A 119,435-nucleotide genomic window follows, 5' to 3' on the forward strand; every position below is an offset into this window, starting at 1 on the left:
GTAATACACATCTTTTCTTTTTTTTTTTAATCTGTGTAGAGGTCTAAATAAAATGGCCTCCATTGTTGTATGGTTATGAAGTTATTTGTTCATTTACTCTGGTATCTGAATAAGATTACTGAAGAGGCCAGATAATTATGGTGGCCTGCTTCTGAAATGAAATTGTCGTCCCTGTATGTATCTATATTTTTCTAGCAATTGAAATGAGCGCATGCATGTCTTTGCCATGATGGCTGGCATTTCAGTTCTGTTGTTATCATCCAAGGGAGTTATTAATTATCGTTACTGGGTATGCTCTCAAAATCTTGTCCTGCCTTTGTTAATTGTCTAAACCACAACAAAGTGCCGGCCTGGGTATCTCATCAAGTTGAATGCTTGCTTATCTGCTGTCCATTTCTTGAGGCCGAAAGAAAGAATAGATAAAAGCGCAACCTTTAAGATAGTTCATAACTTGTATTTATCGCAAGAATGATGTTTATTCGATGTTGAGAACTGATATTAGAGTTTTAAGAGACTTTGATTTTTTGTAGATGGAAAAAACGTGCACCAGCCAACAGGGTCCAAAATAAAAATCGCTCGTCAAGCTTTCAGGCTATACTTTGTATGTGTAAAGTAGATGCAAAGATATGGTTCTCATTTATTACTGCAAACTATGCAGCCTAATCCACCTATGGAAAGCAGTATTTTCAAATGAAGAAGGGTCCGAAAAGCTCTAAGTTTTGCTATTTATCCGTAAATTTGATAATAGTTATAGTGGGATTCGTGGCATTCATTATAATAATAATAATAACAATAATAATAATAATAATAATAAAAACTAGTTTAATAATGTAAAAAAAAAAAGAAAAAAGATATTTATAATTGTGAATTGTGTAACCGTTGCGTAATCACTTTGAAAAAAAATAAATAAAACATGAAAACTACATGAAAAGAATAAATTTTTTAATAGTGAACTTATCTTTTTCAAAGTAATTACGTAACGTTTACGCACTTCATAATTATATATAGAATTACTCTAAAAAAAATCAGCTGATGATCATGCAGGGGCTCTCTTAATGGAAAGAAATAACGGACTCTAATTTTTACGCTTCCAACCAAAAACTATACTTTGTTTTAGATGGTAAATAAATTATATTTATCGATACATATTAAATCTTAGTAGCGTCTTCTAGATTGTAAAATAAAAAAATTATTAATGGAGCTCTTCAAATTTATCCCTTAATTTTATAGCTCATGCATTATAATTTTTTTATTTTTTATTTTTTATTTTTTATTTAAAGAAGTGATTATTAGTAAAATGATTATTATTATTATTATTTAATAATTAAGAATGTTTAAAAATTACTTAAAAATAAAAATTCAAAAAAAACGCTCAGCCGTCCCGCTGGCACCTGTCCTAGTAAATTTCACCTGACACCGTTGACATTTACATCCATTATTAAAATAAATAAATAAATAAATAATAAGTGAGTTATCTGTCGCTGCACAGTGTTATACGGATATCAGTATAATTTTTCTTCTCAAAAACAAAAAGACAACTCCCGAAGAAGAGGACAAAAAACTTGTCCTGTTGCTGGTCCGACACACACGTAGCGACAAGAAACAAGTGGAATAAAGTCCTAGGTTTCCGTCAAACAAAGCCTTTACGGCCCTCTCCGTTTCCCTTCATCGCAAAAAATGGTAAGAATTCTGTAAAATTCATCTACTTTTACATTTCCCGTTTCTCCTTATTTTTTTGTGGCCTTTGAATCTTTAATTAATTGTGCTTTTATAATCCATTTAATCTGTAATTTACGTTCTGATTTTCGCTTTTCTGGGCATATTGATGTTGTGTTTTCCTTGTTTCTGAATTTGCTGCTGCAAATGTTTTTTGCAAGTATCCAACTTTGCATGTTAATTCTGATAATTCTGTCGAATTTTCTTGTGTTATTGCTCAGTAGATTTCCTATCACCTATGCTTGAAGAAATGTTTTCCTTTGAATTGTGGAGAAATGTACTTAATCAGTATCTTCAGAATTGTTTTCCTTTAAAGCTCCAATTCTCAGATCTTATCGATAAATAATTATTTTTTGGACGAAATGAAACTGGGGCTGAGAATATCTTACATTTTTGGCGCATTACTTTTTAAGTAGAAATCCCTGTCAAAAGCTCCCAAATTCAATTAAACTGCGTTTAAGTCACCTTTTCAGTGTAAATGCCCATGAAAGTTGAATTGATGCTTGAATCTTGATATTATCTATTGATATATTTTGTTATGTGGTCTCTGGTGCTGAAACTTATCAATCCAACTGCATAATTCTTGACACAGTTGGCAGTCTCAATGGTTTTTGTACGTGGGTTTGATTCTTGAATGCCCACAGACTAGTTTCTTTGGTTATGTTTTATTTCTAGGGTACTCTGCGTTTGATTTGGGAAGTTTACAAAGATGTAGCAGTCTATCACTTTCTGTGCGGTTCATAAGTTGCTACTAAAACATGTATGTCATCGTTTTATGGATTTGACAGACTACTTCAAAGCGCCTAGCAGAGAGGAAAGTGGCAAAGTTTCAGAAGAACGTCACAAAGAGGGGATCAGTTCCAGAAACGTCAACTAAGAAAGGATATGACTACCCAGTCGGTCCCATTGTTCTTGGTTTCTTTGTCTTCGTTGTCATTGGATCATGTATGACTCTAAATTGTTGACACTCTTTTATTACTTTTCACATATTTTAGTTACTATACCTTGACAGAGGTTTCCCACTTTAATATGGCGACAAAGATTTCTTGAATTGCTTTAAACATGAAAATTTGTATCACAAAAGCAGTCTGTGTAATATGGTGAGGTTCATCTTCTCTTCCATTGTCATTCTGACAGGATGTGAGCTATAAAACTAATTCACATGTCCTACTGTTTATCATTTATGGTGATAATATTTGCACTACGCGGTAGTCTACACAGGTGCAGGAATTCGTTCAATAATTTCTGTAGCTACTGCTAAAAATGCAACATTTTTTTTCATTCACTTCATTCTAAATTCTGACATAAATTGAGGGTACCAGCATATCTCAAGTGATTAGTGCATGCTGGTGCCAAAACTTGCATCAATGAGTGGGGAACGGTTAATTTTCGACCAGGATATACCAAAACTGTAGTATCAATGTTTAGTACACATGGACCTGATAAATCTTCAGTAGAGGTGATTTAAGTTGCAACTTTCTTTTAAAAAAAAAAAATTGAACATGCAATTGATACTTGGTTTTACCCTATCCTTTTGTTGGCAGCTCTCTTTCAGATAATTAGGACAGCTACAAGCAGTGGAATGGCCTGAGAAACTGCAGAAGGTTTGTATAACATGGAACATCTTGGGATGAATGTAGAAACTGCAGAAGGTTTGTATAACATGGACATCTTGGGATGAATGTCTTGGATGTACCAAGTAGAATACTATGCTACCAAATGAAGTTAGAACATCTTTACGTCCTTTTCTAGTAATAAATCAGTAGCATTCTGCAGTTCATTTATTGTTATCATTCTGTTCTCTAATAATAAATCAGTAGCATTCTGCAACACTTTTCTAATAACAAATGCTTGCTCTAGATAATACCTCATTCTTTCAGTTTTCTTGACGTTCAAAATATTAGTTACAGAAACCTCTAAACACACACACACACACACACAGAAGAGTGCTTCTTTCCTATGGAGGGAGAGAGAGAAGAGATAGGGTTTGGATGAAAAATTAAAGATGATGAGAGAACAGAGGGCCAGCAGAGAAGAATGATCCGAAATTGACGGCAATTCCAAATGAATGATCTGACAGATCTGTCAATGCTTCAGGTTTTGACATGAAAAATACAGTTCCTTTTAGGTTTGAGAACATGCGTTCTCTTATGCTGCTTGATTGGGAAGTCATGTAATGGGGAGTGGGGAACAATGTACTGCTTAAATAGATCAACATCATTTATGCCAGTTATATCCCGACATGTTATGGTATATTGAATAGTGAACAAAAACTGTATGTTCCATACACTGATACAGCAGGAGCTAGAGATAAGATCAATGCTTGAGACAAAACAAATGACTGACATTATCTAGAAAAGTTTATGGTGCATTTGCTTTCCATATGTGCATTTGCTTTCATCTGATCTACGAGCTGCACGGGCCATGGCACTCCCTGTGTTGACATTCTGGCAACAATCAGAACTTTTGGACATCTTCCTCATACGAGAGTCAAAACCAAACTCCATGCTGGTTTCGGATAGAAAATCATCATCTGGAGAATCGTAGCCCATTGCCTCACATTCCTGCAAAATTTGAAATCCTCAATTTATCATGTTTTGCAATTGCCCTAGGGGCCAAGAAATTACAAGTCTCATAAGAACTGCTCTTAGATAACAATGACAAGATATATCAAATATGGCATACAGAATTGTGAGATTGAACATTGGCGAAATTTTGGTTCACACCGACACCATAATTTAAGATTGGGAAAAGGAATACAGGATTGCCACATGCATACCTTTGATTTTGACAAGGCATAATAGGGTGTTAAGCAAGGATTTAAATCCTTGAGAAACATGTCATCGGGACTTCGAGGGGTTGGTGGATCACCAGAGCTGAACTCCTGCAAAATTTTCCAACAGATTATCATTGAAATTATTGCTACAGGGAAAAACCATTCTAGGGTCAAAATGCCTATTTCTCTTTGCTACAAGTAGGCTTATTGCTATTTTAAAACTAGAACTTATCCTGAACAACTAGCCAGTTGTAGCAATATAATATCAACCAAAGCTATCGCTAGTAGTTTCAGTGATACATTCTATTAAAGCAAGCATACCAAAGAATTTGAGGCATGTTCATTATTATATCTTGGTGTCCTTGGCGAACTTCCCTGACAATGGAAACGTGCCCGCTCTGAATGTTTATCTGCCTTCACCTGCTCAAAAAGAAAATACTATCTATTAATATTGAAAAGTTTCTGAAACTTTAAATGAAAGTAAATATTCAGAGTAACACCAGTAAGCATAATTTCTTATTACTTGAGTTCATACTCACCTTCCCCAACAGATATGGCTAGCCCTTCATGTTAGATGGAAATAGCCCGAATGCTAATTATCAGTCAATCAATTGAAGTACCAGTGTTATCATCTTACACTTGAGAATTATTTAACATCATTTTCTATATACCAAACTAGGTAAGCTAAAAGGTTTCCACAACAATCCGGAATTCATTATATTATTACTTTCACAATTGTCTTAGAAGTTCACGTTAATGAGAATAGCACACGATTTAGAATAGCACTAGGAGAAAAAACAAAAGAATTAGATCATTAGAACTTCAACTTCAACTGTGAACCCGCCTTTTCTTGACCCAATCTATTACATCTTATAATTTTAGATGGAATTTTGTTCCTATTTAACTATCATTTAGTCTTCTATTCTGTTACTATATGAAAATTAAACAACATATTCAATTAAGTTAAAAGTATTAAATGAAGAAATAACATATCTTAATGTTAGTAATTTTCGTTTGAATTTAGTAACCATCTTTTTTAGTTTTCTTAATGCATATATATAACATATGTTAGCGCATTGCGCGGATTTGTCACTAGTCTAAATAACTCAAATGTGCATCTATATGGAATAGAAAACAACTGCTGAACCTTTTGGTTAAAGAAGTTTTAAGATCGGAGACATCTTAATAGGCAGAGTGTGGGGGATAAGCTGCCTTATTGTTATAGCAAGAATTAACGGTTGAATCATGTCAAGTATTTTCACTAATTACTCTTTAGCTTATGCAACACAATTGTTTGAAATATCTCATCATGCATGGAACCAAACAAGTTCAAAGACCAATCACATTAGTTTGACATTGAATGATTAGAAGATAAAATGATGTCAATTTCATACCTCAGCGAGGTCCTCTGCGAGGCATTGTAGCTGGCCTGTGAGAGAAGTGACCTGCTTTTGAAGAGTCGGGATGAGTTGCTTCGCTTGTTTCAACTCTGATCCTTGTTTCTCCAACAGCTCTTGAAGCTGAGAATTCATAACATCTGGGAATAGTATTGCACTCTTCAATGACTTAATTTCTTCCCTTTGATTCAAGCATAAATCTTTCAATTTCTCAACCTGCAAAATCCCATATAAACAGACTTCAAATGCATGAGTCGTTTGCTTTCGAAGTAACTAATGAGTTCGTAAATCATTATTTTTTAAAGGAATGTACACTACCAAATAACCACCGCATTGTAAGAATATTGGATTTAATGAAGGAATTGTTTCATGGGTAGGAAAATTATGGGGAAAAAATGTGGTTTTGGAAATAATACCATTAATTTGCGGGACTAACAAATGCTTGTCCTAGTCAAATGTCATATCTCAGGCTCTAGAAACAAAATTTTGAATTTAAGACTGAAAAAAATCTATGGTTCGTTCCCTTGAAAATTAGGCAGGGTAACGGTTGTAAATTTATATATCCTTTATACTTTTAATGATCATTTAGTTAGCAAAAACACAAACTTTAACTTTCATTTTACCATTTGACGAGTAATAAAAATGAATTATACAAAATATCAATGTTCAAAATTGCAATCAGACAAAATTCGAAAGCAAAGTCACCATTAAAGTGAAAAAGGGAAAAAGACTCACTGACCTCTCTGTTCTTGTTCTGAAGCATGAGTTTGAGCTCAGCGATCTCAATCTCCTGCTCCTTATTCAGACACAGAAGCTCTCTCTCACTCCTCAACACCATCGCCAAGGTCCTCGTGTTTCCCTTTACCTCCGTCAATGCCTTCACCTCCTTCTTCTTCTCAAATGACGTTGCTCCCTTCCCACTTCCATTCTCATTCCCGAACAGTTTTTTATGTAGCCCCGGGAAGCTGGCCCCCTTCCTAGCGGTTTTCTTCAGGTCCTCGGCGATTGCGTCCGATGGAATCACCAACGCCGTTCTGTTCACCGCCTTAGATTTCGACGAAGAGGAAGACTTCTTTTCCATAAATTTCTTCACCATGGTGGCCAAACCCGGGTTGGAAGGCTTGGATTTGGTGCGAGAAAGATCGGAGGGTTTGGACTTGACGAGTGCACGGGTGGAAGAGGAGTGAGGAGGCAAAGGAGATTTGAGCTTGTTGAGCTCAATGGAGGAGGAGGGGTCCGAGAAGCGAGAGGAAGAAGTGGAGGATCGAGAGTCATAAGTGCTGTAGCGAGAGTGGGGTCTGAGGGAGGCCATTTTTGGCGTTTGAGAGATCTGAAAATAATGATGAAGCAGAGGGGCGGAGTGAGAGAGAGAGAGAGTGTGGTTAAGGGGTTTCCAAGGAAGATGAACAGAGAACAGAAAGTCATGGGCCGACTCGTGGCAAGGTTTTTAGGTTGTCTGGGATTTTTGAAAGGATTTAGTACACGTGGCAGGCACCGAGCTCGTACCATTTTGGCGCTCGTCCTAATTCAAATTTTCGCCTGATGCGCATTGCGCGCTGCTTGTCTTCACGGATGTTGGTTTGGATAATGACATTAGATGATTTAAATGAGTTAAATAAAATATTATTATTATTTTAAAATAAAAATTATTTATTATATTTTATATAATAATTTATAATAATAAGATGAGTTTAAAATATTTATATATCTAAATAAGACTTTATAATTGATCCCTCATAATTTTTAAAGTACATCATTCTATTTTTTTTTTCTTTTTCAAATAAAATGAAGTGTTGCAGCGTCAATATTTGCAATCATACATTTATTAGGGGTAAAAAATGGCATCCTGTTTTACAATATCTTTGAGAATATGGTAGGGATGAACAGGAACCAGCCGGACCGACCTATGCCGACGAAGACCGGCCGCTAGAGTCAAGAACCGGTAGAAATTAGTGGAGAACCGATCGGCCGGTGGCATAAAATAGATAAAATTGACGTCAGCCAGTTCGATTCTAATTTGAACCTGATTCAAACCATTGAACTGGTTGATTAAATAAATATATATATATTTTCTATATATACACCATAGTTAAAACGACATCGTTCAATTTAAATTTAAGTGAAACATAGTCGTTTTAGGCCTCGTTTATTTTTAAAAACATCTCATCTCATCTAATATCATCTCACCTAATTATTACAATTTTCTCAACTTCCAATACAAAATAAATAAACAATTCAATTTTTTCAAATTTAAAAAAAAAATAATATTAAAACATATATTCTAACAATATTTTATTCAACTTTTTAATTTTAATCTCAATTTATCTCATCCCATCTCCGAAAACAAACGAGCCCTTATACTTTAAGTGTACAAAAATAAAAACACAAGCCACGACATCGTTTGGTTTAAGCTTACTTTAGGATAGCTGTGTTAAGATATAAAATAAATAATAAAATTTATCTCTTTCCATAAGCTTAAACTTTTGTGATAAGTTCTAATTTTACATGATATTAAAGCAGAGGTCCTGAGTTCGAACCCTAACTCTATACTCTACCCCATTTAATTAAATATTTCATGTGTTAGACCACCTATTGAGGGAGAGTCTGGCCCACGTGTGAGAAAGAGTGTTAAGATATAAAATTAATAATAAAGTCTACATCTTTCTATAAATTTAAGCTTTTAGAACAACTAATGATTTCACAGATTCGTTAATCATAAGAATGCATGAGTTGAGGTGATTAGGGGCAAGCCTTTGATTTGGACTTTTTTCCTTCCCTCTTTACATGAAGTATATTGTGTCGATCATGCATAATAATATAATATATTAGTTTATTCAAGAAGAATCTAATATAATTTTTTTTGGAAAATGGTAAGGGATCGATATCTCCCACTTTGCAAGTCAGCCGATATCCAATTGGATCAGCATAATCATTAATCCTTATCCCATTCTAAAAATACCTGAAGAAGAGCAACATGATTTCCAGATTTTTGTTATTGTGGCAATGGATCATCTGTGGTTCATAAGGAATAAATTTGAACATGATTTTACAACTCCAACAATTTCCATATATGTAGAATTTGTTTTTAAGTCTGTTAAACAGCACACAAGAGCATGGGCAGGAAAATAAAACCAGATTGAGGAGCACGAAGATAGACAACCGGATGGATACCATCTCATTACATTTGATGTAGCCATGAGAAAGGAAGGAACTATACTTGCATCGATTTGTTGGGCGGATAATGGGGAATTATTATTTGCAAAAATTGATCTCATCAGCAAGGTAAGCTCAAATGTCGAAGAAGCATCTGCAGTCTTAATGGCCATCAAAGAAGCGGAAAAATTGAAGCTCGAAAAAATCATTCTAGAAGGCGATTCAAAGGTCACCATCCAAGGAATCTTGAACACCTCGCTATTTCAAGAATGGATCATGAGTCCAATACTCAACAACATCAGACATCACCTACAGTTATTCAAAGATTGGAAGGTGAGGAAAATTCATCGATTACAAAATCGATGCGAGCATCATCTTGCGCAGTGGGCAGCGGAAACGTAAGCCTTTGGTAATATTCCTCTAATCCAAATTTCACCATCACTGCTATAGTTCCATAGTGGGAAAGATCCACCCATCACTGATGTATTTTGTAAATTTTAGTTTCCAAGGCTACTTTGTAAGTGTTATTTTATCCTAATGTAATCTTGCTTAAAAAATAAAATAAAATAAAATAACACATTCTACTTTGTTATGAATTAAAAAATACTATAGGTTGATTTTGTTACACAAAATTAAACTATCGCATCTCATATTATCATTATAATTTTTTCAAAGTTCCACATAAAATATAATAAACAATTCAACTTTTTCAAATCTCAAAATAAAAATAATATTATAAAATAATATTATAAAAATATTTTATTCAATTTTTAACAAAATATCTCATCTCATTTAAATTGGATAACCAAGCCTATTTCTATACTCGTGGGACTCTCTATGGAAGGACCTAGCTAGACTACAGGGAGCTGCATTCTTCCCTATGCTATTATAGACAATAAAATATATATAGTACTGCGAAGAATGTAATGTATCAGGCACTATTTACTCTCATACCCAATAGCTTTTTCATAGAGTATGGATATGTTTTTCATAGGGTGTAAGAGTATTTTTCATAAGATGTAGGTATGAGGTGGTGAATAATGGCTGATGAGAAATATTTTTCTAGTACTACATAAATGTCTTTTTTTTAGTAAGCCAACGTGGATATTTGGTAGGGGTGGCAACGTGCACATTTGTCTAGTTGGATGAATTTTTTTTTAACAAAAATTATATGATTTTGTTAAAAAAGAAAAGAAGAAAGATGATCAATGAATAATTTAATACATAAAAAAAACATTCTAAACTAAGACAAAAGCTCTTCAAAGACAGATTCTAAAAAGTACCTAATTAAACACATTCTTTACATAAATTGAATAACATACAAAATCACCATTCAATTAACAAGCTCTAATTGAGAGATTTTTTTTTAATCATGGAGGACAGCACCTCCAATTTATTAAAAGAACACTCACTTGTGGCGGAGGAAGTCCTTTATAACAAGTATCGAAAAATTCAATACTATCAACAAGCCTCCTAAATTAAAAACAAATGCAATTATGAAATTCACACATAAGGTAAACCGAGTTTGTCCAAACGAATCCATCCTCTAAGCTTCTGCAGCAATTTCCTCTCATTATTCCAAATCTTACTTTCACCATGCGCTCCCAATTTTGCCATAAAATCAGCTAGAGAATTTCATTTCCTAAAAATATGAGAGAGAAAAGTTCAATTCTTGAAGGCCTTGCAAAATCATATCTCAATAGTTCTCCAAGTACCATACTCCACATCTATCTCGTTTGAACCAATTAATCAAGACCATAGAGTCTATTTTGATATCCACATTCGTAAGACCCATCCTCTTGCAATGTTTGACACCTTCCAACACACCCAAAAGCTCTACATAGTTATTGGACCCTGGAGGCAATGAAACAAAGTATGCAAGAAGTAAATTCCCAGAATAATCTCGTATCACCCCACCTGCACCAGCGGCACCAGGGTTCCCAGACTGCATCCATCCGTGTTCATCTTCATTCTTCCCTCTCTTGGTTTCGTCCATTTCACCCCCTTGCACACTTGTCTCTCAGTAGCACCGCAGGAATATTTAAATCCTGAAGGATCAACTAATCCATTCTAGTGAGTTTAGCCAGTTTCACTAAGCTTTGGCCAATGAAAGAGAGCCAATGCTTTATATCTGCCCACACTTTCTCCACCAAGACAGTACAATCTTCCATAAGAGCCAGGCAACATCTCGCCCAAAGTCTCCAGCTCACGATAATTAGCAGAGAACCAATTAGTATACCTATTTGTGTGCTGCATTTGACCCTCCAAAACCAATACTGGATATGTTCTTTCCAATTTCTATGCCTTACATTGACAAGTCCGAAGTGCCTTCCACATGTTCTCCTTATTTCCTGTGCAAAATCCCATGCAAACAACACGTGATTAAGGTCATCGTACCCTCCTTCCCTGCAGTAGTCACACTTAGACACTATATTAATTCCTACTCTTCTGATACGATCATCTACACTTAAGCAATCATTAAGTGCCTTCCACATTATTATTGAAGCCTTCTTAGGGATGTATTGGTTCCACACCCATTCAGACCATTGCATTTCCAGTGCTCTAATTCTCACACAGTCCCAGGCACTATTGGTTGTAAAATTACCATCCATATTCTTCATCCATACTAGCACATCTTTACCTTCTCTTTTGCTTGCAAAAAAAGACAGGATCTCGTCAATTTTACTAACTCCCACTAGGCTTTAGAACAACTCAATATCCCAACCATTTTCGATTCGGAAATCAATAACTTTGAGTTTGGGATTAGATATCACTAGGTGTTGATTGCAAATAGGAGCATCATTCACCCACTCGTCAAACTAGAAAGATACTTTGCCATCTTTGATCAACCATTTCGATTGGTCGAGGACCATGGGAATATATTTTTTAATAGCTTTCCAAAACCGAGAGCCCTTATTAGGGGTCGTCAACGATAAATGTCCCTCTCCCACATATTTACCTCTAAAGAAAGCAAATTTCGAGTGAAATGCCATCTGTATATCTTCAAAATTTCCTCAAACCAATACCACCTTCATCAGTCGGTTGGCACATTTTACTCCATGCCATCCACTTCTTCTTAGCTTTACCCTTTAGCCTCCCCTCAAAAGAAGGAGCTTAGCATTCTATTAAGCATCTGAATGGTTACCTTTGGGTCCTGCAATACTGCAAGTAGATGAGAAGGCATACTTAATAACGCATGTCTCAGTAAAATGAGTCTTCCCCTAGTCGAGATCAGTCACATTTTCCAATCCCCAATTTTCTTCCTTACTTTGTTCACCATTTCATCCAAATCTTTGGCCTTTAAGCGACTAGTAACAATAGGGACTCCCAGGTATTTAAATGGAAACGTACCTTTTGAAAAACTAGTCAACTACATAGCAGCTTTCTTCCTTTCAGCTGTAAATTGTTTTGAAAAGTAGATTGCCCTTTTTTCTTTACTAATCCATTAACCCGACCACTCTTCATGTGTTTTTGACTTTCATGATGCCCCAAAGAGATTTCTTCGCCCCATTAGCAAAAATGACCACATCATCCACATACATGAGGTAAGAAATCAACGACATATTTCTAGGCAAAACAAACTGACTAATCTTTTTCTCCAAACTGCTTTTATTAATGAGTCGCGAAAGCACCTCTTATAATATAATAAAAAGGTATGAGGATAATGGGTCTCCTTGGCAAAGCCCTTTTTCCCCTCGAAAGAAACCTCTTATTGTTCCGTACATTATAATGGAGTACCATGGAGTAGAAATACAACCTTCAATCATACAGAAAACTTGTGGAGACGCACCAAAAACTAGGGGTGGCAATATGTGACATGACCTGTTAACTCAATACAAACATGACACGATAAAAACGGGTTAGAGTTTAGCATTAATGGGTTCGGGTCAAAACAGGTTGACCCGTTTAGACACGATTGCTTAACGGGTCACTAACGGGTCAACTCGTTATGACACGTTATGACCCGTTAAGAAAATTGAATTTACCTTTATACCCTTAGACCTAAAATCCAAAAAACCCTCAAACAAGTTCATAGCCCACGCCGCCCCTCAGTTTTCATTTTCTCAACTTCTCAGTTCTAACTTCTTGTGCCGCCTCCCCCTCTTCGACTTTAACCCATAGCTCCTCAGTTCTCATGCCACCCCCCACGCCGCCCCTCAAGATCTAGGGAAGCTGTGTAATGATGACCTAAGAGCAAGGACTGCTGTCTTGGCTGACATGGATGCTGTTGGGAGGGAAGCTCAGGCAAGTTATCTCAGATTATCAACACCATGCCACTCTGGCTATCCGATTGCTCCTTTAGATTTCTATCTTAAAATTTTCTTCTTGACTTTACAAATTTCATTTGCAGCTGAGAGGTTTTGTTAAAAAAAAAAAAAAAAAAGGAAAGACCATACGCTCGGACCAAATGTAAGAGGAAAAGAAGACAAATTAGAAGAGAAGCTTCTGCCCAGCCCCACTACATTTCACTCAGATTCTTGTTGTTTTTCCCTTTTTTTTCACAAGAGCGCCTACTAAATCAAGACGAACACCACCTCCCCTCCAAATCATCATCTCCTGGAGTCAAACCCCACCACTACCCAATCCCCATCTCGGCCTTTCCTCTAATCGCAAGGTGTCCATTTCTTTCTCTCACAGAAAGGTTTTACCTCTCAGGAAATCCATCCACAAGCTCTGGTTTGTCCTTAATTACCTACTTTCGTCTCGTACTCCTTTTTTTTTTCTTTTTCTTTTTTTGTGTTTATGTGAGTTTTACATTTTGGGGATGCTTTTCCACCTTTTTTTTTTTTTTAATATCAAAAAAGGAACTTTGAAGTAGGACTGCTTCAGATTTTCTATTTACTACTATTACTTCTTCTTCTGTCTTTTTTTTTTCAAGAAAGGAACTTTGAAGTTCAGCTGCTTCAGTTTTTCTATTTATCGTTGCATTTAATTTTTATTCCAGCAATTATGTACGCAGGAATGATGAATTTGAGCTGATTGGAGATAATCAAGTTAGACTAATAACTATGAGAATAGAAGCTATGGTTATTGGTTAAAAGTATTTATTGGGGATTTTGGGTAATACAAAGAGGTGCGGTGGAGATATATATAATAAAGCGTCATTTTGTTAGTTGTCACCAATTTTTTCAGCCACTATGCATGATTGTAACGTTTTTTCCCTTTTATCCATATTTTGCTGTGACCTTGGTGCTTGAACTGTTTACGCTAGTGGCTTGCTTACTCCAACATTTAAGGCAAGTATTCGGTTTCAAATTCTTGAGAGGAATTACATGGCTCGATTAAAAATGACTTTCTTGACTCTGTTTCTTGTGTTCCACCAGATCAAGAGACCTCAAGCAAAGGAATACTTTGGAAAAGCAATATCCGAAATGTATGCCGAGCTCTCAACCTCTGTAAAAAGTAGGACTCTAAGCTTTTGTTTTCCCTGTTTTAGAAGTAAAATTATGGTGCTTTGATTGAGTTGAAAAAGGAAAAAGATATGAAAATATGCATATCTTAAATGTGGTTCTCTGGATGTATAATGCAATATCAAGATCTAGAATTTTAAAAATATAAAACTCATGCCAATGAGCACGTTTCTGGCAATTAGGAACCTTACTAACTTCTTTATAAATTAATGACTAAACATTTTTATTTATTTTTTGTGTACAAGAATTTGATTCATTTAGACATGATAGAAATAGAAAAAGATGTTAAATTGGACGAGTTAACCGAAGATGTAATAGAGTTGAGATCAACAAGGGCAAGGAGAACGCTCCACTTCCTTCTTCAAGTTCTAAATTTGTTTAGATCTGTATTTTTATCATATTTGGGATTGTAACATTAATATGTTTATAATGTGTGTTTTGTTTATTATATTTGGGATGTAATTTTAATATTATTACAATGTGTGTGGATCATATTTGCGTGTTTATCATATTTGGTACTGTTGGGATTTTAATGTTGGTATTTTTATTGTTTGGATTATAATTTTAGACTTGTAGTTAATTTTTTATTTTTTATAGATATTATTTATATTTATATATTTATATAAAATCAATTAGGTCAAACGGGTCGGGTTGTGTCGTATCGTGTCTGTTCAACCCATTAACGTAAACGGGTTGAAACGGGTCGTGTCGTGTTGTGTCAATTTAATTCTTATTTATTAACGGGTCATAACGGGTCATGTCGTGTCAACCCGTTATCTTACCGTGTCGTGTTCGTGTTGACCCATTAAGTGTAATGTACATACCTTAACACGACACGAACACGATTTGACACCCCTACCAAAAACAACCAATACATGTAATAAAATATCCCAGTCAACACGATCGTAAGCTTTAATCATGTCAATCTTCACTCAAACATTACCATCAACATCTTTCCTATTAATTGAATGACACATTTCTTGTGTTAAAGTAATGTTTTTAAATATACTTCTACCAGGAATAAAGACATCTTATTCAAGGGAGATCATCTTTGGAAGCAAATGACTCAGACGAGAGACTATAATCTTTGAACAGATTTTATAAAACACAGAGCAAAGAGTAATCAGACGAAACTTATCAAAACCTGACGGTTTGTCCACCTTCGGAATCAATACCACATGTGACGACATAAAGGCTCTAAGTAGCTCCACTCCTCGGAAAAAAGTCCTTCACAGCTTCCAACATATCTTCTTTGATGATCGACCAACAGGCTATGTAAAAGCCAGATCCAAATCCATCTGGCCCCGGGCAGCTGGAACTTGGAATACTAATAGTTGCCTCTCTCATTTCCTCCATATTAGGCTCTGCAATAATTCTTTGATTGACTTCGCCCGAACCACCTGAGCAATTAAATGTTCCAAGTTAGGCAACGTACCTTGTCTCTCATTCTTCAACAAATCTTGAAAATAATTCATTGCCCCTTGATGAATAACCTCAGGTCCTTGAATCATCTCTCTATTTGGCAATCTCATTTCCAAAATGACGAAGTGCTTCTTCTTGTTGATGACTGCATGAAAAAATTTAGAGTTACGGTCTCCATCCTTCAACCAGTCCAGTTTTGCCATATGTGACACCCAAAGGTTTTTCTCTGGCCATCCAAGTATCCAACTCCAGTTTAGACACAATAAGATCCTGCTCAATATCTGCATTAAAATCTACTAGGAGCGATTCCTCCAATCTCTCTATCCTGTTTTCTAGCTCTTGAATGTGACTTTGAGTTCTTTCAAATGCCTTATTATTCCACTCACGAAGCACCACTCTAATTCTCTTAAGTTTCCCTGCAAACTTCCATAATCCAGCATTAAGGCTATGCACTTGTCAATTATCCTCTATCAATTTTAAAAAGTCTGCGTGTTCAATCCACATTTGTTGAAATCTGAAAGGGGCAGGACCCAATTTAATGTGGTATCCATCCAAGAGAATCACCAACAGCACATGGTCTGATGTGGTCCTAGGAAGATATTGAGTAGTCGCATGTGGAATTCAAATAAGGCAGTTCACATCCATAAGGCTTCTGTCCAACTTCACCCAAATTCTCGCCAAACCCTGCTGACCATTACACGATGACAAACTATTCCCTTTAGTAGGCATGTCTACCAGGCAACAATTTTGAATCCAAACATTAAAATCTTCCATGGCCACTCGAGTACACAGCCTTCCCCCTCGACGTTCACTATCCGACCGAATAATATTAAAGTCCCCACTCACTATCCAAGGGATATTCGTAGGCACAACACCTTCTAAGTCTGCCCATAAAGCTCTTCTATCCATTTGATTACATTTGGCATAAAACAAAAGTAAAAATGAACTCTTGGTCCTTCTCCTTTACCTTTAATGTAATAAATTGGTTACTCATACTTACGATCTGGACAACTACTTCATTACACCACAAAATCCAAATCTTTCCTTCATAAGATTCATTAGTGATGAATTGATCACACATAAACCTTTGAGGAAAATTTTTGATCCTACTTACTACTGTAAATGGTTAAAAAAGGGCCACCACTTTTGGTTTGAATTGCCGTAACAACTTCTTGAGCCTTCTTTTCGAGGTCCCAAATCCTCGAATGTTCCATGCAAAATACGGTCCTATCATAAATTTAGTTTGATTGGGCGTGAAACCACCCTCTTGGAACTCCTAGCTTTCCCCAATTTTCCACGGTTTCTGTCCGTAGAACCTTCATTCACTTTCGAATCTGATCTAACTTCCTTGAAATCATCCATCATGATGTGCTCATCCTCTTCCCCGTGTTCCGAATGAATTTCATCCACTGGCTCTATTTCATTGCCATATTCATCAAGAGGCACCGTGTCAATCTATACTTCCTCACTCTCCTTCAAACTTTCCTTCCCAATCCAAACCTCAGTAGATGTGTTCGGCTCCAAGGCAATAGAAGAATCCTTCTTCTTGTCACTAGCATAGTTTTTCGAAATATTTCTCAAGTCATCTCCTTCTTTCACCAGTTCATCATTTTCCACCGTGTAAAATGTTTCTCACACATCTTCCCATATTGGTAGCCATCCTTTCTCAACCTCATCATTATTCTCCCTCTCCGCACTTTCTCCTTGTTCATGAACACCTTCAGAAGTCACAATATGCTTGTCCTCCCTGACATTTGTATCCATATTTTCTTGATCAATGATGACTAAGGAATTTGTTGTTTGACCTTTTGAACTTTCAGCCGGCACCATACTTATGATCTCTCCCAATTTTTCCTTGCCTTAAATATCTTTTTTGACACCTTTTCCCCTTCTTGTGCCTAGTTGGTTCCTTCTTTGGGCATCCATTTTTTCTCCACCTTATATACTTTCTTTTCTTGTCCCCCTTAAATCTGCATGTTTTATCATTATGTCCCTGCTTCTTACACTGGGTGCAGTATGCAGACAAAGTTTCATATATGATCTCTTGATTCCAACTCGTTGGTTGTCCCGATGCTCCAATCCAAAAGGATTTCAATGGGATTTGAGTCGCATCCATTTTTTTAAACATAATCTGGCTCCACTGTTCTCATAGCATAACTGGTTGCGTTATCTCTTCTCATAAATTCTCCTATCGGTGCAGTGAGCATCTTTAACATTGATAAATGATAGAAGTTGGGTGGTAAACTAGGGAGAACCACCCAGACAGGAACCCGTGAAGGTTCTTCATCTTTATTAAAAAATGGTGTCCATCTAAACACACGGTATTGCACCCTTTCAATCTCGCAAGCTTCCCTTGAGAGTGCTTTGTTGAAATCTTCTTCTGATGCCATGCGAATAAAAATATTACGGGCGCCTCATCGTGGAAACTATTGGCTGCCTGGCAAGCCCCCAATGGCTTCGAATAAATGATCTAATGGAATCAATGGACGATCTCATCCGAAGGAACTTCAAACCCAATGAGAAATGAAATGGTTCGGTAGAACGATCTATTTCTTCTTTGGAGAAGAGGAAACAAACCTCTCCATCAATCATCTTAGGAGGACATAACGGAACCTCAACCTTTGGCAAAGGTGGAGGAGCCGCCATAACCAGATTCGCGAATGTCCAAGGACAACCTGCCGGGAGAGGCAAGGCCTCAGCGGCCGCCATGCAGTCACGAAAGAACATTAGCCCTAATAGAGCGTGAAAACTTTTTCTCGATGTCTACTTGCGTGTCTAATTGAGAGAATTGCACATCCAAATCACCAAGTTACATAAATGTTATTAGGTTTGACATCTAGGTGAGCAATTCCTCTTTCATGTATAATCTACAACGATTTTTGAGTGCAATCACGTGCAATCTTCGTGACCTATATATGTGAAGAGAATCATAAAAAACTCCTAAAGAGCAGAAAAAATCTATCCTAATATCAAAATGAAAAAATGTCATATGAAATATAAAAAACTTATCAAAAAATTGAAAAAAACAAATTACAATCTCAGGTCTACAACCTACCCACCAAAAGTTGCATTAGTTAGTTGAGCCCAGGAGACTCAATTTGCTAAACAACAAAAAAATTTCACTTCTATCTCATTTATTCATTTATTCCTATAAGCACTTATAGATCATTTATTATTTATATAGACAGAAAATCATATCTAATCATGTACAATATTAGCATATTACTTACTTCCACATCTCTTCCAGAACTTCTCTTGACCTTCTCAGTGGTTGGCAATGACTCCTTAATCAACAAATTATTATGTAGATGAACTTTTTAAACATCCTGCCTGCTATTAGCAGTCTCTGTCTTCTTTCCACTTGATAGTTTTCTTTGCCCAACCTTTGAGCTTTCGTAATCCAACTTTTCCCCAAGGGATTTCCATCTTGCAAAAATATTGGTTAATTCCTGTGCCATTTTTATTTTTCAATTAGAAAATAATTGGAGTGGAGGTTTAAAGAAAAAAAAAATATTATGATGATCAAATAAGACAAACATGAATAATAATACAAAATTTTCTCTTGAAGGAGCATGGGAGCGACGGTCTATGTAGGACCTACCTTCGTGATAGCAATCACGAGGCTCAACGTGCAATGCACGTTTGCCCAGTTTAAAGAAAAGATAAACACAAAATTTTACTGTAAAATCAAAATATATATTAAAAAAAAAATATTGGGACTCCAAAATGAATAATAGACAAAAAAAAAAGATGGAAAACTGATTGATAGAATACATAAGGTATATAACCAAAAATCTTGGATACCAATAGGAATTAATTTAAATTCAATAAGGTGCTTAGAAATATGTGGATGTAGAAACTGGATAAATTAGATATGATAGCAAAGTAAAGACTCAAAGTAATTAGAATTTGTCGCTAAACTACCATATGATTGGTGTATGTTAAGTATAATATATTGATAATTTTTTTAATAGTAGTTAGTATTGAATTATATTAAAATATAATTATCAATATTAGTAAAATTTCATTGATAATTTTATTGTTAGGATAGCGATATAATTACATATAAAATATAATTTTATACTTTACACTTAGAAATATTTTAATAAAATTATCAATATAATTCCTTATATTTTACTAAATACAACAACTACATCCAATCCACAAATACAACTGTTGACAAACCTTATTCTAGGCAGCTATACTTAAAGAAAGAGGTTTAAATCCATACAGAAGAATTTATTAATTCACTCACAAATTATTCAAAGATTATTATCATTAAAATATAAATACCAACCTCAAAACCAGCAAAAGTCATATAGAATATACAAAAAAAAAAAAAAAAAAAGAAAGCCCATGAACATAGTTTGAATTATCTCATTCGAATCTAACATAATAAGTATAAAGGAGTAGCAGTCTCTGCTATCAAAGTACAGATTTCTCAACCACACTACTTAGTAAATCCTTACTGTCCACCAAAAAAAAAATTCCTCGACGTTAACAGGATTTGGCCTAGGATCTAGAACAGTCATCAGAGCTTTCTTTCCAAGAGTTGGGCATTTGAAAACTCTTCATTTCTTATAAATCTTGATATTTTGAAGGAGCAAAACCATGCATGAAAAACAAAAAAGATTGAGCATGTAGTAATAATGAAAAATGAGCGATTACCATTACAAACTCAACAAAAGCGATATGAGTGGAATGGTTGTAGTCCCCTAGGCCCTAGTAGCCTCAGGCCATAAACCTGCATTAAAAAAAAAGGGTTATCCCCATTAGTGCATTTCTTGCATATGGCAATCCAACTATCCAAGCATTAACAAGAAATAAAATTTCAGAATTATATTCGAGGGATGATCACTGACCTCTTCATAAACTGATTCAAAAAAGAGTTTGACATCAACTTAAGAAACCTGTGCAAAATGAACCAAAACAATTTTGATAAAGATGATCTTGTAGGCACGCCACAGCCCATATTCAATGATAGAACTAAAAATGATAACCTTCTTGTCAATATTTGTACAATAGATAGTTCTCGCACATATCTCACGTTCATCTTCTGTTTGAAAATGAAATAACCAATCAAATCGATACATAATAAAGTAACTATAGATAACAAAAAATGCAATCTTTATATGAGGTAGGCTCCCTCACCCTAGGCAAAACATTTGGGTTAACCTGTGCAATAGCTGTTTTATAAGGCAAGACCCTCACAGGGTAGAATCCAAATGTTTTGATTGAGTAATCATCACAATTCATCACCACTTAAAGAAATTTTAACTATGCACCATATAAATACACATTAACTTCATTGGTAAACTAAATAAAGGCAAAACAAAGTATAGAATTAGGGTCACCACATATTCAGTAGTCAACAACCTTCAATCATAAAAGCACTTGTTCAAGACCAAAATCTCAACCACCCTATGCCAAAACCACATATGTAGAAAAAGTCCCATTACCATTCCACAATTGATAAATAGAGCTGCAAGCTGTTCTTCTGTGACCTATCTCCCAAAAACTTGTAACTTTTTTTAGACGCCTTAATAGTTCAAGATGTTATAGCCCGTAAAACTTGTAACTTTTTTTTTTTTGCAATAGGCTATCCAAAAAAAAATTGAAATCTATATATATATTTTTTCAAAAAACAAACATGCAAAAAAAAAAAAAAAAACCCTTTTCTTCAAAAGCAACGAGAGACTTACAGGAAAAACCAAAATTTTTGCTTAAAGGGTGGTTGAGCCGAAATCAGTGGCTAATAGTGGTGGTTCTCAGCATTGGGGTTACTCTGTGGTGAGGCTCATAGTGGCATTGCCGTGAGAAGTGCGATGGGGCTGGGCGTGAGTTTTGATGGAAGAATCAAAGTGACAAAACGGTAGCCAATTGGCTTGGTGGTGTAGGTCACTGTGTGACAGCCATGCTTAGGCATGACGACTGAGAGGGGTTGGCGTGGCCAAGGTGGTGATGGTTGTCCATGGCGCGGTGGAGCAAAACAAAACTAAAGGGCAAACTACGATGGAGAGAGAGAGAGAGAGAGAGAGAGAGAGAGAGATAGAGAGAGATCTACCCCTATTGGAGTTGGACGATGGCGTGGAGAGGCAACGAAGATGCGAGTTGGAGGGGAGATGTGGGAGGGCATTTTGGGTCTAGAGAGAGAGAGAGGGAAGAGGAAAAAAAATGTGGGAGGTGACACAAATAGAATAAATGAAAAAAAATATTAACACAGTAAAACCATTCCCTTGAGATGACTAAAAGACAATTATAAGACAATTATATTCTTAAACTACACGGAAACACATGCACTAACTTAATTAACAGAAGGCTAAAATTGGTAGGACATAAAAAAATGAATGAACAAATTATACTATTCATTACTGTTTATAAGCAATAGGCACTTATTATCATAATAATACGTGTTGTATCGAACATATATGCATTACCATTTTATATTGCATGGATTAATCCGGATTCATTGAGCAATTCAATTTCAGTTTTATTTAATTTCTTAAGAGAAAGGTACGTACGTACTGGGGGATCAGAGACTAGCTATTAAGTTAATATCCTTATGATGAAGGACACGAGCTAAGTTGAGTTAACGTGGCAATTAGTCAATAAACGTGGCGACATATTTGAATTTCTCCTGAAGATCGTTGAAGATGAAAGATGCTAGGATAAGCATTGGCAAAGTTATACATTGAATCTCACAAATTGCCATTTACGTGCTGATTTTTTTGCAGATTTTCGTTAGACAGAAAATTGATTTATTTCCTTCTTATTTTGTCGTTACTTTCCAATTTAAAAGGAATCTCTTCACTGTCTTGAAGCCCTGACCTCCATTGTAGGAGTGAAGGATTATAATATCATTGTGTTGCTTTAGCAAGTTGTCTCTATCTCTGGAAGACACAGCTCTTCCTCTGTTTTTTTCTTTTATATAGCTTCCGCTACGTCACCTTAATTTTGAGTAGTAGACGTAACCTACATATATAGTAAGTACCAATCTATTATCTATTGAGAGTCGCCCAAAAGGGCTTAGACTGGCGGGAACCACAAACAATATTAACATTTCCTCAAGATGAACATAACTGACCTAAATTTTAGTCCCATCCCTACTAAATGACCTAACCCTTTTGTTTAATTGTGTAATTAGGTCATTTCAAATTTGCAGGTCATGCTAAATATTGTCAACCTAAGATCAGATCATGAGATCTTTACATGATTATAGATAAAGCTCACAAGATTAACGTACGTGACATACTAAGTATATATAGCATCATTGCAACTAAGCTAGCAAGATCATGTACTAAATCATTTTATATTCCTAGCTTAATTAGGTCATGTAATCATCGATTCATCCATATTTTATTATATGGAAACTGAGGAGATCCCTACTGATTCTGTTCCTAATACCAACTTGGTAAGTCCTCAATCCTCTGGTATTCCCCTTAACGTGGATGATAATTTTGTGGAAACTGATAATATCCCACTAAATGAGCTCTTAAATTCAAATAAGACTGCATCTGCTCACACTTATATCAGTAGGGATTCAGCTCTTGACAAGATTAATTGTAAGGTTGGAGTGGGTGCTGTAATTCGAGATTGGGAAGGGAAGGTGAAGGCTACTATGAGAATGCAGCATGATTTATTTCCTGGTCCTTTGTTAGCCGAAGCTTTTGCAGCTAGCTCTAAAAGCTTCTGTTTTCTGCAAGTCACTAGATGACAGGATGTTATACTGGAAGGAGACTCACTGCAAGTTGTTAACTGTCTTCAATCAAGCTTAGAGACATACTGCTATGTTGGAACACTGATCAATGACACAAGGACTACTTTAGGTTCCTTCACTTCATGGTCTGTTAGGCATACTGTGAGAGCTAATAATTCTGTAGCTCATGCCTTGAGCATAAGTGCACTTAGCATTAGTGACTTATCATTTCTTTGGATGCTATTACTCAATGTATCCAAACTTTAGTTTAAGCTTTTTTCAATAAAGGATACTCTTTTCATAAAAAAAGAAAAAAGAAAAAAAGAATCATAATTATGATTGAAGATCATGTAATTAATTAAGTAGGAGACACTAACACTGGAAAATTGCAGCTAACCTGGAAATATATATTCTCAATCAGAATATATATTTAGTAGGGCGAGATTTGTCCGGTGTTGGGAACTAACGTAGTACTTAAGGCATGCAACCAATTACCAGGAATCTCAAAAGATCATGTAAGATTCAAACCTTGCAGCCAAAGCATGCAGATACACGATTCACTCTTACAATAATCCTTGTATGAAAGATGAATTCTCCAGCAATCAACACTACGATTTTCCAAGAAAATACTATGTAGAATACACTTTTAACTTCTAGCTAGTACGGTGATTAATTAACACAGTGATGATCGAGGGTGAAATCCTAGAAGATGATCGATCTATATAAAGGGATTATCTGATATGATATCTTCTTCATTTTCAGATCGTGTATTTAACATGGAATTGTCAGTCGCGGGATTCGTCATGAAGTGGAGTAAAAGCAGTTGCAATCAAATACAAGGGCTTTTTCCTTGCGGCAACAGCACCAACGGTTTCGCTCATGTCCAGATCCTCTGGTTTCGTCCTGCCTGGGAGTTCCCAATCGAAATGATACAGCAGTTGAGCAAGAGGAAGTTCAACATTGGCAAGACCTAATGATATTCCCGGGCAAATCCTCCTCCCTGCACCGAAAGGGATATATTCAAAGCTAGTCCCTTTGAAATCAGCTGAACTACCAGCAAACCTCTCTGGCATGAAGCTCTCAGCATGATTCCAATATGCAGGATCTCTTGCAATTGCCCATGCATTTATGATGACTTTAGTGTTGACGGGTATCTCATATCCATCAATTTCGCATGGCTCTGTGCATTCTCTTGGGATTCACATGGGAGCAGGAGGGTGTAACCTCAGAGTTTCTTGAATCACTAACTTTAAGTAACTTAGATTCCCAACGTCTTTCTCATGGACCTTTTTCTTTCCTCTGAAGGCTTGTCTTATCTCAGCTTGTGCCTTTTCCAGAACTGTAGGGTTTTTCATCATTTCTAACATACCCCAAACAATTGTGGTTGATGAAGTATCAGTTCCAGCAGAAAATATGTCCTGCAATGTAGTTGGAAATATTCATAGATTGTTCTTAAGAAAAAGAGAAACATGTTAATGACAACAAGTGTGAATGAACCCAAGAACTTGGGATTCAACTGTATTTTTATGAGCATGATGGCAGATATATATATATATACTAACCCAGATGACAGCTTTGATGTTCTTGGTTGTAATGGGGACCTCAAGGCCGCTACTTTGCTGAAGGCGCAAAAGAACGTCAACAAGATCTTCCTGCCCCTGTTCAACCATGCTAATTGCTACACTCATCTGGCTCTCCTTGTGCTCATGGATGATGCTCTCCACGATCTTGTCAATCTTCCGATGCATCTCCTCTAGTTTAGTTTTCATTCCAGTAATCACACGAAGATATTTCTGTGAAGGAAATAAATCGGCCAAGTCAAAGCCTCCTGCTGCAGATATTGCTTCCCTTGCCAACGATATAAATACATCAGGATCTTTGCATTTGCTGCCAAAAGCTGCCTTGCATACGATGGTACTCGTTAAAGCATAAATCTTTTCTGTAAAATTGATCGGTGACCCTGAAGATGAGCGGATGGACTCGATGAGATTACAAACCTCATCTTCTCGAAGAGAAGAAAAGGATTGGACCCTCTTGGCACTCAAGAGTTCCAAGACGCAAACTTTTCGCATTTGCCTCCAGTATTTACCAACTGGAGAAAAAGCAATGTCTGAGCAATCGTAGGTCAAAATCTTAGCTGCCAAAACTTCTTGCCTCTTCCCAAAGGCTAGGTCATGGGTCTTCATGAACTCTCTGGCTATCCTGGGGGATGTTGCCACAACTGCAGATACTTCACCCAGTTGCAGGTGCATGAGCGGTCCATGTTTTCTAGCCAGTTCTCGGAGAGCATGGTGCGGTAGGGATCCAACCAAGTTGTGCAAGTTCCCAATAAGTGGTAATTTCCAGGGTCCCGGGGGCAATTTCTGAACTTTGGCTGATCTTCTGCATCTCTTTAAGAGCCAAATCAAAGGAAGGAAGAGGAAAGTGGTGATGAGAGCCAAGGAATATTGGAGTGCCATGGAAGAAAAAGGTGAGAGAAGATCGATGCAGTAGATAGTCATCCGAAAAAGCTAACACAATTATTGCATTCCAATTATTGATTAGTTGGACCAAGAACTAAATATCTTTTTGTTACCCATATATTTGTTTTGGAGGTTGAAAGGTTTTGTCACAAGAAAATAATAGTCCTTTCAGGCTGTGTCAAAATTAGTTTACCTGCTATATAATACGAAGACAATTTAATGTTGTGTCTCATTCATGATGGTGATGACTGACTAACGATGTAACACCCGGGCCCAAGGTCCAGGTACAGATGAAGCCCAGCTCGGAGGACTCTAGTAAACGGCATCGTTAGTGAGTGTTATTTTTTTTCCCTCTTTGTTTTCTTCTTCCCGTCGGTTTCTTTTCTTTTCTTCTTTTGTTTTCTTTCCTTTCCCAGCTGTCCTGTTCTTCCCGAAAACCTCTCCATTCCATGTGCCTCTTCCCACATTCCTACGGTTATTCTCAGTCTCTCACTTGAAAACTTCCCTCACTGCATTTTCAACTACTCAGACTCTCTCTCTTATGCAGATCTTTGGGTTCATTCTTAGCTGGCGCTGCGTTTTCGTGGGCACTCGAAATCTCTTCGCCGTTGGCTGATTTTTTTTTTCTCCACAACGGTGAGCCATCGCTCTCTCTTTTTCTGTTTCTCTTTACTCTTAGACGATTTCATGATTTTTCTTTGGGTAATGGCAGTGTTCAGATCTTCATGGGTCTCGAAATCTTGTGCCATTGTCGAGTTTCCTCTTCGAATTCTTTCTTTCAGTAATCATCCATCCCATTCACTGATCTCACTTCTAAATTTGTAATTCTATCCCCTATTTTGTTTGCACACACACAGACCCCTTGTACGTCATTTTTTTTTCTACGACTTATTTATTTTTGTTTGTTTGTTTGTTTAATTATTTTAATTATTACGTTGGTGTGGTTTTTTGGGGTTAATGTGTGTGGCGTATAGAAGTGATTGAGGGCTGCCCGGGATGGTTTATGGACGGTGTGTACAATGGATGTTTGAGCCGGTTGTGTTGGGTGTTTTTGTGAGTGGCGCAGGTACTCAAGTTCTGAATTGTTGAACGACTAAAATATATGATGCTTGCGCTGAAGTTTATTTTGAAGGTTGGAGTTGATGTATTGTTTGTGTTATGTTTTAATCATTGGAGTTGCTGTTGTTGGTTTTGGAAATATCTATGGTTGGTTTGGTGTTGATAAAGGGTGGCTGTTTTGGGGTTTAAATGCAAATGGTTTGAGGAGAATACTGTTTGGGTTTAATTTTATGTTAGTTATTGAGTTAAGAGGGGGCTGTTTTGGTTTATTACTCAATAAATAGCAGCCTACTGGTTTGGTTTATTAAATGTTGGGTTTATGTTTTGTTTAGGTGGTGTCACTATTAGAGTTCCGACTCAAGGTGTCGATAATACACGGAAGTCAGGTAAGCGGGGTTCATATACTAGTTTTGTATAAAAGAAATGAAATGAGGTTGACTTTGAAAATAAGTATGTTTGTTTTGAAAAAAAAATCTGAAAACGACCTCAGATGTTTATTCTGCATATGCACAAATTCTATATAAGAGAAAATATTTTCTGTCATGACTGGTGTAGACATGAGCTAATTTTGTACATTTTATTTCTGAATTATGCAAAAGAGTGAATATGAAAATCTAAAAGTTTTTGTTATGAATAAATGAAAATATTTTAATTCTGTTTATTTCGAACATGTGAAATGATCTGAAACTATTCAGTACTTTGTTTTGATATGATGTGTCATCTGAAAACCTTGGCATGAAGTTTTGATTTTGTATATGAATGTGATCTGATTCCGATGATGTTCAGTTCTGTTTCTGTTAAGGCCCAGCCACGGGTATAATGGTGGTTTATAACCCTACCACGGGGGTGAAATATGATATATGACCCAGCCACGAGTATAATGGTGGTTTATAACCCTACCACGGGGGTGAAACTTGGTATATGGCCTAGTCATGGGTATAATGGTGGTTTATAACCCTACTACGAGGGTTAAACATGGTATTAGTCCCGATGTGATGCTATGAGATGATACAAATATAATGTTTCAGTTTGGATATGCCAATGGATTTTCTTTTTTGGGGAATAAGTTTGTCTTTCTAGAAATTTCGCTCTGATGTTTTGCACCAAGTTTTGGTTTATGCATTTTGAAAGTAAAATCGGTTGTTTCTACATTCTGAAAGAAAATGTTTTGGTTTAGTTTATTAATGTTATAAATGCTCATGTTTACATGCTAGTATATGCTCTCTGCTTGCTGAGTTGTTGATAACTCATCCCTTACTCTTCATAATATTTTCAGATGACATTGATGGTTCAACTGGGGATCAGTATTATAGTCTGTGGGCAAGATTAGCTGTGAATAGTTTAGGGTATCTCGCAATATTAGTACAGCTGCTGGATATTATTTGTTTATTGTTGATTTCAATGGATTTGGACAGTTTATGGGACTTATGTCAAATTTTTTTATTTTTTATTCTAGTTGATTATTTGAGACATGAAGAAAAATTGATATTTTATTTGAATTGTGATATTGAGGATTTGATTGTGACTATGAATGGTTTATTAAATTGAAGTGTTTACGATATTTTGAAGATTTGGAAGGATATATTCTTGGTTTAGGAAATATATTGGTATTGTTGGCGTTGATATTCAGGTTATGTGAGTTAACTCTCCGGACTTTTAGGGTCGGGGCGTTAAAAACGAGGCATAAAGTCATAGCTAATTTGGAGTAAAATATAAATGATTCAAGAACCATCTGGTGAAGAATAATTCAGTGGTCCCGGAGATGCAGAGCCAATTGAAAAAACAGCTTCATATTCTCTAGCCAATTGGAATTAAAGATGACTGGTCAAATCTACATAAAAATGGCATATCCCTAATCAAATTGAGTTGTTTAAGCTCATGAAGCGCAATTTTCTCAAACCCCTTTTGTTTTCATCAGTCTTGAATTCAAATTCTGCTTCTTGAACTTTCTGAAAAGAAGCAGAAGTTGCTGTGATGGACATGCTTTTCAGATATTTGTTTTGCTTTTAAATTTCTGGACAGAAAATGGTAGATTCAAGTTCTTGCAGCATACCACAAATTGTCAGCAGTGTGGCATTGGAACTCACCATTCATCGTGGGGACTTCGATCAGACTAACGAGCCTCCTCTGCTCAACTGTCAGAGAACTTCATCTAAACCAAATAGCTCGCATTCAGCCCTGGTCTTCAATAATGCAGCAGTGCTCATGAATGTTTGGGTGTTAACTAGAATGTTGAGAATGCATAGTTATTTATGACACTGTTGCAGGATATTCATGCAACTGAGAGAAACATCATCTATAGGGATGTAATCGGTCCTGTCCAGTTTTAGACAAAATCTAGGACCGAACCGGTATGTACCGGTTTTGTATTTTTCAAAACCGATTACGCACCGGTTACCCTCCTAAACCGGTACTTCCGGTTTCCGGTCCGGTCCGGTCCGATTTTTCGATTTTTTTAAAATGTAAGTTTTACAGTTTGTCATTAAAAAATTGTTTATAAAAAAAATTTGTCTATGGCAATTAGTTAATCACTAACTCTATGCAAATTATAATTGCATGTATGCTTGGATAAGAGAAGTATTACCAAAACATCAGCTAAGAGGCCGTAACCTAATCGAAAAAAATAAGATAAGTTATTTCTATGGTAAAAACTAGATGAAGAACCAATTATATATATATATATATATATATATACACACACACACACACACACACACATTCACCTCTCGTATAGCCTAGCTGTTTGCATCTCTCATGCATCAAGCATTACGGATTCACAAAAAGAGGTAGAGTTGGATGATAGATGTAAAGGCAAATTTAGAAATGGAAACAATGATTTTAGCAGCAGCCATATTGACAATTACGGATTCACAAAACCCAATCACAAAGCCCAATCAATCCAATCGGCAATCACATATTCACAAAAATCTCAATATCACAAAACCCAATCACAAAAATCATAATAAATCATAGTAGGATAGTATGTAATTTTTTTAAAAAAATACTTATCGTGGGGGGCCAAGGGCCAATTGACAAAGAGACTGAGATAGGGGCTGAGAGAGTTGAGAGAACAGAGAAGAGAGATTGAGAGCGACGACGAAAGAGTTGAGAGACGAGAGAGTGAGAGGCGGGAGAGTTGAGGGTGAGAGACAGAACGAGAGACGGAGAGGGCGAGCTGCGAGAGGCGAGGGGCGAGGCTGCGAGAGCAGAGGGCTGAGAAGTGAGAGACGAGCGGCTGAGAGGCGAGAGAGTTGAGAGTGAGAGACAGAGAGAGCTGCGGGAGAAAGTGAAATCAGTGAAGTGAGAGACGAGCGGGGCTGCGGGGGAAAGTGAAATCAGTGAATCACAGATTCACGAAGGTGGAAGGAGATGAAGTTTTCAGATAGACACATTTAGGATTTTCAAATAGATGAAAACGGCGCCGTTTCCTTTGGCCCTTTCCTATTTAATTCAAATTTAATTCTTTTCAATGTGTTTTTATTTTAAATGATAATTAAAATTTATATATATTTCATATTTGTAATACATTTAATAGATTATACTGATTTAATATAACTATATATATATATATTTGTAATACATTTAATATACTATAGTCAAATATTTTATATATTAGACTATATAATATATATATATATATTTGTAATACATTTAATATACCATAGTCTAATAGTATTAAAATTAGCATATTACTATAGTTATATATTAGTATTAGTTATAGTGATTTAGTATAACTATATTAGTATAACTATAACTATAGTCTATAGTCTATATTAAACTATTAGTATTAATTAAATAGTTATAGACTTATATATTAGTATAATTATAACTATATAATATATTAAACTATTAATATTAGTTAAATAGTTATAGACTTGTATATTAGTATAGTTATATATTAATATTAGTTATAAAATATATATTTAATATTGGTATTAGTTATAAACTTTTAGTAAAAACTTTTAGTATTAATAATAAGTATAACTATAATCTATAGTCTAAATTAGACTATTAGTATTAGTTAAATAGTTAAATAGTCTATAACTACTAGTTATATACTTATATATTAGCATAGCTAAATAATATATTAGACTATATAATAGTATTAATATTAGATTATTGGTATAGTTATAAGTTATATATTAGTATAATAGTATTAGTTATAACGATTTAGTATAACTATATTAGTATAACTATAACTATAGTCTACATTAAACTATTAGTATTAGTTAAATAGCTATAGACTTATATATTAGTATAGCTATATAATATATTAGACTAGTCTAATAGTATTAATATTAGTCTATTAGTATAGTTATATATTAGTATTAGTTATGGTGATTTAGTATAACTATATTAGTATAACTATAACTATAGTCTACATTAAACTATTAGTATTAGTTAAATAGCTATAGACTTATATATTAGTATAGCTATATAATATATTAGACTAGTCTAATAGTATTAATATTAGTCTATTAGTATAGTTATATATTAGTACTAGTTATAGTGATTTAGTATAACTATATTAGTATAAGTATAACTATAGTCTTAGTCTATAGTCTATATTAAACTATTAGTATTAGACTATTAGTTAAATAGTTATAGACTTGTATATTAGTATAGCTATATAATATATTAGACTATATAATAGTATTAATATTAGCCTATTAGTATAGTTATATATTAGTATTAGTTATAAACTTTTAGTATTAATTATAAGTATAACTATAATTTATAGTTTATATTAGACGATTAGTATTACTGTATTAGTTAAATAGTCTATAACTATTAGTTATAGACTTATATATTAGTATAGCTAAATAATATATTAGACTATATAATAGTATTAATATTAGACTATTGGTATAGTTATAAGTTATAAGTTATATATAAGTATTAGTATAACTATATATTTAATATTAGTATTAGTTATAAACTTTTAGTGATTTAGTATTAACATTTTATGTAATAATTTATAAATTATAATAACAAATTATTTCATATATGATATTATTTCATATATATAATTTTATATACTATCTATAAAAATTTCACATAAAAATTTATAATTATACATAATATATAAAACATATATATATTAATTATTAATATATATATATAATATTTTGTATAAAACTAATATATACAATAATATAAATATTATTTTTTTATATATATTTTTAATAAACCGGTCCGGTCCGGTCCGGAAAATTCCAAAACCGGAACCGGACCGGAACCAGCCGGTTTTTACATTATAAGAACCGGTCCCGGACCGGACCGGTTCAAAACCGATAAAACCGGTCTGATCCGGTCCGGACCGGTTTTCCTGTTCTAAATTACACCCCTAATCATCTATTACATCCCTCATCTTATCTCGCACTTGAGATGTTTTATTGAGTTATGCATAAGAAATTCAGATATAACAAAAAAGTATATGATTAGTCACCATCACATAATTAATCAAACAAATGGAGTGTATAGAGTTGTGACTACTTGCTAATGTTGCCACATCTTTACCGAAGCTGCGAATACACAATTTGATAAAATTTGTGAAAATGTTAATGGAAAATGTTAGTAGAATTTCTCAAAGTTACGTATAAAAGTTATTGCTCGAGTATTTTAACTTTTTTTTTTACTTAATGGTTAATGAAGCGACTATAAATGAAATTGTGTGTTTTTTTTTTTTAAAAAGATTGGCGACTATACATGTGCTAAATTAAATCATACTATATTCTTAGCTTAACTGTAATCATGATCGAATGTTCTTCCATATTATATTATATATCTAACTAATCGTGTGATATTATTCAATTAGAATCATGATTATGCGCGAAGATCAATTAATTAACTAAGGAGATACAATAACGTCACTGGAAAATTGCAGCTAATTAAACTGGGAATTATAATAGGAGGGCAGGCGACATTTGGTGTTGGGAACTATAACGTGAAGGCAACCAATTACGTACCAAGAATCTTAAAAGATGTAAGATTAAAACCCTGCCCAGGCAGGCATGCAGATCATACATGATTCATCACTTTTACAATCCTTGTTTACATGAAAGATCATGAATTGTCCAGCAATCAACGCTAAGATTCTTCATGAAGAAAATACTATATATCGGGAATAAATGATCATGACATTAACTAATTCAAGTACAGTGATTAATTAACAGTGCAGTGAAGGGTGAAATCCAGGGAGATCGATATAAACGAATTAATATCTGATATAATATCTCCTTCATTTTCAGATCGTCGTCGTGTATATATTAAATCTGGAAGTCAGCCGCGGCGAGGGATTCGTCATGAAGTGATCAAGGCGTAAATGTAGTTGCAATCAAATACAAGGGCTTTTTCCTTGCGGCAACAGCGCCAACGGTTTCACTCATGTCTAGATCCTCTGGTTTCTTCTGGCCTGGGAGTTCCCAATCGAAATGATACAGCAGTTGAGCGAGAGGAAGTTCAACATTGGCAAGACCTAATAATATTCCCGGGCACATCCTCCTCCCTGCACCGAAAGGGATATATTCAAAGCTAGTCCCTTTGAAATCAGTTGAACTACCTGCAAACATCTCCGGCATGAAACTCTCAGCATGATTCCAATATGCAGGATCTCTTGCAATTGCCCATGCATTTATGATGACTTTAGTTTTGACGGGTATCTCATATCCATCAATTTCGCATGGCTCTGTGCATTCTCTTGGGACCAACATGGGAGCAGGAGGGTGTAGCCTCAGAGTTTCTTGGATCACTAACTTTAAGTAACTTAGATTCCCAACATCTTTCTCATCCACCTTTTTCTTTCCTCTGAAGGCTTGTCTTCAAAGTTTTAAAAATAGTTTCGTATCGGCCGGTACGGCCGATATTTGCCGTACCGGCCACTGAGCCGGTACAGATATTACCTGTATTTCGTACCGGCTTAAATACCGGCCGGTACCGGCCGTTTCGGCTTAAATTTCGGCCTTCATTTTTTTTTTCATTTTTTCAAACTACAAGTTCATTTTTTGACCCCCAATTTAGACTAGACTATTTATAATTTATATATATGTATGTATTTATATATAATTTATTCATATATAAACTATTATTTTAGAATATAATTGTTATATATATTTTATATATATAATTTATTCATATATCGACTATCCCGAAACGGTACACGAAACGGTACTGGTACCGAAATATTTCGTTCCAGTGCCTTGACCGGTACGTCATCCGGTACGGTATTCAAAACATTGCTTGTCTTATCTCAGCTTGTGCCTTCTCCAGAACTGTAGGATTCCTCATCATTTCTACCATAGCCCAAACAACCGTGGCTGATGAAGTATCAGTTCCGGCAGCAAACATGTAACATTCTGTATTTTTAGTGTATTTTTAATTGAAGAATTATTTATTATTAATTTAAAAATTGATTCTCTTGTTTTAAAATTTTCAGATTTTAGTGGGATTATTTTTATGATTTTTAAATTGTGAAAATTAAATTTGACATGTTTCCTTAATATTAATTATTGTTATGCATTTAAATTTCTTTTCATATTAAATTAACTTCTTGTTGGATTTAATTATTTATTTTCATTTTAATCACTACATTTGAATTATTTTATTGTACTTGTTGTTTTGAAATCGTTTCCGTTGGATCATTTTGTGACCCAATATATGAGGATTGGATCTCATTTCTTTTCCTCAATTTTCTCTTTCCTCTCTTTTTCTCTTATTCTTTCTTTTTTTTTTCTTCTTTTTTTTTCTTCTCCTTCCAGTTCTCTACTGCGCGGCACCTCCTCCCTCTCTCTCCCCGTGCTCTTCTCCTTCTCCACCCCACCAATTTCAGCCCCTAACTCGCCGCCGATAGCCCCAACGTACCACACCAAGCCGCGGTGCTCTCTTCACTCCAGCGCCGCCGTCGTGCCACCATTTCTTTACCACTTCATCCTCGACCTCCTAGCAACCCAATGCACCCAACCTCAGCTCCGATCCGTCACCGGTGAAGCACAACCAACCCCATTTCCGATTTGAGTATTTTTGGTCTTCAACCACCCTTTGCGCCGCCACCCACGGCCAACCACCACCATCACTAGCTTCACTGATATCCCTAAACCCTACCCTATCAATTTTGGGTCTTGGTTTGTCTCTGTTCAAAAGTGAGTTTTTGAGACCTATGGCCACAGTGTATTTTGCACTGTTATGTTACTGTGCCGCCATTTCTAGCACCTCCGTGATCTTTCAAAAATTATATTATAGCATTGTAAGTATTTTCTCAAAGAACTTTTGAGATTTAAATGTATTTTTGCGCTAACTCATATTTGCTGTGAATTGGTTGGTTGTGCCGGACTGAGTCCGAGGTGTAAGGGGGTCGGTTGGATTGGATTATGGAGTTGTTTGTGTGATTGATTTATGATGTGAGATTTATTAGCAGTTTCGGGTTTAAATATTGGTGTTTTGAGTTTGACGTTGGTTATGGTGGATATTAATGATTTTAGAAAGTGGTGATATATTTTGGAATTATGAAGGTTTTAAGTTTTGAGGAATTAAAATAGGTTATTTTAGAAGTTTAAGCTTAAATATTGAAATATGTAATTGATTGGAAACTTACGGAAATTACGTGATTATTTTCTAGGTGACGATTTATAGTCGACTCGACTTTTTTGAGGAAAATTCTGAAAAAGCTAAGAATTCCAAGTAAGCGGGGTTCCTATGCTAGGTTTTATACGAATTATTGAGACTGATGTTGACCTTCTGCAAACTTTGCATATTTTGTGATGAAATGAAAACTTGAAAAAAATCAATTTCGGTCGTTTATTTGCATCACTCATGAAATCTGTACGGAAAAGAGAAAATATTTTTCTGACATGCCTTGTGTAGACATGAGCAATATTTGATATGTTTCTGAAATATGCAAAAAAACAAATATGATATCATTGAGATTTTTTTTATACATGTGATATAAAATGATTTGGATATGTTTTTTATCAAATGGAAAGGATATGAATATGTTTCGCACGTGTTTTGATATGATATGGATATGATAAACCTTTGGCATACTTATCTATTCTGGATCTGATTCTGAATATGGTTCTGATATGATGATACTAGTTCACGTGATATGGTTGGTACCACCATGATATGATATGATATGAGTGCAGCCACTTTGAAAACAAAGTGGTCTTTTTACGTATTCTTTCCTGTGTGCACACTCGGGGCTCTGAGATTGAAAAATGGGAAGTTCACCATATGATACTGCCTGGTTTGGTCACCGGGGATAGCACAACCCTACCACGGGGGTTAAACTTGGTATATGACATGATACGATATGACATGATACGATAAGATGAAGATGTTCAGTTATGTTATGCCAAAACGATTTTGAATATGAAAATGATATTTAATATGTACAGTTGGTTTTCGAACATGAAAATAGTTTTTGAATGCCAAAAATGTCTTTGATTATGAAATGGATATTTGAATATAAACAATTGGATGTTGAATATGAAAATGGTCTTTGAATATGGAAAGTATCTTTAAATATGAACAGTTAATTTTTGAGTCTAAAAAGTCTGAAAAGTCGCTCTGATTTTTTGATAACATATTTCTGAGATCTGCATATAAAAATATAATGTTTTGTTTCTGCATACTGAACTTTCTGAAAATGGCTCATGCTTGCACGCAAGTATATGTTCTCTGCTTACTGAGTTGTTGATAACTCACCCCCTCTTATCTCCAATATTTTCAGATGATTTGAATATTCCAGTTGATGATCAAGAATATGGAGCATAGGTAAGAGGAGTTAAGAACAGTAGTTTAAGTATAAGAGGTTTGCATGAGGATTGAGGATTTTGTTATTCAGTAAGTTTGTTGCGTTCTGATGATATGAATTGTTGGGAGGTTGATGTTTTTATTAAGACTTTGTATTGTCTTGGATTAATTATACTGAAGTACTTGATGTGAATTAATGAGTAGTTTGTGAGATTGAGAAAAATTTGATTATGTACTATGTGGATGGAGAATGATTTTTAACGACATGAGTTAACTCTCTGGACCCTCGGAGACGGGGCATTACAAAACATGTCCCGGAATGGAGTTGGAAATATTCACATATTGTTCTTAAGATAAGAGAAATATGTAAATGACAAGTGTGAATCAACCGAGGAATTACTTGGGATTCAACTGATCTTTTATAACGAGCATGATATATATATATATATTGAAAATTCTATACACCTTACTAGCAGATTACATTACTCTATATGTGTGTGTATACTAACCCAGATGACAGCCTTGATGTTCTTGGTTGTAATGGGGACCTCAAGACTGCTAGTTTGCTGAAGGAGCAAAAGAATGTCAACAAGATCTTCCTTCCCCCTTTCTACCTCGCTAATTGCTGCACTCATCTGGTTCTCCTTGTGCTCATGGATGATGTTCTCGACGATCTTGTCAATCTTCCGATGCATTTCCTTTACTTTAGTTTTTATTCCAGTAATCACACGAAGAAATTTCTTGGAAGGAAACAAATCGGCCAAGTCAAAGCCTCTTGTTGCAGATATTGCTTCCTTGGCCAACGATATAAATACATCAGGATCTTTGCATTTGCTGCCAAAAGCTGCCTTGCACACGATGGTACTCGTTAAGGAATAGATCTTTTCTGTAAAATTGATCGGTGATCCTGAAGATAAGCGGATGGACTCGACAAGATTACAAACCTCATCTTCTCGAAGAGAAGAGAAGGATTGGACCCTCTTGGCACTCAGGAGTTCCATTACGCAAACTTTTCGCATTTGTCTCCAATAATCACCAAATGGAGAAAAGCAAATGTCTAAGCCATCGTAGGTCAAAATCTGAGCTGCAAAAATTTCTTGCCTCTTGCTAAAGGCGAGTTCATGGGTCTTCATGAACTCTCTGGCTAACTTGGGGATGTCGCCACAACTGCAGATACTTCACCCAGTTGCAAGTGCATTAAATCCAAAAATAAAAATAAAAAATTAGAAAATAACTTAGTGTTGGACCCGAGTATTACTGGAGAAGAATATAAATAAACTGGATTACTACAATTATTGCCTTCCAGTTATTGATTAGTTTATATATTATCGATCTTAACAGCAGTTGATACGAGATACCCAATATCTATTTATTTCCTAAATAATTCTCAAAAACAATTATGTTATTTTGTTGGGGCACGTCATCTTATTGGGTATTAATCTTATCTTAAATTTTTATAATAACATGATTTGAATTCATGTGATATCAAATGATATGTGAATAATAGTAAAAACAAATAATAAAATATTAAATAATAATAAAAAGTAATGATAAAATAATAAGTAGTATACCAGAAGAAAAATAATCTTTTGCAGCGATTTTCATTTTGTTACAAATAAAATCGTTGCAATAAGTAACTATTTGCAGCGAAAATCAAATGGCCGCAGCTTATTCACATCGACTTTGAATTTAAACTCGGTCGTCCAATCACTTTGTTAGTTGCAGCACTGAAGAAGAATCTTCTGCAGCCTGCACAGCTGCTGGTTATAATGGCCATCAGGTCTCTCTCTCTCATGCATGTGTTGGCATACATTTCCTGACAGACTTTTGTTTTTTTCTGAACATACTGCTTCAAGTCTCGTCATCTTGAGGCATATCCAGAACAATTGTTTGTTGTAAAATTTTGGGTTGTTGGCAAAGGAAACACGTTTTGCCCGTGTTGATAGCCATCCAGTTGATCCTGGAATGGGTAATAACTTGTATTAGATTATAGGTGAACACTTACAGTATGTGCTTGTATCCGGACCTCATTAAGTCTGGGCCAAGAATGGTTGCAGATACTCTGCTTCATCCTTAATTTTGGTCTGCATCAGATGGCCATGTGGGATTGAATAAAAAAAAAAAATGCAATCATTTTGTTGTGTTCTTTTTTCCAACTCTAGTCAAACAAATAAATAAGAGTCCATTGCTCATGTGGTTTTGCTACCAATGGATGTCTCTAATTAGAGTGGCAAGAGAAAGAAGTTGAGTAGTAGCCAGTTTTGTGGGGCTATGTTGTGCAAATAAATAAGAGTCCAGTTTTTTTTTTTTTTTGCATTCTTTTGTACTCTGTTTTTTATCAAAATTTCCATGAGTTGAAGGGTCATTTACTTTTCATTCTATTTTTGCTTTGCTATTATTGTACTTGACATATTTTTCTTAGAATGCAAACTTTTCTTTTTGATGCATGACATATCTGATAGGGATAGTTAATGATGAATTTCACAACCCTAGAGTGGTTTTGGGTGAGAGCTCATGCAACTTATGGAATTCCCAATACATTTACTATATTTTCCATCGCTTCTTACAAAATTTGTCTTTGATATTGTATATTACAGTTACAGTTAGCATGTAATGGTCTTAGCTATAGAGGTTTATATCAATAGGTCTTGTAGAGCATACCAATTATAAAGGTAGGATCACACAAGGGGATTAGGGTAAATAATAAATAGTGCGAATTGGAGAGAACAACTATCAAGCAGAATGCTTTCTCTAGTTGGTTTGAAACTGTATATTATAAAACACAGTCGATGCCTATTTTCATGAGATAGTGCTATATTCAGATTTGTGTCCTATTTACCTCCCAATTTCATATTCTTTTGAAATTCTATCATGGAGTATATCTTATGTTCCAAGACTTCATGTCTGTGTTAGGGTACAACTGCATCGCCACAAAATGAATCAATCCTATATATATATTCGTTGGAGCTAATGGGTTGTCATTTGTGTTAAGGAGATCATGTGTTTTGGTCATATTAGTAGCTCATAATTTTGGATCTGTTTTGAGTATGTAAAAAGAATATTAGTACAATCCATAGTGTAAGGTAAAATTGTGAAGCCTGCAAAACTTGAATGTGTATTATATTTTTTTATGATTGGTGTTTTTGTACATTTTTTTTAAAAATATAAAAATAGGCCCAACATGGAAACATCCTAATGACAAGGGCGTTTTGGGAATTAATCATAAACATGAATGGCTCATTAGGAAGGCTGAAAAAATAAGGAATTCTGTGAGGGAAAAGTCTTTTTGCAAATGATTTTGTGCACCAAATTGCGCATTAATGTTAAATGTAAGGTATTCATTTAATGAAACAATGCGAATCGAAGAAGAAAATGATTTTTGTGAGACAAATGACCTTATTCTTCTCTAAAAAAAAATTTCACCGGAAAATAATGCTAAATATAGTAATGGAATGAATAAGTGTCTTGTAATCTTTTTGAGAAAGTGTAGAGTCCATTAATAAAAAATTAATTCTTTTTTATGTGAATCTCATATTTATTTATTTTTTTAAAGAGATTGGATAGCACTTGCGGATATCACGATTGCAAATATCATTTCTTAATATGAAATTACAAACATCTAGACCAAAACCATGCGACAAGAAGAGAGTCCATACTCATCGACAGAGAAGGGGACATGCGATGGAGCAAGGAGCTGGGCTGGTCGAGGACTAAGGCAGCGAATTTATATATATTTTTTAATCTTTTCGTTAAGAATATTTAAAAACTACTTCAAAAAAAAAAAAAAAAAAAAAAAACTCATTTGCAGTGTGCATATTTGGGTGGACAATTATTGAGTCCTGCACTACGTCTACTTATTGAGTCGAGTTCTAAAAACTGCTCCAGGATCATCTTGAGCCTTGTGATCATTATATTCTATACGGAGTCGTATAGAAAACCAAATTCAAGGTCTAGAGTAATTTCCTGTTTGTTTTGTGACTACTTGCTCATGCTGTCAGATCTTTACAGAGGTGCGCTGTAACGCCCCGTCCCCGAGGGTCTGGAGAGTTAACTCATGTCACTTAAAAATCATTTTTCTTCCACATAGTACATACTCTAATTTTTCTCTATCGCACAAAATACTCATATATTTACATCACTTACTCCAGAATAACTATTCTAAGACAATACAAAGTCTTAATATAAACATCAATCTCACAACAAATCACAACATCAGAACCCAACAAGCTTACTGAATGAAAACATTCAATACCCATATAAATCTTCTATGCTTAAACCATCATTCTAACTCTTCTCACCCATGCTCCATATCCTTGATCCTCAACTGAAACATTCAAATCATCTAAAAAAGATGATGGAGATAAAGGGTGAGTTATCAATAACTCAGTAAGCAGAGAACATATACTAGTATGTAAACATGAGCCTTTTCAGAAAGTTCAGTATGCAGAAACAAAAACATTTTATTTTTATATGCAGATCTTATAAAAACATGTTATCAGAAAATCAGAGCGACTTTTCAAACTTTTCATACTCAAAATCAACAATTCATATTTAAGAATCCATTTCATATTCAAAAACACTTTGGCATAACATAACTGAATATTTTCATCTTATCATATCATATCATATACCATGTTTAACCCCCGTGGTAGGGTTGTGCTATCCCCGGTGGCCAAACCAGGCAGTATCATATGGTGAACTTCCCATTTTTCAATCTTGGAGCCCCGAATGTGCACACAGGAAAGAACATGTAAAAAGACCACTTTGGAAACAAAGTGGGTGCACTCATATCATATCATGGTGGTACCAACCATATCACGTGAACAGTATCATCATATCAGAACCATATTCAAAACAAATAAGTATGCCAAAGTTTTATCATATCCATATCATACCAAAACACGTGCGAAAGATATTCATATAATTTCTATTTAATCAAAAACAGATCCAAATCATTTCATATCACATGCATAAAAATTTCAATGATATCATATTCGCTCTTTTGCATATTTTGGAAACATGTCAAATATTGCTCATGTCTACACATTTCATGTCAAAAACATTTCTTTTCTCTTTCATACGTATCTCATGAGGGAATGCAAAACATATACTGAGGTTGTTTTTCACTTTTTCTTTTTTAAAACAACATGCACATTTTTACAAACCAACCTCAGTTCATTTCTTTTTATGCAAATCTAGCATAGGAACCCCGCTTACCTGGACGACTTAACTTTTCCAAAATTTTCCTAAAAAATGTCGAGCCGACTATAGATCGTCACCTATAAAAATAATGACGTAATTTCCGTAAGTTTCCAATCAATCACGTATTTCGATATTTAAGCCTAAACTTCAGAAATAACCTATTTTAATTCCTCAAAACTTAAAACCCTCGTAATTCCAAAAATATGTCATCACTTTTTAAAATCATCAATATCCGCCACAACCCACGTCATACACGAAACACCAATATTTAAACCCGAATAGCCAACAAATCTCATAGTCTAAACCAATCATACTAACAACTCCATTACCCAATCCAATCAACCCCGTTACTCCTCGGACTCAGTCCGGCAAAACCAATCAGTAATTAAATACAGTGTAATGTGCTAGTGCAAAAATACATTAAATTCACGAGAATTCTTAGGAAAATACTTACAGTACTATATAATAATTTCTGGAGGATCACGGAGGCGCAAGAAGTGGAAAAACAGCTACAGAACAGTGCAAAATACACTGTGGCCGTGGGTCACAGATACCCACTTTTTAACGGGTTCAAACGAAGACCAAAGATTGATAGGGTAGGGCCTAGAAATGTCGGTGAAGCTAGTGGTGGTGATGGTTGGCCGTGGGTGGCGGCGCAAATGGTGGTTTAAGGCCAAAAATACCCAAAACGGAAATGGAGTTGGATGTGCTTCACCGGTGACAGGTCGGAGGTGGGGTTGGGTCCAATGGGTTGCTTGGAGGTCGATGATGAAGTGGTGAAGAAGTGGTGGCCAATGGTGGCGCGACGGCGGCGCTGGAGCGAAGGTGATTCCGCGGCTTTGAAGGGCTGCTGGTGGTTAACGGTGGCGCAAGGGAGGTTGAGATTGGAGGGAAGTGTTCGTCGGCAGCTGGGGAGGCTGGGGGACCGGGCGGTGTCGACCACCGCCGACGCATGGCGGCGTTGGGTGGTGAAGAAGGAACGGACGAAAGAGAGAGGGAGGGGGCTGGGCTTCGCGCGCGGGAGAGAGGAAATCGAAGGAGAAATAAGGAGGAAAAGAAAAGAAAGAAAAGAAAAGGAGGAAAAGAAAAAATAGAGGGAAAAGAAATGAGGTCCAATCCTCATAACTTGGGTAACAAAAATGATCCAACGGAAACGATTTCAAAACCATAAGTTAAATAAAATAATTTAAACGTAATGGTAAAGTCAAATTGAAATAATTAAATCCCACAGTAATTAATCTAAAGAAAGCACTTCAAAAAAATAATTTTCGTAAACTAAAAATCATAAAAATAGCCTAATTAAAAATCCAATAATTTTAAAACAAGAGAATAAATTCTGAATCAATAAAAATAATTCCTTCATTAAAATATACTAAAATACGGGGTGTTACACGCGCTGCTAATACATAGTCAGGGTGCATTTGGTTACCAAACTCACCTCAACTCATCTCAACTCATCTCAACTCATCATTACAACTTTTTCAAATTCCAATACAAAATATAATAAACAATTCAACTTTTTCAAATTTCAAAATAATAATAATATTAAAAAATAATATTCTAATAATATTTTATCATCACAACTCAATTCAACTCAACTCACTGTAACATCCACGCACACCCTAGAATAGGAGGCCAGGCGAGATTTGGAGTTGGGAACTAACGTGGAGGCAACCAATTACCATGAATCTCAAAAGATCACGTAAGATTAAAACCTTGCCTGGGCATGCAGATACATTATTCACTTTTACAATCCTTCATGAAAGCTGAATTTTCCAGCAATCAACACTAAAGATTCTTCAAGAAAATACTATCTGGAACACACTTTTAACTTCTAGTACAGCGATTAATTAACGTGCTGAAGGGTAAAATCCGATATAAACGGATTATGTGATATAATACCTCCTTCATTTTCCAGATCGTGTAGTGGGCCTGGAAGTCAGCCGTGGGGTTCGTCAAGTGAAGGAGTAAATGCAGTTGCAATCAAATACAAGGGCTTTTTCCTCGCGGCAACAGCACCAACGGTTTCACTCATGTCCAGATCCTCTGGTTTCGTCCTGCCAGGGAGTTCCCAATCGAAATGATACAGCAGTTGAGCAAGAGGAAGTTCAACATTGGCAAGACCAAATGATATTCCCGGGCAAATCCTCCTCCCAGCACCAAAAGGGATATATTCAAAGCTATTCCCTCTGAAATCAGTTGAACTACCAGCAAACCTCTCTGGCATGAAACTCTCAGCACGATTCCAATATACAGGATCTCTTGCAATTGCCCATGCATTTATGATGACTTTAGTTTTGACGGGTATCTCATATCCATCAATTTCGCATGGCTCTGTGCATTCTCTTGGGATTAACACGGGAAGAGGTGGGTGTAACCTCAGAGTTTCTTGAATAACTAACTTTAAGTAACTGAGATTCCCAACGTCTTTCTCATGGATCTTTTTCTTTCCTCTGAAGGCTTGTCTTATCTCAGCTTGTGCCTTCTCCAGAACAGTAGGGTTCCTCATCATTTCTGACATACCCCAAACAACTGTGGTTGATGAAGTATCAGTTCCGGCAGCAAACATGTCCTGTAATGAAGTTGGAAATATTCACAGATTGTTCTTAAGAAAAGAGAAATATGTTAATGACAACAAGTGTGAATGAACCCAAGAATTACTTAGGATTCAACTCTAGCATGATAGCAGATATACATACTAACCCAGAGGATAGCCTTTATGTTCTTAGTTGTAATGGGGACCTCAAGGTCGCTACTTTGCTGAAGGCGCAAAAGAAAGTCTACAAGATCTTCCTGCCCCGGTTCAACCTCGCTAATTGCTGCACTCTTCTGGTTCTCCTTGTGCTCATGGATGATGTTCTCCAAGATCTTGTCAAGCTTCCGATGCATCTCCTCTACTTTAGTTCTCGTTCCAGTAATCACACGAAGAAATTTCTTGGAAGGAAACAAATCGGCCAAGTCAAAGCCTCCTGCTGCGGATATTACTTCCCTAGCCAACGATATAAATACATCAGGATCTTTGCATTTGCTACCAAAAGCTGCCTTGCATACGATGGTACTTGTTAAAGAATAAATCTTTTCTGTAAAATTGATCGGTGATCCTGAAGATAAGCGGATGGACTCGATGAGATTACAAACCTCATCTTCTCGAAGAGAAGAAAAGGATTGGACCCTCTTGGCACTTAGGAGTTCCATGACGCAAACTTTTCGCATTTGCCTCCAATAATCACCGAATGGAGAAAAGACAATGTCTGAGCAGTCATAGGTCAAAGTCTTGGCAGCAAAAACTTCTTGCCTCTTCCCCAAGGCGAGGTCATGAGTCTTTAAGAACTCTCTGGCTATCCTGGGGGATGTCGCCACAACTGCAGATACTTCACCCAGTTGCAGGTGCATGAGCGGTCCATATTTTCTAGCCAGTTCTCGTAGAGCATGGTGTGGTAGGGATCCAGCCAAGTTGTGCAAGTTCCCAATAAGTGGTAATTTCCTGGGTCCCGAGGGCAATTTCTGAACTTTGGATGATCTTCTGCATCTCCTTAGGAGCCAAATCAAAGGAACTGGAAGGAGGAGGAAAGTGGTGACGAGAGCCAATGAATATTGGAGCATAATGGAAGAAAGGTGGGAAAGACGCAGATAATTTTTCTTCTAATTTCTTGCACTATAGTCCCAAAATTGGGTGGTTTGGATATAAAATCAATCACCGTACCGTATTCAACTTTTTTATATTTTTATATAAAATATAATAAATAATTTAATTTTTTATAAATTTTAAAATAATAATAATATTAAAAATTAATATTTTTATAATATTTTATTCAAATCATATAAAATTATCTCATCTTATCTTATCTTATCTTATCTTATCTTACCTTATCTTTCTTTCATACCAGCCAATAATTTCTTCACAAGCAGACCGGTGAAATGTGGACTTTTTTTAATTTTGTTTAATGCAAAGATCAATGCAGTCATCACGACCCAGACGATCGGAGAAGAATATATTATCTTAACACAATTATTGCGTTCCAGTGATCGATTAGTTTACATATTATCTTAACAGCCCTTGATACGAGATTTAATACCTTTATAATTTTCATAGCGAATTATGTTGTTTTTGTTGGGCCACGTCGTCTTACTGTGTATTAATCTTATCGAAGATTTCATAATACATGATTTGGATTCTAAAGGAATTTAATCATCTCAGCGTTTGTTGGAAAGTTTTCTTGTATTGTTTATTTTCATAATTTATGATTAACAAAATCGGTGCATAGAATATACTTAATAAAATATTTACATGACTTAATTTTAATTAAAAGATAAATTTTAAAATTTAAATCTTATAAATTAAATTTTATCATTTACGTAATGTAAATAGTATACTTTACATCCCGAGTTAAAGAATATAATACCTCAATTAGAAAAGTTTTCCAGCCTGCATCGTTTGTTCTCCCATCTCCAACATGTCTAGACTGTCTGATCATCATTGACCTTCAAATCCAAAGATCTGCTTAAGTTGACTAATTAAAGAGATGAAAAACTTGAAATTATATTTATAATTATAGAGTACGTAAATATAGTGTATTTAAAAATAAAAAAATAAAAAAATATGAGATTCATATAAAAAAATTAAGATAAATCCAACTCTTTTTTTTTTTTTGAAAAAGTGAATGACACTTGCACAACCAATGACTATATTTAACCATACTAATGTTTATATATTACGTTTGGTTATCGTAAATATAGTGTATTTAAAAATAAAAAAATAAAAAAATATGAGATTCATATAAAAAAATTAAGATAAATCCAACTCTTTTTTTTTTTGAAAAAGTGAATGACACTTGCACAACCAATGACTATATTTAACCATACTAATGTTTATATATTACGTTTGGTTATCGTAAATATAGTGTATTTAAAAATAAAAAAATAAAAAAATATGAAATTCATATAAAAAAATTAAGATAAATCCAACTCTTTTTTTTTTGAAAAAGTGAATGACACTTGCACAACCAATGACTATATTTAACCATACTAATGTTTATATATTACGTTTAGTTATCAACTCATTATTATAATTTTTTTAAATTTTAACACAAAATAAAATAAATAATTTAATTTTTTTAAATATCAAAATAATAATATTAAAAAATAATATTTAATAATATTTTATTATTTCAACTCAACACAATCCATTTTAACATTTAAACACAACCTAATACGATCAGGAGATAAATTAGAAAAACAAAATATTTTCATTTCATCACTTCCCGTCACGTCTTCCTCATTAATCTTAGGGGTTTTTTTTTTTTTTTTTTTTTAAATCTCATTAATCTTAAGTTGGTAGAATGTCTGTGTCAAAATTAGTATACCTGCTATTTAATATGAAGGTACTTTAAAGTTGTCTCATTTGTGACGGTGATATAAATTTGGAGAACCAGGATGAGGAGGATCAAACGCTCAATAAAGGAGAAACAGAAAGGGCTGCGATAGACGCAGGATTGAGAAAGAGGGATGATTCGCTGGTGGGAGGAGTTTTTTGGAGAGAGAAAATAAAATAAAGGATGGTTATCATAATATCATGTTACTGTGGATCGCTATGTTTATTGAATCACTGTACTAAATCATCAAAATAAAATAACTATCTAATTCAAGGTATGAAGATTTTTATTTTTCGTTTAGATAGTGAGATGAGATGAGATGAGATGATTTTAGATGAATTGAATAAAATATTATTAAAATATTTTTTTTAATGTTATTATTATTTTGAGATTTAAAAAAATTAAATTATTTATTATATTTTGTATGAAAATTTAAAAAAATTGTAATGATGAGATGAGACGAGACGAGAAGAGATGAGACAAGATAGTTTCTGTATCCAATTGAGCCCTTAATTGACTAAATTTTAGCTAATATCATTTGGCTAAGCCAATCCTCTTAGGAGACATAAACTCATAGCTAATTTGGAGAAAAATATAAATTATTCCAAAACCATCTGATGCAGAGCCAACAGGAAAAACTAAAACAAAGTAGCTCGCATTCAGCCCTGGTTTTCAATAATGCAGCAGTGCTCATGAATGTTTGTAAAATGATTCTTTTAGGGTGTTAATTAGAACGTTGAGAATGCTAGGGTATTTATGACACTTTTGCGGGATATTAATGCAACTGAGAGCAACATCATCTATTATATCTCTCATCTTATGTCACACTCGTGATGTTTTATTGAGTTATGCATACGTACATGATTTAGTCACCATCACATACTTAATCAAACCATTGGAGTGTATAGAAAACCAAATTAAAGGTCCATAGAGCAATTTCCTGTTTGTGTTGTGACTACTTGCAATTTGATAAAATATGTCAAAATTAAACTTGCAGTCTAATATGAAATACAGTTCTGGTGTTGCCAAGTAAAGATCAAGCCAATAGTAATATCTTCTGAACTGAAAGAAATAATAACACTTTGTTCTTCTCAAATAGCTTTAGTATATATGTAACCTGCATGTGAAGGAAGATATTGTACTGCCAGAATAGGCTTTTTGGAAAATATATATTCACAGAGAGAGGTGAGAATCTAGGGGGGTCTAAGTTGATTCTCTGCTATGATATTTCCTTTCACCTATGCAATCTTTATATATCTGTGTGTCACCAAGGTTACCACTCTGCCAAAAGCCTAAAAATACTTTGACGAGATCTTCATCCTTTGGTTCACCCTTGCCAGTCTTTGCACTTGTCTGCTTCTTTCGATGATCATTGATGATGTCTTCTAAAGATCTTGTCAGTTTCGATAAAAACCTCCTCTAATCAATCTCTCATCCAATTAATTGTGTGGAGAAATATGTTGTAGTATGTGGCTCATATTGAGTGGAATACGTATATAGAGAAAACTGTTGATGTCGAGAGTGAAGCAGAGCGGAGTGGAGTGAAAATTCAGCCCCCGCTCTTGTGGATGTAGGCACATTGCCAAACCACGTTAAATCTGTCTGTTTTTCTTACTTTTCTTTTCCATACTATTCATCATAATTGCCGCACGTAGCACAACAAAATACGAGTGAAGGGAATAATCAAAAACTCCTGTCATAGAATTTTACTTCATTGGTCAACAATATTAATGTCTCTTGATCTTTGCATTTGTTGTCGTTCGATATCCAATAAATAATGGCACTCAGAAAAGAGGAAAATTATTCAGCAGGGTGGACTAGTGATACCGAAGATTTGCAAGATTACAGACCTCTTTTTCTTAAAGAGAAGAGTACTGGACCATCTTTGGAATCAGAAGCTCCAATGTACATATTTTTTGCATTTGCCTCAAGTAATCACCACATGGAGAAAAGGCAATGTTTGTTCCATCATAGGTCACAACTTTAGGGGCAAAACGTTCTGGTCTCTGCACAATGGTAGGATCATGGGTCTTCATGACCTCTGTGGCCATCGTAGGGGATGATATGACAGCTGCAGAAAGTTCAACCTGTTGTATCTTGTATGTGCATGAGGGGTCCATATTTCCTTGCTAGTTATACTTAAAGAGCACAGAGCAGTGGTGAGCCTGTGAAATTGTGCAAGTTTCCTATTGGCGGCAACCTCAATAGCCTCAGGGGCAATTTATGAACTTTAGATCTTCTGCACACCCTTTAACTACTAAACCAAAGAGAGGACAAGAAGCAAAGTGATGAAAGCATAGAAATAGTGGAGCCCTATCAAATACAGAAGAGAAACCAGTGACTGTTCTAAATGGTTCTTTGATAAATTTTGAACTTCAACTGCTGTTATTAGTAGTTTATCAAAAGCTAGAAGGCAACAGCTTTGGACTCTTTTGATCCAAAGATGTTGAAAGTCACCGGAACCTTGAGAAAAAACATACTCATAAATGTTAGAATACAAGTTAAATAATCAGATTCACATATTCCCATTAACTGAAATTTTGAAATAAGTGGTGATATTTTTTTTTTAAGAGCTGGAAGCCCCAATGAGTGGCCCCGTCCCAAGTATATTAATAGTCCTCACTTGTGGAGGAGGAAAATCACAATTTACAAGCCAAGCATCTGGGGGTGTACAAAAAATGACCACCCAAATACAAACCAACCAAGCACAAAACCCCCATCCAATAAAGGAACAAAACAAGCCTAAGAGCCAAAAAACCCAGATAAAAAAATTTCAAGACAAACGAATGTTAGCCAAACCCACCCAGTCCAACCTATACAACCCTCTGGCTTCACAGCCTAATTGAGGTGCCTCCCTAACCATATAAGCCCCCTCACGAGCAAGACAGTCTGCAACTTGATTACTTTCTCTAAAACAATGACTAATATTGTAATCAAAATTTCCAAGTAAAATCATCAACTTGTCCCAAAAATCCCAAAGGTACCAAACTATACAAGCTTTAGCCAGTATCCAATTAACCACCACCAAAGAATCACATTCAATATCAATAGAAAATAAACCCAACTCCTTGCACCTAATAATGCCCTCCAATACCGAATGAAGCTCCGCTTCATTGTTAGAACAAACACCAAACGACTTAGAATAAGCAAAAATCAGTTCACTACTGCAGTCACGAAGAATGTCCCCTCCACCACCGAGTCCCGGGTTCCCTAAGCTACTACCATCAAGGTTAAGCTTTAATCTTCCCCTTGGAGGTCTAACCCACTTCACAACTCGAGCACTACAATTTTTTGGTTCCATGACTTTTACACCCAACCTGGAAATCAGAGCTCTATCCACACATAAAAACCACTTGACTTTATTCACGTTGCTGGCAATATGATTCAGCCAGTACATGATATTTCCAACAACCAAAGAAAAGGATTCAGAAGTACCTTCCATTCTAATTTCTAACCTTGCAGCCCAGCCTCCACAATTGCCAAATGACCACAACAGGGATCACCAAATATAGTATCCCCATCTGGGAGTGCCGAGAAGCTCTATTAAACAGTCCTTGAGCTCTTTCCTCTCACCCTTGTAGAGCAGTGAAATGAATGCCCAATTCCGCATATACTCTCTTCCACACCTCCATCGCAAACTCTCCCTTGTTAATCATATGTTCCAGATCTTCCTCATGCCCCCCATGACAACAATTACAACATGATACCAAGGGGATACCACATTTTCTAATTTGGGCATCCACTAAAAGACAATTAAAAGCTGTTTTCCAGATACAAATAGAAACTTTTTTTGGGATCCACTTGCTCCAAGTCCAACAAGACCAGTCCAATTTCTGGAATTTCACTCGAATGATGTCCCATGCCGACTTGGAGGAAAACAACCCATTTTTATCCAACAGCCAAATCATAGTATCCTGAGCCTATTGCAAACTGCCTACAGAATTAACAACCTCTCTAGTCAAGTTCTCACCAATTAAATGATTCATCTTGTGGACATCCCAAGTATTATTAATCACCAAATCCTTCGCACGCAAATTCGGTTCATTAATACTTTCCACCATTTCATATAAAGTTCCACATTCCATGAATTTATCATACCAAAAAGATATATTGCCCTCTCTAACCTTCCACCTTGAGTTATGGACCAGCAACGAGAATTTTTCTGCCACTTTCTTCCAAAAGATAGACCTAGAACAAGCCCTTCCAGCTTCAGCCACAATCCCATGTTTAGCATATTTAGCCCTAAAATACCTTGCCCACAGAGAATTCTGGGAAAGGAACTGCCAAGCAAACTTCACAAAGAGAGCACTTTGAATAAGTGGTGATTTAATATGCGTAGATAAATTCACCTATTTCCATCAACTTAACTCTCAAACAAGTGATAATTTAACCCAAAACGGAAAAGCAAAGATAATAGTACATATGACATTGGGATCCTCATTGTTTTAATACATACACAAAACTTGAGAAACACTTTCGAGGCAAAGTGATAAGTTATCACTTCTTTGTAAGTTTCTTGTCTATTATTTTGGAAAGTAGACATCACCACATGATTTAAGACAAAAAAAAAATATCCATTACAATACATTATTAATTCAATCCCTCTAATATTAATAGCCATATTCAAATAAAGTGTCATGGAGGTAGTCTACACCAAGAAAGTGAAAGAGTAATACTAGATATAGTCGTGGAGTGTACAAGCACCGAGTAATCTTTTTGAAAAAGAGTGGGGTCTACTATTATAAAATTAGTTATTTTTCATGGAGATTCCATATTTATTCATTTTTTTCAAAGAGATTACATAACACTTGAGCATTCCACGATTGCAAATATAATTTATTAATATGAAATTACAAACCTCCAGACCAAAACCATGAGAGAAGAGGAGAGTCCATACTCACCAAGAGAGAAGGGGACAAGCGACGGAGTAAGGAGCTGGGCTGGCCGAGGACTAAGGAAGTGGTGGGAGTTTCTATGAGAAAGTGGTGGCTTTAAGGGTGGTGAAAAGGGGGTAGTGGGTGCTCCCGACGTGCAATTTTGGCTTGGGGAAATAGTGGCCTCCTGGACATGCGGTGGTGGCTTGGGGTTCATGGTGCAGGGTGGCAGCATGCGTGGAGAAGCTTTAGAAATATAGGTGCTTGCTCTGTTTTCGTGTGGTGAAACATAGACTCTCGATGGTTTACAGAGGACGAATAGTGGTGGTGCAAGGTAGTGGCTTACGGTTCCTACTGCCAACGAAGGGTGGTGGTGGTGGTAGACATGCTTTTCAAATATTTTGTTTTGTTTTGAAATTACTTGATAGAAAATGGTAGATCCAAGTTCATGCAACATACCAAAAATTGTCAACAGTGTGGCATTGGAAGTTTGGAACTCACCATTCACCGTGGGGACTTCAATTGGACTTAATGGACCCTAGTTGTGCTACGTACAGTCCCCATTCTAGGACTCCTTTGCAGTCCTACACAAGTGCGCACGTGTATTTCAGTTAAATGACCAAATAGCCACTGCCTCTCATCCTCAACCACAAGAAATCAAAAAACTTTCCACTGCCTCTGGTCTTCAAAGACGAGAAATCAGAAATACTCACTTGGTTGTGCCCATCGACACCCTCCCCATTGGCACCCATTGGGGACCTCCTCCTCCACTGCCCATTGACAACCTCCTCATCCACTGCCCATCGACGTTCTCTCATCCAAGGTTTGGCTCTATGTTTTTCCATTGTTGGTTGTGCTTGACTTGGTTTGGCTCTCTATTTTTCCATTTCTCCTTTTATTTCTCATCGCAGTCGTTTGTCGATTGTGGGGCTTGACAAGCTCCTCTAGTGTTTAGGCTTATTGGATAAATCAATGAGGGTCACTTCTTGTACGTAAGGTAGATTTTTTGCAAAAGTATTTTTATGGGCAAGATAACTTCATTGCATACAAGAGAAAAAAACTATTAGTTCAGTTAGAAATGGAAGGTTTCTTAGTTGTGCTGGCGTGGGTGTTGTATAAATGAGGTACATGGCTAGCACAAGTGTGGGGCTGTGTAAAAGTATCAGGAAAGGATATGTAATTTTTTCTGGTAATACTTGACTTGAGGAGGGTGATGGCTTTGAGACTATATTTTAAAACAATTTATAGTGTGCTGATAGGGTTCTTAACATGACAACACTAAATTTGTAAGAAAAAAACTATTAATTTAGTCCATTGATTTTTCAAATGCAACACCAAACAGTAAGATCCAGTTAGTTTAGGTATGTTGTTACTCTTCATGCTCTCTGTGCAAATATGATTTTTGAACTTGTTTTATCTCATCTTAAACTTTGTTGTGCCTAGTACATGCTTTGTGATGTTAGAATAAGCAAGTGTGGCTTTTTGTTTGGAACAAAAAAGTTGTGTTTTCCTTGCCTAACTTGAGTACTTGGCAATGGCGAGCTTGAGGAACAGGGGGTCCTCTCTTGAGGAAGGGGATGGCGATATTGGTGGTGATGGGGAGCTACGCACGCAATGGTGACGGTGATGGCTACAATGAAGTTGATTTGAGAAGGGAACAAGTATTTGTAGTGTTCTGAGGAAGGGGATGTTCTGAATCTTTGATGAAGGGGGCGTCAAGTTTTGTTTTCTATTTTTCACTTTAATGAAATGATCTGTTTCATTTAAATTAAAAGCCACGTAAGGTGCGCAAAGCAGAATTTCTCTTTCAATAATGCATCAGTGCTCATGTATGTTTGTAAAATGATTCTTTTAAGGTGTTAATTAGAGTGTTGAGAATGCATAGGTATTTATGACACTATTCCAGGACATTAATGCAACTTAGAGAAACATTATATATTATATCTCTCATCTTATCTCACACTTGTGATGTCTAGGAAGCCTTATCGTATGTGTGTGTGTGGAAAACTGATTTTCTGTCTTTCACGGAGCATTCTATTTTTGGCGTATTTAGCCATTTTCTTCTAGGATTTTGCATATGGCAGCTCCCTCAGGCCTTCTGGTGTTGCAAGCACCATTGGGGCCTAGATTGGATGGTCTTTCGGATACTGTTGGTATTTCTGGGGATTTGCATGGTGGGGTGCATGGGTCTTAAAGGACTTACGTTCAAGCGTTGTCTGAAACGAAGTTAAGTTCAGGTTTTAAGATGACTATGAGGCAACCAGTTGAAGTCCATGGAGAACTGGGATTCATTTTTATGGAAGTGGAAATTAATAAGGTGGCAGAAGACTTTTGTTTTGTCATTTTGCTTTGGTTTTAAAGTTTCTTCGAATCAGGCCTTCGATTGATGTTATTAGGCCCTCGATTGTGAAGACTTGGGGTTTGTTGGAGATTTCGACGATTTGTTTCATGGACGATCATCATGTGCTAGTACATATGAATAGCGAACAAGATTTTGTGCATGGATGGGCTAGGGAAGGTCGGATGATAGATGGGTGTAGTTTTTGATTATTTTGTTGGACTAAAGAATTTGATATTAATAAGGAACCCTCACTCGCGGCGCAGTGGATTTTTTTGCCATCTTTACTGATGCATCTTTATTGCCAGGATTGTCTTCAAATTCTTGCTAGTAGGTTTGGTCGGTACCTTGGGACTGATAATGCTACGATGAATCGAACCAGGGCAACAAGTGCGAGGATTTGTGTAGAGGTTGATCTGTTGGATGAATTGATCTAGGGTTTTCCAATTGTGGTGGCTAATAAGAAAATTTGGCAAATTGGTAAATATGAGAAATTACAGTTCTATTGCAATAAATGCAAGAGGTGAGGTCATACGGATGTGGTATGTTATGTTGGTTTACCGAAAGTGAGTCAATTGAAGGAAGATGGACGGGGTGTAATCAAACAGGGCCCTACTAAGAAAGGAAGTGGATCGTAGGGTGGGAATGTGCAGTTAGTACATATTCTTCCTACTGATAAAAAAGAGGTGAGGGAGGAGAACACGACAGAGGATTCGGGAGAGGACAGGGTGGAGGGTGAACAGGCTATATTAGATACAATGAAAGTGGTTGAAAATGTGCCGATGGAGGGTAATAGCCAATTTGTGATGTTGCAGGAAGAGTGTGGTTTTGGTGTTTTTTTGGGTGATGGGATAGGGGTTGAGTTGCCACAAGGAGGAGATTGTTTGTTGTATGGTGAGTGTAGTATTCAAGTTGCCATACAGGAGGTTTATGAATCTCTAAGTGTGGATGTTTTGGTGCTAGAAAATTGCAGTGTAGGGGTGCAGTGAGATAGTCACAAAAGGGTCTTATCTCGGCCCTCTAAACTGAATTTATGATAGGCAATCTCTTGGTTTGGAACGTGGTTTTGGCACGTCCAGTAAACAGCTGAGAAGTTTGATCAGAAAGTTTAATGTGTCTATTGTTGCTATTTTGAAACCTTTTGAGGGTGAGAACAAAATGGAAAAATTTGCTAGCTCTTCTGGTTTTCCATAGTTTTGTTCTAATGAGGCCATGGGTGGGAAATTGTGGATTTTTTGGCGGGATATTTTTGAGATGGAAGAAGTGGATATGTCTGACCAAATGATCACTGGGTGGTTTTCGAAGGGTAACAAGCGTGTTTTGTTGACATTTGTATATGCTAAATGTTCTTATATTGAAAGAAGGGAGCTTTGGCAAGACTTAGAGAGAGTTCAGACTGAGGAACAACCTTGGTTGGTAGTTGGTGATTTTAATGCAATTAGAACTGATGGGGAGAAAGTTTGAGGGCATCCTAGATCCATGGTATATATGGGTGAGTTTAGTGGTTGTCTAAACAGTCGTGGCTTAATTGAGATCTTGTCTAGTGGTAGTCTTTTGTCGTGGTGTTATTAACTTCTCTTTTCTTAGGAGTTTTCCGTCGGTTTCCTTGGAGTTTTTGTCTAGGAAGTCTTCAGATCATTGTGCAATGATCTTGTCTATTGAGAATCTATCAATTAAGTATGGCCTCTCTCCTTTTCGTTTTCAAAACATGTGGTGCAAACATGACTCTTTTCATGAGTATTTGGCTGGAGTTTGGAGCGAGCCCGCATTAGGGTCAAGGCTTTATAAATTAGCTTCTAAGCTATAGAAAACCAAGGTGGCTTTGATATTCTGGAATAGGAGTGTTTTTCGGCATGTGCAGAGGACTATTACGGGCTTACAAGAAAGGTTGGAGCAAGTGGAGGACATGATGCAAGAAGGGTCTAGTCTTGACTTGGAAGCTAAGTTCCTTGCCACTCAAGCGGAATTACGCTTTTGGGAGGATAATGTGGAGATTTGGCTAGCACAGATTGCAAAGAAGAACTGGCTTTCAGAGGGAGACTAGAACTTGAAATTTTTTCATGCTTATGCTATTATGAGATGGAAGTCAAGTGGTGGTTTCATTGATGGCATTAAACAATGGAATAAGGCTTAGTTCACTGGAGGAAGTGCATACATCGATAGTTGATTATTTTCGAAACTTTCTTAATGGGGACAGGCCCTGCAATCATGTTGATCTTTCACAATTTTTCAATAAGGTTATTTTGGAAGAAGAGAACGTTTTTTGTGTAGGGATCCATTGGAAATGGAGGTTAAAAATGCAGTGGAATCGATTCTGAAATGGGGTAGTCCGGGGCCTAATGGAGGCGGCAAGAGATTTTTTTGTAGGTAGTTCTTTGCCACATTTTTATTCTTCGTCGTTCATTGTTTTGATTCCTAAAGTTCAGGATCCAAGAAGTTTTGATAAGTTTAGGCCTATTAGCCTATGCTTAGTGGCCTATAAGATTTTTTAGAAGATTTTGGTGAATTGCATGACTAGTTTTCTTTCTCAGATTGTGTCTCCTGAGCAAGGTGCTTTTATACTTGGGAGAAGTATTTTTGAGAATATTACCATTGCTCAGGAGATGGTGTAGTCGATTAATAAAAAGTTCCGCGGCGGCGACCGGGGGGGGGGGGGAATGTGATGGTGAAGATTGATATAACTAAAGTGTATGATTCAGTGGATTGGAATTTTCTTCTAAAAGTCATGTATGCTATTGGATTTTCTAGTAAATTCTGTGGTTTAGTGGAAAATTGGGTCAAGTCTCCCTGGTTTTCCATTATGATGAATGGTACTTATAAGGATTTATTTTCAACCCTCAAGAGGTTTACGTCAAGGGGGATCTGTTATCGTTGGACTTATTTATTATTATGGAGGAAGTCTTATCTCATTTATTAAAAAACAGTTTCGAGGATGGGAAGATTGATAGATTCTATCATCCAAAGGGGGCTCTATTGATTTCACACCTTCTCTGTGCGGATGATTTATTGATTTTTACTAATGGTAATAGAAGATCAATGAGACGGCTTCTCAAGACGCTAGTGCTGTATAAACGATTTTCTAGGTAGAAAATTAGTTTTGAAAAATCTATTATGTTCATGTCTAAGAAGCTGCGTTTGATAAGGGGATCAGACTTATTACATATCACTGGTTTTGTGGAGGGAACATTTCCGATTTGGTATTTGGGGGCTTCGTTTGTGGTGGGGAGGCTAACGGCTAGGATCTTGTGATTCATGGTATTTATTACATGGTTTCACATCAGTTTAGCGAGGGTAATAAGGTAGCGGATTCTCTGGCAAGACAGGGGGAAGAGGGAAAAAATTGTACATACATTGGCTCTGATGATTTTGCCTCACCGTGTTCAGGGTTTGCTCCGGTTGGATTTTCTTGGTTTGCCTAGTATTAGGCTATAGATTGCTTTTGTGTTTTGTTTTGATGTTTTTTACATTGTTCTTTGTTTCATTTGTTTGGGGTTTTTCCTCCGCCATAAATGAAGGTTTTTAATAAAGTTATAGAGGTGTCGTCCTCCTTTAAAAAAAAAAAAAGTTCATAGTGTTTGCTTAAGTGTGGAAGGCACTTAATGACTGCTTAAGTGTAGATGATCGTATCAGAAGAGCAGTGATTAATATAGTGCATAAGTGTGACTGTTACAAGGAAGGAGGGTACGAGGACTTTAATCACGTGTTGTTTGCAGGGTATTTTGCACAGAAAATATGGAGAACATGTGGAAGACATTTCGGACTTGTCAATGTAAGACATAGAAATTGGAAAGATCATATCCAGTATTGGTTTCGGAAGGCCAAACGCAACACACAAATCGGCACACTGATTGGTTCTCTACCAATTATTGTGAGTTGGAGACTTTGGGCGAGATGTTGCCTGGCTCGTATGGAAGACTTTAGTGTCTCGGTGGAGAAAGTCTGGGTAGATAAGTATTGGCTTTCTTTCATTGGTCAAAGCTTAGTGAAAGTGGCTAAACTCCTAGAACGGATTGGTTGATTCTTCGGGATTTAAATATTCCTACGGTGCTGCCTGCTGCTGAGAGACAAATGTGCAAAGGGGGGGGGGGTGAAATGGATGAAACCAAGAGAGGGAAGAGTGAAGATGAACATGGATGGATGCAGACTAGGAAACCCTAGTGTCGCTGGTGCAGATGGGGTTATAAGGGTTTATGCTGGGAATTTACTTCTTGCATACTCTATTTCGTTGCCTCCAGGGCCTAATAAATATGCCGAGCTCTTGGGTGTGTTGGAAGGTGTCAAACATTGCAAGAGGATGGGTCTTATGGAGGTGGATATCGAAATAGACTCTATGGTCCTGATTAACTGGTTTAAACAAGGTAGATGTGGAATATGGTACTTGGAGGACTACTGGGATATGATTTTGCAAGGCCTTCAAGATTTGAACTTTTCTCTCTCATATTTTTAGGGAAGGAAATTCTCCAGCTGATTTTATGTAAAACTGGGAGCGCATGGTGAAAGTAAGAGTTGGAATAATGAGAGGGAATTTCTGCAGAAGCTTGGAGGATGGATTCGTTTGGAAAAACTCAATTTACCTTATGTGTGTATTTCATAATTGCATTTGTATTTATTTTATGAGGCGTGTTGATAATATTGAATTTTTTGGTGATTGTTATAAAGATATTCTTCCGCCACAAGTGAGGGTTCTTTTAATAAATTAGAGATGCCGTCCTCTTTTTTTTTTTTTTTTTTTTAAAAAAAAGGAGCAAAGTAGATGATTAGTCACCATCACATAATTAATCAAACAGAAAATATGACTTTTAAATATGCCTATCAAATGTCTCTATTCATATATTTTTATTTTTTTTATTTTTTTCTTAATGGTTAAGAAAGTGACAATTAGTGAATTTATATATATTTTTTAATTTTTTCTTAGTAGTTAAGAATATTTAAAGATTACTTAAAGAAAAAAAAAAGAAAAAAGAAAAAAGAAAAACTCATTTGGAGTGTGCATATGTGGGTGGACATTTGTGCACCCTACATTGTCCCTTGTCTATTATATATATATAACGGAGAACACAGAGTTTAAGTTTACATGATAAGTCTAATTATTGAGATATTGAGCCTTATCCAATAATTGGTGATCATTATCTTCTGTACGGAGTTGTATAGAAAACCAAATTCAAGGTCTATAGAGCAATTTCCTGTTTGTTTTGTGACTACTTGGTCATGCTGTCAGATCTTTACAGAGGCGCGCTGCTAATATTACACAACCAGATCATAGGAGGCCAGGCGAGATTTGGAGTTGGGAACTAACGTGGAGGCAACCAATTACCATGAATCTCAAAAGATCACGTAAGATTAAAACCTTGCCTGGGCATGCAGATACATTATTCACTTTTACAATCCTTCATGAAAGATGAATTTTCCGGCAATCAACACTAAAGATTCTTCAAGAAAATACTATCTGGAATACACTTTTAACTTCTAGTACAGCGATTAATTAACGTGCTGAAGGGTAAAATCCGATATAAACGGATTATATGATATAATACCTCCTTCATTTTCCAGATCGTGTAGGGAGCCTGGAAGTCAGCCGCGGGATTCGTCAAGTGAAGGAGTAAATGCAGTTGCAATCAAATACAAGGGCTTTTTCCTCGCGGCAACAATACCAACGGTTTCGCTCATATCCAGATCCTCTGGTTTCGTCCTGCCTGGGAGTTCCCAATTGAAATGATACAGCAGTTGAGCAAGAGGAAGTTCAACATTGGCAAGACCAAATGATATTCCCGGGCAAATCCTCCTCCCTGCACCAAAAGGGATATATTCAAAGCTATTCCCTCTGAAATCAGTTGAACTACCAGCAAACCTCTCTGGCATGAAACTCTCAGCACGATTCCAATATACAGGATCTCTTGCAATTGCCCATGCATTTATGATGACTTTAGTTTTGACGGGTATCTCATATCCATCAATTTCGCATGGCTCTGTGCATTCTCTTGGGATTAACACGGGAAGAGGTGGGTGTAACCTCAGAGTTTCTTGAATAACTAACTTTAAGTAACTTAGATTCCCAACGTCTTTCTCATGGATCTTTTTTTTTTCCTCTGAAGGCTTGTCTTGTCTCAGCTTGTGCCTTCTCCAGAACAGTAGGGTTCCTCATCATTTCTGACATACCCCAAACAACTGTGGTTGATGAAGTATCAATTCCGGCAGCAAACATGTCCTGGAATGAAGTTGGAAATATTCACAGATTGTTCTTAAGAAAAGAGAAATATGTTAATGACAACAAGTGTGAATGAACCCAAGAATTACTTAGGTTTCAACTCTAGCATGATAGCAGATATACATACTAACCCAGAGGATAGCCTTTATGTTCTTAGTTGTAATGGGGACCTCAAGGCCGCTACTTTGCTGAAGGCGCAAAAGAAAGTCTACAAGATCTTCCTGCCCCGGTTCAACCTCGCTAATTTCTGCACTCTTCTGGTTCTCCTTGTGCTCATGGATGATGCTCTCCAAGATCTTGTCAAGCTTCCGATGCATCTCCTCTACTTTAGTTCTCGTTCCAGTAATCACACGAAGAAATTTCTTGGAAGGAAACAAATCGGCCAAGTCAAAGCCTCCTGCTGCGGATATTGCTTCCCTAGTCAACGATATAAATACATCAGAATCTTTGCATTTGCTACCAAAAGTTGCCTTGCATACGATGATACTTGTTAAAGAATAAATCTTTTCTGTAAAATTGATCGTTGATCCTGAAGATAAGCGGATGGACTCGATGAGATTGCAAACCTCATCTCCTCGAAGAGAAGAAAAGGATTGGACCCACTTGGCACTCAGGAGTTCCATGACGCAAACTTTTCGCATTTGCCTCCAATAATCACCGAATGTAGAGAAGGCAATGCCTGAGCCATCATAGGTCAAAGTCTTGGCAGCAAAAACTTCTTGCCTCTTCCCCAAGGCGAGGTCATGAGTCTTTAAGAACTCTCTCGCTATCCTGAGGGATGTCGCCACAACTGCAGATACTTCACCCAGTTGCAGGTGCATGAGCGGTCCATATTTTCTAGCCAGTTCTCGTAGAGCATGGTGTTGTAGGGATCCAGCCAAGTTGTGCAAGTTCCCAATAAGTGGTAATTTCCTGGGTCCCGAGGGCAATTTCTGAACTTTAGATGATCTTCTGCATCTCTTTAGGAGCCAAATCAAAGGAAGAGGAGGAGGAAGGTGGTGATGAGAGCCAATGAATATTGGAGCATAATGGAAGAAAGGTGGGAAAGATGCGATTTTTCTTCTAATTTCTTTCACTATTGTCCCAAAGTTATAGTTTCTCCACGAGCGGACTGGTTAAAAGTTTTTTTTTTTTTTTTCGATGGTAAATAAATAATATATAATTAAAATTCGAAGATCTACCATTCACACCCAACTGAGGCGTGATCTTAAGATAATAACAATACAAACCGAAGACATAGTTATATTGTTTTTCCAATCAAAATGGTAGCCCTGAACTTGTATCCTTGAGATCCCCTTCTTCCACACGATTTGTTTAAGATCCACAGCAAGCTGATTTTTGTGCAGTTTGAGCAGCCCCTGATGCCGCATCCGGTTGGTTAATTTTTATCGTCTGCGGCTCAGCCCTTGAGTCAGTATCTGCCAGTCTTTGCTTAATATCCCTAGCTATTGAAAAGAAAACCTCTTCCACGTTTAAATTTGTCTTTGCACTTGTCTCAAAGAACTTGATTCCATATTCATCAGCAAGAGCTTGGCCCTTTGAGGTAGGAACAGCCCTTTTGCTTTCATCCATATCAGCCTTGTTACCAACCAGTATCTTGTTGACATTGTCAGAAGCATGTTGTTCAAAGTTACGAATCCAATTCCTAAAGTTGTTAAAAGATGACTCGTCAGTGACATCATAAACAAGCAATATACCCATGGCTCCACGATAGTATGCAGTTGTAATTGTTCGAAACCGCTCTTGACCAGCAGTATCCCAAATTTGAAGTTTAATTCGTTTGCCATCAAGTTCTTAAAATCAATTCCAATGGTTGTAACAAAACTAGTGGTAAACGATCCATCCGAGAAACGCAAAAGAAGACAACTCTTACCCACGCCGCTATCACCGATCAGGAGGAGCTTTATGAGGTAATCGTAATCTGCTCGAGCTCTAGCAGGTGGAGCGGCCATTGAAAATTAGCACGCGGATCGGGAAAGCGAACCCAGATCTGGTGAAAAGTTGACTTTTTTAATTTTGTTTTATGCAAAGATCAAAGCAGTTGTCATCTATGACAGCAAACCAATAATTTCCAGCTCATTCATGCCTCACGGCTCCACTTCAGCTGCACACGATGACCAGCCTCAACTGCAAGAACCTTCCAGAAACTTAAACTCCGGGTAAACTCAATAAAAGTCACATAATATTTAAATTTTTTATATGAACTAATCGGGGATGGTTCCCAAACATCACCATGGATAAGATCAAAGCAGCGAGAAGCTTTAGTAGCATGCAAAGGAAATTGAAGAGTTTTACTTTTACCAAAGTTATAAGAATCACACTCAAGAGATAAAGAAGAACGTTCTTGATTATCAAGAAAGTCAGAGTGCAATATATGAGATAAGATCTGAGTATTGAGATGGCCTAAATGACGATGCCACACTATACTCAGACCAGGAACATTATTACAGGCAAAAGACTTAATAGAAGAAACTGGAGAAAATGTTGGAACAGGTAAAAATAGTGGAAACAAGCGCCCCACTTTAGGTCCCTTCGCGATCGACTCCCCCGTTTCCTGGTCCTGCATAACACAACCATCACCAGAAAAATTAACAGCACAATTGTTATCAACTAATTTACCAACAAAAATAAGATTCGTGGAAAGATGAGGAGCAATAAACACATTAGTAAATGTAGACGAGGCATCTTCGACAGCAGCTATTGGTAGAGAACTGCCATTGGCAGTCTGAATGGCAGATTGACCAGCATAGGGCCGAACATGACACAGAGTTGTGGGAGTATTCGTCATGTGATTAGAAGCCTCCGAGTCTACGTACTAAAGTGTAGTAGAATTGTTACCTTGAAATCTCATCGCAAATAATGCTGAAATTAGCATTTGTTGCACCATTTCAGGGGTGCAGTAAGTTGCGGTAGGAGGTGCAAGATTAGAGGAAGCACCTGAGGAAGAGTCATTTGCTACAGAAGTCATTGTGGGAGGAACAGTAACAGAAGTCTGAAATGCTTGGGCCTGACGATTCTGGGGACAGATACGAAATTCTTTGATAATATGACCATTTTTCTTGCAATAAGAACAATATTTTTTAGGACAATTGGTAGCAATATGCTTATATTCCTTGCAGCAAAAACACTGCAAATTTTTAGAAGTCATAGGTGATCCTTGTCCTTGGGCAGCATAAGCCACAGTTGTCATCCTGGAACTGTCATGAGATTGCTCCATAATAGCTTGAGTACTAAGATGTTGTTCTTCGCGTAGTAACCCACCAAAACAAATAACAAGAGAGGGAACAAGAGATCTGTTCAGTAGAGAGGAGCGAACAGATTCATATTTTGGGCGTAGTTTCATAAGAAACTGATCACGCCTGCTAATCTCATGAAGCTTCTAAATAGTTGAAAGAGTGGCAATAGGAACATTCGCTATAACCAAATGAGTATATTCATGCCAAAGAGTCAAAAATGCCGAGTAGTAGTCTTGAATGGAAAGACTACCATGTTGAAACATGGCAATTGCATGTTCCAACTGAAAGCAACGAGCATCATTATCTTGATGATAAACCTTCTTCAAATAATTCTACATGGATTGAGAGGAGCGATGAGCCCGCAAGTTGGTGACAATGTGTGGCTCCACCGAACCAAGAAGCCAAGACATGATCCGAGCATCAAGCACGGCCCAAGAAGGAGAAGACACAACATCCTTGGATTTGTCAGTGTTGGATGTTTGTGCAACATTTGTGCCATCAATATGGCCCCAAAGGTCTTTTCCCTTGAGGAAAAGTTCAAACTGAAAAGTCCAAGTAGATTAATTTTTGCCTGTAAACTTGACACACACAGGTGCAGAGTCCATTGCAAATAAATGGAACCTGAGACAAAGCAAAAATATCCAAAAAATTAAAGGAACTAAGAGAAGGACTTGCTACCGACAAATGAGAGAAGCCAAAAAAAAAAACCCAAACCAAAAAATAAATATTCCAAAACCATTCAATCTAGGAAAAAGACTCCCAAAAAAAAATCTGAGAACAAAAAAAATACCAAGACCTTAAACAGAGGCTGCCGAAAGACGCCACTCTAGGAGAAGAACATGTCGACAGACTGAGAGGGTGCCAAAAATGCCCAAAACTGAGACAAAAGCTACTGACAGAGACTACCCCAGAAACAGAATCCTGAAAACACGAAGCTTTGACGTCGAGTGTGATACACCAGAAATAGAAGGTGCCGAGATGTGCTGCAAAGACTCAGAAGATGCCGACACACGAAACCAAGAAAAAAATTATTCACGTGGGTGACAACGAAATCGAGAGAAAAAAAAATTCAACCTGCTCTTGATACCATGTCAAGATAAGTAAAAAATGCTGTATGAATGGCCGAATAGTTGGCCTTGTGATTGCTCTCTATTATATAAATTGTACAAAGGGATTCTATACATGGAAAGAACTACGTATATGCTAATGTTATCCCTATACAATCTGTCAAATATTAAGCTAATTATTCAGAAGAGTAAATCAAGGAAACAAATATGGACAGCTTGTACAAAAGGGAATATTTTCTGTTATAGATATTTTGTACAGCTAGCAATAAGAATCACGCAAACCTCAAGTTTGTTAAAATGCCAGACTACTCTCGACATCATTAGCTCTATAAATAGAGCACTGTGTAAACTTTTATAATCAAGGAAGATGAATATCTGAAATACAAAAGTCTTACATGGTACCAAAGCTATTCGAAGACTAGCGTCTCATATGGTTGAAGTTCCTCCTCCCCCTCCTCCTCCTCGTCCTTCTCCTTAATCCTCACTTTCCAACCCACCCATTCCTTTCTTTCTTCCTCATCTTTCCCACCTTGTCTTTGTAAAACTTACTAATGATAATTTTCTATTATGGCACACTCAAATGATACCTTATCTCAAAGGATAGAGATTTTTTCACTACGTGGATGGCTCTGTCCAGCCCCCTCCTCGCCTTCTTGCGGATAACATCACCACCAACCCAGAATATCTCACCTGGCTTCAAACAGATCAGCTCATCCTAAGTGCCTTAATCTCCTCCCTCTCCGACAACCTCATTGCCCAAGTTGTTGGTCACCAAATTGCCCGAGATGCTTGGGCTGCTCTTGAAAGACTTTTCGCCTCTCACTCCCATGCCCGCATCATTCAATTACGTTATCAGCTAGCCACAATTTCCAAAGGTTCCTCCTTCATTTCAGATTACTTTGGCAAAGTAAAACATATCTCATACACAATGAGTGCTATTGGTTCTCCCTTTTCCTCCCCTGAATTCATCTCCTACCTTCTCGCTGGCTTAAACAGTGATTACGATGCCTTTGTGACCTCTGTCACAGCTCGTGTTGAACCACTCTCCTCTGAAGAATTATACAGCCTACTACTCTTACTCATGAAAATCGACTTTCTCACTCCAATCATCTTCCTACCCCAACAAATTTCTTGGCAAATTTTACCTCAAATTCTTCCACTCATGGCCAAGGCTTCAATCGTGGTTCCTCCTTTCGAGGTGGCTACCGTGGTCTTGGCTGACGTCACACACCTTCTGATTCTCCTCAATCACCCCACTCTCCATCTCCTTTACCTCACAACAAACCAACATGTCAAATCTGTGGCAAAGTTGGCCATCTTGCCATACGTTGCTACTCTAGGTTTGACTATTCTTTTCAAAGTGATCCCCCTAAAAACTTATCTGCACACTACACTACCTCAAGCTCATCTCCTGACCTATCTTGGTACCCTGACACCGCTGCCACAAATCATCTCACTTTAGATCTCAACATTCAATCCTCCCTTTATGGTGGCAATGATCAAATCCGAGTTGGTGATGGAAATGCTCTACCGATTGCACATATTGGTGACTCTGTTTTTCCTACATCTTCTACTTCTTCTTTTTTGAAAAATCTGTTACACGTACCACATATCACCAAGAACTTAATTTCGGTTCGACAATTTTGCATTGACAACTTTGTTTTCTTTGAGTTTCATGGTTCTCATTTTCTTGTGAAGGATTCAAAGACGGGGAACCTTTTCCTTTGTGGCCTCACCCATGATGGTCTCTACTCCTTTCCAGCTCCGGTTTCGTCTCCTCAGGCCCTTGTTTGCGAGCGCACCACCACCTCTCAGTGGCACTCATGACTGGGTCATCTTTTTCTTCAGTTATTCCACCGTATCCTCTCCATTCACTCTCTGCCAGTTTCTACTCGTGATGTTTCTTCAAAATGTTCAGCATGTTGCCAAGCCAAAAGCTCCCAACAACCCTTTCGGGATTCTTATCAACATTCCACCAAACCTTTCGGGATTCTTATCAACATTCCACCAAACCATTGCAACTCATCTATTCTGATGTATGGGGCCTTGCCCCCATTATTTCTAGAGATGGGTTTCATTATTATGTAGTTTGTCTAGATGATTTTACTCGTTATACTTGGTAGTTTCCCTTAATATAAAAATCTGATGTTGTCAAAGTCTTTATTCAATTTCAAGCTCATGTTGAGTTACTCTTTAATTCCAAAATCATATCCTTGCAAAGTGATTGGGGTGGGGAATATCAATCTCTTTAGTCACTGCTTCAAACAAAGGGAATTGTTCCGTAGAGAGAAAACATTGGCACATAGTCGAGACCGGACTAGCACTCATGGCTCATGCATCTCTCCCTAAAAAAGTTTGGGCTAATGTCTTCCATACATCTGTCTATCTAATAAATCGGCTCCCTACACCCATTCTTCATCATAAATCATCTTTTGAAAAATTATTCTCCAAGCCAGCTGATTACACCTTTCTCAAGGTCTTCAGCACTACCTGTTGGCCTCATCTTCGACCATACAACCAGCATAAATTGGACCTTAGATCCACCATATGCTTGTTTATTAGTTATAGCGATTCTCGTAAAGGATATCGATGCTTTGACCTTTCTATTGGAAGAATCTATATTTCAAGAAATGTGGTATTTGATGAATCTCAGTTTCCTCTTGCCCACTACCCCACGTCCACACACACTAACCTTCAGACCATCTCTACTCAACTTCCCTCAATTCTTGGCCCACCTCCCAACTTAACCTCTTCTCCTACTCATTCGACACTCCCCTTACAAAGGCCTCCTTCAGCCCACAACCCAACTCCCACTCAAAACACTCCTAATCCACCTCCTTAAAATTCCATTCTCTCATCTAGGCCCAATATCCACCCAAGCCCCGCCACTTCATCCTCTAATCCCACATCTCGACCCGATAAGAACCCAAACCCAAACACATCTGCTCCCGATCTCTCTAGATCGTCTTCCATCTCTTCTGAAGTTTTCGAAAACCCCTCACACACATCTCCTACGTTCTTACCCATCATAACCAGATCTCATACAAACTCCACTTGTCCTCGCAAGTTCACTGACGACACAGTCTTATGGCCACCCCTCGCAGCTACTTAACCACAACCAGCACTATTCCTGAATCTCCAACCTCTTACACAGAAGCCGTGAAACATCAGCCATGGAGGACCGCTATGTCTGACGAATTTCAAGCTCTTTTGCAGACTAACACATGGACTCTAGTTCCCTCCACTGGCATCACCAATCTCGTCAGCTGCAAATGGGTCTTCCTAACAAAAAGGCTCTCTAATGGCTCTATCGAACGGCGCAAGGCCCGATTAGTAGCAAAGGGCTTCCATCAACAGGCAGGTATAGATTTATCTGAAACTTTCAGTCCAGTAGTTAAACCCACTACAATCCGCACCATCTTATCTGTTGTTGTTACTGAAAATTGATCCCTTAGACAATTAGACATTAATAATGAATTTCTCCATGAAGACCTTCAAGAACAAGTGTACATGTCTTAGCCAATTGGGTTCATCAACCCAGACTACCCCAATCATGTGTGTCGCTTGAATAAGGCCATCTATGGTCTTAAACAAGCACCTCGAGCTTGGTTTTCCAAGTTGAGTGCCCGACTTCTTGAGCTTGGTTTCATTGCTTCCATTGTCGACCCTTCATTGTTTGTTTACAATCATCACTCTGTCACTATGTTTATCTTGGTTTACGTAGATGACATTATTCTCACTGGTTCTTGTTCAACTGTTATCTCCTATATTCTTCAATCACTTAGCATATCCTTTCCATTAAAAGATTTGGGTTCACTTAGATATTTTTTAGGTCTTGAGATTAATAAACTGCCCACTGGATTTGATTTATCTCAAACCAAATACATTTTTGATCTCTTGAAAAGAACCAACATGGATTTGGCCAAACCCGTGAACTCTCCAATGGCCTATTCCGCTCATCTTTCTCAAAATGACAGTCTCGAGTTTTTTGACCCCACTCTATATAGAAGTACTGTTGGCAGTTTGCAATATCTGTCACTTACACATTTTGATGTTGCCTTTGCTGTGAGCAAGGTTTGTCAATTCATGCATGCTCCTAAATTACCTTACTGGCAAGCTGTGAAGAGAATACTATGGTATCTCAAACACACTGCCCATTATGGCTTACATATTCGGCCTTTCAATTCTTATCATCTCTATGCATTTTCTGATGCTGATTAGGTAAAGTGTCCCGATGACCGTCGCTCAACTGGTGGCTATTGTGTTTTTCTAAATCTCATTTCTGGAACTCTAGAAAGCAACAAACAGTAGCGCAATCAGGTATCGAAGTTGAATACAAGGCGCTTGTCAATATCATTGCTGAACTACTTTGGATACAATCACTGCTCAATGATCTTGGTGTATTTCTTTCTCATCCCCCCGCTTTATGGTATGATAATTTGGGGGCAACTTATCTCTCAATAAATCCAGTTCTTCACTCCCGCACTAAACACATGGAAATAGATTTTCATTTTGTTAGAGATCGAGTTAAATCAAAAGCACTGCATGTGTCATTTATCTCTTCTCGGGACCAGCTTGTTGATGGGCTCACAAAGCCACTGCCTTCCTCTCGGTTTCTTACCTTAAGAACGAGTCTCACCATGGTTCCCTTACTGGACTTGCGAAAGGGTGACAGCAAACCAATAATTTCCAGCTCATCCATGACTCACAGCTCCACCTCAGTTGCGCACAATGACCAGCCTCAACTGCAAGAACCTTCCAGAAATATTACTTCATGAAATTCTGTTGCACATTCTCTCTAGAATATTCTTGTAATCCTGCATGTACAAAAGGGAATATTTTCTGTTATAGATATTTTGTATAGCTAGCAATAGGAATCACACACACCTCATGTTTGTTAAAATGCCAGACTACTCTCGGCATCATCAACTCTATAAATAGAGCACTGTGTAAACTTTTATAATCAATGAAGATGAATATTTAAAATACAAAAGTCTTACGGTTAGTGACCTAGACGGTACGGACGATGGGAGAAGAATATAACACACTGGATTAACACAATTATTGCATTCCTATGATGATTAATTTACATATTATCGTAACTGCGGTTGGTACAACATTGGAGCAAGAACATGGTTAATCTATTTAACACCTATATAATTTTCATAGCGAATTATGTTGTTTTTGTTGGGCCATGTCATCTTACTGTGTATTAATTTTATCGTAGATTTCATAAAACATGATTTGGATTCTAAAGGATTTTAATCATCTCAGCATTTGTCGAAAGGTTTTCTTGTATTGTTTATTTTCATATTTATGATTAGCAAAGTCGTGCTTAGAATCCGCTTAATAAAATATTTACATGACTTAATTTCTGAACTTTGGCTGATCTTATGTATCTCTTTAAGAGCCAAATCAAAGGAAGGAGAAAGAGGGAAGCGATGAGAGCCAAGGAATAATATTGGAGCATCATGAAAGAAAGGTGAGAAATAAGTGATTTTTCTTCTAATTTCTTTCGCTATGGTCCCAAAGTTACAATTTCTCCACGAGCCGGTTGGTGAGATGTTGACTTTTTTAGTTTTGTTTTATGCAAAGATCGATACAGTTGATAGCCACCCACAAGGTGGGAGAAGAATAAAATACACTGGATTACTACAATTATTGCATTACAGTTGTTGATTAGTTTATATATTATCGATCTTAACAGCAGTTGATACGATATTAATTACCTATATAATTTTCAAAACCAATTATGTTGTTTTTGTTGGGGCACGTCATCTTATTGGGTATTAATCTTATCTTATATTTTTATAATAACATGATGATTTGAATTTAGGTGATCTATGAATAATAGTGAAAAAAGAATAATAAAGTATTAAATAATACTAAATAATAGTAAAAAGTAGTAAAAATTACGAGAAAAGTGGTGATAAAATAATAAATAATTGTAGAGTGACTTCAGATCATTTTACTACCCAAACACAACCTACATTTGTTGAAAGGTTTTGTCGGGACAAATTTGGATAACCAGCTATATTTGGATTTGCATCTAGATTTATAATGCGGTCCGAGCTACTACCAGTCTAGATTAGCTTGGTTATAATCTGAGCAGATACCCGAGTATAAAAATTTGAATATACAGTTATTTGGATTGTAACTGAATATTCGAATTTATCAAAAAATATTTTAAAGAGGAGAGGTTTAAACACAAAACATTGTCATTTTATTTATAAAATAATTTTTTGTTTTAAATGTGAAACCCTGTTAGGGATACCAAGTATAATCTGGAAGCGACATTATTGTGAATTATTAGGATTTTTAATCATTTAAAACTCTTGCCACTTTCAATTCCAAATATTTTGTTATTATAAAATAAGACCGTACAATTTCGTTGAGCTTCAATTAAATTGCGCATAACGAAGCAAATTAATGGCACTGCAGTTTACATGTTTATAACATATCATTATATTTGTAAATTTTATATTTTAAAATATGTTAGAATTACTCGAAATATTTTATAACATACAATTAATGATGCGATAATTCTAATATTTGTTTTGATCAAGCTCATCCACGTTAATTAGAAAGTCTGATTATTTGAAATAATATTATCTCATGCACAGTCGTTGGGAATTAATGAGATTGGACCATGAACATACATGTAAGAAAATATGTGAAGAGACCAAAATCAACAAGCAAGATGAGTACCTTCAAATCCAAAGATATGACACCAATCATGAATGCCTAAGTTGACCAATGTAACATCCCGTAATCCATTGGCCGGATACTTACATCTTATCACCTAAAATCATAATTTATAATACAAATATAAATTTCAAATTCTCAATTACACATAAAACTTATTGTTTCAAATCAACTACTTTAATAAAACTAATCTAAGACACCACAAAGTCTCATTATAATCGTCAGCCTTCTAAAATACTAAGTCAACAAAACAAAACAAATCTACTAAATAAACTCTCTAATAATTAAAGTACCTTCTTTATACTTAATCATCTATACTTACATAGCCATGCCTTTGCTTTCTATTTTTTATCATTAGTCGAGACATTCAAAACACTTGAAAATATTGTGGATATAAGATATGAGTTATCAACAACTCACTAAACAGAGAATATATACTAATTTGTAAACATGAGTCATTTACATAGTACAGAATGCAGAACAAAATATTTTTAATTTTCAAAATACAGAACAAAACATTTTTAGTTTTCAAATGCAGAACAAAACATGTTATCATATCAAAGCGACAATTTCAGAAGTATTCATATACAAAAGTCATTTGGCATTTCATAATTGAACATTATCATAACAGAACAAAGACATCATATCAGAACATATACCATGTTTAACCCCCGTAGTAGGGTTGTGCTATTCTTGATGGCAAAATCGAGCATAAACAGAAGTGAATCTTCACCTTATCATTCTCAAAGGCACGAGTGTATACACAAGAAAGATCACATAGAAAAACTGTTTTGTTTCCAAAGTGGGTGAACTCATAAACAAAAAATTAGAAACATAATCAAAATATCATGCCAAAGGTTTTCAGATGTTAGACTCATGCCACATCACATCATAATAGAGTGATGAACAAATTCAAATCATTTTCACATATTCAAAATGAATTTCGAGCATTTTAACATATCAGTGTGATGTTTTATTAAGTTATGCCAAAAAAAAAAAGTTCAGATAAAATGATAGTATAACTCTAAATATACCTACCAAATGTCTCCATTTATATATTTTTATTTTTCATTTTTGTCTTAATAATTAAAGAAGTGACTTTTAGTAATTTATATATATTTTTTACTTTTTTCTTAATGGTTATGAATATTTAAAAAATACTTTAAAGAAGAAGAAAAAAAAAAACTCATTTGCAGTGTGCATATTTGGGTGGACATTTATTGAGTCCTGTAGTACTACGCCTACTTATTTGAGTCGTGTTCCAAAAACTGCTCCAGGATCATCTTGAGCCTTATCAATAATTGGTGATCATTATCTTCTATACGGAATTGTATGGAAAAACAAATTCAAGGTCCATAGAGCAATTTCCTGTTTGTTTTGTGACTACTTGCTCATGCTGTCAGATCTTTACAGAGGCGCGCTGCTAATACAGAGTCAGAATAGGAGGCCAGGCGAGATTTGGAGTTGGGAACTAACGTGAAGGCAACCAATTACCATGAATCTCAAAAGATCACGTAAGATTAAAACCTTGCCTGGGCATGCAGATACATTATTCACTTTTACAATCCTTTATGAAAGATGAATTTTCCAGCAATCAACACTAAAGATTCTTCAAGAAAATACTATCTGGAACACACTTTTAACTTCTAGTACAGCGATTAATTAACGTGCTAAAGGGTAAAATCCGATATAAATGGATTATGTGATATAATACCTCCTTCATCTTCCAGATCGTGTAGTGAGCCTGGAAGTCAGCCGTGGGATTCGTCAAGTGAAGGAGTAAATTCAGTTGCAATCAAATACAAGGGCTTTTTCCTCGCGGCAACAGCACCAACGGTTTCACTCATGTCCAGATCCTCTGGTTTCGTCCTGCCTGGGAGTTCCCAATCGAAATGATACAGCAGTTGAGCAAGAGGAAGTTCAACATTGGCAAGACCAAATAATATTCCCGGGCAAATCCTCCTCCCTGCACCAAAAGGGATATATTCAAAGCTATTCCCTCTGAAATCAGTTGAACTACCAGCAAACCTCTCTGGCATGAAACTCTCAGCATGATTCCAATATACAGGATCTCTTGCAATTGCCCATGCATTTATGATGACTTTAGTTTTGACGGGTATCTCATATCCATCAATTTCGCATGGCTCTGTGCATTCTCTTGGGATTAACAAGGGAAGAGGTGGGTGTAACCTCAGAGTTTCTTGAATCACTAACTTTAAGTAACTTAGATTCCCAACGTCTTTCTCATGGATCTTTTTCTTTCCTCTGAAGGCTTGTCTTATCTCAGCTTGTGCCTTCTCCAGAACTGTAGGGTTCCTCATCATTTCTAACATACCCCAAACAACTGTGGTTGATGAAGTATCAGTTCCGGCAGCAAACATGTCCTGGAATGAAGTTGGAAATATTCACAGATTGTTCTTAAGAAAAGAGAAATATTAATGACAACAAGTGTGAATGAACCCAAGAATTACTTTGGATTCAACTCTAGCATGATAGCGGATGTACTCAAGAATTAAGGGGAGGAGCATAGTTGAGAATATTAGTCTTACCCAGAAGATGGTTCATTGCATCAATAAACTAGTGCGTGGTGGAAACGTTATTCTTAAAATTGATATGTCGAAAACTTATGATAGTGTGGGTTGAGAGTTTTTGTTTCATGTGCTGGCAGGTTTCTGTATCTCTGAGGTGGTGTGTAATTTGTTTCGATAATGTATCACAACGCCTTGGTATTCTGTGGTAACTGAAAAAGCAGTGGTTCTATCACATACAACATCTAGAGGGGGGAATAGGTGCAGTTCAAATTTTATAATCTAATAAAATTTGATGATAAGAAGCAATTAAAAGATGACACAAATCATACAAATAATCAACACAGAGATTTGGTCACGAAGTGGAAACTCATTTGAAGAACGTCTTCAAATTCTAAAACCACTCCGGGTGTAAGCCACCACCTAAAATCCACTATAGAAAAAGTTTGTTACAACCAATATAGAGACACTCACAAAACCTTTGTAGTTCCTAAACTTGGCTTGCAACATCACGAGTGATCCACTTGATCTCTACACGCATGTAGTGTCGGAACTCTGACCTTTCTATAGCATTTCTCGAGAACTTTTCGATCTTAGCAGCTCTGGAAACCTTCCGGCCAAACAAAACGTCCACTTCAATGGACTTTGAATAAGATTTGATCTTGAGTGTGGTGTGGTGGAGATGTGTTTGTCCAAGAGAGATTCAACAATGTGGAAAAGCTTCTCTCTATGGCTCTTGAGGCAACTAGGGTTTTTGCTCTGTTTCTCCACACCAAAGAACAGAAATAACCTGTTCTATTTATAGTCCCAACAAGACACGGCGCTCAAAATCATGAATTTTAGGTTGTCTTGAACATTGGCTCGAGCGAGGTGTCGAGCGAAAGTCGAACGCACGTTGTCTTCTGAAACCGCTCGAGCGAGACGTCGAGCGCACATCGAGCGAACCTCTCTAGATAAGTTCTGCTCGAGCGCCACGTCGAGTGCAAATCGAGCGAACCTCTCTGGATAGGTTCTGCTCGAGTGCCATGTCGAGCGCACCTTGAGCGAACCACTCTGGATGGGTTCTGCTCGAGCCACGTCGAGTGCATCTTGAGCGAACCACTCTGGATGGGTTCTGATCCAGCGCTGAGTCGAGCGCACGTCGAGGGAACCTCTCTGGAAGGTCCCACTCGAGCGCCAGTCGAGTGCCAGTTGAGCCATGTTGAGCACACTTCAATCTTTTTCATATTACACTGCTTTAACGCTTGTTATAACTCAATTTTACACAAGTTTTCACAAGAATATGCCAATCAACTAATTTTTCCCTCAACAGTAACGAATAGTGTATCCAAAGGCTTTTTTAAAAGGGGTCGTGGAAGGCAGGAGCTGGAAGGATATGGTGGAAGCAGGGGCTAACTACCTTAAAACCCCCTCCTAAATTTTTAAAATTTGATGAAAATTAGATTTTAGAAAGTGTTTTTATAAAGAAGACTATCTAAAAATTAATATTTAGTCTCTCAAAATTATTTTTTCTTAACTTGACCCCCAAACTAGATTTTCGAGTTCCGCCCCTAGGTGGAAGAATGGTTTCGTAGAGCATCTCGAAGTCTCAAAGCGAGCCAGCTGCTTGGACTGTTGCCGGAAATAATCATTTGGTGTTTATGGATGAGGAGATGTAGAGCTCGTACGGAAGGCATTGCAGATTCCGTTGATAAGGTATGGAGATATATTTTGTTCTGGCCTGCTCGAAATGGGGAGAAGTTAAGTGCTGGACGGTGTCTTTCCCGTGGAGATGAAGAAATTTTTGTAGCTTTGAATACCCCTTTTAAACAGACGAAGCGGAAGCCTCCAAAACTGGTGTACTGGAAGAAGCCGGAGGAAGGTTGGATTAAGCTCAATATGGATGGCTGCAGTCATGGGAACCCTGGTTGTGCAGTTGCAGGTGGTGTGCTGAGGAACAAGGAAGCAAAACTGTTATGTGCTTTTGCAGTTTCAGTGGGGACAGGTTCGAATAATTATGCAGAAATGATGGGTCTATTGCATGGGCTTCGACAGGTTAAAAGACTGGGAGCATCTCGTGTGATATTGGAGCTTGATTCTTTGGTTGTGGTTAACTGGATCAAAGGAGCACGTTGTAATCTCTGGTGTGTAGAAGATTATTGGGACGAAATCATGGATATGTTAAATCTGATCGTTTATCGTGTGCAACATGTTTATGGCTAAGGGAATAGCCCGGCGGATTATTCGGCACGTATGGGTGCCGAGATCTTGGGATAACATAATGGAGTTGCCGCTGGAGGTGAGAGGTTTGTTGAGAATGGATTATATAGGTTTGCCGTATTTTAGATTGTCATGTTTAAAAAAAAAATAGTTATTCTATATTTTATTTTGATGAATGGGTTTGAATTTTATGATTACATGTAATTCAGATGTCCAGTTGATATTGACTATTAATAAAATTGGGTCCTCTTCCTTAAAAACCGAAAAAAAAAAAAAAAAAATGATAGCAGATATACACATTAACCCAGATGACAGACTTGATGTTCTTAGCTGTAATGGGGACCTCAAAGATCTTGCCCCGGTTCAACCTCGCTAATTGCTGCACTCTTCTGGTTCTCCTTGTGCTCATGGATGATGTTCTCAAAGATCTTGTCAAGCTTCCGATGCATCTCCTCTACTTTAGTTCTCGTTCCAGTAATCACACGAAGAAATTTCTGTGAAGGAAAGAATCGGCCAAGTCAAAGCCTCCTGCTGCGGATATTGCTTCCCTAGTCAACGATATAAATACATCAGAATCTTTGCATTTGCTACCAAAAGCTGCCTTGCATACGATGGTACTTGTTAAAGAATAAATCTTTTCTGTAAAATTGATCGATGATCCTGAAGATAAGCGGATAGACTTGATGAGATTACAAACCTCATCTTCTCGAAGAGAAGAAAAGGATTGGACCCTCTTGGCACTCAGGAGTTCCATGACGCAAACTTTTCGCATTTGCCTCCAATAATCACCGAACGGAGAAAGGGCAATGTCTGAGCCATCATAGGTCAAAGTCTTAGCTGCAAAAACTTCTTGCCTCTTCCCCAAGGCGAGGTCACGAGTCTTTAAGAACTCTCTGGCTATCCTGGGGGATGTCGCCACAACTGCAGATACTTCACCCAGTTGCAGGTGCATGAGCGGTCCATATTTTCTAGCCAGTTCTCGTAGAGCATGGTGTGGTAAGGATCCAGCCAAGTTGTGCAAGTTCCCAATAAAGGGCAATTTCCTGGGTCCCGAGGGCAATTTCTGAACTTTGGATGATCTTCTGCATCTCTTTAGGAGCCAAATCAAAGGAAGAAAATATTATCTTAACACAATTATTGCTTTCCAGTTATCGATTAGTTTACATATTATCTTAACAGCCCTTGATACGAGATTTAATACCTATATAATTTTCATAGCGAATTATGTTGTTTTTGTTGGGCCACGTCATCTTACTGTGTATTAATCTTATCGAAGATTTCATAATACATGATTTGGATTCTAAAGGATTTTAATCATCTCAGCGTTTGTTGAAAGGTTTTCTTGTATTGTTTATTTTCATAATTTATGATTAGCAAAATTAGTGCGTAGTGTATGCTTAATAAAATGTTTATATGACCTATTTTGATTTAGAAGATAAATTTTAAAATTTAAATCTTATAAATAAAATTTTATCATTTAAATAATGTGAATAGTATATTTTACACATCGATTTAAGAATAGATATCTCATTTAGAAAAATTTTCCAGCCTGCATAGTTTCTCTTCCATCTCCATCATGCACTATTTCTAGACTATCTGATCATTATTGACCTTCAAATTCAAATGGATAATGCTATTCTGCCGCCCAGTATTTATCGTTGGGCATGCAATCCAGTCTATTTTTTTTTTTACATTTTTTTAATACATTTTTATTTTGTAAAAAAATAAAAAAAAATATATCAATATATTTAAAATTATTTCTTTAATTTCTAAGTAAAAAATAATAATAATAACAAATAAAAAATAACTAACAGTTAAAACAAGTGAACAAATGGAAAAAAAAAAAAACTTTTCCCAATCCAAATATCTACTTAAGTTGACTAAAGATTTTCATTTGCCTCGCTTCCTGTCACGTCTTCCTCATTAATCTTAAGTTGGTAGAATGTCTGTGTCAAAATTAGTATACCTGCTATTTAATATGAAGGTACTTTAAAGTTGTCTCATTCGTGACGGTGATATAAACTTGGAGAACCAGAATGAGCTGTGATGGACGCAGGATTGAGAAAGAGGGATGATTCGCGGGTTGAAGGAGTTTTTTGGAGAGAGAAAATAAGATAAAATTAAGAATGGCTATGTTACTGTAAATGTTTGTTGAGTTACTATAGCTCATCATCAAACTAAAATAACAATGCCTAATCCAATATAGGAAGATTTTAAGTGTAATTGGCTCAATTTTAGCTAATATCATTTGGCTAAGCCAATCCTCTTACTAGACATAAACTCATAGCTAATTTGGAGAAAAATATAAATTATTCCAAAACCATCAGGGAAGATCAATTACGAGCATTTTCATTGGATTTGTCAAATGTATCTTCAAACTTTAGCTTAATATCATATGAATTTATATTTGTCTATTCTATTTAAATTCAATCTCTATTTTAGATTATCCATTTACCCACTCTATAATAAAATATTATTAATTTAATAATTTATTTTTATCACATTTTGTATTTCTACCAATTAAATGTTAATAATAATTCTATTCTAAATGTTAAATGTTAATTAAATTTTAATTTATTAATTTATTTGCTTGGAGTGAAAAATTAATATTTTAATATTTGATGAAGCAACTGCAGTTAGCTATATTTGGTGAAACACTGTAGCTGAAATCCAAATTATTTTAAAGATGCTCAATCCAATATGGGATCTTTTTGGCACATATTATCTAGATTTTAGTCATATTTCAATTTTGGTCAAGCTAATGAGGATGCTCTCATTGGTCTTAGAGATGCAAAGCCAACAGGAAAAACCAAAATCAAATAGCTCACATTCAACCCTAGTCTTCAATAATGCATCAGTGCTCATAAATGTTTGTAAAATGATTCTTTTAGGGTAAAATAAGGAAAAAAAAAACCCTCTCGCTCTCTCATTTTTCTCTTTACATTGCTGGCCCCAACCCCCTCCCCCTTAAAAAACTAAGACCAAAGGAGGGGTTAGAGCTTTAGTTCCTCCCTCCCTCCTCCCTCTTCCCTGTAGTTTTTATTTTATTTTTTTAGATTTTTTTTTTTTGTTCATAGTAAGGCGAAATGCAGATATGTTGTTTTTCGAAATCAGGAGACCACCACACGTCTCATTGCAAGATTCACAAGGCGTCGATCCTTCAGACGGACAAAAAATCACATCGAATGAAGCGGCGCGAGTTACACACACGGCCCAAAATGCGCGCGTGACATCCACGCGCTGGGGAGCTCTATTGCCGCCACATATAGCTTTTCTGGGACTAGGCCATCGATTTCTTTAAATTTGACGTTCCACCATACTTCCAGGGTGGCGTGTGTTCCTTACGCGCCACCACAATCTCGATGTTTGCATTTTTTATTTCCTCTAAAGTTGAAAATGCAGATTTACAGCTTTTCAAGTTGTAATTCACTATTTTCTCATGTATCTTTTACATTTTTTTGTTATTTCTTTTATTTTAGGTTAAATATATATATATATATATATATATATATATATACATACACACATAGTCTCTTGGATTTTGTCTATAAAGTGTGTCTTTTACTTCGTTTTAGACAAGGCCGGCTCTTCCATTAAGCAAGTTAAGCAATTGCCTATGGCTTCTGATGGAAAAAGGCCCCCAAAAAATTAAGTAGAATTGTTTAAATAGAAAAAAAATCTCTAATTAAAAAATTAATTAATTTAATGAGAATATCAAAAGTATCAAATAGATATTATGTCATTATTAGTTTTAAAAATATCCTATATAATAATTATTTGTCATTATTAATTTAATATATAATGTAAAAATTATAAATAGTAAAATCTAAATTTCGAATGTTCATAAATTTTTTTGTATAATCATTTGTAGAGGCAAGGGTCCACTTTTCCCAAATGTGTAGGTTATTTATATAACTTTATTGATAATAATGATTATAATTTCTTCTATGATTCATTTGGATACTAATAATATATTATGATATTTGTGAATAGTAATGAAATAGTTTATAAATAATAGTTAAATAGTTTAAGTTAAGGTATGTTTTTGGATTTTGAAAAATGAGATAGAAAAAGTAGAATTTGAGAACATCTAAGAATAGCTGAGAACAATTATATTCCCAATAGCTCCAAGAGCCTAAAGCACGTCATGTAAAACTAGATTTGATAAATTCCTCTTTAAATTGAAAGTTTTATAATAAAGATTAAGTCAGTTATAGTTGAAAAGTTGGTATAAAATCTTAATTAATAATTTTATTTTGCAAAACCATAGAAATTATTTTTAAATAAGAATATAATATAAAAATTAAAATTAATATATTTATTCTATAAAAAAAAAATTAATATATTTAATTTTACTTTTAAAAAAAATGCCTCAATCAAAATTTTAGCCTTAGGCTCCCAACCTATTGAGCCGGCCTTGGTCTTAGACAAAGTGTTGAGTTGTTTAATTCTGTCTTAGGACGAAATGTAAGGTTTTTTAAATCTGTCTTAGGACATAGTGCTATCTCAGACAGTTTGTCTGTAAAGAGTTACATCAATAGATTAAACCATGTTAGCCATAAAAAAATTTGTGCATTTGGGAACCTTAAAAGTAGTAGTTGATTTTTTTTTATATATCTCAAGTTAAAGTTGTAATGTCCCGTTATGAATAAACGAAGTCTTCTACCTTTATTAAAAATGATTCTTTTAAGGTGTTAATTAGAACGTTGAGAATGCAGGTATTTATGACACTTTTGTAGGATTTTAATGCAACTGAGAGAAACATCATCTATTATATCTCTCATCTTATCTCACACTGGTGATGTTTTATGGAGTTATGCATAAGTAGATGATTAGTCACCATCACATAATTAATCAAACAAATGGATTGTATAGAATAGAGCAATTTCCTGTTAGTGTTGTGACTACTTGCAATTTGATAAAGTTTAATATGTCAAATTAAACTTGCAGTCTAATATCTATGTCAGTTCTGGTGTTGCCAAGTAAATATCAAGCCAATAGTAATATCTTCTGAACTGAAAGAAATAAGAAAGCATATATTCATCATTTCAACTCTCATCATTCTTCCATCATCTCATGATGTGGCATTAAATGATAAGTTCACAAATAAAATGTAATAAATAATTTCTAATCACCTAATACCACATCATAGGATGATAAAAAGATGATAAAAATTGAAATGATGAGTAACATTGCTCAATAAATAATAACACTTTGTTCTTCTCAAATAGCTTTAGTATATATGTAACCTGCATGTGAAGGAAGATATTGTACTGCCAGAATAGGCTTTTTGGAAAATATATATTCACAGAGAGAGGTGAGAATCTAGGGGGATCTAAGTTGATTCTCTGCTATGATATTTCCTTTCACCTATGCAATCTTTATATATCTGTGTGTCACCAAGGTTACCACTCTGCCAAAAGCCTAAAAATACATTGACGAGATCTTCATCCTTTGGTTCACCCTTGCCAGTCTTTGCACTTGTCTGCTTCTCTCGATGATCATTGATGATGTCTTCTAAAGATCTTGTCAGTTTCGATAAAAACCTCCTCTAATCAATCTCTCATCCAATTAATCGTGTGGAGAAATACGAGTGAAGGGAATAATCAAAAACTCCTGTCATAGAATTCTACTTCATTGGTCAACAATAGTAATATCTCTTGATCTTTGCATTTGTTGCCGTTCGATACCCGAAGATTTGCAAGATTACAGACCTCTTTTTCTTAAACAGAAGAGTACTGGACCATCTTTGCAATCAGGAGCTCCAATGTACATATTTTTTGCATTTGCCTCCAGTAATCACCACATGGAGAAAAGGCAATGTTTGTTCCATCATAGGTCACAACTTTAGGGGCAAAGCGTTCTGGTCTCTGCACAATGGTAGGATCATGGGTCTTCGTGACCTCTGTGGCCATCATAGGGGATGATATAACAGCTGCAGAAAGTTCATCCTGTTGTATCTTGTATGTGCATGAGGGATCCATATTTCCTTGCTAGTACTTGAAGAGCACAAAGCAGTAGTGAGCCTAGTTTCCTATTGGTGGCAACCTCCATAGCCTCGGGGGCAATTTATGAACTTTAGATCTTCTGCACACCCTCTAACTGCTAAATCAAAGAGAGGACAAGAAGCAAAGTGATGAAAGCATAGAAATAGTGGAGCCCTATCAAATACAGAAGAATATATACACAAAACTTGAGAAACACATTCGAGGAAGAGTGATAAGTTATCACTTCTTTGTAAGTTTCTCGTTTATTATTTCGGAAAGTAGACATCACCACATGATTTAAGACAAAAAAGTATCCATTACAATACATTATTAACTCAATCCCTCTAATATTAACAGCCATCTTCAAACAGAGTGTTATGGAGGTAGTCTACACCAAGAAAGTGAAAGAGGCTTTCAACAATAATATCTCAGAAAACCGAATCCTCCAAGAAGTGATGGAGCTTAATGGGTTTCTGTTTCCCTCCAATCAATCTAGCTGGGTTTCCAACACTAGTAGCCTTAGGAGGCACATCCTTTAGAACCACTGCCCCTGCTCCAATTTTAGCACCCTCTCCAATTACTATGTTACCCAAAACTTTAGCTCCTGCACCAATGAAAACCCCATCGCCTATCTTAGGATGCCTGTCCCCGGAAAGTTTCCCTGTCCCACCTAATGTCACATTATGCAGAATTGTAACATTGTCTCCTATGATTGCAGTCTCTCCAATAACAATTCCTGTGGCATGATCAAGTAACACCCCCCCTCCAATTGTAGCTCCAGGATGAATATCCACCGTAAAAACCTCAGATGTCCGACTCTGAAGCAGAACTGCCATGGCTTTCCTACCTTTTGACCACAGTTTATGTGCCGCCCTATGCACTTGGCATGCAAGAAAACCTTTAAAATTCAACAAGCAATGCGCATAACCGAGGCAGGCCGGGTCTCGTTCTCTTACAGCTCTGAGATCATCCCTGATGGCTCTCCTGATCTCCTGATCTTCAGCAAAAACGCTCAAGAGAATTCCCTTAAGCGTATCACTAGCAATATGCGCATTTCCCAACTTCATCCCTAGGTGATCCGCCAACGCGCTCTCTAGTGAAACATGTGACAGTATAGATGAGTAATAGTATTCATGCAATACATGCTCTTGTTCAATATCATGCAAAGCTTCCTCTCTAATTTCCAACCAAAGCACGTCCTGTTCTTCTTCATCCTCATTGTGCAGAACGATTTTCGAGGCATTTGACAGTTTATTCCCGGCGGTCCGGTTGCTGGCTTTACATGAAACAATATTTGAGGAATTGGGTCTGCAAAATAGGGGCCGGCAACAAGTATTACTCACCTGGCAGTGGTTGGAGTCCAAAGAAAAAGAACTGGTCGAAGTTTCACTTCTTGAATTAACAGCACAAGCCGCCATTATTGTTTGAGGGAGCTCTCAATAACTTTCTGCAGTGTGTTATGGAGGCTAGAATTGATTAAACGAACATATATCAGAAGAAGACACCACAGAATAAAAAAAAAGTAGAGTGGCTGAAAGATAAGGAAACGAAGGGTTGGGATGCCATGGGAAGCCGAAGTATGGGATCTATATAGTAAATACAAGGTGAAGAAGTGAATTGACCACGCAAAGAACAAGAAATTTCTCGGTAACACCATAGTGCTTGTATCGTAATTGAGATCCGAAGATTCAAGAATATATTACGATAGTTTAGAGGAGAGGAGCAATTAAGGTGGTGCCGTGGTGGTCGTGGCACACCTCTGAGAGTGACGTTTGGCATGACGACTGGTTTCATTATCGTCGTAATAAATTTTATTTTGGTCAAAAGTTCAGTGTGCCCCATACGTGCCGAGTACTCCACCGTGTAGATGGCAACCTTATCAGGATATATTAATATATACAAAGGGTAAGAAAATCGAAACTTGCTTCTTTTTATCTTTGAGATATAATGGTAATTAAGTTAATATGTTGGCGTATAGAATGCATGTAACATGGACAGATCCTTGAAATTGTCTTTTAATCACCAAGAACTTTAAGCCATAGTTGTAAATCAATTTCTTGAGTGACCAAATTAATAAAGTCGCGGGTCTAGGTATCAATGCTATATTAATAACTAGTCGTTGACTCGCGCATTGCTGGAAATAATAATACGAGATATCTTAATAAAAATAAAAATAAATTCTCTTCATCATCCTCACACTATACATAATTTTTTTTTCTCTTACTAAATGTATGATGTATGGATGATGGATAGAAGAAATCAATTAGTTTAGGATGAATAAAATTAAAATAAATAAAAATAAGTATATGGTGTGTGGCTGTGATGAGTAACAAACCTCTAAAAATAATATCACTCCATCTACTGATTTGGTTTCACACATTTTTGAAACTATTTCATTTCATCTTATGATCTCGTCTCAACATTCAAATACCAATTCAAATACAAATATTTTTTTATTTCAAATTTTCAGATTTTTCATCTAATTATTATATTTTTTCCAAACTTCTAAACAAAGCATAAAAAATAATTTAGTTTTTTCAAATTTCAAAATAAAAATAATATTAAAAATTATATTCTCACTCACTTTTAATTTTATAATTTTTTTATTCAATATTCTCCCTCATTTTCTAAGACTCTATAAAAATATTAATTCAAACTATTTCATTATTATTAGCAGATTATCTCATTTTTATTTATAAATTTTTTTTATCTTATTTCATCTTATCTGTATAACCAAATAAGACGTAAATCTTTTCATCTCACACCCTTATCATTGGTATTGGATTGGGCAATGTTATAGGCAAATTTATTTAAAATAAGTCATTCTTTTATTTATATTATTAAAAAAATATTTTTTAATCATTTCTTTAGAATTCTTTTGGAAAGTGAGATTATATAAGAGTATTGTAAATAATAATGAAATGGTTTATGAATAGTAGTTAAATAGTTTGAGTTAAGATATTTTATTGAGTCTTAAGAAAGGAGAAAAATTAAATTAAATAAAAATATTATAAAGTTAAAATATTATTAGAATATAATTTTTAATATAATTTTTATTTTAAAATTTTAAAAAATAGTATTATTTTTTATGTTTTATTTGAAAGTTTAGAAAAATAGTAATAATTAGATGAAAAAAATTAAAATTTTAAAATTAAAAAGTGTTTATATTTGAGTGATATTTAAAAAAAAAAATTGAAGAATTTTGATATGAGATAAAATCATTTCACTTTCCAAACAAACCCTAATCAATCAAAATGCTTGAAGATAGAGAGGATCAGCTTACTGTTAGGTCCAGGAAGAGGAGAAAAGATTAAAAAAAATGATGATTAAAGCCATATCTCTTTGAGTTATTGTAGCTAATAATTAAAATGATTTACTGATTTCTAATCCAATGCAAACAATTATTTTCTCAAATTAGTTAAATATTGCAAATAATTATTGTCTCAAATTAGTTAAATATTTCATTACAATGTTAAATGGCTATGCCAATACCATTGTCCTTGTCTTCTTGACAAGGCGAATTGGACGGGCATGTTGAATTTCATAGCCTGGCCGCCCAACCCTAATTGTAATGCGGCATACCAAATTAATTGTTTTAACTTAGGCCTCATTTGGTTATACAGTTTAGATAAAATGAGATAAAATATTTTGTTAAAAAGTTGAATAAAATATTCTTATAATATAATTTTTTTTATATTATTTTTATTTTAAGATTTGAAAATATTAAATTGTTTATTATATTTTATATAAAAATTTAAAAAATTTATAATGATTATATGAGATGAAATGAAATGAGATAATTTGATTTTATATAACTAAACTAGCCGAGCACTCACAACGGCTTTTTTATCCTATCCTTTAAAATACATCACTAAAATCCATTTTTTCTATTTTACATACTAACTTTTCAATATGTCATATATCAATTTATTTATTTTTTCTTTAAATAATTTAAATGTTATACTTTTTAATCTTTTTTATTTATTTCAAATATTATATTCTCTACACATCATATATTTCAAATATTTCTCTATACATAATATATTTTGATATTTGTAATATTTCTTTATGTATTATGTAATAATTTAAATTACTTAAAAAAAGAGTAAAATAATAAAAAAATACCTGCCTTTATTATTAACACTATCAAAACTAGAGAGATAAGAGAGTATAACTTATGCAAAAGCGATAAAATGGTAAAAATGAAAATAAGATTAAAAAAAAAGAATGAAATGAGAGAGAAAAAAAAAAAAATTATTTAGAGGAATGAACAGTAACCTCTACATGTAGAGAATTTACTGTAACTAAATGTAAAATAGAAATATAATAGATGATCTAATGAAATAGATTTTTGACCATTTTTCTTTATATTTTAAAAAAATATATATATATTTTACAAAATTCAGGAGTGCTCTAAATTACCCAAAACAAAGAGGCTTGCCTTTATATCAATGATTGTCATCCAAAGCCCAAATCAACTCCAACTGTTTTGTTTGTGGCCCATTTGAAAGTTTTCATGGCTGTTGCAATTTACTTTCTTTCCACACAAACATGGTTTTTCTTCCTAGTTGAGTTCGGGTCCCAGAAAGTAGCATAAGTGCATAACTCAAAAGTCAAAACTCAGATTGACTTTACCTGTGACTTTGGAACATAGTAAGTTAGTAAGGAAACTCAGTTTTGTAACTTGTTAGCGCTTTCTTTGCAGCCACCAAAATAGGAAACAACAATATCTGAGCTTTTATGAGATAACCCAAATCCAAATCTTTCTCGAAATCCAAAATTCTCAAAAAGCAGCAAAAATCTCAGAAATGTGTTATTTTGAGCTCGACCCATGATTACCCATTTTTTACAGGATCAAAACGAAGTCACGGTGCCTGAGGAATTTAGGGTTTTACTGGGCCCTATTAATGCTAGTCTCCTGCTCATCCTTCCGTGCGACTTTCGATTGAAGCCGGCAGTGTTATATTACACTAGTGTTCTTGAACTCTTCAGCTTCGGAATTCAATGGGCCGCTCACGTGGAAATTTCCACTCTGCTGATGAGGACCCCACCCAAAGGTACTTATGTGTTTTCTAATAATTCCAAATTTTCCAAAGTTTAATTCACATTTGAGCTTGCATTGTTAGTTGGTTTTGTTTGTTCTTTTCATCAATTTGATTATACATTCGGTTTTTTTTTTTTTTTTTGTTTTTTTTTGTTTTAAGTAAGAAACTTTACGAAGCTAGGCAACGCCCATTTACACAGTAAGTATATAAAAGAGACTCATGATTACATTCTAGAAAACTACAAAGAAAGCAAGAACTCCTGAACATTTCCCTCCCTTTAATACAATAGCAGCTTACCATTGAACTAAAGAAAATACAAAAATGTTCCATAATTTCCCTACATTTCTCTCCTTCTTGTTGAAGCACCTCTTCCATCCATATACACCACAATAGGCACAAAGGAATTATCCTCCATGTCGCTGCCAGTTGGGAACAGTGATGATGCCTATTCCAACATGCTAAAAGTGTTCCACCACACTCTAGGCATGACGCAAGACAACCCAGCTCGGCTAAAAATACCCGCTCATAACTCTCTTGCCATCTCACAATGCAGAAAAGGTGCTCAATTGATTCACCGTTGCTTTTACACATGTAACACTACTCCATCACGATCATCCCTCGTTTCCTTAGATTGTCAACCGTCAGAATCTTTCCCAAAGCAGCAGTCCAAGTAAAAAATGCAACTTTAAGAGGGTGCGGGGACTCTCCAAATACCTTTCCAAGGAAACTGAATGGGCTGATGAGCTGCCAACACTTTGTAGAAGGATTTAACAGAAAATTTTTTGCTCCCCTAATGTTTCCACAACATTCTATCCCTCCCATTTCCTCCTATCTTCTTGGAATAAAGAAGGCTGTAAAAACCTGCTATTTCGTCCACTTCCCAGTCCTGTGCATTTCTGGATAAGATCGTATTCCAATGTACATGACCATTGGCTACACACATTACATTTGAAACAATGGCCTGCTGATTTTCTGCCAATCTGAAAACACCTGGAAAAATAGAAAATAAAGTTCTCTCACCACACCATACATCAAACCAAAAACTGATTCTTGTCCCCTCTCCCACCTCAAAATTAGTGTGTTTTACAAGCACCTTCCACCCCTTTCTAATACATTTCTAGAGGCTCACACTATAGATACGCCTACCCTCCTTGGAACACCAACCTCCCAATCACAACCATACTTCCGAGCAATAACCAATCTCCACAATGAGTCCTCTTCCAATTGGAATCTCCACAGCCACTTCCCTAAGAGGAATTTATTAAAAAAGAACAAATTGCGCACCCCCAAGCTTCCCAACTCCTTCTGACAGCAACTTTTTGCCAACTCACTAGATGAAATTTATGTTCTTCTCCCATGCCACCCCACAAGAAAGCCTTAAACAATTTCTCAATCCGATTGGTCACTCCCACCTGTAAGGGGAATAAGGATAGAAAGTATGTAGGAAGATTGGAGATAGTGCTTTTGATGAGAGTTAGTCTCCCCCCTTTTGATAAGTAGAGCCGCTTCCAACCCGCCAATCTTTTTTCCGTTGATCTGCCTTCTCGAGGTAGTCCAGTGCTATCAACATAAAATCTGTTAAATGTGCATCATCAGGCCCGGATCCCTCTGCATCACTTTGTATGTTTGTATGAGTGTGTCATATTACTTGTTCATTGATTTTATTTTACATTTGGCACATTGGTGTAGTTTTTATTTTGAACAGAAATTTTTTGCGATGCAGATCAAGGAGAAAAAAGAATGCCTCCAGTGGTGAAAATTCAGAATCTTCAGCTGCAGGTACTTTTCTACCATTACATAACTTGAAATGTAGTCTTTTTAGAAGTTAAATCCGATGGCATGGTTTTCTTGATGACCTCCCCCATTTTTCTCCCACAGCATTTCCATGCATACCTACACCCCTCATGTCTATGTCATTATCTGGTAGTAAGCATTTTATTAAAAGTATGTGTGGAAGACCTGCCAAAAACTCAACTGACTTATTGTTAGAGTCAATTGAGGTTCTGCCCAGGCACTGCCCAGGCACGGGTTTTTCTCATTTGTTTTGAGTCCTGGTTGATATTCCTATAAGGAGTTAGAGTACTTGGCCTCAAGGCTTCAGCTCCAATGGCAAAGGAACAGGGCTTGCTTTCGAAACTTGTATATTGTAGAAGCTGCCATGACAATATGACGGTGCTGATGGTTTTCTAATCAATTCATCATTGTTAGCGACTAGGTGCTGACTGTTGCTGTCCATATGCTTTTTAGTTCCATTTCTTTCGTTCCTTCCTTCTTTTTTTTTTTTTTTTTTTTTTTTTTTTTTTTTTTTTTTTTTTTTTTTTAAGCTTCATTCCTTTTCTTCTCCCGGGCCCCCTTTTTGACTCAGGTCAAGGAATAAGCGAAGGGAAAAGAGCTTTATACCACTGCAATTATTGCAACAAAGACATTACAGGAAAGATCCGAATCAAGTGTGTCATGTGCCCTGATTTTGACCTATGTATTGAGTGTTTTTCTGTTGGAGCTGAGATGACACCTCATAAGAGCAATCACCCTTACAGGGTTATGGTTAGTAATGATATCATAAAAAATCTCCTCCTGCTGATACCTTGCAGACTGAGTTTTGCTTGGTGTTAAGTTATTAATATAGACTTGTATCCATATTGTCATGATGAGGATGTAGATTTGTGCTTGAGCTTTAATGTATTTTCATTTCAACAGGACAATTTATCTTTCCCTCTTATTTGTGCTGACTGGAATGCAGATGACGAAATACTGCTCCTAGAGGTACTTTCTATCTTGGTTTGACTGATCCTAGTTATTTTTTCAGCACTGTATGTGGTACATGGAGGAGTCAATTTTGACTTGTGGCAACAACATTTTTATTTCAGGGGATCGAAATGTATGGAATGGGTAACTGGGCAGAAGTTGCTGAGCATGTAGGGACTAAGAGCAAAGAAGAATGTATAGAACACAATACAAATGTATATATGAGCTCTCCATACTTCCCTCTTCCGGTATGACATCTTGAAAATCTTGTAAAAATGAATTCTCTTCAGAATTGCAAATTTTTAGAAGAGTAAGTTGTGGAACATATCTTTTTAGGACATGTCTCATGTTGTCGGAAAAAATAGAAAGGAGCTTCTTGCTATGGCTAAAGGACATAGCGAGGACAAGAAAGGTGTGTAACCATGTTTACGTCAACTCATTAATCCTTTTTTGTTGTGTTTATCATTTCTTAATCTTGCTTAACTGGTGTTTATCATATTTATGCAAGAGTCCTACACAAGAAAAGTTATTATCATGTCCTAGATGCCAATCGGTACCTGACCCTCTGGCCAATTAGGGTCATAGCCATAGGCCACACTTTATAGAATGATCCCTTGTGATTACAAGATATTTGTAACTCTGGGGGCGGGGGGACTTGGGAAGCAATTAGGTTGCCAATACTTGGTTGTTAGTCTGCACATTCTGCATGATTGGGACTGTTATTCATTTTAGTGATGGGTAATTGCCTGTGACTATTCAGGATTTCCTATGATAGGGGAACTTAATTTGAAGGAAGAATCTCCTTTTTCTCCTTCAAGAGTCAAGTATGCTCTCGTTCTCTTCCATGGATGCTTTATGCAATTTAGTTGAGATGCCATTTTATATGATTTTTATCAATTCACTCAGAGTTGAAGATTCACATAAAGGTGGTTCCTCTGGACGCTTATTGTCAAGCTTAATTTCTGGTGAGCCAAAATATAACCGACTAGTTTTGAATGCTTTATCAAATGATTTATTCTATTAAAGGTTGGGTATATGATCTTTTGATTCTGTGCCTTTGTTTCTTGTGCTTCAGAGGTTGAATCTCAGGTCCGCTCTAGTGGCTCAAGTGCAGCGTCAACAGCTGCTAACAAGAAGGCATCAAACATAGCCCAGGTCAAAGATGGCGCTGGTGTTATTAAAGTGGAAGGTGTGACACATAATCTACAGATGGCATATGTTTATTGGTAGTTATGTATTTTGTTGTGTTAATTTATATAAAGGGTAGTGATAGGGTTACTACTCTATTACTACCCCCATTTACTATCCAAGTGCATTCCAATTTTTATTTTTTTATTTTTTTATCCTTTTCTTTTAAGTATTTTTTTAATATCCTTAATCACTAAAAAAAATTAAAAAAATATACAATTTTACTAATACTCACTTCCTTAATCATTAAGTAAAATAAAAAATTAAAAAAAATCAAATACAAAAATAGTAGTAGATGGGTAGTAGTAGAAGGGTAGTAATCCTATCATTATTCTTATATAAATATCACTATTCATGTAGCTGAAGGATTTTCTTGAATGAATGCGACAGGCAACATTGCAATTTGTTTGTTTGTTGTATCTAATTGATACCTTCTATGCATCACTTTTCTTTTTGCATGTACCAAAAGGTTGAAAGATTGGTTTTGCATTCATAGTCTATATGGTTATGATAAAGCCATGGGATATTAAATTACGTTTGTTCATGCTCTTGGCAGATCCCCATGCAGACAGGAGCCTTAGCGGAAAGAAACGGAACACTTCGGTGAATGAGGGTCCTTCTTTAGTTGAGTTGAGTGGCTATAACCCCAAAAGGCAGGAGTTTGATCCTGAATATGATAATGATGCTGAACAATTATTGGCTGAGATGGAATTTAAGGATACAGACACAGAGGATGAACGTGAGCTGAAGTTGAGAGTGCTACGAATCTATTCAAAGAGGTGAGTGTTCTTAATAATTTGATTTTAATTCTTATTGGCAGATTTATATAATAAAATTTTTAAATAAAATTGTTATAAGTTTCTCGTATTGGTTTTTATTTACACATATAGTTTTTTTTTATAAGTAATATATATTGTGTGTGGAGTAAATACTTAAAAAAAAAAAGTTGTGAAGTAAATACTTATAAAAAAAAAAAGTTGTTTGTGGAGTAAATAATTTAAGAACTTATAAGAAGAAAGTTTTGAAACTTATAACACGGAATTTAAGTGTTACACCAACTTTGCATAATGGTACAGATGAAAAAGAATAAAGGAGAACTGGAATTGGGGCATTACCATCACAAAATCATTAAGAAAACAGGATGCAAATTTTTCTGCATAATTTCTATAATGTTCTTCATCTGGTTATCGAGTGTTTTTCTTTTCTGCTAGCTTTCATTGTATGGAGGTTTTTTTTAGACAATTTAATAATATGGCATAATCCTGCTGGTTCATACTTATAAAATGTGTACTCAGTCACCTCTATCTTCACTATGGTTAATATAAACTTTTTGGCAGGCTTGATGAGAGGAAGCGTAGGAAGGATTTCATATTAGAAAGAAATTTGTTATATCCAAATTCTTTTGAGAAGGACTTCTTACCTGAAGAGAGGGCAATCTGTCGGCAATATGATGTCTTCATGCGTTTTCATAACAAAGAAGAGCATGAGGATCTGCTTCAGACTGTTATTGCAGAGCATCGGACACTGAAGAGAATTCAAGAACTTAAGGTATAATACATGGCTTGCCCCACTAGAAAATAAGAGGGATAATACTTATCATCCCATGCCACACTTTACATATTTTAAGATTATTTTTTATTTTATTTTATTCTTATTAAATTAATTGAGTTATTCTACTTATCATTCATACATCTCATACTTGTTATAAGAAAAATGAAAAATAAAATAAACTAAGTGAAGTGTGTGGTGTGTGGGGATGATAAGTATAATTATTCAGAAAATAAACATGGCTGTGCCTGAAATCAGTTATATGTTGTATCCAAAGTCTTTTGTATAAAACAAGCATACCGCATTGGCTTTTATTCTTGAAAGTTGCCATCCATGATATCATATTCTATGCCATCCATGCACAGACTAACGCTGGACACTAAAAGAATGCTTCATTCTGTCAAACTAATGTCTTCCTTGCATAATTTTTATTTTACGTTCTTTTCAAGAAACTCAAAAAAATATTTTTAGGAAGCTCGAGCTGCTGGTTGCCGCACATCAGCTGAGGCAGATAGATACCTTGAACAGAAAAGGAAAAAGGAAGCTGAAGAAAATGCTTGTAGAGCAAAAGAAAGCTCTCAGGTTGGTCCAAGCACTCAGGCTGGTCCAAATGCGTTCATGGCTTCAGAGTCTGCTGGCAAGGAGTTAAATTCCAGGCCAGCAGGACAGGCTACTCCAACCTCTGTGAATGATTTAGATATAATGGGCAGTTATAGGGCAGATCTATTGTCTGAAAGTGTAAGTATCTAGTTCCAACTTCCTAATTCCTAATTCTTACTTATCAAGAAAACATATGGGCACCTTTCTGTTTGTTTGCCGCGTTCCTAAAATTGACTTCCTGCTTAGTAAACATTGACATCAATCTGCTTCCATGTGTTGACAGGAGAAGCGGCTGTGCAGCGAGATTCAGCTACCCCCACCTCTTTATCTTAAGATGCAAGAGGTTATGTCAATCGAAATCATCAGGGGTAATGTCGCAAAGAAATCCGATGCCCATAACTTGTTCAAGCTTGAACCTAGCAAAATTGACACGGTTTATGATATGCTTGTGAAAAAGGGGATTGCACAACCATGAAACCTTCCCATCCCGTGCTTTACATTTTTATTGATCTTAATGGTAAATTATTTCATTTATCTCAGTTTTTCCATGGAAATTAAGAACATGCACTACCTTTGCGTTGCCTTTTTTTAATGATTAATAGTTATTGGGTATATATACAAAGCATTCGGAATGAGTTGACTTCTATTAGTGAAGGGAAGATCCGTTTCTTCACCAATGTGGGCTAAGGTGTAGCTGGTACAAGTTATCATGTTTATGTACTTCTCTCCCTCCCCACATGCTTTAGAGTGGAGTTTGTACTCCAATTCTACCAGAAATAATTGCTAACACACGAGATAGTGTGCTCACTGGAAGGGAGACTAGCGTCCAGAACCTGCAATTTCCTTGTACATTCCAACTCAGTTGTCTACTGTGTTTACAGCAAGTGCCTGCATGACAACCTTTAGGACATAAATTTAATACGTTTTTGCGGCATTTTTAATTTCAATTTATTTTTTTGTGCACAGCAAAGTAATGGGACTAACATCTCCAAACAAGAACATGGTTAGGGCAAGTTCGACGTGCTTCTCTGTCCCCCAGGATTCCTAGGGGTTGATCCGCTTTGCTCCAACCTGGGGTTCAATTTCAAATCACGATCCTTGTTAAAAGAGTTTTCTAGACCCGAAATTTTTTGTCAACGTAAAGCTGAATTTGCAGATTCTTGGACATGAACATGAAGGGGCACCAAATGGGTTATGGCCACAAAGCATCTCAGTAATATTTATTGAGAGAGAGAGAGAGAGAGCAACATTGGCAACAATGCAAATCCATAATTTCCTCCTAATGTAAAATAAGCTTTACAGTTGAAAACTCGAGACTATACTTGACATATTGAAACTATATGGTGAAGAGCACGATGCCAGAACTTGCTAGCACAAAAAACACCAGGTGACTTCTAAAAGCGAAATTGAGCGGCTACTGTCTAGCCTGACATAATTATCTTGAACTTAGATTGCAAATAAAATGCTACTCTTCATGCCGCAATGTTAAAACCTGCCACAGATATTGCTGTACACCCCGCCAATGCTCCTGATGTTAGATACTCAGGACTTTGAAATTCTTAAGTTTTCCTAGATCAGCAGTCATGCACCTAATTTACTCGATGGAGCCCAACTTTAAACATCTATCATCAAAGTCAAAAATCTTCATATTAGACAAACCGCTTGGCTATCCGTTCTCAGGCTTCAGCTGTTCACATCTTTGTCAGAACCAAGATCACCATTGGCATTATTATCACCATTTTCATCCCCACGACCCTCAACTCTATCCAGGACTTCCTTGGAAATGGTTAAATCTGGTATTTCTTGCTGTTCTTCAACTGCTTCAAGTTTGGGTGTTGCATAAACTTCGGGTTCCATGAGTGTAGAGCCACCACACCCAGATGCTTTAGCCATAGCAGAACACACTGAAAGCTTCAAGTTACGACTGGCATTTTCACATAAACTGAGAATGTCAGGCTTCTCCTTTATATCAACCCATCTGTCCCGTACCCAATCTCTGGAAGGTCGAAAATTCTTTCTGTGGAGCTGCAGAACCTTGTCTTCCCCTAAGATCAAAGAGCAAGTTACATCATTCACTGTAACTGATGGGCAGAACCCAAATACAATATTGTTCATCAACTTATTAGAGCAGCTCAATGAGCCATGTGCTCCCATTAAATTGTCACAAGAATAACTTAAGTGCGCCAGATGCTGTTGCATTAGAACATACCGGGGAAGTAAACATGCCAATTGTCATTTCCAGAGGTGTCAACTCCAGTTATAACACCTTCCCACCAGCCATCACTCCACCATGCATCAACTGGGGCACCAACCTCCAATGCAAGGTCGGTAAAATCTTCTGGAGGGCTTGGCCGAATTGTCAGGCGGCCTGAGCATCTCATGCCTAACATATCGGGAGCTGCAACTCTAGCAGCAGGGACCCATTCCTACATATAAACAGAACCATCAAAATTCTAATTTCTTTCCTGGCCAGTTCTTTACAACAAAGGAAACAGTCAGTGTATATGCACATGTTGATACCAATCGAGGGATGACGGACCACCTCTCTCAGGTTGTATACCCAACAACTACTATCAATTATATTTCAGTCATTACACGAATTACAGAACTCATCCATGAAGCAGAGAAGATTGCCAAGTTAACTATTTACCACTCATTTAAGTAATCAAAACTTCTGTGCGATGTATCATGGAGGCAGTGCCCAAAAGGAAAAAACTACTCTACCTGATATTTGTCTCTGCCACAACCTATGTCTCATTCCAAAACACAGCCAAGGAAAACTCAAAACATAACTTTCTGAACCACTTGCATACCTCTAGATTGCCACATCCATCTGCATCCTGCACGTCATCATATTGAACTTTCAGATGCTTCTGGGATGCCCGCAAGACCTTACACCTAAACCAGCAGCCACGAATGCCACTATCTTGACAGAGAAATTCTATCTTGTCATCAACCTTGAAAGAAACAGGACATTTGGGTTCAACAATCTTCTTTCCCTTTGTTCTCCTTGAAAATCTCAATTTCAACTTTGGGAGCTTTGGTTCACACTCTGTTATCTGATTCCTAGGGAATGAATGTCCAATAACAGAACCAGTTTCAAGTCCTTGATAACCCTTGTAGCTTCTCTTCCTCTTAGTACCCACCCTCAAAGGATCATCTTGTGCAAACTCTTCTTCATCTTCCATGTTCAAGTTATGGCACTTAACTTTTTGCTTGGTGATGAGCAAACCGTCTATGGAAGAGAGGATAGCTTGATTAGAATACCCAGACAGTTTAGGAAGAGTAAAGGGCTTGATCTTATTGTTCTTAAACTGCCTAAAGCATATGTGGATTCCTGATGAAGAACTAGGTGCACCAGTAGCCACACATTTTTCATAATGTTTAGGAGTCAAAACTGTCGCAGGACCATCAACACACTCAGCACTGATCACCTGAACATGAGGTGTGATGAAAACTTCTCTTGGGTGGGAATCCAGTTGAGGGATTACACGCTCAACTTCCTTATTGTGGTGAAACCACCGCACTTTAACCTTTTTGAGTCCTTTCTTGTCTTCATACATATCTTCCAAGTAACCAAGATACTGACTTCCTTCTTCAGCCATAATATATACAAATGAATGTACCTGAACGCCAAGGAAAACAAAAGCAAAAAGAAGAATATAATCTGGAGGATATGAACATAGACGAGACCACTACTAGATATAGGATAAATAATCAATGCATTGATGCTTACAGCTATGGTTGTTCTGTTCCTGCAAAAAGCTGGGTAGTGCTTGAGCTGTTTGGCACAGATACAAGCATCGCCAGACCATAGAATGTCTGAATTTTGAGCTCTCAATTTTCTTACAACCTGGATTTAAAATGAAGAATACAAAATTTTGATAAGACAGGGAAAAAAACTAAATCGAGGAAGTAGAAAATAAACGTCAGTAAACTGATACCATATCATCCGGAAAGAAAGGTTGACGAGCACAGGATCCAGTCATTGATACTTCGAGAGATCCTAAAGCTTGTCGTGAGTCAATCATTGGTGAATCTGTTAAAACACATGATGAGATTTCTTTGGAAGGAAACACACTTCATTACTACAAGGCAAGTTTCATTACAGCATAATATACAGGGTGAGGTTTGGATAGTGAGTTGAGATGAGATGAGTTGAGATGAAAGTTGAATAAAATATTATTAGAATATTATTTTTAAATATTATTATTATTTTGGGATTTGAAAAAGTTGAATTGTTTATTATATTTCGTGTGAGAATTTGGGAAAGTTGTAATGATTAGATGAGATGAGATGAGATGAGTTGAGATCAACTCTGAATCCAAACGGGCCAGACTAAATTCATGAAATCAATTTGAGGAATATGAAAAAGAAGATGTTGACAAGAAGACCATGCAAAAATAAGTGTGATGACTAAAAGCAGAATTAAACATATAAATTTATAAAAGATTAACCATCAAATGCTAATCCATTCATTGCTGGCAAGTGACAATGTAAAGGGGTGTAGGTGCAGACCAAGATCGAAATGCGCCAATTTGAACCCCTCAATTGTTTTTTGTTTGGTTTCAGCAGGTTTGAATTAAACATATAAATTTATAAAAGATTAACCATCAAATGCTAATCCATTCATTGCTGGCAAGTGACAATGTAAAGGGGTGTAGGTGCAGACCAAGATCGAAATGCGCCAATTTGAACCCCTCAATTGTTTTTTGTTTGGTTTCAGCAGGTTTGAATAATGAATAAGCAGCCCGGTTTAAATGCTCACAGTAACTGAACCCACTCAGGACTAAACCCTCTATAAATCATAGTTTTAGATAAGCACGGGTAGCTCAACACTTTGGAAATATCCTGTCATTCTCATTCTAATGTTACCTGAAACATGGGGAATGAAAACATAGTTCCAGTATGGTATCCCATAATGACACCTTAGGCGAACTAGATAACATATATAGGGCAATTGCGAATTAAATGCTCGCAAAAACTTACCATAATTTCTTTTAATGACAGCCCAAAAGTTAATTGGTTCCATTTAAGAAAACCGATTTTAAATGGAGGCTATCGGTGGCTTTTTATTGGGAAAGCAATTTTTTTATCAGTAAAAATAATTTTATTCTGTTGCCTGGAATCAAACCCAGGTCTCCTGGGTAAAGGGAAAGCAATTTCCATAAACAATATCTGAACTCGGCAGAATTAAAGAAAGACTATCCTGTTATGCTCCACTAACAAAAAAACCAAGCCTGACAACTGGACCCTGCCTTTCTCCTACTTGGTAATTGCACCTGCTAATCTAGACTAATTGAAACAAGAGAGAACCAAATCCCAACAGACATGAATGAAGCATGCTAACCCCCATCATACTAGATTCTAGATAAGTGGCATGCACCTTACAGACTCTGTTAAACGAATTTATGGAAACCACAGATGAAATGTCTATTCGTATGTGTGGTCAGAACTCAGAAATTCACAGTTGACATGAGCCAAAATTCCATAGATTTAACAGGTGGGAAAAATGCCAGAACAATTATTGGAACCTAATTCCTTGCCAGATGGGACAAGAAAATGCCCTACCTTTCTGATCGAATCAGAAAATTAATGAAATTGGTTATCACACAGTGCAACAGGTGAGAAATGAAATCAAAGAATTGTATGCCCACCCCGTGAACAGAAGCTGTGGAAGAGAATTCTTCAGTTCATACTGAGCATCACAAAATAAGAAAGGCGCGATAAGTGAAGGCTTTAATAAGCCAAAAAAAAAAAAAAAGGATTGGGGCTATAAATTTAGGAAGAAAAGGTAGAATCTGTAACATCCATAGAAAACTAAAAAGAAACAACGCAAAGCGTGAAGAAAATAAAATTGGTAGATAATAGGTTTCAGGTTTAATACAATACCTTCTTCCTAGTCATTGTCCCCAGATCATATTGACAAACTCATAGCATCTCTCTGTCAAGTGGATGCAGTGGTTTGTAAATATCAAAAAATAGCAGGAGGATGTGGCAGAAAGAGCTTATGAAGATAGACGAACACGTAACAACAACCTCTCTTGCATGGAAAGGAGGTGAAATATAACAGGCTGAGCTCTCTCTCTCTCTCTCTCTCTAGCAGGCTGGGTAAAATGGGAATTTTAAATATAAATGAAGTATAAGAAGAAGATGACGTGGCAGACAGCAGTTATGATTGCATCAAAACCCAGACATGCACTTATCAAAAAAAGAATAAGGCAGGAATATAGATACCAAAATCTCTATTGTATATTTGATAAGATTTTCGCAATCGTGAGAAATTACTTTTTTATTGGAAAAAGACTTTCTTAGACTCTAACCTTGGAACAAAGAAACATGACATAAAGCTCTTAAAATAAAAATTTCTACCGGATGATTCCAAGTCAATTAATGAGGTTAATTTCTATAATCTAAACCGAAATCTAAAAAGAATTCAGAAGAATCTTAATGAAAGCCAGAGTTACCATATTGGTCTATAATTATAAACCTTCCAATTTGATCAGTCACCATTCGTTACAGTACAAACTTTAAGACCGACAACAAAAACTGCTACCGCAAACATTTAGTCATGGGAAATGATGAGTTATCAATACTAAAAGACTTACTACGCCAATAGATACATATAATTGTGCACACTTGCACATGCACACAAGAAATGCGGATAACAATAAGTGAATAAAATCTTCTCCGGTGGAATTAAAAGAAAAAATTGCCAACATGCATTATTTAGTGAATGAAAGAAAGAAGAAAACAATGCCAGAATACATTGCTAATGGGCAAACAACTTTTGTGACAACTATGATGAAATAGATACATTCTGACAACTTTGATGAATTGGTCCTCAGTTGGGGGCTGCTTTCAAGGTGAAATCTATTTGGGAGGGCGTGTTAGAAAAAATTGTTACCAGATTGGCAGGTTGGAAACGAATCTATTTGTCAAAGAGCGGCAGATTAACTCTTACGAATAGCATATTATGATTAACTCTTATCAACAGCACTTTATGATTAACTCTTATCAATAGCACTTTATCTAACCTCCCTATATACTTTATTTCTTTATTTTTGTTACCTACAGGTGTCGCTTCTCATATTGAGAAAAATTTCTTAATTTCTTTGGGGAAATATTGGGGAGGAAGCAAAGTTTCATCTTGTTGGTTGGGATAAAGTTTGTTCCTACTTATCAATAAATAAATAAAGTTTGTTCCCTGGTACCTTGTGGTGGTTTGGGGGTGCGTAACTTGAGGGTCTTCAACAAAGCACTTTTGGGGAAATGGTTGTGGAGATATCATCGGGAAGGGGAGTGTTTGTGGAGAGAAGTCATAGATTCAAAATACGGGATTATTAGGGGGGCTGGTGTTCTAATGAAGTTAGGGGGACATATGGTGTGGGGTTGTGGAAAAATATTTGCTCTGGATGGGAGAGGTTCTCCAATTGTCTCAGATTTTCGGTTGGAAGAGGTCATGGAGTTTATTATTGGCATGATATTTGGTGTGGTGAAAGGACTCTTAAGCATGTTTTTTCATGCTCTGCCAGATTTCTAGTGACAGAGGCTGCGGTGGGTGACTTGTTGGTGTGTTCCAATAGTTCTTTCCATTGGAATGTTAGTTTTTCAAGAGCGGCTCATGATTGGGAATTGGGAATGTTTACAGATTTTTTTGATTCATTGTATGCTATGTTGTTTGGCAATGTGTTGGAGGATAGGATGATTTGGACTCCTGGTGGGAATAAAAGGTTCTCGGTGCATTCCTTTTATAAGGTCCCCTCAGGATTCTCTAATGATCATTATTTTCCTTGGAAGGCTATTTAGAATTGTAAAGTACCCCCTAAGATTGCTTTCTTTATATAAACCTAGATTGCTTTCTTTATATAAACCTAAGATTGCTTTCTTTATATAAACTGCATCTCTTGGGGGAATTCTCACCTCTAACAATTAGAGGAAACGTGGTCTCATCATTACGGATTGGTGCTTCTTATACAAGAAAGATGGGGAATTTGTGGATCGTCTTTTGTTACATTGTGAAGTGGCTTGGTGTTTGAGGAATGAGATCCTTAATCGGACAGGTGTGACATGGGTTATGCCTGAAGAGTTATGGATATTTTTCAGCGCTGGACAGGTATTAGGGAAAATGTTCACATTGCTGCTGTGTGGAGAATGATCCCTCATTGTATTATGTGATGTTTGTGGATGGAGAAAAATAAGAGGTGCTTTGAAGACTGGGAGTATTCTTTGGATGAGCTGAAGAGATTCTTTTATAATACTTTATTTTCTTGGGCTTCGGTCATTACTTGTAATGAGGACAATTTTCATAATTTGCTTGTATCTCTCACTAGTGCTTAGTGATAATTAGGCATATTCGGTGTATACTCCCTGTATACTTGGGCTATGCCTTCTCCTATCAATAAAATTTTACTTATAAAAAGAAAATCAGATACCAAATATTGTTGATGAATTATGCACTAAGACATTGCCAAAAAACTTAAATAATTTGCCACGACTACACACATGGTATGTATCTGAAGGTTTCAGACAAACTTTAATGAAAATGTTTAGTTAATGAAATTCTACACCTATCGGGGTTATAAAAAACTGAATCAAACACAACTTCAGTAAGACCAATTCTTTCAAGTAACAACTATGTGCAATTGTTACTTTCACGCAAGAGTAGACACTTACATAAAGGATGCTGTCTAAATTTGAGGGGTAACAAAAATTATAATTCTGAGAACTGTTACCTACTGTAGAACACATTCTTGCATGCGCTTTGTATTCCTGAATATGAATGTTTCAGGTGCTAGTCTTCTTTGACATTGAAAATATTTTTGGTGCAATTTTTTTGCGACAACACCGACGTTGAGTTCGGGAATATTAATGAATCAATGTCATTCATTCTACATAGGAATCTAATAATAAATATGTAGCTGGAACAAACTCAAAATATCCCCAAAGATGGATAATACCGGGCCAACATTGGCAAAATGTAAGGCAAAACCACATGATTTTCAAATTTCACCATCATAGGAAATTGCTCCCAACCACTAAATCGTAAAACACATCCAAATTACCGTCCTAAGCCCCACATATATATGGTAGTCGTATTAAATATTGAAATTTATGTGTGAAAAACATCTCAAGGGAATATTTTCGTCAGCTTTCATGGTAAGTTCAGAGTTGATCGAATGAAGGATTACGCTATTCATTTAATCCATTCAAGCTAAATCCTAAAACATAAAGTTCTAATTAAGGAACATGGAATTGCAGTTCCTTGAATACGTACTTGAAATTTCTGAGTATGGAACACGATGCCTTGAGACCAATGATGTCAGCCATTCAACGACTTCTCTTCTCGCCCGCCATTTCATGCACACATTGTCGGATTTGTCAAAATGGGACAACCGCATAAACTCATCCGAGACTTCATATGTCATGTGCCTTACACTCCTCTCAGTCCCTACAACAGCAAGGACTGAATCTCCAGTCACATCCTTTAGATAAAAATAAATCATACGGTTACCACGCTCATGGCATATAATTTGCTCCTCCCATTCCACAAAACTAGGATTATTCACAGACATCCCGCTACTTAGAGAGCCACAAGTTCAAGGAGCCCCTTTTTTTTAACACATTCAGCTGAAAACCCCCAATTCCAGCAATGAAACCTCTGATATACGGCAAAAAAACTCAGTTCACAAAACCCTCAGATGGCACCTAGATGATCACAAAACTCAAACCCCGTTCAAGAAAACTCAAAAGACAGACAAAACCCAGTTGAGCAAAGCTTACTCCCACTCAATATCTATGACCAAAAACACAATCTATTTTTAGAACACTGCGTTCTCCATGTCTCTAACAAACAGCCGCTTTGGACTGGGGTTTAGCCAAAGTGAAAAGAACTCAGAGGACAAGAGCGGCATAAACCGGAAGATAGGAGCCAGAAACGGAAAAGGGTTAGGCTGTTCTAGCTCTTGGAACGAAGCAGAGAAGACAAACGAACAAAAGAGGGCTTCAATGATTGGGCAACCGGACCGGAAATAAAAAACTGAGTACAGTTTGGCTGAAGAGTTTCACCGTCTCTCAGTAATCTCTATGAAAGTTCCGAGAAGAGACATCTGTTCGTAAAATATGTGAAAAACGTCGACCGAGAGAGAGAGAACGGCTGGTTTACAGAGGTTGTGGAGTAGGCAGGCCGAGACATTAGGTGGGGACGGTGAGGCGGAGGCAAAGGGGAGGAGGGCAGCAAGGGAATTATGAGAAGCGTGTAGGGATATCCTTGTAACCTGGAACGTAACTTCAAAACTTCGAATAGCATTGTACACATACTACATTTTCAATCTCATTTTCACAAATAAAAAAATAAAAAGAAAATACATAATATATTATGAGAAAAGATTATATTAAAATATAAATATATAAATATATATATATATATATTTTAAAGTCCAAATGCTGCCAAAATGAATAAATGAAGTGGTTGTTAATCTTTGTGGGAAGGGTGGCAACCCAGAAAAATGCAGCAGTTATCGAGAATGCTGGGTTTTCAGAAGCTGCTGCAAGTCATTGGTAAAATAAAGCAATGGCTCAATAAATTGAATTTCTCTCATAAAACCTTCCAAGCATTTGAAATGGTGTTCAATTGAATGTTCTTACTGATTTAAGATTGCATCATGTTTTATTAAAATTTTCAAAGCCATTTCTCGTCTCTTGGCAGCCTAGTTAGCCTTCAAAAGAAAATGGTCAGCTTAAAACTCGATATTGATCTGCATTATTATTTATTATTATTTAATATTTTATTATTTTTTAATTATTATTCGTAAAATACTTAAAAATATTTCATTATCCAAATACAACTAATTTAAGAAGTCATTTTAGATAAATTGCTGTTAGTGATTAAGGACGAAGCAACTTTTGTTGGTCATTGACTTTAAATTATAAATATTGCATAAAAGACAAATGGACTACAATTGTCCACTTTTCAGCCGGTTGGTGAAGTCTTTTCTTGGAGATCTATGGGTGGAAACGTGGTCATTTCCTCACCACAAATGAACTTCTTTCAAGCTTCATCTCTGCAATAAAAGATAAGGTGGCATCATGTACGGCTTCTTACCCATGATTCACATAACTTTACCACTTCTATGGAAGTTTAGATATGCTACAACTCAAGGAAATGAAGACAATTTTCCTGAGATCCCAGTTCTACCTGCCTCATTGCTCCAGTTTCACCAATTCATCTTCACATCCTCCATCTCTCATTCCCATCAAAATCACAACATACCTGAAACAGTACTCCATCAATTCTCCCACAGCAACCCTACCTTCAAAAACTAGAACCATCCCTAGACAAAGTACTCTACTTCACCCGACAAAATCCAATCAGAAAAACAAGCCCCTAATCTTAGAACTCGTGCCAAAATGCCAAATTCCCTCGAAGGAGCTGGAACCTCTAAAAGGTTCTCCCAATCGGTATTCAAGGTTCGTGATACTAGGAGCTGTTTCTTTGGGATTGGTGCTGTTTCTCGTGGGAATGGATGACCAGATGGCGTTGGCTCTCGGTCCAGAGGGGCCTCTGATGGAAGAGTTTTGGGACAATGTCAGAAGATATGCTCTTTACGCACTCACAGTCAGTACAGGAGCTATTTACACGATCTTCCTACCCATAGTGGAGTTGCTTAAGAACCCCATATCTGCAATTCTCGTTCTAACCATCTTAGTGGGAGGTATTTTCATTGTTTCTCAAGTGCTTTCTGCCATGGTTGGTGTTTCTGATTTCACTTATGATTATGGATATTAGATTGTGAGTTAATTTGTACCTCAAAAGGTTTCATTACCTTGATTATGCAATCTTCCTTTTGTTTGTTCCCTCAGCAGAAACAAATTGTGGGAAAATTGGATTTGTTCATTTCATGTTTAAACCTTTCCAAGTTCTCTTAAATTAATTATATAGCATCCTTAAACCCTTGAGCCAACTCAGCCGCAGGGAGCAATGCCTTCCGGAAGAAAAAAATCTTCCCAAGTTGGGTATCAAGCATTCGAGAAATAGAAATATAAAATAAGTTAAAATATAGCATTTATAACTTATTTAATGCTCTTGAAATAAATAACCAACAATAATAAATACAACCCACTTTATATATCAGACTTATCTGAGTTGAATACGGACGAAAGCGTAAGAGAGTTCGGAGTTAAGGCCTTTCACTCAAGTCAGTCATCTTTGATTCATACATTATATTTTTTTATTTTTTATTTTATTTTATTTTATTTTATGAGTGAAAGAATTCAATAACTTTAAAAAAATAAAAAAATATAATATATGATGTGCGAAAATAATAAAAAGTAAAATTTTACAGAATTCGAGGACAGAAAGATAGTACATGAGCATAAACACACATACATCCAAGGTCCATCGGAGTTCGAGTCCTTTTTCTTTTCCCATTTACATAGCGTAATATTTATCATAGAAAAGAAAATATAGGTAGTATTGGGATCATGGTGGCCGGCCTTGTGTGCTTTAGCAACAAGCAACAGATGAAACTGAGAGAGGGTAACGGAAACTATTGGCATACTGGAAGGAGAGGCTTTCTCCAGGACCAAGAGCCTCCCCGTCGTTGACAAGACAATCGTCGTAATAAATTCGCCTGAAAACTAGAGGATTTATCAGCCTGGCCGAGCTGAACCACCCACAACTGACGTGAATGTTGGAAATGCCGCAACCGGAGGCGCATACATTAAGAATCTGAACCGTGTAGCCTGGGATTCCATCGGGAAGTGGGGCTGTTTGGCCTTGAAATATGGCAATGTCATCCTTGGAGCATGCTGTGCCGATCCGGTTCATGTCACCTCCGTCTGCAGCCAAAGTGTGGTAATTAGTCAACTTCACACTCCCATGCCATGCTCATCTCAAGGATTGAGATGAAGGATGTTATGCTTTAGGATTGCTGCATTGTCCCGAAGGATGCTTTCTAGACCCACGAGAAGTTAAAAAGGCCTCCAACTTACGGACCTAAGCCCATATTATTCCTGCCCTTATTGGATATGTACGTTGTCTAATGGACCCAAACAAGAAAAAAAAAATATAGAAATGCTAAGCCCAGGTGGAATTCTGGCTGAGAGCGCTGCCCATATAGATATATATATATATATATATATATATATATAACGTATATTTTTATTTAAAGTGGCTATACAAGATTATTTTATCTATTTTAGTTAATGGATTTTTTGAGTATATTCTACATCCAATTAAAAATTATTCCTTTGTATAATTTAAATAATTTTTCTTTTTAAAAGACTACATTTACCATTTAACTATAAAATGTATTTAAACCCCCCCCCCCAAAAAAAAAAAATTAAAATGAATTTAAAAGAGGGTTAAAAACTGAATTGCACCAATGCAACTTCAAAGAATTCGTAGACATGTGATAAATATATATTTTTAATCAATAAAAAACGTTATATGCTATATGCTATATTCTTATTCTATTTTTATATTTATTTGTACCTATAATACTATCCATAACCATTGAATCAACTCTTGTTTTCTCAAGAGAACAAAAATAAGGAAAATTTTATACATCATACTACCATCTTACTTTCATCCCACTAAACAAGATGTGGTACATTTATCACCATTAAATGATCATTTATTGTATTTTTTTTATCATCTAATAGTGATGAATGTGCTACATACTACTTAGTATGATCAAAATAAGATGAGAGTGTGGTATATAGCATTACTCACCACAACTAGATAGTAATTAATCATGTAAAGCTTGCATGTCTAGTTCCATTAACAAAAAAAAAAAAAAAAAAGTCAAAATGAGTATTTTTTTGTCAAGATTAGTATATAAGTAATTCTACTTTTAAGCCCCTTTTGTCTCCAACACCACACACCCGATGATGTGGACTTTCCCTTTTTTTTTTTTCAAAACGTTCGTTTCACTTCCCCCAAAAACTCAAAATTCAGAATCATCACCTCCCCTCTGCGTTTTACTCAGGCGCCCTCCACATTCAAAATCCCAAATCATTCAGGTGACCCATTCAACCCAGACTCCAAGGTTCTCTTTCGCACTATATAGATTTATATTTTAGGTTTTCTTCAAATACAAAATCGTAACATTTTATAGAAAATTTTGATTTTTTTTCTCTGGAAGGTGGAAGCTAGAAGTGGATTAAAATGAAATGTTGATGCTTGAAATGTTTTTGTGAAAGTTTTCCACAAAGCTTGGGGTTTTGGAGATGGGTTTTCGTTTCTTGACTTGTAACTGGGTCTTGGGTGAGGACCTTTTGAGCTGGCAGCGTCTATCGGTAATGTAGTTCTTGAGAAGGAATTGTTATTGGTCTTCTTTCAATAGCTCGTATAAGTGCTTTTGAGCCATCATTCAAAATCTCTAACAACACTAGTTTTGCCAAAAGAATAAACTATATTATAAAGTTAATCCCAAGAGAGAGTTTGAAACTTTTGAGTGGGTATATATGAATTTCAGAATCGTGGAAGATTGAAGAGGCTTCAATTGAAGTGGAAGTTCCAAAGGGAAGGACAAAGGTGGATTTGGGCACGTATATACTGCAGAGAAGAGAGAGAGAACCTTGAAGTAAATGGATCACCTGGATGATGAGGGCGCCTGGGTAGGGGTGGGTAAAACGCAGAGGCTAGGAGAGGGGAAAACAAATAAAAAGAAGTCCATGGAAATTTCGGGTGTGAAGGGTGCCTCGATATGGGGTGGGTAAAAATAAAAATAAAAATAAAAATAACTCCACATCATCCGGGTGTGTGGTGTTGGAGACACAGAAGGCTTAAGAGTAGAATTACTCTTAGTATATTAAATCATTTTTATTGCAAATAAATCATCTAAATTCCGGTCATAAATTCAAGTTTTTTCTCGTATACTAGTCAGTCAGGCTGTATGTCTAAAGGATTGGCTTCATCCCTGGGTCTCAGGTATATATATATTAGCCACCCGTGAAAGAGAAAGAAAGGCTTCTGTCAGTAATGACTGATGGAGGAGCTTGGTGGAGAGTTGACCTTACCAGGTGATTGGAGTAGCTTCCGACTAAAGGCAGTGCTATTCTTCTTGGGAAAGACCAGCAATCTAATGCCAACTTCACCAACATGTTCCGTGTGAAACAGCACTGCATTGTATAAACACTGTCCCATTTCAAATTTTGAACAAACATGCACACACAAAAAAAAAGTCTAGCTGCTAGGTCTAGCCTCTGGTTTAAGTAGAGCAAGAACTAGCTGTATAGAAAACCAGACCGTCCGTAGAACTTAAATTTAGGACGTGATCACGTCCTTTACCAAAAATATCAGAGTTGGATTGAATCACCTTAAAACGATAAGAAGAGAAACCAACATTGGTTTCCCCATGCATGGATGGTCATCGGCTGGACAAAGACTTGAGAAACTAAAAAGAACAATATTGCATATATACTTGGATGCTCGTCTAGTACGTATATACTTACAATATCGGAAACTAAAGCACACTGCCATTTAAGCTACGGCTGACTAGAGCTGCATGCTGGGCTGACAACAATGTCGAAGCATTCAAAGGAGGATCGGACGTGTTAAGATTTTACTCTCACTGCACTTTTTCTTTAAATATGTTATTTATCATTCAGTCGTATCTTTAGGTGATATTACAGGATATATAAGACTAGTACTAGTTTTTTTTTTTTTTTCTCGTTCAATGAAATGATGAAGGAAAAGGGCATGCACCAAATGTACGTAATACAACGCAACATAAATATATGTTCGTAATCACTGAGCAGTAAAAATCTTGTTCAAGTCATTTCTTTTTTACATTTTTTGGTCAAACAGAAAAAAACAATTAGCATGCAACCGCTGCATTACGTACGCTTCAAGTTGCAAACAAGGTCAAAACTAGTGCATAATTATCACACATCAATCTAAGTTCGTTTTCACATCGTTGCACACAACGAGACAGAGACAGAGACAGAGACAGAGACAGATATTACCAAAGAGCGCAGCAAGAACAAAAGCGAAGGTAATAACTGCAGAGCATAGACACACACTCCTGACACCGAGGCTTCCTGGCAAACCTCCCATCCTGGCAGACCGCCTTCTGCGTGTTCGAAGCATACACAAAAAATTCCAGTGAAAAGAGAACGTCCCGTTTGAAATGTGCATTAGACAGATGAATAAATTTTTACAATCTCCTAATATTTCACATTTTATAATTTTTTATAATTTTTATTATTTTTTTGTTTTATCAAATATTTATTATATGAATAATAAATAAAAAATTAAAAATAATTAAAAAAAAACTCAAAAAAAATATTAAAAAATTTAAAAATTTAAAAAAATATAGAAAATAGAGGTTGTGTAGTAAGACTCTAGCTAACCCATCATTTTAGCAGTACGTAGAAAAAAGAGAAGAGGAACACAGGGGTCGAGGAGAGGGGGGCTTGGTAGGGACCTTCAGGAGAATCCGGTGTAAACTCTGCTGAGGATGTTCTTGAACGAACCTTCTTGTTAGAAAGGCTGAATTTCTAGTAAATCAAAAAGCTGTCTACTTCGCGCAGAAGAAAATGGGTGGAGAGTGATGTGGCCACACGGACCAACTACAAGCAAATCTAATATGGAAGGGACGTAAATGATGTGGGGGAGGTGACCACATTTATAGCACGAGCTCACTAGTTACATCGAGAACTAGCACTAGACGACAAAAGCCTGTATAAATGTTTTTCCCGTGCAGCCTGCCAGTGTATTTACTGCTGGCTTGCAACACGTATAGAGAAGGTTTTCAGGATTTTCAGTGTTTCTTTGGTAGTACTTTGACTGAGTTATCGATCTCTTTGGGGGGCGGACATTGGAGCCCAATCGCCGGATTAAATTGCAGTTAAACAAATAAAAGTTGACTAGCAAGAACAAGTTTTTGTATTCATTCGATCTAGGATTGTGAACAATCTTGCAATCTTACTAGTTCCAATACATGATAAGGATGCACTAAATATTTTGTAAATATTTGCGATCGATGCAAATATCTATGGTTTGTGTTGAATATTTCTTTTCGAAGAGAAACATGGGGTCTGGAGATGTATGATTTTTATGTTAAAGGAGCAGGAGTCTTTTGAATTTAAAACTGCAGTTTAACCCAACGATAAAGGCGAGAGCAATTATAACGGGCCGGTTCATATGGGTCACATCATCAACTAAAGCAGTCCTCGGTGAATACATTCCGGTCGGATTTCTTCAGTTTTTCAAAGCATGCATTTTTGAAAGGAGAGTTGAAACTGCAGGAAGTATAATTATTGACATAAATCTATGGCTTAAAATCCACCATAAAATCCTCGCGAGTTTTCCCAAGACGGCGTTGCATGCACTTTAATTAATAGGCTTTGGATTAGGTATGGCAAAAGGTTCAAATCAAGAGAGCTGCCGCATGCAGCTTTCTTGTTGCTGTCATATGTTTTAACTCTCTTTGCCATAATGACAGAGACTCTTCATGTACTGCATAATTATAGACGTACAGTTAATTACAGATTAAGGCTTCGTTTAGATAATAATTATTTTCAATTCATCTTAATTTATTATTATAATTTTTTTAAATTTTAAAATAATAATAATAATAAATAATATTTTATTAACTCAATTCATTTCAACAATCAAAATAATTCTAAATAAAAATGCATGTGTCCTGCTTTGGGTGTGTCATGTCTAGCGAAATAAATGCATAGGGTCAGAGAGACTCGGGCTTTTATGCAGAAGATCCGCCAAAAGCAGGAGCAGCATACTAGCTTTTTATTAGCGGCGTAGTTTACCGGTGAATTATGCCGCTATAAGAGTTGCACGGTGAATTAAGATATGAGAAAAGCTTCAGACCGGTGTGAAAGAATTATTCCCACCGGCCAATAACAAAACGCCACGTAGGCATTTTAAGATGAGTAATTCTGCACTCGACGCCGTCTCCGTCTTTCTCTCCCTCTCCCTCTCCCACTTGCGTTCGTCATTTTGAAGCCAACCCTCTCCTTTCTCTCCCTCCCAAGCTCCATCTGCATTGGTTTTAGCAGCACTCGACGTCGACGAACTGGTTTGAAAGGTAAAAAATTTTCCGCTTGGGGCTTCTTTGTTTGATTTCCTTCATTCTTGACAATCTTTTCTTTAGGTCTATTTGGTTTGCTTGGTCTGTTTCGGATGGGTGTGAAAGCCCCAAAAACATCATCTTCTATTTGGTCTATGGTCATGGAACCTGCATGACTATTTTTTTCAAAACACTTTGTTCGCATGATTGAAACTCTTGAAAGCTAGAAAGATGATGCAAAAGCTGTGATGCTATTAATCAAAAGCCACAGAGAATCTCAAGAAGATTCAACGTGATGGGTGAGGTTGAAAATCTTCCAAGTTTATTTCTATTTTGAGCCCCACTTTTTTCATTTTTTTTCTTTGACCAAGAAGTGGATGGTGAAAGCACCAAAAGGGCCCCTCATTCACAAAACTACGTATGAAGATGAGAGGTCGGGAGGGAGAGAAAGGAAAGAAAGGAGAGGGTTGGCTTCGAAATGACGAACGCAGATAGGGGAAGGAGAGTGAGAGAGAAGGAGAGGATATCGAGTGCGTGCAGGAGTAGAGTTTCTCATCTTGAAATACTTACGCGGCGTTTTGTTATTAACCGGTGTAAATAATTCTTTCACTTCCATCCGGCCCAAGCTTTTCTCACTAAGGTATATATATAACAATTAACGTCGTTACTGCATATTATACATGAACGCCTAGCACATGAGTACGTATAATCATGACGAAGTGGCCGATGAAGTACTTACCTCATGCAGCAGATCTAAATCAATTCAGCATTCAAAGGTAATATTAGGCTCCCCGATCAAAGCATATATACATGAAGACCATTTCATGTTGAACGGAAACCTCGATTGCACTATTTAAATTTTTAAATCATATAGTTTTATCCAGCTTTTCATGCTCGACGCATGAGTTTACTGAATCAAAAACCTCAGCCAACGGTTCTCGCTTTTGTCACAGCATCTGTTCGGAAAAAATCTATAATAAGTTATAAAATAAATAATAAAATTTATATTTTTTTTTATTGATTTAAATTTTTAACATAAATTATGATTTCACATGATATCAGAATAAAAATCTTGAATTCGAATTCTAATTTTACACTTTACCTATTTAATCAAATATTTTTTTGTGTTAGATTCATTCATTATTGAGGGAGAGTCTAGCCCACACGTGATAGAGAGTGTTAAAATATAAGATAAATAATAAAATCTATATATTCCTATTAATTTAAGCTCTTGGGACGAGTGATGATTTCACATGATATCGAATAGATATCTTGAGTTCAAATCTTAACTCTACACTATATTCTATTTAATTAAATATTCTATATATTAGATTATGAATTGAGGAGAATTGCGACTCACATGTGATGAGGAGTGTTAAGATATAAAATAAATAATAAAATCTATATCTTCTTATCAGTTTAATCTTTTAGAATAAACGGTGATTTTATAGAATATAAGAGAATGGTGAATGGAAATCATGTCATGTATTGAAGAGATAATTTGCTACACTTTATCATAATTCAAAGGACACCAATCATAATGATTTTAAATATATAGTCTTTATAGAATATAAGTTGGGATATAACTTTCTTTAAATCGTGACGTTATAATTAGTCATTTGGGCTGTAGCTAAACAATGCTACCCGATTGGCGGCTTGAGTTCGGCTAGCTTGACTAAATTAAAGCTCAAATATGACTAAGTTCGATCGGTTATTTTATTTTTATTTTTTTTTATAAGAAATCACTTTATTTCATTTTATAAAAGAAATTATAAATCAAACTAAATATCTATTGTAAACTCTTCGTACACAAACTCGTATAAAATTCGCCTGATTATATAAAAGTTTGGGAAACATGCTGATCGTATAATATATATTTAACCCCAACAGTAAGAATACCATGTTAGCTTGTTTTTTTATTTTTAAATTCAATTTCTTTTGTTAAAAAAGTAATAAACGAGTGGAATTGAGCTGAGTACGTACGTACTCAATTGAATGCTAGCTTGATTTATAGTTGAGTCTTTAAGACAAGTTTGCATATGAGAATTAATGTGTTACTCGAATCGAGTCCGAACATCCAGAAAAACTCAATTCCATCGAGTTCGATCGAGTTGAGTTCGAACTTAATTAATTATTTAATAATCGAGCGAATCTCTAACAACCCCAAATGTTCGATTTGGGGTTGTTAACCGGCCACTAATATTAATGGACCTTCTTAGCTGACCCGGCTGTCTTATTTTCTTGTTTTCTCCGGCCCATATAAATTAACGAAGCCTATATATGCAGATCTAAGACAGGCAGCCCATTTGGTCACGCTAAGGTCCCGTTTTGTTGTTAAATTCATTTGACTTCCATTCAGTTCAATCTAATTTTAAATTAAGTTTAAATCTAAATACTCAACTCTCAAATTATTAAATTCATCTAAACTTAAAATTTCTTTATACGTAGAACCCACAACCCTTTTAAACTTTCTATAAATACATCTTAACATTTAAACATATTTAAACTTATTTTAGATTGACTCTACAAAACTCACTCTACTATCAAAACTTATTACTATTTATAAAAACTCAACTCAGCTTAACATTCAAATACAGTCATTGAGAATTTTATTAATTAATGTTGGATTGCCATCGCTGATCAAAATTATTGAAAATGATGTCAAGATTAATATTTGGTATATATGTAAACACGCAACTCAATCATTGTTGTTATATATGAAAAGAGACTAATTACAACCACTAGATCAAAAATAGCAAGATCAGGCGCCTATCATGAGCTTGGCGCTCCAAACAACCATCGATCCAAGATTACACGTACCCTCCATGATCACCAGGAACACTAATCAACTTAATTTCAAACCCTTTTATGATTTAATATTATATTGTAATAGCGTATGAGGTCGAAATTTGCTTGTATTAATGCACAAGACACGCAGTTTTGTCGTTCACGGGTCTTTTGCATTACGTGCCTTGCTATCTATTATATAAACAAGTCCAGCCTTTTCAGAATTTGCTTCAAAACTCAATCAAACATCGATCTTGCATCAAAGTCTTCAATCTCGCCTCTCCCTTAAGGTGAACGAGAGAGAGAGAGAGAGAGATCAGAGAGACATGGCCCTGAGCTGGATTCTACATTCTGCATGCCATGTTCTAGCTGGGACGCCAAAGGACAATAATATGCAGAGGAACCAGATTATAGATCATGATCACCACCCCGCCAGTAAAGAACGTTGTCATGTGCAAGGAAATATATATCCTTCAGCATTCCAAATGCCTCTCCACTACCCTCGCTACAAGAAGGCGGACTACCAGAAGATGGAGGAGTGGAAAGTGGACCTTCTTCTCAAGCAGTACGGGCTCAAGTTTAAGGGCAATCTCGATGAAAAGAGGGCATACGCAATGGGTGCATTCTTATGGCCTGATCAATATTAATAGTGAATCGAATTAGTGCATGCATGGCTTCATGCCTGCATGGACTGTTATATATATTTCTGTTTCAGAATGAAGGGACTGCATGCATCATGATGTGCCATGCATGTCGTGCTAGGCTTTGATCCCAATCTCTACGAAAACTACTGTGGTTTAATTAATTTGTAGTGTACTTTTTTAAACGTATGCTGTACACCGTATGTAGAATGGTTTTCATTATAAGTGCATGGAGAAACGATACTAGAATTATTACTTGTTTACGATTACGTAATAAAAATAATATTATTTTAAATTTTATTTTGATTTTTAGTTTTGATATGAATTTAAATTTAATTTAAAAATATTATTATATTTAAAGCTGTAATCCTATCCCAGCTTGTGCTAGAATAAATGACAACATACTTCTTCAGTTGTAATTCATCATGAGATCAGTTCATTTAGGTCTAGTTTGTTTTCACAATCGCTCTCAACTCATTTCAATATTTAATCTCATCTCATCCAATCATTATAATTTTTTCAAATTCTCTCACAAAAATAATTCAATTTTTTCAAATCCCAAAATAAAAATAATATTAAAAAAATATATTCTAACAATATTTTATTCAACTATTAATTTTAATCTCAATCCATTTTATCTCATCTGTGAAAACAACCCATCTTGTTTTGTCTGTGAAAACAAACGAGACCTTAATGATCAAGATTTCTTGAAAAATAAGATGTCTGTGGCTGGCTGAGAATTACGGCTGGATGAAATGAATCAATGACATTAATATTGGTAAAAACTGCAATCAGAAACTGAACCGATTTCCTGGTTTAAATACATATATATGGCTGGCGTTTCGCTTGTGTGTCTTGTTTATAAGATGAGTGTGCATTAAATTTGAATAGAAAAAGAACATGACATCCTTCCTTTTCACTCATCTCATTTGCAGTTTTTGTTGCAATTAATCTTCTCGACAATGATTGCCAAGAGATTGTGAGCGGCCTCTTATTATAAAAAAATATATATATAGGCTTAATTAATATTGTCGATGAATCATATATAAAACTGGCATCAAACTTGGGAATTGTTAAATGCACGTCAGGCCGTCAATTGGACGTTACAGGAGGAGAGATTAGACGAATTAAGGAGGCATCAAATAGAATAAATTCAACCCCTGCGCTGGTTGCTTAAATTGGGGGATGCCTGGCTGGACATGAAGTGACGTCATAATTCATAGAAACATCTTCAATCTTGCAAAGAAAGCGAGCCCTTATAAATTCATGTGTATGAAAGGTTCGAATGTCCTGTAAAATTTTGATTGGACCACATGCATGCATGCATGTCACGCGAAGTCTTTTTTGTCTGCCTTTTACCCTATATGTATGCATATTAAATTATTAATCCCACCCTATCAACAGTCAAAGAACAACATAAATAAGAGGAAAAATAATTAAAGTTGATGAGTTATTTCAGAAATTATTTAAATCTTGAGAAGTGCCATTACCATCGATCTCTTACCAGATATGCTAGCTAGCTAGCAAGAAAGTGCTAGTATTTAACAATAGATCTAGACCAGATCATGGAGATGATCATTGGGTACTTCACGGAGATCAGGTTTCAGGACGAGGAAAAGAGTTTGTTTGTAAGGCACCATACAGTAGTTAAAAAGCGAAGGTTTCACGCGTATCTAGTGAACATCCAATGAAATCTAACAAGCCTTTTGGGATTTTCGCTCGACGTTGTACGTGTACTTGCTCATGGAGGTCCTACGAGGGTCTCCCGATCGAAGTCACTACTTCTATGCTACTTTGTGCAATTTTTAGCTCTTTCCTCCCTTAAACTCTATCTAGGGTCGAGCAAAAATTTAAAAATTCGATTCTACTCGGACTTTGATAAAACAGAATCTGATGGAATCTTTTTTTTTTTAATTTTCCAGTCAGAGTTAAAGGTGTCATTGGACTGACTTCGACTCCAACTTTGCCATCTGACTCTAAATCTGATTCCGATATAGTACATATGTTATAAAAATATATACTTATCTATATATTTACAATATATACTAGTATTGTTAATTACAGTTATATAACTAGAACTTATATAGTTAAATTCAATAATATACTAGTATGAGCTAATTATTATAAAATAATATATACTTATACTATAATATAAATAAACTAATGATAATTTAGTATATATAAACATCATAGTATTAATCCATACATAATCAAGTATAGAAATAAGTTAGATACAAGTATTAATTTAAACAAGTATAGTGTATAAGTTAATAACACATATATTAATTTACTAAAGTACTATAATATATAACATGTAATTAGATACTAGAAAATCTATTATATAATTAATTTAGAAATAAGTTAGACATTAATATAATAACATATAATTAAACATTATAGTATAAGTCTTGTATAAAAATAAATTAGACACTAGTATAGAAATAACTAATAAGTCTAGTATAATAAACTAATAACGCATAATATCAATTTACTAAAATATAATAACATGTCATTAGACACTAGAAATAAGTCTAGTGTAAAAATAAGTTATAAATAAATTAGACACGGGTATAATATATATAATATCATATAATACTATAATATAATAACATGTAATTAGACACTAAAAATAATACGTAATACTATAGTATGCTTACATGTAATTAGACACTATAGTATAAGTTTAGAATAAAAATATTAGTATAGAAGTAAATTAGCAGTGAATGATTTAGTTTGTGTTTAATTTTTTGAAAAATTGAAATTTCGAAGCTCACAAAAAATTCTTTCTCAAATGGGCTAAATATGAAGTTAAAAAAAAGAAGCACAAAAGGCCAGAGTCGGATCATAGCCGACACAAGTCGAAGTCAAAATTCAAATTTGAACTCCAACAAAGTAGGAGTCGGATTTAGGAGGATCCAACTCCAACTAAATCGGTGCTCACCCCAAAGTCTATCTACTCATAGTAGTAGACTACTTCTTTCCTTCAAGCATCTCCATCGACCCAATAACCATATTCTGGGTTTACAAAAAAATAATACTTGAGGGTAATGCTCTTGATCAAGTGGTTCGAATTTTTTAACAAGTTTTGCTGGAGTAGAATGGCCGGGGCAACTGAATGATGACACAAATTAATTAAGAAGATCCCCCACTATTTGCAATATTGGCAAGTAATGCTAAACGGACGTTGATGGTGCGGCACAGAGTCTTGTTAAAAAGGCTTTAGATTTGGTACGTATGATGTGTTGGATATAGAGTAGTACCTCCGTGCGCATCCAACAAAATAAATGTGTCATGTATATATAATACAGTTCTTCTATATACAGTCGGTAGATACAACCAGCATGCAGTCGTACATGCCACATCATATTTAAAATGAATTCTTCCTCTCTCATCAACTCGGTCTCTCTCTCATAAGCTCGATATTTCTCTCTCATCAGTTCCATCAACTCGGTCTCTCTCTCTCTCCTCAGCTCTTCTCATCTCTCTCTCATTAGATCGGTCTCTCTCTCATCAAGTGTCTCCACGTCAGCCACGTTTGCACGCCGTTTGTACCAGGCGCTTGCAACAAGCGTTTTTGTATATAATATACCAGGCAATATTGGCAAATTATTGAGAGTGAAAAGTTATTAAGAATAGAAGAAAATTGTAGCAATATTGAACAAAATAAGGGTGCTTTCCTAATCACTAATTAAGAAGGTGGATCCCGGTCTGGTCTTGATCATTAATTCATTGCTGCATGGGTCCATGTTGTTGCACAATACACATAGATCTTGACCTCCATATATATGTACGCATATAGTAGGTAAACATGATGAAGCTGCTCTTTAATCTTCTTGCCGTGTTATGTACGCAATGCTGCGGATCTGCTATTTGCATGGTGGTAGCTAGAAGTTTCAAATAAGGGAAATACTACTTTGCCTCCTACTTGTACCGTTCTATTTGACCGCTTGACCAATTTTTTTTTTTTTTTACTTAGTGATGAAGTAAGTGTTTTTAAGTGTATTAGGATTTTTTTTTTAATTTTTTTAAAATATTTAAATATATAAAAAAAATGTGAAAAAAAAAAACTCAAAACACACAAACGGTAAAGTTGAGCAGGCTACTCTGGGCGGCAGAGTAGCCCGACTCTTCAAATAAAGCCCTTAATTTATAGCAGCATCTTCCATTTCTTTAACATTTGCTACTTTCAAGATCGGTCATTCTAATGAGCAACAGACTGTAAGGAAACCAAAAGAAGGGAAGAGCACTACGGTGCAGAGAGCATGACGCATGGAGAGGACTAAATTTC

At 36.1% G+C, this 119,435-nt stretch overlaps 10 protein-coding genes and 4 pseudogenes across 15 annotated transcripts in view; 4 read left to right on the forward strand and 10 right to left on the reverse strand.

The window, feature by feature from the left end:
* Window positions 1-158, forward strand: part of LOC121265951 (protein NAR1-like) — a 5,416-nt gene extending 5,258 nt beyond the window's left edge. For all 4 annotated transcript variants that reach the window (XM_041169618.1, XM_041169617.1, XM_041169620.1 and 1 more), the window contains one exon: window positions 1-158. This exon is cut by the window's left edge and continues 354 nt beyond it. The gene's annotated coding sequence lies outside the window, so the exon portion shown is untranslated.
* Window positions 159-1,527: 1,369 nt separating this feature from the next.
* LOC121266131 (stress-associated endoplasmic reticulum protein 2-like) lies at window positions 1,528-3,501 on the forward strand. Its single transcript, XM_041169865.1, has 3 exons — window positions 1,528-1,680; window positions 2,505-2,661; window positions 3,261-3,501. Exons 1-3 carry the CDS (start codon window positions 1,678-1,680, stop codon window positions 3,305-3,307), a joined length of 207 nt encoding a protein of 68 aa, XP_041025799.1. The 5' UTR covers window positions 1,528-1,677; the 3' UTR covers window positions 3,308-3,501.
* A 439-nt stretch (window positions 3,502-3,940) lies between these two features.
* Window positions 3,941-7,347, reverse strand: LOC121266130. The gene is made up of 5 exons (XM_041169864.1): window positions 6,629-7,347; window positions 5,887-6,105; window positions 4,814-4,912; window positions 4,496-4,600; window positions 3,941-4,280 (listed from the first exon to the last, which is right to left on the reverse strand). The coding sequence occupies exons 1-5, from the start codon at window positions 7,199-7,201 to the stop codon at window positions 4,068-4,070; spliced, it is 1,209 nt and encodes a 402-aa protein (XP_041025798.1). The 5' UTR covers window positions 7,202-7,347; the 3' UTR covers window positions 3,941-4,067.
* A 17,009-nt stretch (window positions 7,348-24,356) lies between these two features.
* LOC121265659 lies at window positions 24,357-26,030 on the reverse strand (annotated as a pseudogene).
* A 7,376-nt stretch (window positions 26,031-33,406) lies between these two features.
* LOC121266011 (premnaspirodiene oxygenase-like) lies at window positions 33,407-38,040 on the reverse strand. The gene is given in 4 exon segments (XM_041169697.1): window positions 33,407-33,911; window positions 34,327-34,441; window positions 37,351-37,992; window positions 37,995-38,040. Coding segments are annotated over 4 exon segments (1,308 nt in total).
* Window positions 38,041-43,722: 5,682 nt separating this feature from the next.
* LOC121266008 (premnaspirodiene oxygenase-like) lies at window positions 43,723-45,652 on the reverse strand. Its single transcript, XM_041169694.1, has 2 exons — window positions 44,748-45,652; window positions 43,723-44,616 (listed from the first exon to the last, which is right to left on the reverse strand). Exons 1-2 carry the CDS (start codon window positions 45,645-45,647, stop codon window positions 43,984-43,986), a joined length of 1,533 nt encoding a protein of 510 aa, XP_041025628.1. The 5' UTR covers window positions 45,648-45,652; the 3' UTR covers window positions 43,723-43,983.
* A 14,311-nt stretch (window positions 45,653-59,963) lies between these two features.
* Window positions 59,964-61,784, reverse strand: LOC121266009 (annotated as a pseudogene).
* A 190-nt stretch (window positions 61,785-61,974) lies between these two features.
* Window positions 61,975-62,816, reverse strand: LOC121266012 (annotated as a pseudogene).
* Window positions 62,817-73,331: 10,515 nt separating this feature from the next.
* On the reverse strand, window positions 73,332-82,552 carry LOC121265660 (annotated as a pseudogene).
* A 199-nt stretch (window positions 82,553-82,751) lies between these two features.
* LOC121266010 (serine acetyltransferase 1, chloroplastic-like) lies at window positions 82,752-84,231 on the reverse strand. Its single transcript, XM_041169696.1, has one exon. The coding sequence runs from the start codon at window positions 83,971-83,973 to the stop codon at window positions 82,984-82,986; it is 990 nt and encodes a 329-aa protein (XP_041025630.1). The 5' UTR covers window positions 83,974-84,231; the 3' UTR covers window positions 82,752-82,983.
* Window positions 84,232-87,071: 2,840 nt separating this feature from the next.
* Window positions 87,072-94,220, forward strand: LOC121266007 (transcriptional adapter ADA2-like). 2 transcript variants are annotated; one of them, XM_041169692.1, is made up of 13 exons: window positions 87,072-87,612; window positions 89,324-89,379; window positions 89,966-90,144; window positions 90,298-90,363; window positions 90,468-90,593; window positions 90,682-90,757; window positions 91,106-91,169; window positions 91,252-91,310; window positions 91,421-91,534; window positions 92,090-92,312; window positions 92,871-93,081; window positions 93,553-93,819; window positions 93,965-94,220. In XM_041169692.1, the coding sequence occupies exons 1-13, from the start codon at window positions 87,560-87,562 to the stop codon at window positions 94,154-94,156; spliced, it is 1,686 nt and encodes a 561-aa protein (XP_041025626.1). In that variant the 5' UTR covers window positions 87,072-87,559; the 3' UTR covers window positions 94,157-94,220. The 2 variants fall into 2 exon arrangements, with proteins under 2 accessions (XP_041025626.1, XP_041025627.1); XM_041169693.1 differs by lacking the exon at window positions 87,072-87,612 and adding an exon at window positions 89,163-89,220.
* A 710-nt stretch (window positions 94,221-94,930) lies between these two features.
* LOC121266006 lies at window positions 94,931-103,977 on the reverse strand. The gene is made up of 6 exons (XM_041169691.1): window positions 102,959-103,977; window positions 97,626-97,720; window positions 97,418-97,534; window positions 96,495-97,307; window positions 95,891-96,107; window positions 94,931-95,726 (listed from the first exon to the last, which is right to left on the reverse strand). The coding sequence occupies exons 1-6, from the start codon at window positions 103,254-103,256 to the stop codon at window positions 95,365-95,367; spliced, it is 1,902 nt and encodes a 633-aa protein (XP_041025625.1). The 5' UTR covers window positions 103,257-103,977; the 3' UTR covers window positions 94,931-95,364.
* Window positions 103,978-104,762: 785 nt separating this feature from the next.
* Window positions 104,763-105,538, forward strand: LOC121266295. The gene has a single exon (XM_041170077.1). It carries the CDS (start codon window positions 104,828-104,830, stop codon window positions 105,467-105,469), a length of 642 nt encoding a protein of 213 aa, XP_041026011.1. The 5' UTR covers window positions 104,763-104,827; the 3' UTR covers window positions 105,470-105,538.
* A 467-nt stretch (window positions 105,539-106,005) lies between these two features.
* Window positions 106,006-110,289, reverse strand: LOC121264298 (TPD1 protein homolog 1-like). Of its 2 annotated transcripts, XM_041167419.1 has the most exons (4): window positions 110,115-110,289; window positions 109,654-109,760; window positions 108,706-108,807; window positions 106,006-106,521 (listed from the first exon to the last, which is right to left on the reverse strand). In XM_041167419.1, the coding sequence occupies exons 2-4, from the start codon at window positions 109,742-109,744 to the stop codon at window positions 106,187-106,189; spliced, it is 528 nt and encodes a 175-aa protein (XP_041023353.1). In that variant the 5' UTR covers window positions 109,745-109,760; window positions 110,115-110,289; the 3' UTR covers window positions 106,006-106,186. The 2 variants fall into 2 exon arrangements, with proteins under 2 accessions (XP_041023353.1, XP_041023352.1); XM_041167418.1 differs by lacking the exon at window positions 110,115-110,289 and having other exon boundaries at window positions 109,654-109,827.
* Window positions 110,290-119,435: the final 9,146 nt, after the last annotated feature.

The sequence above is a fragment of the Juglans microcarpa x Juglans regia genome, chromosome 5D (genome assembly GCF_004785595.1).
Source record: "Juglans microcarpa x Juglans regia isolate MS1-56 chromosome 5D, Jm3101_v1.0, whole genome shotgun sequence".
NCBI lineage: Eukaryota > Viridiplantae > Streptophyta > Magnoliopsida > Fagales > Juglandaceae > Juglans > Juglans microcarpa x Juglans regia.

Coding starts and splice junctions, on each gene's coding strand:
- LOC121266295 (XM_041170077.1), top strand. CDS start 104,828: ATGCTACAACTCAAGGAAATGAAGACAATTTTCCTGAGATCCCAGTTC.
- LOC121266010 (XM_041169696.1), bottom strand. CDS start 83,973: ATGGCGGCTTGTGCTGTTAATTCAAGAAGTGAAACTTCGACCAGTTCT.
- LOC121264298 (XM_041167418.1), bottom strand. CDS start 109,825: ATGCACATTTCAAACGGGACGTTCTCTTTTCACTGGAATTTTTTGTGT. Junction 108,808..109,653: donor TGTTCTTGCTGCGCTCTTTG/GTAATATCTGTC, acceptor TATACAATGCAG/TGCTGTTTCACACGGAACAT. Junction 106,522..108,705: donor GAAGCTACTCCAATCACCTG/GTAAGGTCAACT, acceptor CTTTGGCTGCAG/ACGGAGGTGACATGAACCGG.
- LOC121266007 (XM_041169692.1), top strand. CDS start 87,560: ATGGGCCGCTCACGTGGAAATTTCCACTCTGCTGATGAGGACCCCACC. Junction 89,380..89,965: donor TTCAGAATCTTCAGCTGCAG/GTACTTTTCTAC, acceptor TTTTTGACTCAG/GTCAAGGAATAAGCGAAGGG. Junction 92,313..92,870: donor CTACGAATCTATTCAAAGAG/GTGAGTGTTCTT, acceptor ACTTTTTGGCAG/GCTTGATGAGAGGAAGCGTA.
- LOC121266008 (XM_041169694.1), bottom strand. CDS start 45,647: ATGCTCCAATATTCATTGGCTCTCGTCACCACTTTCCTCCTCCTTCCA. Junction 44,617..44,747: donor ACATAAAGGCTATCCTCTGG/GTTAGTATGTAT, acceptor ACTTCATTACAG/GACATGTTTGCTGCCGGAAC.
- LOC121266131 (XM_041169865.1), top strand. Junction 2,662..3,260: donor CTTCGTTGTCATTGGATCAT/GTATGACTCTAA, acceptor TTTTGTTGGCAG/CTCTCTTTCAGATAATTAGG.
- LOC121266130 (XM_041169864.1), bottom strand. CDS start 7,201: ATGGCCTCCCTCAGACCCCACTCTCGCTACAGCACTTATGACTCTCGA. Junction 4,913..5,886: donor TCGCAGAGGACCTCGCTGAG/GTATGAAATTGA, acceptor CTTTTTGAGCAG/GTGAAGGCAGATAAACATTC. Junction 4,601..4,813: donor AACATGCCTCAAATTCTTTG/GTATGCTTGCTT, acceptor AAAATTTTGCAG/GAGTTCAGCTCTGGTGATCC.
- LOC121266006 (XM_041169691.1), bottom strand. CDS start 103,256: ATGTCTGTGAATAATCCTAGTTTTGTGGAATGGGAGGAGCAAATTATA. Junction 97,721..102,958: donor TCCATACTCAGAAATTTCAA/GTACGTATTCAA, acceptor GTGTTTTAACAG/ATTCACCAATGATTGACTCA. Junction 97,535..97,625: donor CTTTCTTTCCGGATGATATG/GTATCAGTTTAC, acceptor TTTTAAATCCAG/GTTGTAAGAAAATTGAGAGC.